Raw genomic sequence first — 143790 nt, forward strand, 5'->3', positions numbered from 1 at the left:
TGGAGGACATGGGGAGATGGAGAGGAGAAGGGATTTGAGGGAAATTGGAAGGGGAGGTGAACCATGAGAGACTATGGGCCCTGAAAAACAACCTGAGGGTTTTGAAGGAGCGGTGGGTGGGAGGTTGGGGGAACCAGGTGGTGGGTATTGGGGAGAGCATGGATTGCGTGGAGCACTGGGTGTGGTGCAAAAACAATGAATACTGTTACACTGAAAATTAAAAAAAAAAAAAAGATATGGGTTTCTGAAACATCCTAGGGCCGCAGTGTGAAAGGTACCTCGCAGCACCGTGGTGAGTGGAGGTGAGGTGGTCAGAGAAAGGGTTCCTGGTGCTTGCGTGTTGCCTGTGACACTTACCCAGGACTTGCCACAGCTTCCAGCTGGAGTCAAGTCTAACAGCACTGATTCCCAGGCCTGAAGCTGCCCTTCCTCACTGGCCGACCACGGCCCTCCTTCCCGAATGCAGGAACTTGGTCATGTCTTAATCACTGAATCATTAACAGCAGGAGGAGGTTTGCCAACCTGGCTGTCTCTAATGTCAACCACCCTTATTATTGATGGAAGATAAAGTGTTGTCCTTGCTCCCAAAGGCCCTGCCTTCTGGATTCTGAACACTTTGGAGAAAGAAAAAAAAAAAGGACTTGTAAATAACTGATCATTGCCAAGGTTAACCCCTTGGGAATTCCTTATTAGGAGTCGTTTAATGATAGCACTGTATGTAATGATTCTTTCATGGCTTAAGTGACTTGTTCCATTTGCAATAATACAGGGGAGCAGTTGATTAACATGGTTATTTAAAATTTTCTTAGTAACTATGTGTTTAGTATTAAGGTCAGTTGTGGATTTCTTTATTCAATTTGGGAGCTAAATCCTGAGATATTTCCTGCATATTCTATTCTCCTAAGGTCTCAGTAACTGGAGGCTGAAAGTTCATGATTTATTGTAGGAGGTATCACCTGATAGCTCTCAATTATCTTGTAATTTTAATTGCACGTGAGGATTTTTTTTTTTTCTTTTTGGCAGAACAAACAGCTGCTGCTCTTGTTGCCAGGAAGTTGATTTTTTAAAAACCATGGGCAATTTGAAAAAAAAAAAATAGATATTATCTAATACTAAAGCATTATATCTTCATTGGTGATACATTCTCAAGTCTAAGATCTTCCTCATGGCTGCATTTGGGGGTTTGACTTCCTACGAGGTTCTCTGTTGCAAAAGATCACTTTCTCCCTGAATATGGGCTCCTTTGGAATCCCCTCTGCCTCCCTCCTACATGCTCTTTACCTGCCTGTCATGTGCCTTTGTAAAAGGAAAATCCAATGAAGTTTAGATAAAGGGCACAATTCCGATTTGACCTTGAGGCAATGGGGGGCTGCCTAACCACTGGATGTAGTCTAGTGCCTACGGGCTTTGCTCTTTGTACCAAGTCTATGCAACTCCTTCTTGTTGTAATGAGGGCATTCTCCCCAACATGAATCGACAGAGCCCTAACAACACAGGTGAGATGATCCCCACAGAGGGTGTGGACTTGGAAATGATACTGGCATATTGACCTTCTTACCAGGAAGTGTGGACTGGTGATGTCATGACCCCTAACCTCCAACAGTCTTAGGGTGGCCAGATCATTTGAGTTGTGGGTGCAGGCGTTTTTATGCCTACCACTTTCTTCCCTTTGGTGGAAACCCTGAAGAGGGAGACTCTTTGGAGACATAAAAGAGATCACCTCAGTTCTTCAGAAGATCATCATCTTGCTATGAAGATTTGCAAAGATAAGATATCTGGAGAGAAAAAAACACTAATACATTGAATTGTCATATAAGCTTTTTGAATTAGGAGCTGAAGAGATGCCACACAGGGATATGACCAGAACAAAGGCAAATCGGTCCGGAATGTTTATTGAAGAGAAACCTGGGATCTGCTGTTGACACTTGCCCCACTAACTTCCCCTCAAATATTCAGTCAGTCACCAGATCCTACGGATTCTACCTCTTGACACTCCTTCCTTCAACCTCCGTCAGCCCCCACGCCATGCCCTCTGAGCTTGCCCCCGCCGGTGCCCCAGCCCCCTCTGAATCCATTTAGGCCTGTCACATTCTGCGCAGCGTGAAAGCTGCTCTGTGTGGAGCAGGCCTGGCTTTTGTACCTCACAGGGCCCTGAGTGAGGGCCACTTAGTTTATTTTGCCAGGCATTCCTACTGACTTTTGTTTTGTGCCTTGCCCCCTGAAGACCCCTTCAGACACTGCTTCATCCTCCTGCACCCTCTCCAGACCATGGCCTCGTTCCTTTGACTAAATCTAAAATCCTTCCATGTGTGTTCTGGATTTTGCACTTGTGGAGGAAGACCATAAAGTTGTTACCTCCAACATTACTGACATTTAACATGAGTGTCCCACCATAGGCTGCTGGAGACACTTTCTTTTCTTTTTTTTAAAAGATTTTATTTATTCATCTGACAGACAGAGAGAGAGCACAAGCACAGGGGTGGGGGCAGCAGGAAGAGAGAGAGGGGGAGAAGCAGGCTCCCTGCTGAGCAGGGGCTGATGCGGGACTCGATCCTAGGACCCCGGGATCATGATCTGAGCCAAGGGCAGATGCTTAACTGACTGAGCCACCCAGGTACCCGGACACATTCTAACAATGTCAGGAGGAAAGCTAAGTCCTTTGATAAGTGAAGGTGTAGGGAGGATTTTGTTGTTGGTCTTTTTTTTTTTTTTTAAATAATTGTGTGTTTGTTTGCTTGTTTTTTAAAGATTTATTTATTTATTTATTTGACAGACAGAGATCACGGTAGGCAGAGAGGCAGGCAGAGAGAGAGGGGGGAAGCAGGCTCCCTGCTGAGCAGAGAGCCCCATGTGGGGCTCGATCCCAGGACCCTGAGATCATGACCTGAGCCGAAGGCAGAGGCTTAACCCATGGGGCCACCCGGTGCCCCCCAAAGTTAAAGTTAAAAATTATATTTAGCATTTTTTTCCTGAAAAAGTACTATGGTGAAGAGAACATTTCCCACAAACATGCCATATTTATTTATTTATTGATTGATTGATTGATTGATTGATTGCAGGGGAGGGTAGGCAGAGGTGAAAGTAAGGAAACATTTCATTTAGGCAAACTTTGCTTTCCTTTCTTTTCTTTTTTTTTTTTCTTATAAAGTGGAACCCAAATTTGAGCTCCCTCTCCTCCAAGAAAACATACTCGATCAAAATGAGAAAAATGATTTGGAAATTAGTGGATTAAAAGAGCTCCCCAAATGCCTGACCTAATAATGTATGTATTTTGTACACTGTGTTTCATTTGGCAAGGCACACAGCCAACAGAGCTGTGAGATGACCCACTGAGTCTCTGAAAAGGTGGGTGACAGCATGAGCAAGGGGGTTTAGAAACACCAGCAGGTTCAGTGGTAAAACGTTGAAAAACAGAGTGAATCTGAAATGTTGTGACTTGGGTTGGGGCCATGGGCTGAGCAGTCAGGCCAAGAAATGACGCCATACTTTCCGCAGGGGGAAGATGACGGGCTGAGGAGAGTGTTGATTGACAGCTGAAAATCTGACTTGGCTTGATTGAAAACATTCCCATTTCTTCACTTTTTTGAGTTGTCTTTAGACACACAAGGCCTGTCTGTGACATATCTTTCAAAATTAACAATCTTCTGTGGGCTCAAGGTAAAGCCTTATTATACAGTGATATAAAATAAGAAGGTAAAGATGATTAAGGTGGCCCAAGGCATACAGTGATGTTACTTTTTTGAAATAGGACTGGATTTCAACTTATTTTTTCTTTTCTGTTGCCTCTCATAAAACCTTACTTGAAAATGAGTCAAGATCTCCGGTTAACCAAATCTTCAAGATTTCTGGTTAATTAAATCTTCAATATATACCACATTAAATGTTTTGGAGACCCTAGGTTACAGAATATTCTTTTTTCTTGTATAACTAAAGTTTTGGACTCTTTCACTAATACAACCCCACGGTGCCTTCTCCCAGATCCTGCCAACAGCCATTCTACTCTCTGCTTTTATGGTTTTGAGGATTTCAGATGTCTCATGTAAGTGATATGTAGTATTTGTCCTTTTGTGTCGTGTTTGTCCTCCAGTTTCTCCGACATTATCTCAGATGGCAAGATCGCCTTCTTTTTTAAGTCTGTAGTATTGTAGAGCATCCCATTTTCCTTATCTGCCCGTGGACATTGAGATTACTCTCATGTCTTGGCTGTTGTGAATAATGTTGCAATGAACATGGGAGTGCAGATAGCTCTTTAATATCTGATTTCCATTCCTTTAGATATAGGATCATAAAAGGGATTTCTGGATCATCTGGTAGTTCTATTTTTAAATTCTTCAGGAGTCTCCATACTGTTTTTGACAGTGACTGCATCAACTTATATCCCCACAGGGACAAAGATTTTCTTTTTTCCACATGCCTCCTAACACCTGCTAACTGTCGACACCATTCTAACAGGTGTGATGTGCTATCTCATTGTAGTTTTAAAATTTTTTAAAAATTTTATTCATTTATTTATTTGAGAAAGAGAGAAAGAATGAGCAAGGTGGTGGGGTAGAGGGAGAGGGAGAAAAAGACTCCCCATGTGAGGCTCAATCCCAAGGCCCTGAGGACATGACCTGAGCTGAAGGCAGTCCCTTAACCAACTGAGTCACCCAGGTGTCTCCTCATTGTACTTTTGATTTGCATTTCCCAGATGATTAGTGACATTGAGCACCTTTTCATGCACCTCGTGGTCCTCTATATGCCTTCTTTATAGAAAAGTCTATTTTTTGGGCTTATTTTTAAATCATGTAATTCTTTGTGTTTGTTGCTGTTTTAATTTTTTATTATTTTTTAAATATTTTAATTTATTTATTTGACAGAGAGAGAGATCACAAGTAGGCAGAGAGGCAGGCAGGGTGGGGGGGAAGCAGGCTCCCTGCTGAGTAGAGAGCCTGATGTGGGGTTCGATCCCAGGACCCTGAGATCATGACCTGAGCCGAAGGCAGAGGCTTTAACCCACTGAGCCACCCAGGCACCCCTTCTTGCTGTTTTTAAAAATCAAATTGTATGAGTTCCTTTATATATTCTGTAAATCAACCCCTTATCAGACATACAGTTTGTAAATAATTTCTCCCATTCTATAGATTGCCTCTTCATTTTATTCATTATTTCCCTTGCTGTGCAAAAGCTTTTCAGTTTGACGCAATCCCATTTGTCTATTTTTGCATTTGTCACCTGTGCTCTTAGTGTCATAGCCAAGAAATCATTACCAAGGCCAACATCAAGAAGATTTTTTTCCCCTGTGTTTTATTCAAGGAGTTTTATATTTCAGGTCTTATGTTTAGGTCTTTAGTTTATTTTGAGTTAATTTTTAAATTTTTTAAAAAGATTTTATTTATTTATTTGACAGAGAGAGAGAGATCACAAGTAGGCAGAGAGGCAGGCAGAGGCAGAGGGGGAAGCAGGCTCCCTGCTGAGCAGAGAGCCCGATGCGGGGCTCAATCCCAGGACCCTGAGACCATGACCTGAGCCCGAAGGCAGAGGCTTAACCTACTGAGCCACTCAGGCACCCTTGAGTTAATTTTTTAAAAATATTTATTTATTTTAGAGAGAGAGCGCAGGAGCATGAGGATGGGCAGAGGGAGAGGAAGAGAGAGGATCTCAAGCAGGGTCCCTGCTGAGGACAGAACCTGGTGCAGGGCTCCTTATTACGACCCTGAGACCATAACCTCAGCTGAGATCAAGAGTCAGACCCTTAACCAACTGAGCCACCCAATTTTGAGTTGGTTTTGGTGTAAGAAAAGGGTATAATTTCATTCTTTCGCATGTGGATATCCAGTTTTCCCAACACCATATATTAAAATGACTACCTTTTTTCCCATTGTGTATTCTTAGGCCCTTGTCAAATATCAGATGACCATTGGTTGACCATATATGTGTGTTTATTTCTGGGTTTTCTATTCTGTTCCACTGGGTCTATATGTCTTTTTTAGTGTCAGTACCCTACTGTTTTAATTGCTATAGCTTTGTAATACGGGTTGAAATTAGAATGTATATTGCCTCCTGCTTCATTCTTCTTGCAGAAAATTGCTTTCATTATTTTTTTGTGGTTCCATATGAATTTTAAGATTTTTTTTCTATTTCTTTAGAGATTGACATTGGGATTTTGATAGGGATTGCACTGAATCTGTAAATCATTTTGGGTAGTCTGGGCATTTTAACATTGCTTCTTCTAATCCATGACCACAGATATCTTTTCATCTGTGACTGCTTTATATTGTTTTACAGTTTTTAGTGCACTGATCTTTTGTCTTCTGGGTTAAGCTTATTCCTAAATACCAGAATAATTTTAATACATCAAATATTACAGTAATATTTATAATTCTAAATGTCTACTTAAATACATAGTATAAAATTCAAAATATCTTTCCGGCGCATTTTAATTTGTAGTTATAATAGAAGGACATTAAATCGGAATCAGCATTCCTTGTGATGTTGTCATTTTAAAATGATCATCCTGTGCTTAAAAAAAAAAAAAAAAAAGTTGAAGGGGGAGAAAGGGTAGATGCCCTTTCTCTCCCTTTCAGAAGAAATGGAGTGAGCCCCCGGGGCAGCCACCAGATTGGGAGAGCTGGGCATACGGTGTTGAGGCACAATGCAATGAGACTAATTTCCTCATACTAATTGTCAGCAAACTAGGCCCTTCACTCATCCCTGGCCATTAGGGAAAAATTATGGCGCTTTCAAGAGGAAATGCTAAAAGTTAAAGTCAACTGGTGGTATTGCCCTAGTCTTTGCCTTGGCATATTACTTTGGGGGTCCATGTTTTCTCATTCCCAAACTGGGACATGTTGTTGATAACAGGAGGGACTGTTGAAGTACGGAATCGTCCTGGAAAACATTTCAGAAGTCCAAGAATAGAAAATGTTAAAACCCAAGTATCACAGAATAGACATGTTCAAAAATCATCTTTATCTTTGATGGGGGATGGGAGGTAAGATCTGAGAAATACCAAGGTCTCCGGATAAGGTGGCACCGGGCCTCTATTCTCAGTTTATATGGGCTACATGGTACATCAACCGAATAATACTATTGACACTTTAATCTGCGTGGTGGGAGAGAACCAGAAGCTGGACTAAGCATGGGCTCAGCCTTCCTATAGTTTGGATCCAAATTTTATCTCTATTACTGTTTGACCTGGGCCTAGTTACATAAACTTTGCGTGAATCCCTGAAGTTGTGGTTCATAATAGTATGTGCCTCACAGAGTACGAATTTTAGGAGAGGCGTATAAGAGCCTTAGCGTTGGGCCAGATACACAGTAAGCGCTAAGTTTTATCCATTAGCATTAAAGCACTTTAAAGACAAACATTTCACCCACAGGCCCTTTTAATGGGACAAGCATACTATGCAGGGGCGACAATTGCAGGGGGCTCTAAGTTGCAGGAGTCTCTAAGGAGTGGAGCTGGAGAAAATGCATTTGGTACTACGCCTGCCTGCTGGGAAAAGTCGTTATTGGCTGGAGGGAAAGGTGAGCCCTGTGTGCCTGTTTGCGGGGGTAAAGGGAATGAATGTACCACAAGCCTCTCCTCCTCCAGGGCACGCTCATGCTCCCAGACGGTTACTAAACGGCTTTCCAAGTTCTCAGCTGGTCCTCTAAATGAAATCTGAGCAAACATTTAAAGAATATCCGTTTGAGCCAAAGTATTAGCCTGCCCTTGGCAACTACACGTGGGGCAGGCCGGGCTCATACAACAGATGCTTGTGTCGCGCCTATGTGCAGGCATCGTTCTCAGCGGTTTACGTGCATCAGCTCACTCAAAGGCATCGCGGCCCTGGGAAGTAGGTGCCCTTCACATCCCCCTTCTGCAGAAGCCTGCCAAGGTCAGGCAGCCGGCGAAGGATGGGGCCAGCGCGGTGGGCCACAGCGGGAGCGGTGGGCCACAGCGGGCGCCTTGCGCCCACCTCGTCAGGGAAGGGGACCCCGGGAATCCGGTGCCTGCAGCCACGCGAGGACGGCTGTGGGCAGGGGGCGCGAAGGGGCAGGCTGCGCCGGGCATCCCCTGCGCGCGGAAGCGCAGTCCTTAGCAGGAACGTTCTGGAACTCCCCTGCGCAACCATGGGCGGGGAAAGCCCAGGTCCGGCTGAGACCCCACCCGTAAGAGCGTGGCCGCCTTAGAAGGTCCCCCGCGCCGACAAGTCGCGGGCGAGGGGCGCGTGCACGGACAAGACCGCACTGTTTAGCGCACGCGCACACGAGGGCGCACGCTCGCCCGCCGCCCAGGATGAGACGGAGGCATGGAAAGTTCCAGCTGGTTCGAGAACCGTAGGTAGCTGGAACGTTGGCGGCAGGGTCGGAGGCGGAGTGCGGCCCGCGCTGGCCCCTCCTGGCGGAACCCCCGGCGCCGCCCCCGCGCAGCGGCTGTGGGGCCAGGGGTCCCGGCGGGGGTGGCGCGCCTGGGGGAGAAGGACTGTCGAGGGGGCGCGGCGCGGCCGCCTTGAGGAGGGAGCTGGGCGGGGCGCGCAGGAGGCGGGGCGCGCTGAGGGGGGCGTGGCGGGCCGTCTGCGCAGCTGCCAGAGCCTTAAAGCCCGGGCTCGCTCGGCCGGAGCGTGCTTTCGCCGCCCGGGAGCCTTCCGGCCCAGCTGTCCGTCCGGCCCTCGCGGTCCCCGCCCCTCCTGCGTCCCGGGAGCCGGCTCGCTCCGGAGCCGCGCGCGGTGCGACCGGGCATGCCCCGCTACGAGCTGGCTTTGATCCTGAAAGCCATGCAGCGGGTAAGTGACCTTCCCCCCAGAGCCCGCCTTCCCGCGCGGGCGCCCCTCACCCCCTGCCGCTAGGCCGTCGCCCCCCGCCCTCCCCGTGCGGCCGGGGTGGCGTGGGGGGGAGGCCGGGGCCGCGGGCGGGCGGCGGGCGTCCGCGCTGAGGGGGCGCGCGTGGGCCGGCCGGCGCGGCGAGGCCGCGTGCGCGCGGGAGGCGGGGGTGTGCCCGCGCGGGAGCGCGGCCGCGGGAGGGTGTGCCTCGCACGCGGCCGGCCGGCGGGGCGGGCGGGGGGCGGGGCGGCCGCGGGAGACCCTGGAAGGTCCGCGGGAGGACACGCGCGAGCGCCCGGCCCCGCGCCCGCCGTCGCCAAGCTGCCTCGTCGCCGGCCCCGCCGCCGCCGCCGCCCGCTCCGCCTCCACACTAGCGCCCGCCGGCCGCCCCGGAGCCGTCCGCGCTCAATAAAACGTTCTCCACAGCGTGGTTTGTGCAGTTTTCTGGACCACGGGCGCTTCCGACCGATCTCCCGTTAAAAAAATCTTTGACTTCTCTTTTTCTGACTTCAGCGAAAATCCTGCTCCGGGTGCCCTTAGCCCAGTTTCATTCATCCGAGTTGTGGCCTTTTTTGCGCCTTCCGGAAGAAACTTTTCTCCCCCCCCCCCCCCGCTTTTGATTGATCTTGAGGTAGGGGATTTCAGGTTTGGAGGGATGCTAAGCGAGCCTGCAGCCCCTTCGTTGCAAGTGATGGTGTGGCCGAGGACAGGGCCCCGCGGCCCGGAGGCAGCTCTTCGTCCTCTGTGCTGGGTCAGGTACTCCACAAGCCTTCGCCGAAATCCCCATCCTTCCCGTGAATTCGGTAACGTAGAGTGTGGTGTGTGCCCCCCTCCACCTCACCCCCCCCCCCACCTTCGCCCAGATACGATAATGAATAAAAGCTCTACCATGTCTGAACTTTGCAAGCAGAACTTTCGACAGCGCTAGAATCATGCTTTGGGTCCACTCGGAGGAGTAGCTATTCACTGAAGTTTGGTTGAGCTTAAATTTAGGCCTGGCTTCACGGTCCAACTTCTATAGAAGAGCCGGGGGTCACGGGGCGTTAGGAGATGGTTAGTCACCGCACACCCAAAAGCCGGAGAGGACACCAGTCCCTCGTGACGAGGTCTAGAGAGGTTGGTCAGGCGTGCCATTGTGTCCCCAAGCTTGTTCTCCCAGAATTTGGGAAAAGATAAGATTGTATTGTTTAGCCTCTGGAATATTCCCCTTTCCTGGCCCTTCTCCCTCCACGCTGAGATGTTACTGCTTAAGGAGAATAGAAACAAGGAAAAACCGGAAGCCCAATTTTAAAAAGGAAACATTTTAAATTATGTAGGCATTGGTTAAGCCCTCCCTTTAACCGGTGCTTTTTAGGCAATATACCATAGAGCCTGGAAAATGTGGTTATTGAAATTTATCTTACCTTGTTTTAGGGACCAAATGGGTAGCATTAGTCAGAGTACAGGCATAATATTTGTTTATTCCATAAGCCTTTAAAATGAAAACTCCACACTCTTTGGTTTTAGTGTAGCTGCCAGGTACATCTGTTAGTTAAGGGGGCTCCAAGCAGAGTAGTTTAAATGTATTTGCTTTACCATGTTACTTGTATTTCTTTGTATCCTTTTTTTTTGTGTGTGCTCCTGTATGTGGTGCAAACATTTCTTTAGTTCAGGTAAGACCCATAGTGCAGTGGTGAAAATTATAATTGAATACTTTCCCTGAAGTCTCTGAGGTGGGGGGGGGGGGGCAACCCATTAACAGAAAATCAAGGTGAACAACTCCTTGGAGGAGGCCTCCGTGGGTGCGGATAGGACAGTGTAACAACCGTGAAGTTGTGTCTGAAGAGTTCTTGACCTGAATAAAGTCAGATTAAACAACAACAAAAACCTCTCTCTCTCTTTTTTTTTTTTCTTCTGTTCATTAAAACTAGATTTGGAGTAGGCTGTAACTGTATAACAGACATTTCCTGGTTTTGAATGATTTTGATTTCGACTTAGGAAAATGGGGTTCTAAAATAAGACCAATACTTGGTGGGGGGTGGGGGGATGAATGAAAATGTTCACATTAGGTTTATGTGATGCTGAAATGCTACTTGTGAGCTCCCACACCTTTGGCAGGCCTGGAGAACCCCAGTTCTAGTCTGTGGCAGTTTGTTTCGTCTGCTGGAGGCATGTAGTGACGCCTCAGTTGCGAGTGGCATGTTTTTCATATTTTTAGATCCTGAAGTGTACATCCCCTTTAACGGGATGGTTTAACCCCCATCCACTCACTGCTGTGTCTTGGGATTGAGGAAACGGGCTTATATTGACGACTCTTAGAGCAAGCGTGGAAGTTGAGACTGATGTAGTTTTCCCAGCATTTTTTGTTTCGATTCCCTGAGGTGTCTTCCTTTCTGTTTCTTTTTTGTAGTGCTCTAGAAGCCTGAAGAGCATTCCTGGTCTCTTTGGATTGCGTTACTACCTCCTCCCCTATTTTACTTCCTTCCACCCCTAGCTGGGCTCCTTAAAAATGAGCATACAAGAATTTTTAAATTGAAAATGCAGAAACTCTGTTAAGGCTCTCAGCATGTCTTGTATGGGAGACCCCTTGCGTTGTAGCACAGTTAGCTGTGGGGGTTCCCCTTGAAAGGTTTCAAGGTATAATATACAGAATGAGTCCTCCTTGAACCGTACAATTTTGTGTTGATCAGTCACTTAGAATTTCCAGTGCTGTTTTTCTCAGTTTGCAACTGGGAGTTAAATGAGTCTGCTTTTGTCACACATCCAGGTTTCTGCATTTCTGAATATAGTTACCAATCCTCCCAAGAAGAAATTTTGGGAGGTGATTTGCAGGTGCCCTTTAGCTGGAATGTTGTCTCAGTTTTGTTTCTCCCTAATTTTTACTATGAAAAAAGTTGTCTCATTTTTGTTTCTCCCTAACTCGTAGTATGAAAAGTAGGTAAAAGTGTGGCTAAATTCTGCAACTGGACGTGGTCATGTAATGGGTAATGTTGTGAAACCAGGCCTTCAGAGGTGATGATTAAAGCCATTTGAAAAGGTTGTTGCTTCGACCAGTCTTAGACCACATTTATAGAAGGGTCCCTAGAATAAAAAGATTTGAGTCATGTTACACCTATATCAAGATAACATCAGAGGAGTTCTCTAACAACTGAAAAAGAAATGAACTGCCTTTGCGGAGAGTTCTCTGTTCACCTCTGCCTTGTCCTCTTGCAGTGGGAATGTTCAAGTGAAGAAGAGAGGTTATGCATTGGTGGTGGGTAAGGTCTGATGCTGCTTTCTGAGGACCCTTCTCTGGAGAGGCTGAGGAAGTGGCTGATGTCCCTTCATTTCACCTTGAAATTAGACTTTAAATATTGGCATTTAATTTCAGGTAGAAGACAGAACTGCCGATACATGAATGATAAAGCCCCGTACTGTGTAGAGAAGCCTAGGAAAAGCTGTATAAACTGTATAAAATTTTTACTCTTAGGATGGGTTCAGGAAGAGGAATTTTGAGGTTTAAGGAAAAAAAAAGATCTGTGCAGAACATTTATATTCTGTGGTTACTTAGTTTAGGAACTTTTTAAGTTTAGGAGCATTTTAATTATCATGTCTCAGTATGTTTACCCAGAGTTGGCATATTTAGAGTTCTGAAAGCCCTGGACACATATTTTTCCTGAAGTTTTCTCAGTTGCTACTCAGGAATTTTTACATGAGGAATTAAAGATTAATGGTTTCAATAATAACTAGTTTAACTGCTAAATGAATCCTTATGTGTTTGATAAAATAGCATTATGTATCTTCTATGTATTTTCCTAAGAGGAGTAAAAAAGCAGATAGGTATTTTGGAGATCTTGAGTTCTTTTTCTTTAAAACAGAGTTCACCAGTTACTTTATGTTTAATATTCCTTATTTTAAATTTCATTGAAAAGCAGATTATATTTTAAATTTTAAAAAATCACTCATTGAAGTAGTTCTTTGTGGGTGAAGCGTTTTATGTTGTAATCTGAGTTTATTTATTTATTTTATTGTTAAATTGAGAAATACAAGTGGTAGTAATGTTCCAGTTCTTGATACATGGAAAGCCGTAGGTTTTCTGACTCTGCGGTAAGAGTCTTTGGTTTTTCTTTAGTCAAGCCTTTCTGATTAGAAAGACTGGCAGAAGTTTTGTATTTGCTCTAGAGTTGTATCCCAGGTAGGATCTTGTGAAAGAAATGCCTATAAAATGTTTACAGTTTTAGATAACTTTTGGAGACGTAGATAAACTCAAGTATGGGACTAGCCAAACACAGGTCATTGTAGCTTCGCTTGGTGGCAACATTTGGTAACGAGGAAATAGTAACATTTCTGCTCTCAGATGGTAGCAGACCAAAGTCCAAAAGGAAATGTCTTTGTCCTAGCTGTCAGGTGGCTAAGTTAGTTTTTTTCCTTCTAATGGGCCCTCTTTGAACAGCTTAATAATAATCACCCTTTGTGTTTTGTCTGCTTGAAACCAGACAACTTAAAATAGTTATCCAGTAATGAAAGACTTGAGCCTTGTGGGCAATGTTATACTCTCATTTGGTATTACAGTTTTCTTGGGTTACAGCTCATTGCCGCAGCAAGTGATTGAAGAAGGAGTCCTGTTCCTGCCCCTGAGCTACAGCTAAGGTACAAGGAGTGGCTTGGGGGTAAGGAGTCCTTCCTCACCAGACGTGGTTTGTATTTATTAAGACTGCTTGTTGGAAGTTGACATTCTGCACTGATTTTTTTCCCCCTTAATTGTTATTCATGACTCATACATTCATTACTGATGTTTATAAGTTTTTTAAAATCTAGGAATTTATGTGCAGACTGCTGTCGAATCTTCTTACCTTTAGATTACAAAATCACTTGAAAAAGAAATAGCTTGAAAGCAGTGAGGGACAGACTCTAAGGTAATAATTTTCGTCTAGCGCCTTTGCTGTGTTGTAGTACAAGTGTAATTTTTCTGTTCAAGATAAAGATTACCTCTTTTTAGTGGAAGGCAGTATTCTTAACCAACAGGGATTATTGTCAACACATGTAGTTATCTCTCAGCGGAATCAAATTTAAGGAATTAGTCAAATTGAAGGAAATCATTCAAATTTAATGAACATCTGGTAAGTTATTAATATATTTAAAGGAAAAACTACCCTCAGAAGTTTAGAAGAGGACAGTTAATCCAGTTCTCTTATCTTCGTTGTTCTGTCAGAGGAGGAGCTGGCAAATGGTAGCTCACAGGCCGATTTAAACCTGCCACCTGTATTTTATGGCTCGTGAGCTAAGCAAGGATTTTTCAGTTTTAAGTTGTAGGAGAAAAAAATTCAAAAGGATAATTTATGACATGAAAACTCTTAGGAGATTCAAGTTTCAGAGTCCATAAATGTAGGTGTATTGGAACATAACCCTGTTCATTTGTTTATATTTTTCCTCTTGTCCTTTACAGAAGAATTTGCTGACCCTCGATTAGGAATATACAAATAATTTCATAGGTTCAGTATTTCTCGAAGCTTCTTATGGTGCTATTTTCTGACATTTCTGCTTTGATTCCTTCCTTTCCTTCCTTGTATTTCTATACCTTTCACCTTCGTATGGATGATTTGCCTTTTCTTTGTTTCTTTCTTTCTTTTTTTTTTTTTTTTCGTAACAAGCTAAGAACCCTGGCATTTTGTACTCTCTTGTGTGCTGGTCATAACCTCCTGGATGTTCCCTTGGCACTGCAAACTCAGTATAGTTCAAAATTGAGTTGCCTGCCCTAAAACTTGTCTTAACGGTTCATGACTTCTCTGTCTTCCGTCACCTGTGGCTGAACAAATTCAACTCCTTATATTCCTGTAATCCCAATCCCACGTAGTCTTCTCTGCTCTAGTTGAACCACTAATATTTCTAGTTTGATTCTTGCAGTTTCTTAGCCGGTCTATTTAACGCAGAGCCGAGAGAGGATGGTTAATGCCTGTCTTGAATGCGCTTCTTGGAGTGCAAAAAATAGCTGTTGTGGAGACACTTTAAGACAATTGAGATTTCATTTGAGATTCATTTTTAGCAAGGAAATAATACAAAGCATTGTGTAGTGGTGGCTTTCTGATTACTTTAATACCCTTCCGTAACAGTTCAGTGTGTCAGCACTGTTGCCAAATACCAGCACCCTTGGTTTTTACAATGACCTTCAGACTGAAGTCTGGCATAAAAGGCCACCTCTGATGGGACCCCCCTCTTTTTTTTAAACTTCATCTCTCTGTTTCTTTCATTCTCCTTTCTGTATATCAAGTAAACAACCTGTTGCAAATCCCCATAAATACCATTACCTTTCATTTTCTTCGGTGCCTGTGTCATACTGCTTTTCTTAGAATGCCCTTCCTCTCGAAATTACCCATGGTCCACGTGAATACTTGCCTGAAGTCCATTTTATCTCATTTCGTACATTAAAAAATATATATATATTGAGGCCCTACACTGTTAGCAGTATAGACTATAACCTTTCCTTTGGATTTGCATGGTGTTTTCCTGTGTCTTATCACATGGATCACTTTCTTATTGTAGTTAATCGGTGAATGTTCATCTCCTTTGCCAGATGACAAATTCTTGAGGGTTCAGCCTGTTTCATTTCTGTCCTCTGCTCTGCATTGCACATGTCCATGTTCACTTAGCTACCTTAGCAGGATTCCTGCTCTCATCTCTGAAACGTTGTGGGTGATAGCATGCTGACCTCTCGTGTTAGTAAGTTGTTTTCAAGTCTGTACACTTGGCTTGCACTGGGCAAGGTGTATGTTTATCTGCAGTTTTGCTGGTTTCCAAGAATATTTCATGGCAGGTAATATGTAAATAATTTTAAATATCACGTGAACTGATGAAATGAGTGCATAGACCTTTTTTTTTTTTCCCCTGAAAACCAAGTTGGATTCTTTGGAAAGACTTGATAAAGGTGAGTTACTAAAATAATGCTTGTAGAATTAGACATGGCTGCAATATCTAAAAGTTTGGGAGGAAGAAGAGCCTAGTCCCAAAGGATTCTGTATGTAGACTGCTTTACAAGGATTTCTGAAAGCTTTCCACTTTAATGAAACTGAAAATGGAAAATTTGTAGATGATGCATCTATAGGTGTGGTTTAGCTCAAGCAGAAGGAACTTCAATCAGCAAGGAGCTCCTCCTCATCGGTCTCATTCTCCAGGTGCTTTCACCCCATGTTAAGATTGGCAAATACATGTACATTTATGGGTTAAACTTAAATAAAATGTTTAAGGTACGTATGTATGATATTTTGATTTCCTACTTTAGCTTTAATCCATTTTTTTTGCTTGTTATTTTTGGGTATGATTGTTTTGGTTATGAAAGCTTCTTTAGTAAGTGCTCTGATTTTTGTTTTCTAAATGAATAGAAGAACGTAAGATCCTCAAATGAAGATACTGGTTATGTTATGTCATGTCGGAATAAACCAAAGAACTGGCACTGGGAAACTAGAAAGAGCTAGAGACAGATCGACTGGTTTTGCTTCCTGGCACCTGCCTCCTAGGGATCTTAACTGTTTTGGATCTTCATTTCCTCGCTGTAAAATGGGAGTGATCTCTAAGATGGAGAGTCTGAAGATAAAGTGGTAACATGACCTTGGATGTAATAGGTGTTCAGTGTGTCACTGAAGTAGTTTTGTGATATCGGGCAAGTTATGGAACTTTAATTGCCTAGTTTTCCATTATTACCACCTTAATGATGAAGAGACTACAAAAGGTAAATTTTTTTGTGTGTAAGTTGTTTTATCAGAATCTGAGGGTTAGTCAAGCCTGGAGTAGAGTAGTTGCTCAGTAAGTATCTGACGCCGTGAACATGAGTCATACTACATAATAGCTTGCGTGCTAATGAAGCAAGGCAAACTTTTGCATCTGGAAGATGTAGAGTGTGTGTATGAGGGTTCCCGTGGGCTCCACCAGCTTAGAACAACCTCTTTGTTAGACTGATGTCTATCATTTAGTAACAGCTGCTGGCCTTTGCCAGGCGCTGTGCACTGGGACTCCTCATCAAGAGCTAAACTGTTTGCGTCTGGTCTTTGTGTTTCTCTCTCCCATCCAACTTGATTATAACTAGTACTTCAGTAAGACTTAATGTATGTTTTAGGTGAGAAATCGGGAAAAGTAAAGAATAGGGAAAATCTAAAGAGAAGAATTACTTAAGATAGGCTGTTAATTAGTAAGGTGATTTGAGGCAAGTGTAGTTAGTATTTAGTATTGTATAGTATATAGTTAGTATTTAGTAGTTAGTATTTTATTTAGCAAATGTTTGCTTGCTAATGGGCAAATTGCTAAAGCTGTAAGGAGGACCTCTCTTCAGTAGGAAAAACAGTTGTAGCAGATAGTTGGTAGCCTATTGATTTCTGCCACTATATAGTATTTTCAGTTAGTCTACTTTTCATTTGATACAGCAGTGTATTATAAAACTACATTTTTTATTTTAATTGGTGGTTTTAAGAACTTGTTCCATTCCTTTTACATTTTATTTTTATGAAGGAATTAAAACAGTGTTTTATGGCACATGTTGCTGGAGTGTATATATTTCATTAATACGCTTAATTTTTTTAGTAATTGTTTTGTAAGCCAGAAATACTTATGATCTAACAAGTCCAAGATAAGACCTTCTGCAAGAGAATATACTTTTTTTTTTTTTTTAAATGTTGCCTTGCCAGTCTTCTAAATCCAACTTTATTTCAGGCTTAATTTGTGACTTGATACCTGCTGATTTTATTTCACCTGAAGTTGCATGATGGGCTCGGGGATGGTATAAGGTGTTGGGCATCCCTTGGAGCAGACTTGAGATGTGTGTGTTTGAGTGTATAAAGGAAGAAACAAGAATGTGACCAAGAGGAGTAGTAATGCTGGTAACTTAAGTCCTTTTCATTCTGTTTGGGAGATGGCAATGTTAATTGTAAATGTATTCATGAGTTAATAAAAGTGATTTAACAAAGTTGCTTGAGAAATAGCCAGGATGTGTGTTGAATTCTTTTAACTACTGTGTTCTAAAAACTGGGTAAGTATGAAGGGTTGTCCTCAGTTTTGATTATACCTTGTCACAGTTTGGAGTGTTGTAATTCCTTTACTGTGAGGGGGTGGGTGGGCCAGGGGCGAGTTGGAGGAGCTGCAGGGCGGGGAGCACACGTGTGCTGGTGGTGCTGGTGCTGGCCAGCCCAGTCTGCTCCCTGGGACTGGGGGCCTGGTTCACCAGCTTGTCCTTCACTCTCCTGCTTTGTAGCCTGAAATTCAGATTTTTCAGGAAATTGATTTTTAAAATGATGGCAACTAACTCAAAAATACTTAAACATCATGGACCAAGTAAAATATATCTGTTGGTCAGATATGCTATCATCTTATAATTTCTGATTCAGATAATTGGCTTTAGACATTTTTTAAAGATGTCCGTGACTGCTTTTGGACTCCTTTAGCATTTAGGTTTCAGAAATTGCTGCTCACATGTTGATAAAACCCACTTTGTTGTTAATTGGTCATTGATTTACAATAGGACTGATAGTTAATTAGTAAATGGCAAACATGTTCCATTCTTAAAAGTAATACTGGTTTCTATTTATGGACTATTGGATAACATATGTCCATATTGGCTAAAGTGTATGTACAGACTCAGAGAATAGTGCAAGGACTGAAGCATGACTTAGTATAACCTGTCAAAAATTGGTATTCGTAGTCCACTTTTTTTTTTTTTTTTTTTTTGATGTCTGAGTGAGTGCTTACTTTAAGCACGCATTAGTGCAATTTGGTTCATACCCGTTGTACTAACCTCTTAGGGGTTTGAAATACTGTTCTGAGCAGATTGCTTGTCTAGAAAATGAAATTAAAAAAAAAATTTTATTTATTCATTTGACAGATCACAAGTAGGCAGAGAGGCAAGCAGAGAGAGAGGAGGAAGCAGGCTCCCTGCTGAGCAGAGACCCTATGGGAGGTTTGATCCCAGGATCCTGAGATCATGACCTGAGCTGAAGGCAGGGGCTTAACCCACTGAGCCACCCAGGCGCCCCACAGAAAATGACATTTTTTGAAGTTCACATTATCTTATATGACCCATGATCCTTGAAGAACATAGTGTTACCATGAAAAAAAAGTAGGTGTTCCTCGAGTCAGAGTGTTGAACAAGGGGGTGATAGAATATTTTTATTTTTGACTAGGCTTCGTGTTTCCATAGTGGAAACCAAGCTGTTGCCTTGATTGACTTTTCTTTTTTTCTTTCTCATGTCCCCATTCTCACTTGATATATGTAACAGCAACTGCAATGAGAAAAACAAACTTAGGCTCAGTTCTTTCCTGCCTTTCAGGTCCAGCTTATAATTGATTGTACCCTCCCCCTCCCCCCAGCATCTTTACTATGATTCCTGTATCCTACTTAAGGGAATCCCTACCCGCTTTGGGAACACTTCAGGAGTGGCTGGTGTGGGTGAGAGCTTAAAAATGGAATTGCAAGTGAAAGTTCAGACTTAACAAAACCTTAAACCTTAACCCGAAGCCCTCAGTGCTTGTAAACTGGTATTTGCTTGCTTCTGCTCCAGAATCAAGAAATGCTGGTATTGTCTTTGTTTAGATTTTAGTTTTTATAACATTCTTGTGGACAGCTACCCTTACTGTTAAAATGCTTGAATTTTGTCAAGTGAAGAAACCCAAGTGCAGTTATCATAGTCCGATTGTTGTGAATGTAGTCCAGTATGGGAACGTGTGTTCAAGACCTTGGCTGCACTTGGATTTCAGGTACTGGGAAGGTACTTGTGTGGAAACCCATGTGCAGTCTTCGCTTTGGTTAGATGGATAAATTAGGAATATAAAATATTCAGTTCCAGGTTAGATTCAAACACAAGGTGAGCTTCTCTTGCTGAATGAAAAGCTAAATTTGAGGGTAGGGTCTTTTCCAGGCAGATGTTACATATAGAAAAGATGTATTTAAGTGTCCTTTAAAAAAAATTAGGTTGAATCTATTAAGTAAATATATGACCCAGGAGTATGTTGTTCTGGTTTTCATTCTTACTGGCATACTGTTTGCCTTCTGTTTTGTTAGCAATTAAATGAGAAAGCAGTTGGGTGAAGCATACTATTCTAAAAACCTGAGATACCAAGTTTCCACCAGTGAGGATCTTGAGTCCGTAGTAGCACTGTTGGTCTCAGGAAAGCATTATCAGGTGTGGCCTGAGGGCCAGGAGCTTTTGCAAATCCAGAAGAAAGTTGAGGCGTAGAAAGAGTCCTAACAAAATTTTCTACATTAAATATTTTATCTGATTTGGATGAAATAATTGGAACCTGTAACGTCAGGATCTTCCTATCTTACATTCATGGAAAGCAATTATGATTCTGTTCCTCTGTATTTTTAGGCCAGTCTATTTGTCCTTTTGTTGAAATGCGAGATGAGAATCTCGTTGCATTCATAATCTGTAACGTCATACCTCAGTTTTATGTTTATTTTTTATGTTTAGTTCAGGCCATATTTCTACCAGTCTTTCTGAATACTGGTCAAGTTATCCTGTTTGGTCTTATTTTTTACTTCTTAAAAATCTTCCATTCTCTAAACATTGAGGAAAATCAGAAAGTTTAAAAACTTTCCAACCAAATATATCTGAGGAAACATCCCACTTTCAGGATCTTCTATTTATGACTTGGCCTCCTGGGAGAATTAGAATCTGGTCTACAAAAAATCTTGTGTTTACAATTTCTGGCCCCAGTCACATGGAAAAACAAGAAACTTTTTGGCATCTGTTCTTCTAGGAATGATTTCTCCAGGAACATAAGACTGGAACCAAGTAGGAGGAGTATAGAAAACATGAAGGTGAACCACAAAATTGACATGGTTGGAAGGTATACTCTAATGCTTAGTGGGTAGTTGAAGCAGGGTGTGTGTGTATGTATTTTCCCCTTGAATACTCAGCCACTTTAAGGATTAAGTAGCGTGATCTCCATTTTACAAGCGAAAAATCTGAAGCAGAAAGGTGTCCAGTGTCACACAACTCAGTAAATGGCTGGGCCAGCATTCCAAGGACAGTCTCCACCTAGCAGCTCTACTTTTCATCACTGTATCTGTAAAAAGAGTGTCCAGCATAATGGTGTAGTAGAGTTAAAGGCCCTTTAGATTGAGGGAAGTATTTTGCATCTATTTTGAGTGCCTCCAGGTACCACCAGCATTACCATGTTTGAGGGGAATGTAGTGGTAAACTCTAAGACAAAGTTCCAGTTTTCCCGGAGCTTCCATTCTAGTAAGGGAGACAAACTAAAAAATGCTGGAGAAGGTGTCATGAGAGACAAATGTAGCAAATTTCATTTTTGTTAAGAGTGCTTAGGTGAGGTCAAGACTTAAAGGGAGGCCATTGCCATGAACTTGGGGCAGAAGAGCAGAAGACAAGTGCAGAGACCTTGGAGTTAGGTTAGCTTGAATGCAGTTCAGCTGGCTTTTGTTTTGTAGGTCATCTTTGAGCCTTCCCTGAAAGAATTGGCAATGCATAACAATTGTTGAATGCTTCATTTTTTTCCCACAGGGCTTTTTTATTTAGTAATCTAGTTGTTGCCTTGAGATACCTGTTTTTCCCATTTTCTAGAAGTGAGAATTTGGAGCAGACTTGGGCACAGGTAAAAGGAAATAGTTTAATGAATCTACATATTGTGCCTGTCACCCAGCTTCAACAAACAGTTGACGTTTACCAAGCTTGCTTCATCCCCACTTCCACTCCTGCCTTTGATGTTCTTCCTGGAGTATTTTGTACTTTCTTTAGAAAAGTTATAAGACCAGTCAGTTAACACCTTTGTGCTTTTCACCTAGATCACCGATTGGTAGACTTTGCTGTATTTGCTCTTTTTTGTTTTTGTTTTTGTAATCTGCACTGTTTGAGAGATGCAGACATCTTGACATGTCTTTTTTAGGATTAAGGGTGGTTTTCTTCCTAACCACAACATAACCATTACCCAGTTCTGATATTGATACAGTGCTATTATAAAATGTTCAATACATACATGTTCAAATTTATCCTATTACTCCATTAATAATCTTCAGCTTCATAATCCAGAAATCAGTCAAGGATCATGCATGTAGTTGTTCAGTCTCCTTGATCTAGAACAATTCTCTGGTCTTTATGATTAATGATAGTAGCACTTTGAAGAGTCCAGGCCCAGTAGTCTGCAGAATCCCTCAATTTGGATTTGTTTGCTTGATTTTCTTGTGAATAAAGATAGGTTAAACACGGTTGCCATAATTATTAGATAGAGATATCCGTGTATTGTATCAGGAGGCACATCAGTTTGTCTCGCTATTGATGTTAAGCAGTCATTTGGTTCAGGTGAGATCTACCAGATTATTGTAAAGTGCCTTTTTTCCTTTTGTAATCAGTGATTTATAGAGTGACAAAGTTGAGGCTGAGTATACTTTTCTTCAGTCTTCAATTGTCTTTAGCATCTGTTGATGATTTTGAATCAGTTATTCCTGGAGGTCTTTAAAGCAAAGTGTGCAGATAAAAAATTTTATCTGTGAATAGTTAGTATGTAACCAAAAGATAAAGGTAAGTTAAACAAAACAGAAGATAAGAAAAACAAAACCCAGCCATGGTGCCTCTGTGACACCACATGAATTCCACAACATCTCCATGCTCAAATCCCTAAATTGTCTTAGAAGTTTCTCCCCAGTTGGTTTGCTTGAATCTGAATCTAGACAAGGTCCACAAGTTCCATTTACTCGATGGCCCCTTGAGTCTCTACTGTAACTGATTCCCCACTCTTTCTTCCTTTCCAAATTTGGTTGATCATTCCCTAGTGTTTTGTATGTTCGTCTAACCCAGGTATTTTCTGTCAACTAGCAGGTAGAAATTTGAGTCGTTCTCAGATCTTGTTTTGCAAGAGCACATAGGTATTCTGGGTGTAGTGTGCTATCAGGTTGCACGTCTGTCTTTTAGAGAAGATTCATTCTTGGTGGGTGCAGGTACCCGCAGCCTCATCCATCCATTTTCAAGTTCCCCATCAGCCTTTCACCGAAGGATGCTCGCATCCATTGTAATCATTGCCTAGGATTTGTGTAGTTGCTTTCTCATAATTAGAGATAAGGTTAAACTTTGTTAATCCATTAGGGACTGCAAAGAGTGATTTTTCTAATCATGTTATTACTGCTTTATCAATGAGGTTTTTTTTTGGACTTGTGTTCATTCCTCCTTTTTTATGTGTATCTCCCTGGGGAGTATTTTTTTAAAAGAATACATTCTTCATCTTCACAGAGGATGTTTCTGGACTTCTTAATGATTATCTGATATGTCCTCAGTTTTCTGATCGATAAATTGGGAATAATTATCAGGCTTACCTCTTGGAGTTTTTGCGGAAGTTGCATGAGCTAGTTCATGTAGTGTGGAAATGGTGCCCTGCACTAGTGTTGGTAAATGGTAGTTCTTAAAGTAACTTGATCAGTTTTGTGGAAACATCTAATACTTCAGGTGTAATGGAGAGGAGGAGGAGGAAGAGAGTCTTCATAAGCTGAGATCATCAAGAGGGCTGGGCTTGTATAGAATGGGCTACTTGCCCACCCTGACCTGCCATTTATATGGAAACAACTATAATACAAGAAGTGCTTGGCTATCCTGGCACACTGGGAGGGGTGTGGATAATTGCAGGGGTAATATCTAGAGCATGCTCTGATAGGGAGTTAGTGCAGTGAAGTCAGTAGGTCACTCTAACGGTGGGTGGGTCAGATGAGATAGTGGCTCCAAGTAACAAATTTTCACTACGTCTTGGCCTATCGAGATTTTTATCTGAACAAAGGGCTTCTTGCCTAGTTTGCTTTGCCTTGTCATTCCACACACACCCCCTCCAAACCGTTTGCGATAGCTGATCACTTTGGTAGGGGGAGGAAATGCTGTACTCCCCTTTGGCCTTTTACTCCGGATCATTTATTGCTTTAAAAAAACAAAAACAAAAACAAAAAACAAAGAAAACCCCGCTCTTGAGGATTGTGTAGGATATTGAAAGCTTAACACTCTTAGTTGGGTACTTTATCATTAACATTTTATTTAACAAACATTTGCCTACACTGTGTGCCACACTGTTTGAGACACAGATCATATCACTGAACAGCGCAGACAAGAGTCTCTGCCTTTATGGAGGTTATATTCTGGTAGTGAGGGAAGAATAAACATAAATAAGTCCTGTAGTAGGTTAGAAGGTATTGAGTGCTATGGGGAAAAAATAAAGCAGAATGGGGCTCCTAGCTGACTCAGTTGATAGAACATCCAACTCTTGATCTTGGGGTTGTGAGTTCAAGCCCCACGTAGGGTGTAGAGATTACTTTTTAAAATAAAAATAAAAAAAAATAAAGCAGGATGAAGGACTGAGATGGTACGGGGAGTTACTTTTGAGCAAAACTGTACATGAGAGAAGAGCCAGTTCTGTGAAAATCTGGGAGTGCTCAGTGTACCTTGCATTAGGAACAGCAAATGTCGAGGCCCAGAGGTGTGTTTGGTGCATTGTGAATAAAAGGGCGACTGCTTCCTGGATTGGTAAGTGCCCTGCAGTGGGCCAAGGGCCAAAGTTTGCAGACAGGTTAAGAGGTGAGGGCAGTCGGTTAACTAGATGAGATGGGATAGTGATTGGGACCAGAGTTCTAGTGGTTGAAATGACAAGTGGTCCGATTCCAGGTAGATTTTTTGAGGTAGATCCAGCAGACTGATGGGTTGTGTGTGGCTTAAGAGAAACCATGAGCAAGCGGTCAAGGATGACTGATATTACCGATATGCTAGGCATTGAGCAATAGTGAGGACAGACTTGCCTTTCCTTGAGATGGGGAAGACTGAGAGTGAGACAGGTTGAAGGGATATGAGCCAAGTTATTCACACTCCCAAGCAATGGTAGGTGGTCACAAACAATAAGAACCATGGTCCATAGATTTTGCTGTAAGAACTCTTTGATCTGAAGATCATACATTGCTGATTCTTGTAACATAGTATCTTAAGGATGGAGGAGTTAGCAAGTGAAGGAAGACTGGCTTGGGTGGATTCATTTAGCCGGTGGTAACAAAGTCAGGTGTAGAAGGCACTAGATTTAATTGTTCATTCTCTGGTGAAAGAACTGACTCATCAGAGAATGAAGGCACAAGCCTTGGGTTTGGATGGTGAGAACCAGGATAAGCCCTGGTCTTAGAGCTGACTCTTCAAGGTTTTTCTGCTCTATTTGTTTACTTACCTAAGAATCCTGTGCCTGGGACTTCTTTTTGTTTTGATTCTCTTCAGTTTCTCCTAACATACATCCATTTATATGTGATCATACATAAGTACTTCAGTTGAATTTTGTCCTATGTGCTGTTGTAGTCTATTTTGTATGTTATGTATACATCTCAGGTATTTTCTCTACAAGCACCGATTTTTAAATGTGGATGATCCCAAATGATCTTTTATTAATTGACGGATTATTGTATTCTATTTTGTTTTTTTTCTATTAGTAAAGGTGTGTTCCTGTCATTGAAGGTAGTGTTGTCTAGCGATTACAAGGGCAGAAACCATTTAGACCCATAGATGCGAGTGTAGATCCTGATGTAAATACAAATAACTGTCTTGGGGCAAGTTATACTGCTTCATTGGTTTCTTTTTTCTCATCTATAAAATGACCGTAGTAATTGGACTTATCCCATGATTGCTGTGAGGAGAACAGTAGTGTACACAGCACTCTAGGTACAGTGTCTGTAAGGTGTTAGGACTTAGGTTGGTAAGTGTCAGGTCTTTTTTATTTCCATTATTTATAATTCACTTATCTTTGACAACCAGGCCCCTGTGAGCAGACTTAGGCACGGCCGCTCTCTCTGCTCATATCTTCATTTCTCAAAAACGTTACTGGAGTTTGTTCCATGTGCATGATCTGGTGTAATCCACGTGGAAGTTGAAACCAGTGGTAGTTTGAAAGTTGTCCCGATACCCAAAAGGTTTTCATTCTCTGAGACTTAAAAAAACAAACCAATCACAGAACTTTGTAACTACAGAAGCGGGTTAAAATGGATTATCTCAGGGAATGTGTGTATGTGGATGAAACGATAAATCTGGTAGTTCATGATTTTTCCTAGGTGAATAAAATTGTATTTGAAGACATGGTTTACTTACATGGAAAACCATCCTCCTAAACCCCTTCTCTCCTCAATACTTGGCTGAAAGTAGAGCTGGTCTGGTTGGTAGAGGGTTGAGGGAGGGAGGCTCAGATCTGTGCCCACTCTGCCTTGCTTCCCACCCTTGTGAAAATACGGGGGCTAGAGAACCCCGGAATATGGTTTAAATGCCCTCTGAGTTCAACCAGGGTTTCATGCATCGCTTACATACTTTCAAAAATTTGAATAGCTGAGGTTGTAGATTTAATAGAAATGTTTAGCTGAAAAGGATTAAGGGCAAGCTCCTTCTATGTTTCAGGGACTGTTGTATACAGTGTTACTTTAGCTCCATTTATAATTTAAAAGTGGCTGAAATTCATATGAGTTGTATTAGAAACCCTCATTTCACTTTTAAGTGTCACTGATAAACTGCTACCAATATCCATTTTTACGTTTTTAGGGTAACAATGGGTTGAGGAAGGTCTTGTATGTATATATACATGTGTACTCTCTACCATGCACCATCAGTCTACTCTGATAGTGGAATTTGCTTTACTGAACCTTGAATCAAGATGACAAAAGTGAAAATGTGTATAAAAAGTCCATAAGTAGAATTTTGTATAAATTTAGGGTTTTGTTTTTTTTTTAAATTTAACTCGAAGTGACGTCAGTAGGAGCTAATTGTTCCTGAGGTGGTTGAGAGCCTCTTTAAAAGTATTTGAATATTTAATACTTTATCTATAAATAACTTTGGTAAGGAACCTAATATGTCTGGCATATAGTTGACAAATTAATTTTAAAGGAGCTGGTCTTATAACTTTTAGTCTGTACAAGTTGTAGAAGGTAAAGCAGCATTTTGTTGAGTACCTGCTTGTTGCCCTGGACAATTTTAGGTGTTTTTTGTATGTCATTTGTTCCTTACTAAGCCAGTAGTAGCCAGATGATGATTTCATTTTACAGATGAGACCGTGGGGGCTCATAGATTGTTACTTGCTTAGATCCTGCATTTAGGAAGTAACAGCTTGGGTTCTGGCCCTTCAGAGCTTGTCTGCTTTCTTGATCATGCCATCCATACATGTGCGTTTTCTCAGGTGTCTGCATGTTTCACGATTCTTTAATTATTACTAGCTGGTACAGTGAGCATTTTTCACTGGATCAGAATAGAAGCAAGACCTGGCAAGCCTACCGTTCAGATTGTCCGTGGAGTATGTGGTTTTTAAAGTGACTCCAAAGCCAAAAAGATTATTGTTTGGTTACTTTTCATGTCACTTTTCTGCCCTTTGTTAGTCTCCTTGCCTCACTGAATTTGTTGTGACTTGGAAGACTGATGGCTTTACGGATTGTGTTTCTTGTTCTCGGTTGGGTTTTTATGACGGTGACTTTCTGGAGTGACCATATATGTCCTGGATTTTACAGATTGTCCCAGAATAATTTCCTAGTTTGGAAGATAAATTATATGGTCACCCTAGATAATAGAAAAGAGATGTTGGATTTGGTTATTATAACTAATTATATTTTGATTATATTACCTAAAGGGGGTTAATAGCTGATTTAATTTGGTGTTACCTATTTCCCTCTTTCTAGTTCAAACACAGCAAATTCTTAGGTATACTTTTCTATTCAGATTAATTCTTCAGTTGTAATTTAATTTATCCAGCTACATGAAACAGTACCAAAATTTTATTCTAATTTTGTGCAAAACTGTCAAGAGAACGCTCTCTGAGAAGAAAGCCCTCTCCTTGGTGGCGGGGGGGACTTCTGCTCTGTTTCACAGTGAATGCCCTTGTGTTTTTTGATTTGGCAAAAAAATTGATTATACTGTCCATCACCACTAGGGGACCACTTTATATATTCCACACATAATACTCTTATTATGGAAATACTTGTTTTCTTAAAAATGTACTACCAGGGAACCAACCCGTATATTCTATCATTCCTGTACCTATTTTATTACTTGTCTCATATTTCTCCCTTAACAGGATTTACCTGACTTGTGTAGCAGCTTAGTCCTACTAATGTAAAAACATAAATTAAAAAGTTTCATTTTAGCTGATGAAAAAATTTTTCCATGTATGTTTTTCCTGAAAATAAAGGACTTCTGGTTAGTGTTCATTGTATTTTTGTTCTAGAAATACTTATTTAAAGGAAAGAAAAAATTATGCAGAACTCACATTTTATATTTTATTTGGAATCGTTTTTAAGGAATGCATACTTTATTTCTTAACAAAGTAAAGTTGGAGGCTGTGACAATCTGTTTATGACTAGAATGTGAAATTTAGCTGCATTGTAATATAGTCTCTCTTTCTCTAAACTAAATTGACCTATTTTTGGTTTTGTTTTTCTTTTTCCAGTCTTTACCAGGTGCTGGTCTCTGGATGTTTTTTGTTTAAATTGGAAAATCTTAAACCTGCCCACAGACTGGTATGGTATCCAGTAACATGGGGACTGCCAGCAATGGCTTCCGAACGGTCAGAGAAGCATAGGCAGACGGAATTGAGAAAAGTCAGCCTTGAGCTTGTGTTTGGCCACCGCCTGCTAGTCCAGGGAGTGAGGGCACAATGTCTTTTTCTCTCTATCTTACCTGCTGTTCTAGAGAAGTTAGGGGTTAGACCAGTGTGGATTTGGTTTGTGACGGGATAGAATATGGCTAAGAGATTTGACTTGCATAGATCGTATTTGATAAGAACAATGTTCCTGATGTTAGCAGTGCTTACCAGTGGTGGAGGAAGAAGGTGCTTGCTCGGTTTCTAAGCACTTGGTTCTCTGAACACACAAGCCACTGGTGGGGGCTGCTGCAGTGGGGCCCTTCCCCTCCTCCCCTTCCAGGAGAAACACAGAGGGTTTTGCTGCCCCTTCTTGAGGGAAACACAGACAGGGTCGGTGAGCTGCTGCCGCGGAGAAAAGCAGCACCTGAACTCTCCTCTCGGGGAGTTGGGCTTTTCTGTGTGAGTTGGAACAAGTGGCTTCGATGATGAATTTCAGGGAGCTTTGTCCAAGGCAGGATTTCACGACTGCCATCCGCTGTTTTTTTCTTTGTAATCAAGGACCTGCCGCTTATACTGAACCATTAAAGGCACGTTTAAGTAGTTAATGTTTATTAGTCATCTGATTACATTTTATTAAAAATTGAGATGATCCTAGATAATGTCCACGTGTTTCTTTAGAAAGTTTTTGGCATGAGGAAAGTGGTCACAGAAATATGACCAGCTTTCAAGATTTGGCAAGTCTGAAGTGATACAAATCCCAACTGTTAGTATATTTGATGCTTTTATGTGTGGGGGTTTTATTCATGTCAGTCATTATTGACCCAGGTTCTCAGGAGGAAGGATAGTAATTCGTTTTCTTAGTATAATTATTATAGGGCTGTATGCTTAAAAAAGGCCTAAAGATGGGTTTAAGACATTTCCATCTAGGCAGCATTATGAATTAGACCTAATAACCTAATTCAGTAGAACGTTTATCTTTAGCCATTCTTTCCAGCTCCTTTCCTGGTCAGTGAGAGGTGTGTGTTTTAAGTTTTTTTTAATACCGTGGTCTATTTTGAACAGTTTTGGAAAGCAGTGGCTTTAGTATCATTAATAGGTCTTAAGCTTGGTTCTGATTTTTAAAGGAAAATATGTAGATTCATTGAAAAGCATCTACTTTGTCAGGTATAGAAAAACATTTCACTTTGAGGTAGCTTTATCACAGAAGGAAAACTCACATTCGAAGTCGATGTGTGGCAGGCATTAGGATGAATAACAAGATGTTCTTCGTATTGATCTGTCAGCAACAATTATAATTAACTTTGTAGATTTAGAATTTGTCTCTTTTTCAGGAGAAAAACCATCAGATTCACAAACTTGATTTTAGATGGATTTAAATGTCTGTTTTGCAGAATGATTTTTTTCCCCTTAATCCAGGACTGAAAAATGTCTGACTGACCTAATTAAAGATAACTTGTTATCTCATGGTTGATAAATGTTTGTTTCATTGAGGTTTGGAAGATACAATACATTATTTTTCGGTCTTTCAGAAATTTTGTTCTCCTCCTTACTGTCCTTGCTTTCTAGACCCTTTAATAAGAAAGCATGACTCAAAGGAAGAACTGCGCAACAAAATCAAACTTCGTGTCATTGTGCCTTTATCCTCTCAGAGATTCTCTTGGAATTATTGCCTGATGAAAAGGAAGGGAAGGGAATTACCTTGAACATTTTTCAAAAATCTTCTGAGGTCTTCCTCTAGCTAGAAGAAATAAAAACATTTTAGGGTTTTATAAAACTAGAATTTCCTAGTTTTTTGTTTTTGTTTTGTTTTTTGTCTGTGGCATGTTTTGTTTTCCTTTAGGGCAGGAGTCATTTCAGTTTCTATGTTACTGTATGATAACTACCACATACACATTTGTAGTCGGAATTGAGGAAAATTTTATATTAATAAATTTGCATAGACTAAGTGATACTTGATTTTGTGTTTGGGGGTAGGCGATAACACTGAACTGAGCCGATTCCATCCAGGACCGCAACCGGCTGTAAAGTGCATTATTCAGATTCATAGCATTTGAATATCCATTATGGTGCCCTTTTGAATAATTAGTGTTTTTTTCCCCACCCTTTTCCCTTAAGGTGCTTTAAGATTTTGGTGTCTGTTCCAATCTGAGCCGCCGACCACAGCAAGAAAGAAAGGGCAGTGTCATGGTAGCCAGTTCTTAGTTGCTAGAGAAGTTAGGTCACTTAGTTATGAGGTCAACGCATTTTTGTTCTTAGTTCAAAACGATAAGTATTCTCATGACTTTAAGTACTCGATGTGCTAGTTTAGATTGCTCTTTCCTGTGGAACTGAAGTATATTACAATTTTTTTTTTCTTTTTATAAAGAATGTCTTATTGCGCCGCTTTTGCTAGACTGAAAGTTTCCTCATCACTTGGTGAGACCCTCCTCTAATTCAATCTTTGTCTTTTGTCTTTGCTGCCTTGCAGGGTTGGTACAGTAGGCTTCACTAACTTAGCTGCAACTCAGAATTTCTCCTCCAGCACCTGAGTAAATGCTGATGGTCTTGTGGAGAGTGGATTAAGAGTACGAGCTAAGTTCTCAATCCCAATTAAGAAGCGGAGGAAAATTTAAACTGTCTCCTTCAAAGTTTATCACAACCACCACCATCAAGACAGCAAACCAAAGGACAAAGACTTTGACCTGCTGTGTTGCTCTGTGTAGTCCAGTTCACGTATGGTTTACAGACTTGGCTGGGGTTACTAATGAGTAAATAAAAAGCTGGACACTTCTGTTATTGGACACTTTGATTCACAAAGGTACCAAAATGAGGGCTGTACTGGAGACAGCCGACATTGCCATAGTGGCCCTGTATTTTATCCTGGTCATGTGCATTGGTTTTTTTGCCATGTGGAAATCTAATAGAAGCACCGTGAGTGGATACTTCCTGGCGGGGCGCTCTATGACCTGGGTAGCGATTGGTGCCTCTCTGTTTGTGAGCAATATTGGCAGTGAGCACTTCATTGGGCTGGCAGGATCTGGAGCTGCAAGCGGATTTGCAGTGGGCGCATGGGAGTTCAATGCCTTACTGCTTTTGCAACTTCTGGGATGGGTTTTCATCCCGATTTACATCCGGTCAGGGGTATACACCATGCCTGAATACTTGTCCAAGCGATTTGGTGGCCATAGGATTCAGGTCTATTTTGCAGCCTTGTCTCTGATTCTCTATATCTTCACCAAGCTCTCAGTGGATCTGTATTCGGGTGCCCTCTTTATCCAGGAGTCTTTGGGTTGGAACCTCTATGTGTCTGTCATCCTGCTCATTGGCATGACTGCTTTGCTGACTGTCACCGGAGGCCTTGTTGCAGTGATCTACACAGACACGCTACAGGCTCTGCTTATGATCGTTGGGGCGCTCACGCTTATGATTATTAGCATGATGGAGATTGGCGGGTTTGAGGAAGTTAAGAGAAGGTACATGTTGGCCTCACCCAATGTTACTTCCATCTTGTTGACATACAACCTTTCCAACACAAATTCTTGTAATGTCCACCCTAAGAAAGACGCACTGAAAATGTTACGGAATCCGACAGATGAAGACGTTCCCTGGCCTGGATTCGTGCTTGGGCAGACCCCGGCTTCCGTGTGGTACTGGTGCGCTGACCAAGTCATCGTGCAGAGAGTCTTAGCGGCTAAAAACATTGCTCATGCCAAAGGCTCTACGCTTATGGCTGGCTTCCTGAAGCTTCTGCCCATGTTTATCATAGTTGTCCCAGGAATGATATCCAGAATACTGTTTGCCGATGATATAGCTTGCATCAACCCAGAGCACTGCATGCAAGTGTGTGGAAGTAGAGCTGGGTGCTCTAACATTGCTTACCCACGCCTGGTGATGAAGCTGGTTCCCGTGGGACTCCGCGGCCTAATGATGGCGGTGATGATTGCCGCTCTGATGAGCGACTTGGACTCTATCTTTAACAGTGCCAGTACCATATTCACCCTCGATGTGTACAAACTCATGCGCAGGAGTGCGAGCTCCCGGGAACTAATGATTGTGGGGAGGATATTTGTGGCTTTTATGGTGGTGATCAGCATCGCGTGGGTGCCCATCATCGTGGAGATGCAAGGAGGCCAGATGTACCTTTACATCCAGGAGGTGGCGGACTACCTGACACCCCCAGTTGCGGCCCTGTTCCTTCTGGCAATCTTCTGGAAGCGCTGCAACGAGCAAGGGGCTTTCTATGGTGGAATGGCTGGCTTTGTTCTTGGAGCGGTCCGTTTGACACTGGCCTTTGCGTACCGTGCCCCCGAATGTGACCAACCTGATAACAGGCCAGGCTTCATCAAAGACATCCATTACATGTACGTGGCCACCGCCCTGTTCTGGGTCACAGGACTCATTACTGTCATTGTTAGCCTCCTCACACCACCGCCCACAAAGGAACAGATTCGTACCACCACCTTTTGGTCTAAGAAGAGCTTGGTGGTGAAGGAAAGCTGCTCCCCAAAAGATGAGCCGTACAAAATGCAAGAGAAGAGCATTCTGAGGTGCAGGGAGAACAGTGAGGCCGTCAACCACATCATTCCCAATGGGAAGTCCGAAGACAGCATCAAGGGCCTTCAGCCGGAAGATGTTAATCTCTTGGTGACCTGCAGAGAAGAGGGCAATCCAGTGGCTTCGTTAGGACATTCAGAGGCAGAAACGCCAGTAGATGCTTATTCCAATGGGCAAGCAGCTCTTATGGGTGAGAAAGAGAGAAAGAAGGAGACGGAGGATGCAGGCCGGTACTGGAAGTTCATAGATTGGTTCTGTGGCTTTAAAAGTAAGAGCCTCAGCAAGAGGAGTCTCAGAGACCTGATGGAGGAGGAGGCTGTTTGTTTACAAATGTTGGAAGAGCCTCCACAAGTTAAACTAATACTAAATATCGGACTTTTTGCTGTGTGTTCACTTGGAATTTTCATGTTTGTTTATTTCTCCTTATGAACTTTTTAAGGATATGATGAGACACTAACTTAAGAAAATACTGGTCTTTGGAAAAACAAAAAAACAAAACAAAAACAAAACTTATGTAACTGTTGCATCTCTCAGGCATTGTTTACGCTATAGGTTTTAGCCAAATTTTACTTAGCAGAAAATCATCTATTTGCAAGACTTTATTTTCCCAGAGATGGATGAAAGTAAATTTTCAACCTAAATGAAGTGAAACTTGTTTGACAGACTGAATTGTGCAAATGTGGTTTAAAATTTTCCATACCAAAGTAAGGAGAGACCAATTATTCTCCTAGAACACGTAGAGCAGAATAGATGCTAAGGTTATTATGAATAAGGTATACTTTCTGCACTGCCAAATCTTGGTAGGCCTTCTTATCCTGAAGTAGACTTGCTCATTTCAGAGTTTTTTCTCTGTCTCTGTAATCCCTACTACCATTTAAAACTAATTCGTGGACATTGTGTAATCAGTTGTGTACTGAAAACCTAACTGATGTGCTTGGGGGGGGGGGGCCTTGTATCGGGACAGGTTGGTTTGTTTGCCAGGTTCATTTTGGGGGGGGGGGTCCTTGTATCAGGACAGGTTAGTTTGTTTGCCAGGTTCATTTTGCTAGCAGGAGCCTGTGGATTTTGATTGCCAGAAGAAAGGAGGAAGAATGTTTGCCTGTAGCTGTTTTTGTACCACCAGCATTTGGAATGTTGGTAAAAAGTTTGTTCTAGTTCCTGTTTTGTTTTTTTTTTTTTCTTTTTCTACTTCGACCGAAGTTTAAGTGAACCGTACTCAAATGACCACCAACTCTGTCTTGATAAAAAGATATGTCATGATTGTATTGTCAGATGATAAGGGGAGAAAATGAAGTAAACATTGCTGATGATCCCCAAATTTATGGACCAAGTTAAAGATGTTTATATAGTTTGGGAATTAGCAGTCCTCAAGCAGTGTTTGAGCAACTTACGCTCAACAGGCGACTGACTATTCATACTCCCCTACTTCTCCAGCTTTGTTCTTTGTTCTTGTCATTTGGTAACATTTTTTCTTAGCTACACACTTTCCCAAGTGGATTCATTGGAAGATATGTCCAGAAATTTGAAGAAAACTGTCACTGTGTTTGTGCTGGGTTGCCCTGCTTGATTGGATCATGATATAGTGAAGCTGAGCTTTTGGAGGGAAAATATAATTCTGAGATCATATTGTATCCTTGATAAGTTTTTTTTTCCCCCTAATTTACTTTTTTTTTTCTTTGAAAGACTTGCCATCTGTACACAGCCTCAACATTTTTAAAAAGTTACCTTGACTTAGAGCATGAGGAGGTTCCAGTGCAAACTCGGCATCAGTAACAGAAAACTGAGTGCATGCTTTGCCATTGGTAGATTGTCAGTGTAGTCTTTCTGTAGCGTGGATAGCATGTTAAAGAGGTGTCACGAATAAGAACTTCTGGATGTAGTATTATGTCTTGTGGAGGATATGCTATGACCTGTGTACTTATAGGACCCTCTGTCTTCACGTGGCATGGCACTCCCCTGCAGCCTTCATGGATGGGAATCTTTTTCACAGGCTGATTCCCCTTCTTTGAGGACAGGATACAAAAGATGTTAGAGAAAAGCTCTACAGATTACGAAATTCTGTGTCTGTGCTCTCAACATGGTCCTTTTTCCTCCATGACATATGAAGGAAACCAATTGTGTATCTACTTTCTTTGACTTTCCTGTAATCTGATACTTTTTAAATTGCATGATTTTATTAAGCTCGTATTCTTTAGAGAAAAGTATTACTTTTTTAGATACTTTTGTAGATTTTGAATCAAAACTCAGTCCTAATGACTTTAAATTTTTTGTATTCTATAAACGAGTTTCATTATGATGGACTTGTTTAGTCCAAAGTTGATTTTAGAAATTTATCAGGTAGCATAATGTCTTCCCGTCTCCAGGAGGCTTTCTGATGGACTGAGTCTGTAGATGAAAAAATAATTCATGTATGAATAGCATGATTTCTGAGAGCTTAGAGTGCCTTGTAGAGTTTTTTTTTTTTTTTTCCTCAATTTCATTCTTACAGTTTATAAGCTGGGGGCCAAATAAATAGGGACCATCCTTTTCTTGTATGGAGGAGGCTGTGGCTCTGACATGTCCAAGATTACAAAAAGTCTATTGGGAAGAACAGAAAAACCATGTAGCCAAAGCTGGACTCCTGGTCTGTCCTCTTCTCAGAGGAACTATTTTTCCCTTTGAGACAACACTTTGGTATTTGGGAAAATAATAGGACCTTAGATTTTTTAAATTGGTATTAAGTCGCAGGAATTAAAATTTTCTTTGACTTTGAACATATTGCTGTGTAACTCAGCAAAGAGGATTGACACACTGGCTGGGCAGCCTTCTTATCCCTTCTTAGAGCATAAATTACTAGGTGGTGTTTATGTGAGTCTCCCCGCCCCCTTTATTTAATGTTAAGCCCTAATAGTTTGAAGTATTAGGATCCCCCCAACCTTCTCTTTGCTGCTGTCTTAGTACGATACATGAACTACATCATCTTGTGTCTGTTTGTGTATATATAGCAGTAGGTCAAGTTTAGAGTACTAATGTCTGTAAATAAGGAATGACTATTAGCATATCCATTAGGATGTTTATTCTTGGCAGTATAAACATCATTCTGTTGAGACTGAAGTCCCTGAAGCTTGCCCTTATTATTGCTCTCCAGTAGTAGATAATGTGCTTGAATAAGTATGTGAATTGCTGGTTGCAGCTTCATTCAGGGACCATTGTTCAGTTTGTTTCGTTAGAATGATTGTTCATGGAGTGATACCTGGTCTGTGTTAAGCTAGCAAAATGTTCATACTTTACACTAAATGGGTCCTAAATGATGACATTTCATCTGTAGACATTAATATGTATATATTTTTATACTGGCTCAAGCTAAGGTTCAGAATTGAATAAGCATGAAATTGACTAAAATAGTTACTCAGAGTCAAAATGAAGTGAGGACATTGGTCTTCAAAGGTAGAGAAAAAATACTCTCTGATCTGCTCTTAGTAGTATCCCCATTCCTTAGAGTTTTGTCCTTTCATGCAGTCTCAGTCTTGAGATTTGATGAGCAGAGCTTAGTACTCTGGCATGCAGAAGAATTATTGGGTCCAAAAATATTATGTTCTTTGCCCCAAGGTAGTAAGTGGGTTTGGAAATAGCTGGGTCAGTCTTTTTCCAGGGCCAATCTTTTCCTGGTGAGGTAATCACTCTTCTCTTTAGGTTAGGGAGGCAGCAAGCAGTAGGGCAGTCCTGTGTCCTGTGACCTACATTCCGCAGATCTCCTCTTGCAAGGCTTCCTCTTCACTTGGCTCAGAGCATCCGTTGTCTTTTTGCACAAAGAGCCTGGCCAGGGCCATAGTTCTTAGCATGTCAGGTAATTCGCAGGGACCTACATGGGAAACTTCACATTTTAAGAATTGATTGGGAGGCTGTCATTCAGTTCTTTAACCTGAGGCCGATTGGGAGTGGGGGTACTGAAAAGTCTCGTCTCAGTGTCTCCATTTCTCAGCCCATTGCTTTTTCTTCCCTGTACTTACAAGGTGCGTGGATCTTCCCCTTCCTCTTCAAATACCATTTAGTGCAGCTTATGGGTTATTCTCATTCTTTACCATCCTCCAGACTGGCGATATCATTGGCTGTTAAAAGGTTAGACCCTTCAGTGTTCCCACTGGGCAGTATTTGGCTTACTTACTCTCCTTACGGTTTTTACTCTGCTGTGTCGTTTTCATCTGCGGTGTGATGGTTAGAAGGGACCATATGGGTATGGAGTAGTGACCGCCTCACTGCCATTCCCCTGTATTGGGTTGAGAGATATGTGTAGACCATTCCTGTTACGTTATGTGACCACAGAGACTTTTCAGGACAGAGTTTTCCGAAGAAGTAAAAAACAAAAAACAACCCTATTAAATGAGGTGCTGAAAAATACCTGGGTGATACAAACTTAACAAGTTAGGCAAAGGACAAACATGAGCTTAAAATGTGCAGGCCTAGAATTCTGTTCAGTGAATTCTAGAACTTGAAGCATCTTGGCTAGTTTAAACCTTTCCCCATGTAGATTAGGATACCAGTAACAAGATCCAGCCTTTAAACCCTGGTTTGATGTTAACTATTGTGATATAGGAGTTTTTAAAACATATTTGAAATTAAAAGGACCGATACTTGATAGTGATACTTTAGTAGAAAAAATGCTTTTAGGCTCGTATTCGTAAGATTTCTCATTAACGAAGTGTTGAGTTGCATTAAGACATCTTGATGTTGACCTTAGCTTGAGCAGACCACAAATAGGGTAGATTCCTCTTTGTGGTGTACCCACCTACCATTTCGAGAGACTGGTCTTTCCCCCGTTTGTCTTCCTCACCTTGCTGTGATTCTTCATCTGTTCTTTCTTTTAACACTACTCAGATTCCTATTTTGATCTTTTCTCAGCTTAATTCACGTTCAGGCTTATTGCGATGATGTGCAAAAGTGCTGCTTTGCCCCAGTTTTGAAGACTTGGATCCAAATAATGATTCATTAACTATAGTTGTGTTTAAATATACTGAATTTCTATTAGCTTAAACTGTTAAATTCTTAAGAATGATTTTCTCAGACTCATGTTCACTAGTGTTCACTAATCCTAAAAGCCCTGGTAATGCATCATTATTGTATTCTGAAAATTCCTTTCTTCAAAAATGAGGGAGGCAGCAATAGTTAAAATTCATACCAGTCCCTTTGAAAGGGTGTTATTTCAATACAGAGAGGAGTGGAGTTTGTCTCGATGGCCAGAAAGCCTTGTTCTCGCAGTGCTTAAGGGTAAAAAATTGGAACTACTCAGTTGGCGTATAGAGAAGCCCTTTTGTGCTCGTTAGGTAGGAAGCTGGATTATATAAGAAGCTTTGATTACTACACTTGGTTAGACTTGGTTGGCTTAACTCAGGGCTGCAGACCCCTTTTCCTCCATTAAGTCATTTCTCTTAATTGGAATGCTTTTTATCAAACTTTTACCCTCTGTTGGAAGACTAGGTATTCAACTTCTTTTACTCTTAGAATTGAATTTAGCTAAGATACAAACTACTTACAGGCTTTGGCAGCGCTGAGACCCACACCGTTATTCACGGAGTCCTATAAATGTGTTTATTTAAACTTCTTTCCAGTGCTGGGAATAAGGCTTTAAACTACTGATTCACCTTTAAAGGAATGTTGTGAAAATTGATATAATTTATGTTTCTGTTTTCCATCTCAGATCCTTTATAACAGATTGGATTTAGTTTTTTTGTTTTGAGTTGTTCCAGTAACTAACAGCCTTAACCATGGATATATTGTCTTACTCAGAAATAAAAAAGGTTTGATATGTCCGCATTGTTACTTATTTCATATACTTTACTTTTTAGGGGAGGACCATAATCTGAAGCTTTTGATTTTAAACCAATAACCTTACTTTATGTAATGACTTTCCAGTGTGGTTTGGTTAACCTGGATTCGCACTATGTTTGAAGAGAGGGATGCTAGAATACATAAGCAAATGAAGAGTAAGTCAGGACAAAAGCACAGTGGTCTCAGATTTTTCCTAGTGTAGGAGCAGTGGCTTTGCTCTCAGAAAAGCACTGTATCACAGTTGTTGCCCATGATAATGAAGCCACTCCATCCTCTCCGACCCCTGTCCCAAGTTTAAGATAGTTTACAGTCTGTGAACTCTGTCAATAAGGAAAATCCATTATTTCAGTGATTTCCGCAACAGCACAAATCGACAGTAGATAATCACGACCTTATTGGAGACTTATCTTTATCTTGGTAAATTCACCTTGTACTGCTGGAGGAAGGAACGTTTACTTTTTTTAAAAAATTGCCTTTGGATAAACTAGTCTGGATAATTTTTCAATATATCATTGTAGCTTAGACTTCTGTAAGTGGAATGAATGTTCCTTAATAACTCATTTTTTGGTTATAATAGTTGGAAACTGAAATTAAGCTCATTGCTCTTATTGAAATCCCAAGCTGGCGAAGGCCAATATATAGGGTATTTCGTATAATTAGCTTCTGAAATTTAGTGTTTTGATTAGTGCCTTCTGGTTGCCAATATTGACTCTGCTAGTTTACACATTTCCCTTTCTTGATAGAATATACTTATTTGTTACAATTCCTCTTTTTAAATTTTGTTACAACTAGTTGAGGAAATACAGAAAAATACATTTATATTTACATACTTTATATGCAGCCTTTGTTTAGGTTCAAGGAAACCAGGTAGCTCTAATTCCTGTTACAGTTTAAATGTTATTTATTCATCTATATTTGTTTTATATCCTTAATTGAAACTATAAGGTTACTTATTAATTCTCTGAATATATTTTAACTATTGTTTTTCCAGTGTAGGTTTGATAGGCATATCTGAGAACATACATGTGACAGCAGTTTCACATTCCATGATAGGTGAAAGCTTAAAGTAAAAGTCCATAGAAAGCACAAATCATGTTCATGCAGGTGTGTATCTCCACATGTAGAAAGCACAAGACTAACAGTATTTCTCAGTATCCCGCAAGTGCCAGTTGTACAGCCCACCAGGTGTTTGTCTCGGGAGTTGTGGAGGACCACAGTATTGAAAGCCCTAGACAATGAGGTATCCTGAGTTGTGGTCGTAAATGATAAGTGATTTAAAATATAATAATCTGAGTAAGTTTGTACTACTTTGGTAGAGGGAGAGAAAACAAATATCAAGAATGTTGCAATTGTATTTCGGGGTTACTAGCAAAGATGGGGTCTATGGGTTCTTTCTTATAATCTGGAACTAAAACAGGGACAGACTTCTAGGCTTGTGGTGGGTGAAGAGTTTGACCAACTTTTGCTTTAAGCTGTAGAGCCATTGGTGTTATTATTATTTTATCTTAAATCTTTAGATTTTACCTGCTATGAGTAGTTCCCTGAAAACATGGAGAAATTTCACATTTTAACAGGGCAAATACTACTTGTCTTTAATCGTTGTGTAGGTTTGTAAGAGGTGAATGTATCTTTATTTTTTCATGTGCTTTACTGCACTTCATTTCAGTAGAGCAGAATTCGATCCGAGTGTTCCTAGCATCAACCTAAATCTGACACACATCTGCCAAAGGAGCTACTTTGCTTGTCACAGCAGTTATGAGAGTCCGAAGGATTCTTGTACCTGTCCCATTCCCTGCTTCATGGTTAGATTACGTGAAATCAGAATGTGCGTGCAGAAGAAAATGTGTTTTCTCGCACTCCGTATTGCCCTGGTCTTACCCCTTGCTTTCTTGACCTGAATAGTCCCAGTTTATCAAGAATGAATAAATAGTCTTTGTCTTGGATTTTGCCCATAGGTCAAAAGCTGTGACTCTCTGTGAATGGGAGAGAAGTGACTATATTTGTTCCCACTCTCCTCTATTTTGTGTATTTATCTTCTTAAGGAAAGAGTTAGTCACTTTTGGTAATACATGGCTGAAGATTAAAGCTGGTGTAGACTAATGTCACATGTTTTAGAAGGGTTAACCGGAACACCTTTTGGGAGAGATTGCTCCTCTAGCAAAAGACAGGTGTGTTCCCTCAGTATTTTAGAATGTAAAACCTCAGGTTTGGGGGGAATGAGGGCAGAGGAGTGCCAGAAATGCAGGAAAAAAGGAGAAAGGTTTGAGGAAGGTCTTTGGCTTAGCAATGTGTGATAAGGCAAAGCAGTTAACAACCTGTTAGTCCTATATAGTATGTGTCTGTACCTTTAAGTATTGTTTTTAAATTTAAAATCCTTTGTAAGAACTTACTGCTTTTGAAGATCCCTTTGGCAGAATATCTTTCATTTATAATTCCATGGAAAGTTGCTTTAATTAGTCTAGGTGAAAGTCGTCCTAGCAGTGTAAATATGTATAATTAGAATTTTCTAATTTCACTTTGAGATCTCTAACTTTTGAGTGGCAAAAACAGATCAACAGGTCTTTTGCTCATGGACTTTTCTGTGGCGTTGTTAAAATGCAAAAGCTTTATTTTTGTTAATAATGACATATTACATTAGTGTCAGATGATGATATGGAATCTGTTCCCTGCTTTTCCCCACCAATACTGCTTTGGTTTATAGATTGCCAACAGAGTTCAGAGATACAGCGGGGATCTACCCATTCTTTGCTTGGACATCCCATTTTCTGTTGCCCAGACCTATGTTGGCAATCACATATGAACTACGTTATGCTTCTCAGTGCTTTTTTTTTTTTTTTTTTTGATAAGGTGGATATCAAAAATAGTTGCTGTGCAAAAGTTAGTAGTCTTCTTCAAGAAGAAAACCAATTCCTTTTCTAATATCCTGTGAAATCGCTTCATTCCTTTATTTTTAAGCCAAACGTCAGCAGAGTACTGCTGCTTTTATCTAGTACTTTTGATATGTAAGTATTGCATTTTGAAAAGATGTCTTCGTTGAAAATTGTTTTTCCCAGTGTCCTCCCTATTATGCTTTGTTCATATTTTCTGTTAGAGACCAGTCTGTGCACTGGGGGTGTGTATCGTGTACATGTATCATTTCGTCAATTATGCATTGTAGACCAAATGTGATTATAAATGAAGCTGTTGAGTTATTGGTGAGTTTTTGGAATTGTAAACTGATTTCCAGTGTACCCTTTATTGTCCACAGGTTTTTTTGTTTTGTTTTGTTTTTAAGGTTTTATTGATAGGGTCCATCTTCACATTGTACAATGTTTTAGTTGCAAGCAGAAAGTAGAATTTGGTATTAACCAGGTTATTTCCGTATCGAAAGGAATACAATTGAAATTGTAGATTTAGGATTGTTAACCATACATGACAATTCTAACTTGACTATTATTCTAACCTACTGTATACAACTGATTTTTTAAATTGTAGACATATATGATCTTGGTTTAATGTGTTTTTTTAAAAGTGTTATTGTTGAAAAAAATGGAAAAATAATGAAGCAAATCTGCTAAGGAGCTGTCAGTTTTCATTACTGACTCTGTAAAATACACTGTTCTTTGTGTACTGTGTGTTATTTTGCCAGCTGCTGCATTAGCCTTCAAAAGTATTTGGAAACTTCAGATGAACCTACATTTCTTGCAAAGTATATTCCTTTCTGTGGTATCTTGTCCTGTAACTGAAGTATAGTAATTATTTTATGGAAATGTTATTAGCACTTCTGTACCAACTTTGAATAAAATGAAAAATTTACATTTCTGTGACTTGAGTATTTTCAGTGTGAACACGTCTGCCCTCAAAAATGTACAGGGTTCTGTGCTGGAGTTGAAGAGGTGGTCCTTCACTGCCTTTTCTCTTACTGCTTCTGTTTGGAAGTAATTTCAGATTACATGAAAACTATGGGGCATAGTATGAAGAATTCCAGAATCATTTTCATCCAGATTCGCCGGTAGTTCACATTTTGCCACATTCGCTTTGTCATTCTCTCTTAATCATACACACTTTTCTGAACCATTTGAGTGTCAAGTTGCAGACACAGTTCCCCTCTACCTCTTAAGTACTTAAAGTATATTTAAGATAGAGACAGACAAGTCACTCATAAAATCACAATATAATTATCAAAATCTGGAAAGTAACAGTGATACAATATTTTAATCGGAAGTCTTGATTCAAGTGTTGCTATTCCAATAATGTCCTTTCATAACATTTTTTTTTTTTTTAAAGTTTAGAAGCTTTTCTGTCTCTCCCCTTCAATTAGCCACAGTTCCTCAGTTTTTTTTTTCTTTCATGGTATTGACATTACTGAAGTTTAGAGCCCATTTTGAGAACGCCCCCACCCGATCTGATGTTTCCTTATGATGAGATTCACTCTGTGCATTTTTGGCAGGTGTACGGCATAAGCAGTACTATGCCCTCAGAACTTCACAGCGGGAGGTGTGTGATGTATTGTCCCATTATTATTGACACTAACCCTGACACTTGATTAAGATGGTGTCTGCCAGGTTTCTCTACTGTCAAGTTACTGATTTTCCTTTTGCCAGTGAGTAATTTGTGGGGAGATAATTGGAGATTATGTAAATAACTTATTCCTCATCGAGCTTGAACCCCTGATTTCAGCATCCAGATGTAGTTCTTGCCTGAGCGAAGTTATCACTATGATGATGCAAAACAGTTAATTTTTTTTTGTTTTTGTTTGGTTATGCTATACTAAAATGAAGAGTTTACCTCTTTCCCCATTTATTTATCAGTATGAACCTGTTTACTGGGTTATAATACATTACTGTCATTATTTTGTTCAGATGTCTCCAGATGTAGCCTGTGACTCTCTGCAGGCCAGTTTCTGTGTCCTCATGACACATTTCCATCACACACACTTACTTCTTGCCCCAAACAGGTGTTTTCATGGTTACCTTGTGCTTTCCTTGCCCCCATCAGGATCAGGCATTTAGTAGAGAATGGGATTTAGAAACCAAGGTCTGGGTGTGCTCATTCTTACAAGCGTAAACATGGTCATTCTTCCTGGCTCTTTTCAGTATATCGAGGTGGGAAATTCATACATACCTACTGATACCTCCCAGTTCCAAATGAGCACTAGAGGATTCTTTTTAGCTTACCCCCCATTCTATTTATCTCCCTTTTCCAACTGCAAGAAATCAAGTAATATTGACACATTAACTCATTTTTTTTCAATTCTATAAGTCCTTAGAATTAAAGTTTTTGCATGTCAATAAATATCTTTAGAAGTTGTGCTGAATATTTTTCTTTAGAGATTTGTAAGCATAAGACCATTTTTTCCCCCTAGCTTCTAGTCTCAGTGCTCTGAAGTTTCATTATTATATGCCTTGAAAGTTTTCCATTCATTGCCCTGGCCTGCAGTAGGCTCTCCCGGTCCGACAGTCCTGTGTCTCATTTCCAGGATGATGATTCTCCCTGTTCTCTCCTTTCTGGAACCTGTTTTGTTCAACTCTTGGACCACGTGTATGGGTCCACTTAATTTCTTACAGTCTTTTGTTATTGAATTTTCCTAATTGTCTTTGTCTTTTTGCTCTTTCTAAGGGTGTTCCTAAACTTTATCTTCCGACCCTGCTGTCATTTTCTCAGTTGCTTAATTTTTCAGTGCTCCTTTGTTCCCTGAATCTTTCTCTTTTATCGTCTCTTGTTTCGTGGATGCTTGTTTCGTGGACTTCTCTCTGAAGATGCTGTTTTCTCCTCCTCTGCTGTTTGTTTACTCCAGCTTTTCCCGTGCTGAGTTCTCATGGAAAAGGCTTTTCTCAAATGTATGCTCATCTTTGGTCATGGGCTTGTATCAAGCAGGACGGACTACCACTACCCACCATGTGGGCAGAGCTCGTCAGCTTTGTTGTTTGGCCTTGTGGCCTGCCATCTGTTGGATGCTCCTGAGGTAGTTTTTGAATGGATTAAATTCCCCCCAAAATATTTGAGGTTTTGCCTGAAGGATAAAAGACCTTGGGCCATTATTCTGGGAGCTAAGTGGGGAAAGAGCACCAGGGTCTCATCTCATTCAGCATGCATTTTTTTTTCTCAATCTCTTCTTGGTGTGGAACCCCCACTTCCATCTGTGCGTGTGTCTTCTGGTCCACAGGTTTCTGTTTTGTCTACTCCAGACAGTAGTAGACTTCCAAACATGCACCTAAGGATCCAATTTTCTTATACTTTTGACAAACCTTATTTTAGTCTCTCTCTTCACCCCCAATTTCAGAGGTGTGTCCATTGTTGCCCGTTCTCGGATCTTTCCAGGAATTCTTAGTGTGGTTGATTTCGTTTTCCACATTGCTGCTCTCTTCCATCCGCTTGCTTTCTCTTAAAATTGAATTGCTGTTTTCCTCGTTCTTGCAGAACTATACCTTTAAAAAAAAAAAAAAACCCTTTACTATAGTTCTAGTAGGTTTTCAGGAGGGAGCATCATTAAATGCTTGTGTTGAATCTTCCAACATCCTGGGAAGTCGTGGTCCTCCTCACTTAGCATTTGAAAGTTGAAATTTCAGAGCCTCATAGCCCATTTCCTCCCTTCCCAAAAAGGACATGTTGACAACCAGATAAGAAGCACAGTTGGAATCTTAAAATTCTGCTTATCTCTGTAAGTGCAAAGCTAATGATTACATTTTGCAGGGGCCTGAGAGATTGCTTATTTGATTCTTGTGTATAATGCATAAACATTTAACATTAACATCTAAACATTTTGTGTGTGTGTGTGTGTGAAATTGAGCATATATGAACAGGTGTAACAGCTTAGTGAACATAGCTAGTTACTGTTACTTGCAATAGTTACATTTTGTAAAGTTGCCTATGACACTGAATTAGTCAATACTGAGTCCCTGCCCCTTGAGGAAGTACATGGTTAGGTTCCTGTGAGCCAATGGCTGGTCACCACATTTAATTAACTGATCGATACATAATGTCATTTTAAGTGTTTCTCATAAAGGCCTCATGTTTAATATGTATTTTTGATTTGTAATCGTTGAGCTCAAAGCCTATAATAACATCCTAACTTATGCCCTGAATGAAGCTTATCTAATACATTTTTTCCATAAGGCACAACACATATCCTTCTTGCACTTAGGGACACTAAGTCAGCATTTCACCTCACCCAGGGGCTTTTTAAAAAAATTTTATTTATTTAATTGACAGAGAGCACAAGTAGAGCGCAGTAGGCAGAGACAGAGGGAGAAACAGACTCCTCGCTGATCATGGAGCCCGATGCAGGGCTTGATCTCAGGACCCTGGGATCATGACCTGAGCCGAAGGCAGCCGCCTAACCAACTGAGCCGCAACTCAGGGGCATTTTAAGTAGCACCAATAAAAAGCACAAAATTGTGAAAAACATGGCACTACATAGGCCACAGAAAAGGCACCTGCTTTACCATGGGAGGTCTGAAACAAGGCAAAGCCTCAGTTGTTGGACCTCCGCTGGGAATGTGTGCATTGGGTGGCAGATTTTCCACCAGTCTCTACACACGCATGTCCTCAAATGACTGTGAAAGTGGTGGGAGTGTTGATCTGGGGGTGACAAACAAACTTGAGCTGGTAGGTGAACTGGCATATCTGTGTTCCACAAATGATGGGGATCAGCTGTACGTGTGAAGCAAACACCTGTGTAACCACCACCCACAGACACTAGAACTTGATCTGTCCCCTCTCCCAGAATGTGCATTTTGCTTTCAGAAAGTTCTGAATTTAAAGAGGTTTCCTATCTCCAGTTTGCCTCTTTAATTTGATAATTCAAGTCCTGCCTCTGAAGTGTTATTTTTTCTTCACTTGGAATACTTGAAAATAAATATTCAAGATACATATACCCTTAAGTCTCAAAATCGGGCTTCATCTTCTCCATTCTCTTGGGTGTACAGCACAGGACCGGGCTTCAGACTCTTTACTTGTCAGTCTTTATTTTTTTCTCGACAACTTCGAGGCCGTTGATATCCCTTTCTATATGTGGCCTCCACGTTTAATCCGGTACTCCAGGGTACACACTGAGGTTATTAGGCTGTAGGGGTGGGAAGCACGCAAATGAGGCTACCATTTCCTCGCCTTCAGTCTCCTTCCAGCTGTAATAAGAAATGTCATTGTTACATCCTCTGGCAGACTCTGTATAATCCCTGTTGTGGCTACATAGTGTATAGAGACAGCATGACTTGCTGACTCAGTTTCCAGAAATTTTCAAAGCTTTTCGAAGTCTGAGTTTGGATGTATAATATTCACTGTACACTCTAGCAGTAGAATGTCCACTGATTCTTGATTACATCCAAGAATCTTGAGAAGTTTGGAGGCACCTTTATGAGCCTGGCTGTGTCATTGTTCGTTTCCATCTCTCACCTGGTTATTCCTCGTTCCTTGACTGTGCACCTGTTTTTAACCCACAGGATGTGCTTTAGCTTTATTAATGCATTTCTGTCTTTTGAAAACAAAATGGTGCTGTTTTCCTCTTTGCAGCTGAAGATCTTACTTCCCCCTGAATTTTACGACTTAAAGGCTTACTTAACCTTTTCTTCCTTTTCAGTGAAATAAGTGCAGTTAGCGACTTTCACCCCTCATCTTTCCATTTATTCTTTGACTTACGTGTTCGTCACACCTTTATTGAACACGTTCTGCGTGCCAGGTTCTTTGCATCTGCAGCATCTAGTAAAGATGAGTAGGATGCAGCCTTGAAGAAGTTTAGTTAAGGAAGGGGACACCCTCCTACATAATTACACTTGCAAGATGTGTGTGGAGTGAGAGGGATGACACATGGGCTCGCAAAGGAAATGCACACTTCTAGGAGGCGGCTGCATCTTGAAGGATGTTTCTGTTCCTTTGATTCCACTGTGCTTTTATACCCTGCTCCTCCCTGCAGGATCCCTCAAGAGCCTTCCTCTCACCACTTGAATTAGGCATCGCCGCAGAGGCCTGGTTGGTGGACACGCTGTTGGTCTGTTGTTCCGTAGGGTGTGCAAATCTGACTCCTGCCGAGCCCAATTTCTGAGTCGACCAGTACATATTTTAAAAAACGTTTCTTTTAACCCAGTCAACGAACACATTTTTGCTAAAACTGTGCACTGATGTTTAGTAGATTCATGGGATATAAATATGATTTTTTTACAACCCTTTTCTCTCCGCTCACTAAATCTTCTGCCGGTTCTTCCCTCCCCGAGTGCCCAGGCCATTGTGGTGCTGCCCTCCTCCTCCTTTCTCAAGAGGCCGCCGGGAGGCGAAGGCAGGGAACAGGACTGTGCATGAAGGAGCGCAATCAAGACAGGTAGCTCGATGCCGTATACCTGGTTCCTGCTCTCACTATCAGTTTCAGGAGCTTTGGCATTTCATTTACTGGCTGCCATAGTAACCAGGACTCCTGCCAATCTTCCTGTTTCCCATCTTTTATTCATCTGTAGGTGCATCTGGAGGGGGGATGGGGAAGATAGAAGCGGAAATCTCCCAGTAAAAGGGTGTGGGTTTCGGAAGCTCTGAAGAACCGCGAGTATGGATATCTTCATTTTGGCAGGTGCCAGCTGTTGAAGTAGTATTAACCACAAGTAGTCGCCTGTTGGGCTTGTCATTTCTCCATTTCACGTTCAGGGAGAGCTCCATTATTACTGTGGAAGAAGCGGAGCTTTTATGTTGATTAGAGTTGTAGGAGATCATCGCCGGAAAACCTTTCTAAACTAGAGTTCAGCCAAATTACTCATTTTTGAGATAATGAGAAGCCAGCCAGCTTTGTACTAGAATGTGGTTCTTACCTTTGTCTGCGCCTGGAGGGCTAGTGCCCAGGATTCTTAAATTCCCAGGCCACTTGAATCGAAGTGTCTGCGGTGAGACATAGGCCTCTAATTTTTGAAGTTCCTCAGGTGATTTCCAGCATGCGGCAGAGGAATGCCTTGGTGACGCTGCCCTTTTCCTTCGGTTTACCCAAATCGTGAAAGGGGTAGTTGATTGTATGCAGTTAAGCCTCCAAATTTGGCCCGAAATAACATGTGATTGATACTTTTTGACTTCAGACCTAGGAAATAAGTGGATTATATTTAAGGAACAAAACTGCATTGTAGTTGAACTACACAGAATTGTGGTTAACCTAGGCCCATAAGAAACTGACAGCTCGTAAATTCATATGAAATTAGATCTCAGGTAGTCATGACTTTCTTCTTGCCTTGCGAGTTAAATATATTTACATATAATTATAATATATATACTACTTAAATTTATTATATATTTAAATTTATTTAAATTTATTCACCTCTAACTTTTTGATACCAAGGCTTATATCAGTGTCTCCCTGTGGGCTCGCTGCAGGTGTCCCGTGGATGCCTGCTGCATTTTGCAGCTGAAGTTACTTCACTTGTCATCCTGGTACCTTCACATTGGCGGATTCAGCAGTGCCATGACGTGTGACTCTCTGTTTTCTTATTTGTGCTTTGTTACTGGCACTCATTAATCTGTGCTGAACTCAAGAGTTTTGCTCCTCCGATTTTTTTTTTTTCTTCCATTCTTCCCAGGGTTCTTTTTATTTTCATCACATTCCCCAAAGATTAAATTTTTTTTTTTTTAATTTATTTGACAGAGAGAAATCACAACTAGGCAGAGAAGCAGGAGGAAGCAGGCTCCCTGTGGAGCAGAGAGCCCAATGCGGGGCTCAATCCCAGGACCCTGGGATCATGACCTGAGCCGAAGGCACAGGCCCTAACCCACTGAGCCACCCAGGCACCCCAAAGAATACATTTTTATGCCTGATTTCCCATGTCTCAAGAATCTCAGTCAGAGCTACGTGGCTGTAGAATACGGTCAGGTTCCCCTGATATTCCTCATCCCCTTCATTTCATTGGCAGCTGTCTTCTCAGGGCCAGACTCAGCCTTGTCCTGTCACATCTCCTTGGTTAACTCTGATTCTAGAACCAGTGATGCTGAGGCCCCTGACTTAGAGATTTCTGGTATTTCTTTGATTACCAAGAAATGAAGCAGCCAGTGTAACAGCTCGTGGTGCTGAAAGTATAGCTTGCAAGGCTCTTCAGTAACCACTGAGCGACCCAATGATAACTCTCTGGTTTATTACATCATTAAGAATCTGTGGATGTGGAGTCAGCAAATGAGTTCCAGATGAGGCATAGGTTTATTTCTTCAACACAGTATTAGCAAATTTTGGCATCCATAGTAAGATAGCAAACAGTTGGCAGAGATTTAGGGGAGGAAATCCATTTGTTTGTTTGTTTTTTAAATTCAGTTAATTAGCATATAATGCATTATTAAGTTCACAGGTAGAGGTCAGTGATTCATCATTCTTATATGATACCCAATGTTCATATCCTCGCATGCCCTCCTTAATGTCCAGCACCCAGTTACCCCATCCCCCACCATCTCCCCTCTAGCAACCCTCAGTTTGTATCCTGTCATCAAGAGTCTCTTACGGTTTGTTTTCCCTCTCTATTTTGGTCTTGTTTTATTTTTTCCCTCGGAAGAAATACTTTTAAAATCAAAACAAAACAAAATGAATTTTTCCCAACAGAAGTTTGTTTCTAAAACACCTTTTATTGCTCATTGTTAAAAAAAAAAACCAGATAATAAAGCAAAGTATAAAAAAGGAAAAAACAGAATAGTCCTCTTATCTTCACTGCTAGGGGAAAAGAGTTTAACATTTAGCTGTATATTCATCCAGACCTTTTCTCCATATATGTATACGTAAGTACACATGGATTGACCTTACATGCCGGTTTTTAGTTTTGTTAAAATATTTTTATGTTTTATGTAGGAATCAACATCCTTTTACTAAATGTTTGTATCATACTGATTGATTCAGTGAAAATAATTCAGTGAACCAGTCTTTTATTAATGGACAACTACATTTCTGTTCACTGTCCTAATAACTTTTTTTTTTTTTTTAAGATTTTATTTATTTATTTGACAGAGAGAAATCACAAGTAGGCAGAGAGGCAGGCAGAGAGAGAGAGAGAGGGAAGCAGGCTCCCTGCCGAGCAGAGAGCCCGATGCGGGGCTCGATCCCAGGACCCTGAGATCATGACCTGAGCCGAAGGCAGCGGCTTAACCCACTGAGCCACCCAGGCGCCCTGTCCTAATAACTTTATGGAGAGATTTTCATAGCTAAGTTCTTGTGCAGGGATATGGTAGTTTTCTGAGTAAATTCTTAGAAGTGGCTGTGGGATTGAAGGGATACACATTTGAAACTCATATATCCTGCCATTTGCCCTCCAGAAAGTTTACATTTTTACCAGTAGTGTAGGTGAAGGTTTGAGGAAACTGAATGTACTAAGGAAAAAACTTGCCTTGAAAAAAAAGCGATGGCTTGTGTGAGTACCAACACAGTGCCCATGTTGATTCTGCCCCAAATAGAAATGCCCCCTGCATCTTCCCATTCCTCTGTCCCACTGTTCGTCCAGACCTGCTTTGAGAGAGCTCTGACTGACCCTCCTTCTGCTTCTAGAAGAGGCGTTCTGTTGTTGGGGTCAGGCTGCTGTCCTCTCCAGCCCACCAGTCACGAGTAGCTGCTCCCTTGGAGTTCTTGGAACTTTGATGGGTTTTGCTTCGGTGTTGTCTGTGTTTAACTTCCTTTTTAATTAGTTTGCCTACATGTGTCTGTCTTCATGTCCGCGTCGCAAACTTTTAAAGGGCTGGGATTTTTGCCTTTCGCATCCCTGTGTCTCTGCCCTTTTGGAGGTGGATTTCACTGTGGGCAACCCAGAAGTACCTGGCTGGAAGAGGCCTTTGAGAGGATGGTTTCCAGATTTTAAAAAAATTAGGTAGAGCCTTAAGAAATGGTCAGTGTCCATAACTATAATTGATCCCCCCAACTGGCAGTTTCATCAGGTTCAACCTGTGTTTCTGACACCCACAGAATGTGGTATGCACATTCGGTTTTTTCTCCTTCCTTTTCCAGACATAAGGAGTATGCTTCCTCTTTACAACTGATTTGTGTTGTTAAGATTATTTTAAAAATTGTTCCTTGGTGAAGATTGCTAGGTGGCCTCACAAAGATGATCATGTAAATTAAATACCATATTCATAGGTGCTTTTCACTTGCTCTACATTTTAGCCACTTTTAGGGCTCTGTAACCTTGTTAAATGGTCGTGTGATATGTCTGAACTGTGAATGTAGTTTCTAATTTAAAATTATTTTTAGAATTTGAGGTACTTTATGCAGAGGACATGACAGTTGCTTATAAAAAGAAGTTTTTCAGTGCATTTTACTTTTGTTACTTTCACTATATGGTTGTTGGTCCTCGTCTCGTTTCCCATCCTTCCCCATTTTTGAAAGCCTGTTAAGTCTTTGTTCAGTAGTTAGTCCGTGTTTGTTATAAATTGTCTTGTAAATATGATTCACGGGCAGAGTAGTAGAGCGGTGCAGTTCTACTTTCTAGAAGCATTGTCTATCTTTGACCCTGGAAAAAGCCTATAAAATGTACTATTCTGGTCACTTAACCCCTAAGTTATGCAGTGTATAACAGTACACAATGTGTAGTCATGTTTGAACATGCATTTATGTAGCTTTACTTTTTTTTTTTTTTTTTTTTTTTTTAGTGTTCTAGATTTGTCCTTACTGAATCTACACTGATTTTTAGAATAGCTTCTGTGCTTAGTAATTTTTAATCCTAATTACCTGGAGTGTTGCAACTGTTGATTCAAATTGTGGGGCAAAAACGGGGTTCTCTGAACATAAAAATATTCTGAAAAACAGTTCCCCTGGAACCATTTTCAGGCTTGGCCTTTGCAGATGTTGTGAGGCCGGGCTGACACTTTACACGTTTTAAGATAGATGGTTCGTCCAGGTCTGTTAGTGACAGAACTTCCCTTAAAGCCTGTTCTGCTGTTGAAAGGTGCTCACAGATTTTCTTTTTCCATCGCTGTCAGCATCTCAATACAGAATTTCAAGGAAATTTCTTTTGAGGAGATAAATCCCAGAATTAAGATGCAGCAGAGAACGAGAGAGGCTTTCACATATACATTTTCCCAGGTTTTGATGGTTTTCTGACCTGGCTCCGCCTTCCGTAAATCCTCCGCTCCTGGCAGCTGCACACCGTGTTGTACGTGAGGACGGCGATGGGTCGGTGGGCACTGCCTGCGGGTCGGTGTGCGTTCTGCACACTGTGAGGGTGTGCTGGCCTCTGAGGGTGTTGTGGTGAAAGCCGAGTACATCCGAGGGCCAGGGAGCCTAATTTACAAGAGGATTTTGTTGACAGGCCTCTCTTCTTTAATCTTCATTTAATGAGAGAAAACTTACTGGCTGTGGACCGGTGGTATTCCTAGTACTCCCTTAACTTCTTTGCTTAAGTAACCTTACTGAAGGGGGATTTTATTTTGCTGCAAGTAGAGATGTCCTTCTTTTTATTTTTCCTGTTTGCTCTCGTGTTTATCATAGAAACTTTGTCCATTAGACTCTCTAGAGGTTTTCAAAATATAGCCTGAGCTGCCTGGCCTTCCAGGGACGCCCGCAGGACACCGTTACAAAAGCGGTAGCGGGTAAAAGAGCTCGTACCTTGATGCGAGTCCAGGCACAGCACCAGGCCTTACTAGTCGTCGGCGTGTTCCTCACTTCTGCGCTTGTAGCTTTTTAAAAACCCATTTTCACTTCGGAATGTCCTGCAGAATCAGGGCTGGTGCCAGAATAGTGCTGGAATTTAATCTTGGCAGGGGCTTTAGAAGTGAGCCAGTCCAGCTTCCCACCCAATGCAAAGACTGACTCGGTGGTCCTCCTGTATCCAGTGACAGGGGGAGGCTCGCTGCTTCACACGGCAGCCCATCTCGTTCACGTGGCTGGAATTTTCAGAAATGTGTGGTTTACACACTGTTTCTCTATAGTGTTTACCCTTTGGTTCCTGTCTAAACCTTAGGGTCTGATCAGTGTATGACATACCTATGTTTTTTTCAGAGTAGCCATGCAAATATATGAAGTTTTGGATTTTCCCTGAGTTGTATTTGCAGCCTGAATATCAGTAGTTTTAGTAATTCATAATAATAAGACCAAAACTGGTCATTTTGTCCAATGTGAATTTTTTTTTAAAAGATTTTATTTATTTATTTGACAGAGAGAGAGAGAGAGAGATCACAAGCAGGCAGAGAGGCAGGCAGAGAGAGAGGGGAAAGCATGTTCCCCGCTGAGCTGAGAGCCCAATGCGGGGCTCGATCCCAGGACCCTGGGATCATGACCTGAGCCGAAGGCAGAGGCTTTAACCCACTGAGCTACCCAGGCGCCCCTCCAGTGTGATTTTTTTTAAAGTATTGTTTATTGTAAATTTTTTGGACAGTACTTTATCTTAACAGCAGATAATTAGAACTAAGTTTAATATTTATATTTGTATATATACTAGGCCTTGTTATCTAAAATACATGAATATTTAGTTTCACTCCTATTAGATGAATTCTGGGTTCTTTTAAATTACAATATTAGTATTAACAGCATTTTGGCACTATATGAAATAAATAGAAACTAGTATTGCCATTTTGCTTGCTTGAATATTGCAGTTACTAAGTGACAATGAGCTGCTTTGTATATATGAAAAGCAGCTTCAAATTGTAGTAGAGATTGGAGGAAACTTAGTTAGGGTTCGTCCAGGAAAAAAGAGTAAGCAAGCAGAGGATGGAATTGATACATTCATTTGCTTATTTAACCACCATTTTCTAGTGCCTGCCCCCTGACAACGTGAAGTGCTTTAGACTTTGAGAGTACAGAGGAGTCCATGATGGGCAAAAGTCCTTGCTCTCTTGCAGCTTCTTTCTAGCAATGAAAGGGTATTTACAGGTTGCCACAAGTGCTGTGTAGGAAGAAACAGGAATGACAGACTCCCTGGGGGAGGCAGGGCAGTTGGGGTGAGGAGGATATCAGGATGAGGGGCACAGAAGAAAAGAGAGGGAGACGACTTTCAAACTTTGTATGCCCCTGGGATATTTTGAGAATTACAGTATAAATGTTGTTTGTGTGACGCTTGTAGAGGCAGAAAATTTGTTGGGAACTGCTGATTTTCACAGGAGAAAACTGAGGCACAGGTTTAAAAATGGATAAATTTTAACAAGTCATGCAAGGTTGTAACTCATTTGTGAATGAGCCGGGACTGGAATCCAGTTTTCCTAGTTCCCATTCACATTCATTCATTGTTTCTTTTCCATAGTTTTTTTCAAGTGAACGTTTTTAGCCCCTCAGTCTGTGCCTTGCCAAAATTGTGTTTCATTGCCATATGGTGGATTGGAGGAAAGTCTTAAGGAGCTGCTTTCAGATGGGTTGGGAGAAGCCTATGAGAAGCACATACAACCTTTCTTAGAATAGTTGGAATGAAATGGTTCAGAGACCTTGTGAATGAGAATTATGGCAGCAAGATCATTTCCTTTCCTGTAGACCATATGTTCTTACAAATCGAACATTGTGCTGGGTTGGATTGAGGAGAACTTTTGGTTTGGTTTGGTTTGGTTTTGAAGCCTAAGAATTTTATTTTAATAGAGCTGTAGGTTTCACTGGATGAGGAAAGGTGCAGTTGGCATCTTGGGTTGGTGAGGAGGTGAGCTTGGTGGTTGGAGTGGTGAATCTGTAGTCACTTCTGTGAGACCCGCGATGTCCGGAACATCCGGGCTGGTGGTGTTCCCTTAGATTGGTGCCATGTGTGTCCACCTGAGGACCATCCCAGGGGGCATTCTCTGTCTGCATACCTCAGTGGCCCAGGCTCATGGTTTTTATTTGTGATGCATTTTAGGGTTAGTGGATTGAGGCCTTCCCTGTATCCCCCAGTCTACTGCAATGGAGAGCAGAGGTTGGACAGTTAGTAAATAACTTAGTCTTTGCAGGACATACAGTTTCTGATGTAATTTCAGATCTACCTGTGGCACGAAAGCAGCCATGGGCACTATGCCCGTGCATGGGCTGGCTGTGTTCCAATAAAACTTTACTTGCACAAACAGGTAATGAGGCAGATGGCTCCGGAGCCCTTGTATGCTAGACCCCTGCTGTAGAATGATGAGGTAAGGTAGGAGGGACGAGTTGAACTCCTCTAATAAAAAAGAAATTTGTTGTTTTGTTGTTGTTAAAGATTTTATTTATCAGAGAGAAAGAGAGGGAGAGAGTGTGCATGTACAGGCGCACAAGCAAGGTGGGGGCAGAGGGAGAGAGGGAGAAGCAGACCCCCTGCTGAGCAGAGAGCCCAAGAAGAGCCTCCCAGGACCCTGAGATCATGACCCCAGTCGAAGGCAGACACTTAGACGACTGAGCCACTCCTATGCCTCAACAAGAAATATTTTTGTTCCTCCATCTTTCTTTTAAAACTTTTGGGTTCTGTGAAATTACCATGAAACGAATGTGACCGTTGCCTCAGTCTGCAATTTGACCTTGACATACTAAAGTCAAACAAAATGTATTTTGATATTTCCCTAGAGTTATATTCTTGTTAGGTAGCTTTACCCTGTTTGAGGACAGAAGAAAATTTCTTATTTCAGAAGTTCTTCAGAGGGGTTGCTCCATGTTTCATACTCTAAGCACTTCAGTTGAGATTGAAACAAGACGAGTTATTGAGATACATTCTTTTTTTAGTCAAGCAAAGCTGAAATTAAAATTTACGATTTGGGTAGATAATCAGAAGACCCTAAGCCATCAAAGTTTGGGGTTTTTTGTTGTTGTTGTTTTTTTAAAAAATTTAACTCACATCTTTATTTGGGAAGACTATTTGTCTGCCTAGTCATAAGTTAATAGGTGCAGCACCAGGTCAAGAAGTGGCATTGTTAATGAAATGAAATATTACCGTGCTGTTACTAACGGGGCTTCCGCAGAAATGTGGAAATGCCTAACTAATGAAATGTGAGAATTTAGTCTCCCTGTTGATTAGAACTGTATAAAAACACGTTTGTGTACAATTGTGAGGAGAAATTGCCATAGACTTGCTACCTGTTTAGTGTTAATGTGAAGTGATTTGGGCCCCTGTTTTTATTGTTGGTAGGAAATTTGTTTTATCATAAAGCTGGTTAAATACATAAATATAATTTTTAGTAGGAATCTAAAAAAATTCCTGGTGGGCTGCAGTATGAGATGAAAGTAAAAATTTAATTTCTCAACCTTAAACTAGTACTTTGTGCATTCATAGCATTTTAGCAGAATTTGTCGAATGAAAATGTACAGGAATGGTGGATTTCCTTTGGTTGCCGGAGTGCACACTTAAAATGATTCTCTGTTATTCTTTTCACTTGATCTGAAATGAGCCCCTGGAAAGTAGTCTTAAGTTCACTCCTGTACTTTGTGATCTCTCTACCTGGATCCCTTCAATTATGTCTTTGAGGAGAAGCATCCCTTTTCCTTGACGAGGCGCCCCTCTGGCATCCTCTGCCCGTCCCCCAATTTCTTTCGCGGGTGTTCCTTCCCTTGCACCAGGCTCTTCCGCTTACCAGCTGCCGTGTCCTCTCAGAGTCATGGCATCTCTCTGAGACCCCAACTTCCACATTGGTAAACTGTCTTTGCTCTTTTTTTTTTTTTTTCCCTTTATTTCGGTGAAGATTCAGTATGTCACAGTAACACACTAGCCCGCGCGGGCTCACAGAAGGTGCGCGGTGCATCAGCTCTGCCGTTGTTCTTCCTTAAAACCTCTTCCGTTCTATCGCCCTGACTGCTTCGTTCCCCTGTAACTACGAACTTGCTCCCGTTCTCTGCCCCCTCGGACATGCGGCTCACACTCAGCCTCCTGTGCTTTCTCTTGCCCTTCACTGCTGTCACACGACACCACAGAAACTTGCCGTCTGGCTCTTGGCCCCATTCCGTGTGACGGCGCAGCCACCACACCGTGGCCTTTGCTTCCTTGTCATCCTCTACCCTGTCATTCTGGAGTCTGTCACAAGGCGGGCCTGATTTTCCCAGACTGTTGGACTACCTTGTCTGTTTGCTTCTCTGACTTCGGGTTCCCTTGGCAGGCCACACGGTTGTGTTCCCCAAGGGTCTGCTGCTCCCTTCTCCCCCTGCACCCTCCCTCCACGATGTCCCCTACTCCTGGGGCTCCAGGAGCCCTCCCATGCAGATGAGCTGAAATGGGTGATTCTAACCCGCCCTGGTGTTTCGAGCTTAGGGTTTACATCTTGAGAGGTCAGCTTGGAGGAGCTGAGGGCAACTCAGACTCAGCACATCAATCCATCTTTGTATTGTGCCCAGCGAGCGGCCGCAGGTTTCCCTCTAGCTGTTAGTAACAATACCATCCCCAGCCTCCGTATTTTGGGGCTCCTCCTCTGCCACGTCTCTGTCTCGCTCCCCCATTGCCATAGCCGCGTCTTCTCAGCTGCGTCCTGTAAAGTGTCTTTGCTTTCAGAGTTCTTCTGTATATACGTACGTAAAGAGAGAGATCTGGAAAGAAGTTCACCCGAGTGTTACAAGTCTTTGATCTCTGGGTGGTGGGGGTTTTATACTGTTTGGATTTTGGTGTTTTTAACGGGCATCAGGATTTCCGTGCTCGCGCGCTGGCTTCTCCCTCTCAGCCCTCCTGCGTCCCGATCATCAGCCGGCGGGACTCATCCTAGTTACACTCACACTTTCTTGCCTTTGCTCCTGTACTCAGAGCCTGTTCCGTTGGTTCTTTGCATCTCCCAGTGTCACTTTTCAGGGTTTCTCCCGAATAAGCTTTGCTTTAGTGCATTCATTTTCCCAACCGAATGTGCCGCCTTTCACAAGCTCTCTTTGCGGTGGCTTTTTGTGTTAATTCCTTTATTAGATTGTAAGCTCCAAGAGAGCAGAGAGTGGGTCTTACTCATCCTTTTCCATGTTTGGTTATAATCTCCCTGTTTTTCTTTGGGGACAACCCCTTTTCCCACTGGCTCTGGTTCTGGTGGGATGGCCGGTCAAAGCGTCCTGCCAAGAGGATGGGATGTTCTTCCCCTGGAATTTGGATTTTGAGTCATGGGATACAAGGACTGACAATGATTGGCGTGGATTCATCCTGGCCAAGGTGCTCTGAAGAAGCCATTTCTTAGTTCCTGCTTCCCAGATCCCTGCAGCTGCCCTGGTTCCAGAACTCTCCGAGGCCTGGTTCTTCAGATTTTCCTTCGTATCTGTGAGCTATCTCGTATCCTTACACTAAATGTCTCTCTCTTTAAATTTTAAGATAGCTAGACAGTTTCTGTTGCTTTTTTCCCTGCCAATAGAGCTGTTATGATTGGAACTGACCAGACTTAATCATTCTAGTTCATATATTGATTCTGATACGTTTTTTTCTTCTCTTTAAAAATGAAAACAAAAAAACAGCCAGAGACTGCTGCTGCTTTGAAACGTACGCTAGAAGCCCTGATGGACAGAGGGGCGATAGTGAGAAACTTGGAAAATCTGGGTGACCGAGCGCTGCCTTATAAGATTTCCGCCCACAGCCAACAGCACAGTAGAGGAGGGTAAGTGTCTTCATGAATCTCAACAAATGGCTTTGGTCAGCTGTTAACAATGCTGTTTCGTTCTTGTTGGAAATGATGATAATTTCTCAGGAGATCTCTGTTGCACCAGGTGGCCTGTGGGTTCGTACTCTAGAGGTGTTGTGATTTAAATGGGTGCCAGTATAGCTGGTCCATAATAAACCATAACCAGAGTACAGAAACAGGTCATGCGAGGAGCAACAGGTGTATAAGCTTTTGATGGTGGGAAACTTTTCTTGTCAACCTATGCACTGTTTCCTCCTGACGTTTCTTCAGCTTTGCCTTTACAGTGCCTCGTGACAATGTGCTGTCCACACACTCGGTGCATCCTTTGTCAATAATGCGGGTTGCAGGTGACAAGCACGAGGTACTGGGAGTAATGCGTTTAATCAGCACCTGACCCGCAGTAGAGAAATGGTTTTATGTATGCCGAACAATAATCACAATTCTCTGTTTCGAAATTTTTTTCTCCCAAAAGTGTATAGCACCTTCCTCAAACATGTCGAAGATTTGACTCTGTAGCAGTAACGGTCCTGGTAGAAATTCTTTGATACCAGTTTGCTTGTTGAGTTGATCTGAAGCTTCTCTGACTCCTCATGATGTTATTTTTACACACATAATTTCTGGTTTGGAGGAGAAACCTTCTGATACTGTTGAGTTTCCCAGAAGTACTGATAGAGAAGATGGAAATCAGTGCTTAGTGGTGGGAAAGTCCAGGAGCTGAAGACTCCGTTCTCACACTGGTGCTTGCCAGCTGTGTGGCCTTCACCAAGTCTTCAGCTTCTCTGATTCCTGTTCCCTTGGATACTGAACTCAGGTGGTCATTCTCCCATCCTTGTCGTGGGGATCCAGTGAGATCATTGCTCCATGTGCTGGAGGGCTGGTGCCGCTCTTGTCCCCGCAGAGCTGGGGGTCTGTGCCGGTGCGGCCGCGGGAGAGGCCTGCGTGCGGGCCCGCCTCACGCTGCGGTTGAGCCTCTGCCAGCGTGCGGCGCATACCGCAGACCTCTTCTGATTGCTTCACCTTGCTCTGTGCTAGCGTTCAGCTGCTTGAGAACACCTCTGAAGAGAGCGCCTGCACCGTTGCTAGGCAACTTGAAATGCACAGTGGCCGTTCCTCTTCCACGACTGGTAGAAAGAGGATGGAGATGGCGTGTGTAATGTGTTTTTTTTTAACTTAACCACAAAAGGGTTTCATTTTAACAGCAAAGCCATGAATCCTTTTGCCTTTTTGTTCAGAGAGGATCATGTAAAATTTAGCTAAGGATTATTAGCCAGGTTCTTGGTTAGAAAGCACGGAACAGGAGGAGAAGCCCCTTCCCTCATTCATGTGCTTTCAGGGATGTGCACTAGGAGTGCTTTCTTCTGTCCCTTTTCCAAGGAGAATTTGTTGAGGGTTGGTGTGACCAGCATTCCAGAATTTGCACTTCTTGCAAGTGCACTTAGTGCTTAGTGCTGCTGCTGCTGTCTGAGGACCACACTTTGAGAACTGCTGTGTTGACTCATTAGTTGTCAGGCCTCTGTGTACAGTGCTGGGTTGGGTGGTGCTGTTTTTATTTAGTGGATGGAATAAATTCAGATCCTGGAAGAACACCCCCCCCCCCCCCCCCCCCCCCCCCCCCCCCTGCTGAAACACTAAGCCTCACGTTCTGGATTCCTGACAAGGGGCATGTGCCCCACCAAGGACTCTTGCTGTCACTTTGTTCATTCACATTTAACAATTTTATCTCTGGCCCTTTTACTCGCAGACTCCTCAGCAAAGGAGGAGTAACATTCATAAAGGGTAATATATATGTGTATTGTATATAGACACAGGACCTCCCTCCTAGTTGGGGAGGTTCATGATGTAAGCTTGGTTTTCTGGTATTAATCAGTGTCTGGTATGTATTTGTTTAAGGTAGCATTTTCCAAAGTGTGGTCTCTGAAATACTAGTTAGACAGATACACTCTACCAAAAAATGGGGTGTGTGTGTGTGTGTGTGTGTGTGAGAGAGAGAGAGAGAGAGAGCGCGCGTGAGCGAGCGAGCGTAAGCAATTAGGTGTGGGATCCTTTGGAGAGTCTGATCCCTTCCGGAGATGCGCAGCGTATCTGAGTGTAGTAATTGTGAGAAGCCCTTCAGTAAGTTGCTTTCATTTATCAACTTTGACTGTTACCTTTTATTTTTATAACACTCATTACTGTTCTTCACAGTGACTTTGGATTAAAGAGGAGATGAGAGGCTAATGTATTTTGGAGTTACCGGGGGGTTAAAATTTAAACTTGAGTGGTGTGTCAGATGTCTGTAGTGTGGAGCTTAAGGGTAGTCTGATACTCTCTCCTTACTCTCTCCTGACTTCAGCCAGCCCTCCCCTCACGTCACTCCCTGCAGTGATGTTTGTACCAGGTTTTTTGTGCATTTGGTAAGGTCTGTGTGTCCCTTGCACACAGCCACATCAGGGGTCACAAACATGTATTAAGTGGATTATATGCCAGGATTCTGTGCTGGGTGCTGGAAAGGCTCAATTTTTCGAAGTGATTAAGAAGAAACAGCAGACTTGTTTGTTGTAAATTTAGCATTCCAAAGTTTTTAACTCTTGGAACATCCCTGGAGACCTGACATATATCTATAATTTCGGTGAGGCACTGGTTTGAGTCCTGGGGTTGGTATTTGAGAGCCAGTTTTTTTTTTTAGCTAACGAGTGAGCCTAGATGTCCTCCGAGAATGCACATCACCCGTGGTACTGTTGGTATTATGTGTTTGTTGTTCTTACATTTTATGGGAGGAAATGTCTATCCTGGTGGTATTCCTAGGTCTCTGGATGGTTCTTGGGATCCGGTGTGGTTCCTGGTCACAAGTGGTTTTCCGTTGAGTCAGGGACATGCTTGCACATTGCTGACCTAGGCACTGGCCAAAGAGATACCCGGGCTGGGGCCTGGCACAGCAGTGACCACCCGGCCTGGCTGACAGCCCGTCTCCGCCACGTTACTTCCCGTGTTGTTGGGCGATTGCCTCTGTCGTCCTCCATCCTTGCCCGGGTGGGTAGAAAAGTGCGTAGGTAGGAGAGATACTGCTGCCTCAGGGTTATGGGGGGGGTCTCCCCAGGGGAGGAGGTGTTTATTGCTCTATCAGGTCTCTGACCAGTATATGCCAAAAAATCAAGTACGCGTGTGGTGTTCCACATATTAGTTAAGTTGTGCCCCAGGTGATGTGAATTAGACCAGGAAGGAGTTAACCAGATGTCCCCTTTGCTCTTTGGGCACGTTGGGGTGGTTGGGAGGTTTGGGTCTTCTGGACCAAATTCTAGATGGAGGATTTGGCCTTACTAAAACACCTGTTGTCTCTAGGCAGTATCTGGAAATGATTGGAGCCTGACGCAGGTTGCGGGGAGGCAAGTGGGGGGTGGGTCTTACACATTGTGAGATTCATTCTCAGCTCTGGATTTGCTTTGGTCTCCTGGGGACCCGTTGGTTTTCCCTACTTGGTACCTTCAGATGCTCACCTTTATCAACTCGGAGCAAGGGAGGGTTGGCGTGGAAGATGCTTACTGTAGACCTCAGAGTCTGGAAGGTGACGATGTGACACGTGCAGAGGGGAGCAGTGGTGGGCTGGCTAAAGAGGGACAGGCATTTTCTGAGTCATGGTGTGAGGCGCCGGCTGCCGAAGTGCTCTGGTGTCCGACTTCAGGGCTGCCCTGACTAGCGTAAGGCTCTCTCTCCACTAGATGGGGCTGGGCTGAGACTCAGCGGGCTTTCTGGTAGAGAGACAGCCGTAGTACGCACTGTGGTCCATAGTTCCGTGCTGGGCTTGTGCTTGTTTGGAAAAGGATGCCCCCGACGGGCTTTGGCCGTTCCTAGCAGGTCCGATTTTACTGCGTGGAGATGGAACTTGGTGCAGAAGCCGTGGGTAAAGGAACTCTTACGTGCTGAAGGAGGTTTTTCTTGCCTGTTTTGCCCCTTTCTCCATTCTCGTCTGTGTTGAAACGTGAATAGGTGCTTATAAGATCTGCTGGCCTACATATAAGATGCCCTTCTATTTACGGGTAAGCAGAACAGTAAAAATAACCGGCTCTGTGGTGAATCATGGAATTTTACTGACTCGCTCCCCAAACGTGTCTGCAGCTTTACTCCAAGAGAGCTTCTGGCACCCACTCTAGAGGGGATTGAGGCTTCTCTGTAGTTTTCCTGTTAGCTGACGTTTCCATGTTCTCGTGCTTTCCTGCCAGCAGTAGGCCCAGGCCAGCCTCCTGACCCCGTTCCTGTGTGCAAAGGTGCTCCACAGCTGGGTTTCAAGGCAGAGCTGTTGTGGCCTTGGCAGGGTTCCTTTTTAGTGGCAGCGTCTCGAGATTTGTAAGAGTTCTCCAGGAGGTTTAGTGGTTTTAAAAATGTATGAGACCCAATAGATATAAAAAGAAATAGGGCTTTTCCATGCAGACGGTTCCTTGGTTTTAAGGTGAAGAATTCACTGTCTCAGTGAAGTCTGAAGCCAGCAAGGTTTAACTGATACGGTCTGGAAACTGGCATTCAGACGGATCTGTTTCCTCCCCTCCGAAAGGCTGGAAGATGCTGGAAGATGCTTCATGGCGTCAAATCCCTCCCATCCCCCTCCTCCACCCCCCAACCCCCGTGAGCCACTGAGCGCTTCAGTGGAAATTTCCACTTGTCTGCTAGGGGGAAGGGGAGGCTGTGAGTGTGTGACTGTGTCTGAGAGAAACAGAAACAAAGGCTATCACTCAAATTCAGGCAGGCGCTTTTACGCCAAACTTGTAAATAACAGGGTTAAGACAAAAGTGAAATGAAAAACAAATAATGACCTTTAAGTGTAGGAACACTGCACGGAGACACATATCTTCCCTCAACAACCTGGGGCCAGCCAGGGGGGTGGGTGTTGACAGCTTAGGCAGAAGGTGACTGAGGGAGACTGGGCCTGGGACCCCAGAGAGGAGGAGTGAAAGGCCAGGCAGAGCTGCGGCGCCCTCGGCAAGCCCGTGCTGTGCATGCAGCGTTCTTGGCGGCGTCATTTTCCGGGATTGGACCGTCTGTCCTGGGGGGCCATTCTCAGGGTCTTCTTCGATCCCTGGGGTTTCAGTCACGGTGTCGGAGAGACTGGGAATGTTCAGTGTCTTAAGAAATAAAAAGGAGGGTCAGTTAGCACCTCGAACACCACGTGGGCAGGTTCTAGCTGGGAAACCGTTCCCTCCACCTTTAGAACACGAGACTCTGCGCTGGGGGTTGCATCAGTGCATGGAACCTCTGTTTGTACTTTGTCTGCTTGACCCTAGCTCCCATCTCTCTACTTCCAGTTCGGCGGAGTTGGTGTGCGTAAATGTTAAGTGCTTTTCTGTAGGCGAAAGAGAGGCTTGGGTAAAGCTGATTTCTACCTCGTAGATGAAGTGTGATTCTATAATTAGAACCACACATGGGAAACCACACCTTTCAATGTAAACACTGCCGGGCTTTGTGTTTAAGGCAAGGGTGATACTGACATCAGCCTGGGCGGCCCGTTGTGCAGGACCACTTCACAGTGCCACGGAGCAGCCGATCGAATGATCTGATTAGACCGTAGATGGCTAAACGGGGCTTTCCAGAATGATTTGTCCACGCACTGATTTAATTGTTGATTAGAGAATGGAAAACTGTTTGGAGAACTTTTTTCCTTTTTCAGAAAGCCAGCTTTGAGGTATGTCAAGGCACATGCAATTGTAGTCAAAATTCTCAACTATTCTCTAAATTGTGAGGATGGAGGTAAGAAAGAGTCCGCATGTGTTGTGAGTTTAGTCTTGGTTTTGGTTCTGCCTAGCTTGGTTAGGGTAGAAGTAAAGGTGGGTATTTAATTGTGGTTCTTGAATCCTCTTGATCCTCCCCTCTTAGGGCCAGGCTGACGGTGGGACAGAGGGCTCTCGGATTCCCCTGGACACTGAGACATTCCTCTTTTGCTCCCTTCCCTGAACAGCCGCTCGTGTGGGTTTCAGAATGGCTTCTCTGTGGTAGCCCTCAGGATGTAAAGAGTAGGGGTCAGGGGAATTCAAGGTCATTTTTTTCAACTTAATAGTTGTGGACCTGTGTGGTCACAGGATGGGGATCCTTGCAGGCATCAGAAACTGCCGAACCCACTACTCTAAACAGATTGTTTGTAGGCTCACTTTCTTCAGATGCCAAAATGGAAAAAGGCAGGGCTGCGCTCTATATGCGGTCAGGTCACCATCATTCCTCGGGTCATCCTTCTGTAGTTAGAAAAGCCCAGCAGTCGGGAGTCAGATGTCCATTACTGTCATTTCCAGAGCCTCCTACAGGACTGGGGGACTTGTATACATAGTGGGGCCCTGGTCTGACAGCACAGTAGCCCTGTGACCACTCTCTCCAGTGGGACTAAATGTTTTGGGAGGTCAGGGCCATACATACCTCCTTTTTAGCCTCTTTTTGAGGTCTGCCTGTAATAGGTGTTCACGGACCAGTTAAGTTTGTCTGCTTACCTGAAAACAAAATATACACATATATAAATGTATATATATTGGCAATGCCCAGGAATCAGTCATGGCCTTTTCTGTATGGGAAAGCCATCATGGGCTGTTGACCTGTGTGCTTGGGCCACTAAGCCAGGCGGAGATTGAGTTTGTCCTCGATTTCTGCTTGGCTCCCCCGTGGTGGGGACAGACTACTTCATGCTCTGGATGGGGCTTAGCTGGAGGCTAAGAGCTTCAGCTTTCAACCAGGAGTGGTGAATATAGTAAGATCTGCCCATCTCTGAAGCTACTTGCCCTCTTCTCTATTTTGCTGGTGGTTCATTTTTGTGGAAATTTCCACAGTATAAAAAGGAGCATGGGAGTAGAAGCAGTTTTTGCCCACACGGGCCCACAGATCAGCGGGGTGATAAGCATGAAATGACTGTCACTGCTGTAGTTGTGGGCACAAACCCATCTGCATTTTGGCCTTGCTCTTGTTTAGGTTTGGTTGCTAGCGGGAGTATCATGCCTGGGGGAGGGAAGGCACACTGCGTAGAAGGTAAAGGCCGGAAACATTTTTGTAGTAACAGGGATCTTCTAGAAGCCCAGTTATAGCCTAATCTTAGGATGTTTAGGCCTTTTTCTGGGTAGGATTTCTTATCCTTGAGAAGCCTCTAGAGGCTGCAGGTACCAAGAGATGTGATTGACAGAGTGGGGAACTGTCGGGTCTGCTTTTTATCCTGTGTCCTGGAGCAGATCTGTTCCCCCGTTCCCTTCTAAGCACAGTCGGGTTGGACCGCATTGTCTCTGGTCCTCTCTGCCACTTATATTCTGCGATTCTGTAACCCACTGGTCCCAAAGCTGTGTGTGGCTACTTTCCTGGAGTGAAAAGACCTGCTTTGTTAGAATCCAGGCTGCTGCCACTTAGTAGCTGAGTGACCTTGAGCTAATGACTTAATCGTTATAAAACTCAAAGGAGGCCATGTGTGGGAGGACCACTTTAAAAACTACTAGAGCAGTAGTGTTGCTAGGAGAGGGCTCCTGGACCGAAACCGCATGCAGCACCATTTCCTCCTCTTCCATTTTCTGAATTGCCACACGGAGTGGAGCATCTACTTCCTGTTCGTCGTCTTCCTCAGAAGCTGTTTAAAAGATGTGAAAGCACTCTGAAAACTAGAAAACTCTCTCTATGTAAGACACTTTCCTTTTAATTCCTGACATAAGAAGTTTCTTCTTTTTTTTCTTTAAGATTTTTAATTATTTATTTATTTGACAGACAGAGATCACAAGTAGGCAGAGAGAGAGAGAGAGAAGCAGGCTCCCCGCTGAGCAGCGAGCCCGAAATGGGACTCAATCCCAGGACCCTGGGATCATGACCTGAGCCAAAGGCAGAGGCTTAATCCACTGAGCCACCCAGGCGCCCCAGAAATAAGAGGTTTCTGATAGTAGCTGGCCTCCAGCTTCCATCCTTGGGTAGTCTTTTTACTCTTATCACGAAATGGTATCCAAAAGCTTTGGGGGTCTTTCTTAGGATGACTTGGTGAGTGCTCGTGTGTGGACATTGTTGTTCAGGAAGACTGCGTGAGACTTGATTTGTGGGCAGTCGAGTGGTGGTTGGCAACTGCACACCCACTCTTTCTCTTAAAAACATGTTTAGACATTGACGCTAGCCCACAAAAATGCCTCTGGTACAGTTGAATGGAAAATGGGAGAAAACAATGATTGCTGAACCCCAGGTAGGGTATCAAATAACTTGAAGACTTGACTGCTGGGGCAGATTTAACTGGAGAGCAGGAGCCCCCTGCGGACTTTCTGGAAGGAGGCGGGTACTTCCCAGGACTGACAGTGGTGATTGCCCGGGTTATTGAGTGTCCAGGGCATGTCAGGCCCTTGCTAAGCACTTGCCTGCATATTACCTCGTTGTAACACGTGGCATTTCACCAGTGCACTGCCTCAGGCCGTTGGTGCTGGGCTTTAGTGTAATAAAAGAGGAAGAGTATTTTAGGGAACCTAGACAAAGGGCATGGGAAGAGGAAGGAGCTATAGAGTCAGCTATGGTGGGAATGTTGGTGAACAGGGGTGGAGGTCATAACTTGTCGGTGGTAGTTTGGAGGGACGCTTTGATGAATACGAAATGAAAGAACAAATGAATAAAATTGAAGAAAGAAATGCCGGGGCTGTGCTGAGTGCGAGAGTTCCCTGCCCTGGCCACCAGGCGGCCATAGTTACTGCAGGCTGGCCGGTAGATGGGGGGCTGCGGACTGGCAAAGAGAAATTTAAGATTGATCACACTGACTTTTTAGGTTCTTTTGCAGAGCCTTACTAAAGGTAAGTAATCAGTAATTAAATGTTGAACAAATGAGCAGTTCTTAAGTTGGGTGATTGCAAACCTAGTCCCTTTCATATGGAGTAGAAATAAACAAGTGGAATTGTGTTTTGGAAAATTTGGCCATTTGGTGTATAATTTTCAGAGTAAGCCCAAATGGTAATCTCATCAGTGAGCAAACGTTACGAGTTACTTCCTCAAGAAGTTTGCCTGATGATGGGGAAGAGTTCATACCATTTTTTAAAAAAAAGATTTTATTTATTTGAGAGAGAGAGCGAGAAGGAGCAGGGGGAGGGGCAGAGGCAGAGGGAGAAGCAGACTCCCCACTGAGGAGGGAGCCCAGCGTGGGGCTCGATTCCGGGTCTCTGGGACCGTGACCTAAGCCGAAGACAATTGCTTAGCCAGCTGAGACACCTAGGCACCCCTACACTATTTTGAAAATAAGATTAATTTATTTATTTTAGAGAGAGTGTGGGCAGGGAAGGGGCAGAAGGCTGAGGGAGAGAGAGAGTCCTCATGCGGACTCCCCTTGTTCCCACGACCCTGAGATCATGACCTGAGCTCAAACCGAGAGTTGGATGCTTAACCGACTGAGCCACCCAGGCACCCCAGTTTATGCTATTTTTATTTATTTTCTTGAGAAAATCTGGGAGTCTTTGTTATCTGTGGTTGCTTTCTCACCACCATTACCCAAATCAAATCATTCACCAAGTCCTGCCCATTCAGCTTTTTATGCGCCATTATTAAATCAACAGCTTTGATTTATATAGATATAATTAACGACACAATGAACTGCACATGAAGCGTATACTTTAATAAGGCTTGACACACACATACATATCACTGTGAAGTCACCACAATCAAGATAATAAATAATTTGGTCACCCTGTAATTTCCGTCCTGTGTCCTGTGACGATTCCCTCCACTTGTTCCCGTCTCTAACTACCAGAGGTCTGCTTGCTTTCCTTGTAGATTAGTTTATATTTCATAAAATCTTACTGAAATAAAATCAGATAGCATGTGCCCTTTTTTATACCGGTTTCTTTGCACCAGCAAAAGTATTAGGAGATTCATTTGTATCGGTAGCTTATTCCTTTTTATGGCTGAGTAGTATGCCGTTGTATGGACATAGCACAGTTTATCAGTTGACATGTTTGGTTTCTTTTAAAGACTTTATTTATTTATTTGACAGACAGAGATCACAGGTAGGCAGAGAGGCAGGCAGAGAGAGTGGGGAAAGCAGGCTCCCTGCTGAGCAAAGAGCCTGATTTGGGACTAGATCCCCAGGACCCTGAGATTATGACATGAGCCAAAGGGAGAGCCTTAACCCACTGAACCTCCCAGGTGACCCCAGTTGACGTGTTGATGAATATATGTGTCATTTCCAGTTTGGGGTTGTAAGTAGAGCCATAGTGAACATTCACATACAAGTTGTGGGGACTAATGCTTTAATTTTCTTGGATGAATACCTAGGAGTAGAAGGGCTTGATCACAACAGCAAGTGTATGAACTTTTAAGAAAATACTGAAACAATTGTATCATTCTGCATTCCCACTAGCAGCCTATGAGAATGCCAGTTGCTCTGTATCCTCACTAACACTTGGTAAGGTCAGTCGTTTTTTGATTTTAGCTGTTCTAGTAGGTATCTCCTTGTGGTTTTAATTTGAGTGTCTCTAATGTATTAAGCATCTTTGGCAGGTGCTTCTTTGCCATAATATATCTTTGGTGAAATGCCTGTTCAAATTTTATGCGCATTTTTTAAAAATTGGGGATTTTTAAAGTAAATTTTTAGTTTTTTATATTCTAGAAACAAGTCCTTTATCGGGCATGTGATTTGCAAATCCCAGTCTGTGGCTTGTCTTTTTATTATCTTAATAATATCTTTCAGAGAACAGTGTTTAGTTTTGATGAAGTCTAGTTTATTGAATTTTTGTTTATGGATTTTGCTTTTAGTGCTGCCTAAAGTTTCTTTGCTTAACTGAAGGTCATAAAAGTTTTCTCCTGTGTTTTTTTTCTAGTTTTACAGCTTTATATTTTATATTTAGACCCGTGTTAAAGTTTGAGTCAATTTTTGTATATGATACAAGTATGGATCAAAGTTCATTTTTTTTGCATACAGATATGGAATTATTCAGCACCATTTGTTGAAAAGACTGCCCTCTTTCTCTTTGAGTTGCCCTTACGCCTTTGTCAAAAATCAGTTGTGCATGTATGTATTTTGTGCATATATGTATGGATCTATTTCTGGACTCTGTTCTGTTGAGCTGTTTGTGTATCTTTATACAAATACCATACTGCCTTGATTACCATAACTTTCCTTATAAAGTCTTAAAATCAGGTAGTGTTAATCCTTCAACTTTATTCTTGATATCAAAGTTGTTTTGGTTGTTGTAGGTCCTTTGAATTTCCCTGTGTAGCTTAGAATCAGTTCATCAATTTCTAACAAAAATGTCTTAGGATTTTGATTGGGATCCCTGGGAATTTATAGATCAATTTTGGAGAACTGGCATCTAAATAAATTTGAATCTTCCTACCCATGAACAAGGTGTATCTCCATTTATGTCATTTTTCTTTAATTTCTTTTAGTAATGTTTTATGGTTTTTAGTGTACAGGTCTTGCACACCTTTTGTCAGATTTATCCTTAAGTATTTCATATTTAATTTCAAGGTGTGATTATTTGTTGCTAGTATGTAGGAAATGCAGTTGATTTGTGTAGACTGCAACCTTGCTAACTCACATATTATTTCTAGGATCTTTTTTGTAAATTTCTTAGGCTCTTCTATATACACAGTCATTTCATTTGTAAATACAGATCATTTTAGCTACTTCCTTATCAATCTGGATGCCTTTACTTTTTACTTGCCTTATTGCACTAGCAAAAGCCTCCAGTAAAATGTGGACTAGAAATGATGAGAGTAGACACCGTTGTTTATCCTCAGTCTTGGAAAAGCATTAGGACTTTGACCAGTTGGTATGATGTTAGTTACATGTTTTGCGAAGATATCCTTTGTAACAAAAGGTTGAAGAAGTTCCCCTGTATCCCTACTTTGCTGAGAGTTTATCAGGAATTGGATGTGGAATTTTGTTAAAGTTTGTTTTTTTTTTTGTTTTTTTGTTTTTGGCTTCTATTGGAATGATCACATGATAGAGTTTTCTTTTCTTTGTATTATGTTCTGTTAGCCAGCATATAGTACGTCATTAGTTTCTGATGTAATGTTCAGTGATTCATTAGTTGTGTATAACACCCAGTGCTCATCATAATATGTGCCCTCCTTAATACCCATATTAAGGTTTTTCTTCTTTAGTTTGTTAATATGGTAATTTACATGGATTGATTTCAGGTGTTAAACCAGTCTTGTTTTCTATGATAAACTCTGCTTGACCATGATGTATTATTCTTTGCATATATTTCAGTAGTCCGTTTGCTAATTTCTTTTTTTTTCCATTTATGTTTGTGAGAGCTATTGATCAGATCTTTTCTTTTCTTGTAATGTCTTTGTCTGATTTTGGCATCAGGGTAATGCTGGCCTCATAGAACAAATTGGGAAGTGTTGTCCTGTTTTCTGGACCAATTTATATAAAAATTGGTGTGTTTTTCCTCAAACGTTTGGCAGAATTCACTGGTGAAGCCATTTAGGGCTTTGGTTTTCTTTATGGAAAGTTTTTTGTTGTTGTTGTTGTTTTTTCTTTTAAAGATTTTATTTATTTATTTGACAGAGAGAGAGCACAAGTAATCAGAGCAGCAGGCAAAGAGAGGGGGGGGAAGCAGGCTCCCTGCTGAGCAGAGAGCCCAATGATTCCATGATGCTGTGGGACTCGATCCCAGGACCCTGGGATCATGACCAAAGGCAGAGACTTAACCCACTGAGCCACCCAGGCGCCTCTGTGGAAAGGAGCAGCTGCCTTCGGATCAGGTCATGATCCCAGGGTCCTGGGATCGAGTCCTACATCGGGCTCCTTGCTCGGCAGGGAGCCTGCTTCTCCCTCTGCCTCTGCCTGCCTCTTTGTCTGCCTGTGCTCGCTCGCTCTCTCTCCCTCTGTCTCTGACAAATAAATAAAATCTTTTAAAAAAATAAAATAAAAAATAAAAAAATAATTACACATTTGATTTCTTTAATAGATACAGGGCTATTCAAGTTACCTACTTTTTGGAAGAAGTTTTGGTAGTTTACATTTTTCAAGGAATTTAAGTTGTCAAATTTACTGCAAAATTTGTTTATAATAGTCTTTTCCATTCTTTTATTATCTGTAAAATTTGTATCCATTTCACCTCTGTCTTTCCTGAATATTAGTAATTTGTCTCTTACCCTTTTCTACTGATTGGTCTGACTAGAGGTGGATCAGTTTTACTGGTTTTAGTGAACTAGTGTTTGGTTTCATTGATGGTCTCTATTTGTTTTTCTGTTTTCCGCTTCAGAGATTTCTGCTCTGATCTTCATTCCCCCCCCCCCCCCCCCCTTGGTCTTTTTTGTTTTTTTTTTTTTTTCTTTTTTTTTTTAAGATTTTATTTATTTATGTGACAGAGACAGCAAGAAAGGGAACATGGGTGGGGGGAGTGGGAGAGGGAGAATCAGGCTTTCCACTGAGCAGGGAGCCTGATGCAGGGCTCTGGACTCAGATCCCAGGACCTTGGGATCATGACCTCAGCTGAAGGCAGAGGCTTAAGGACTGAGCCCCCAGGGGCTCTGTTCTTTCTTGTAGTTTCTTAAGGTGGAAGTTTTGAGGCTTTTCCTTTCTTACATAGGTGTTTAGTGCTATAAATTTCCTGCTTTAGTGGCATTCCCCAAACTTTGATTTGTTGTTTTCGTTTTCATTCAGTTGACGTTCCCTTTTGATTTGTTTTCTTTGACCCGTAGGCTGTTTAGATTTATGTGTAGTTTCCGAGTATTTGGGGATTTCCCCAAGTGTCTTCTGCGAGATTCGAATCCCTTTTGATTTATGGAGACTCATTTTGTGGCCCAGATTATGGTTGACTTTGGTAACTGTTCTGTTTGCCACAGTGAACAGTGCGCCTCCTGCTCTCCTTGTTTGGAGGGTTTTATAAATGTGAGATCTGGTTGGTGGATGGTGCTGCCCACTTTTTCGATATCCTGGCTGATTTTCGGTATACTGCTTTTATCGATTACTGAGAAATATGAAGTCTCCAACCATAATTATGGACTTGTTTATTTCTCTTTTCAGTTCTGTTTGTTTTTACTTCCTGTATGATGAAGCTCTGTTGTCCGCTACTTGCACGTTTAGGGTTGTTGTGTCTTGGTGAGCTGATCATTAAATATTGTGCTTTTATTCCTGGTAATTTTCTTTGATCTGCAATCTGCATTGGTATTACTGTAGCCACTCGAGCTTTCTTTGGATTAGTGTTTTTGTACGGTGTATGGTTCTCTGTCCTTTCAGTTGTAATAATTGTTTACTTGAATAAATTTCCCACTAGGCTCAGCTAAGGGTGACTGTTCACCTGGGAAGTGGTTTTATATGTTTTGAACTCTCTTTGTTACGGAATTATACAAAATGTCATCCCATTTCTCCTAAGTCCCTTGTCGAATCTGTCCATTTTCACTTTGGTCTCTTCTGCTTTCTGTGAGAATCCCACCTTCCATGCTAACAGTACCCCTGTCGGGGTTTACTGGGGACCTGGTGTGTGTTAGCCTCTGTTCAGGGTGCAGGCATGGAGCAGCAGAGTCCGTCCTAGGGCAGTTACGTGTTAGTGGATGAGACAGCCAGTGAACAGCTGTGTCCTGCAGCCTGGTGCTGAGCGCCGTGGGACGCAGTGAGGCACTGAGTCGGGCGGAGGGAGTAAGGCGGCTGGACGGGCAGGCCAGGGGGGCTGCTTCAGGAGATGTGATCAGAGAGGACCTCTCTGACAAAGGGCCGTTCGGACACAGACGTGATGGAAGTGAGGCCTGAGCTCTGTGGAACTCGGGCGAAGAACATTTCCGGCAGAAGGAACAGTGAGTGCAAAGACCTAGGAAGGGAACATGCTTGGGGAGGAGAGTGCGGCTAGAGCAAAGTACGCGATGTCAGAGGTCCCCGCAGCCAGCTGGAACGTTGCAGAATTCTGAACTACAGCACCGAAAACTGCCCTTTCGCAGCCCTGTGGTTCGAGCCCAACAGTGCAAGGGAGGCTTCGACTTTAGAATTGAGAGGCGGGCGCGGTCAGGGAGGAAGGCTGTTTCTTCCTTTCTGACACCATCCAACCGAGTCGATGAAGCTGTCCATGTGGTGAGAACGGTGGGCTGGATGAGACGGCCTTCTAGATCAGTCTGCTGCGTGTGAGTGGAGGAATGCTCGGTTCTTCGCCTTACCCAGGATTCCCGTGACTTTGCTTCTGTTGTCAGCTCTCGAACGTGCAGGACAGTCTTAGACCAATCCCAGGCCTTTCAGAACCTTTTCCCTTGTTTGTGAAATGTGGCTGTTGGTAGGTTCTGTGCCTCTCAGGTGCATTAAGTTACTTGCAAAATCCTTTAGGAAACGAGAAGACTAACCTAATGTTTTCTCAAAAATGGTTTGAGAAATTCAGCCTGGTTGGCTGGAGCACTCTTGTTCCTTAGACACATAACCTTACTGTCCCTTCTGTTCTCCGCACTCTAATGTCACACACTTCCAGGTACCGTGGAGTTTGTTCGGATTCAGATTCTCCCAGGATTGGAAGGGGACCGGCCATAGGGAAGAGGGAAGCTGGGCAAGCACTTCTGGTCAGCCGGTCAGCTGGTCGTTTCTGTTTCGACGGGGGCATGCATGTGTTTGCACGGAGCTGGTTTTATCTGGCGAGCAGTAGAGGACAAGCACTGACCCAGCAGCGGGGGTGTTGCACTGCAGCGCGCAGGAACTCACAGGCCTCTGTTTTGTTGCAGGTATTTCTTGGTGGACTTTTACGCACCAGCCACAGCTGTCCAGAGCATAATGGAACATTTGTCCCGAGACATTGATGTGATTAGACCGAATGTTGTAAAACACCCTCTGACCCAGGAAGTGAAAGAGTGTGAGGGGATTGTCCCTGTCCCACTTGAAGAAAAACTGTATTCCACAAAGAAGAGGAAGTGAGAAGATTTACCACATCTTAGCTTTGTATTTAATTCTCTCACTTTTGAGTGCCATGGATTAAAAATTTACAAACTTGATGCTTATCTGAGTGTCATGGGTGCCAGTTGATTTTTCCAAGGAATTTCTAGCTCTCGAACGCCCTTGCAGTGTGAAGTTGGGGGAATGGCTTGCTTAGAGCCACTTTGTCATCTGAGGTGCAGGACACTATTCTTGATTTACTTTCGTTAAGTGTAATTTCTTTATCGAGGAGGGCTTTGCCCTCTCACAATGCTGCCACCATTTTGCAGAGCAAAGCTTATAAAAACGGCCTCAGATTGCAAGCTAGTCCGTTCAGACTGTATAACCCTACAGAATAAAAATTTAAGACCACTGCATTATATGAGTAACTTTTGACCAGAATAATAAACATAATTTCAAAAAAACCTCAGGGAGGTGCTTTGTGTCTTCACCTACCCCAGCAGCAAACTGCTCGTGGACCTGCAGCTCGTGTCCACCCCACAAGCTAACCGTGGGCACCCAGCCCAGATGTAGAGACCAGGGAGAAGTCTGGTGGCGGGGGTGGGGGGCAGGGACATGTCTCTCTCCCAACTATGAGGCCTTTTGTAAGAGCAGCAACTTTCTCTTGCATCTCACAGTTAACTTGTCACGGGTGGATGGTGGTCCCTGTAGAGGGACACAGATGTTCCGTGGCCAGAGCACTGGAGCCACTTCCTCTCATTCTCCTGCCCCAGCACCTGCCTCCTCCCCTGTCCCTCTGCCCCAGTGGGCTTCTTTGAGAAAGTAGCCACCTTTGATTCCTGCTCTTACTTCCCCCACCCCCTGCCCCTGCCCTGACGGGTTGGAAGCCAGTTCTGCTGGTGCCAGAACCTGTGGCCACAGGCAGCCTGAGCTCTTAAATAGGGAAACTTACAAGAAGGTACATCTCCTTTTTTTGTTTTTTTTTTTTTTTTTTTATTAGATACTTATGGACGTACTTTTTAAAAACATGTCCTGGAAGTAAAAAGACAAGTTTTGTTTTGAGGGGTTTTTTGTTGTTGTTTTGGCAGGGCGAGAGGTTGGTTTGGGGATGTTGTTATACTTTGGAGACTAAGAACCAACTAGTCTTTGTTTGAAATGGGTGTAATTAAGGTTACCATATTTAGCAAATAGAAATGCAGGGTGCCCAGTTAAATTGGAATTTCAGATAAACAACGAGGCATTTATTTTTCCCATAAGTATGCTCCAAATATTGCATGGAACATAGAGCAAAAAACGATGTGTTTATTTGAAATTCAAATGGACCTGGGTATTCCGTATTTTCTGGTAACCTTGGTGTAATACCTAAGCCGGAGACAGGGTGTGCTCTGCTCCCCAAAGCTGCAGGGAAGAGAAGCCAGCATCCGTCTGCATCCTGACTTTTCAGGGGACTGCATCGCACTGAGGCGGGTTTGAAGAGCTTGGAGAGTTAATAGAAGAGACTGCGGCTGGCGAGCTCTTCCCTCGGCCTGCCAGAGAACTGATCGAGAAACTGACTGAAATTTCATTCCTGGTCAGTTCCAGATAATCTGTTCTGTGAGCCTTGATTTACACAGCAGTCTTAGAATCTGTAAGTGCTACCGGCCTTAAAAAAAAATTCTCCTTTAAAAGACGTCCACCTGTGGGCTCTGCCCCAGGCTGAGGACCCAGCCTCTCTGGCAGCCAGATGGCTTCTGAGGCATGTAAGGAGGCTTTCTCCTGGCACGGTCAGTGGCATCCCCTCTTCGGGCTCCTCCGAGCCGGTGAAATGGAAGAAGTTGACGAGCCTCTCCGCCTTCCAGAAGAGGTGCTGCGCCCAGGGTGTCCCTCGGCAGCCCAGTGACAGAGCTGCTACACACATCGTTGGGGCAGCTGCCGACTGTTAAGCAGAACCTCCAGTTATGGTAATTCATACAGTTAGATCATGTTAGAGCAGGGAGGGGCCTAGAGATCTGGTTTGGTCTCTGCCTCTTTTAAACCACGACAAGACTGAGACACAGATGTGCGAGACAGGGGCCCCAAGCACCGGGAGGAGCCCGGCTCCTGACTAACCTCGGGCTTCCTCCCTCTGTCGAGCTGCCCATCTCTGCCTTGTCACGCTCCTGAATTCTTTTTTGTTTGTTTTTAATTGTCATATAACTGACCTGTAATGTAACATTAGTTTCCGGCATACAGCAGAGGGTTCTGATATTTTTGTACATTACAAATGTACAGAATGATCACTCTGATAGGTCTAGTTACCCGCTGTCACCATCCTCGGTTCTCGCAGTGTTAGTGAGTGACTCTCTTCCCTCCGCAGCACCGTGACATTGCCGTGACCGACCGAGTGCAGACCCGGGGTTGTATTTCATCTCCTACATTGCCCGTCCCGTGCCCATCCTCCTCCTCCTGTCTGACAACCACCGCTTTGGTCTCTGTGTTTATGAGTCTGTTTCTGTTTTGTTTTGCTTTCTAGATTACACAGAGATGGGACATCGCACGGTAATTGTCTTTCTCTGTCTGAGTTGCTTCACTTTGCCCCATATCCCCGGGGCCATCCACGTCGGTGCAGATGGCCCGATTGCATTATTTTTCTTAAGAGCCCAGAGAGCACGGGGGTTCAACTTCCTCCAGAGGCAAAATACTATAAAATAAACTCTCTTTGAAGAGCAGTCGTTCGGTAAAGAGGGTCATTAAAAACTGTAGGCTGGAAATAAAAGGGATGAAGTGGAGGTTATCTGGGAAAATAGGCTATTTCCGGCTTCATTAGGAATTTCCTGAAAGCGTGGGCTTGCGGCCAGGGCCTAGGAGAGTGAACTTGTCCCGGCCGGGTCCAGTGCACTTGGACTCAGGCGCTACCTGAGGTACGTTTCCCATCTCCTTAAGGCTGCGTTTGTGCTGTCTGCGTGCCGTGTCCTGTGCCGCACATGTTTCCAGGACCTTCTCTAGCCCTTTCAGGTACCTTGTGAGGAAGCACTGTGTCATCCCTCGTGTTCAGATGAGGAAACAGAGTGATTTGGCCTTGACCCCGCAACTGCCAAATGACAGCTGGGATCCTGAAGTGGGGACCCTGGTCTTTTCCCTACAGTAACGGTGAGCTTGTCCTTGTCCTCTCAGGCTGCACGAGGCCCCTGGATGTCCGGGGCGAGTTCTTACCTCTCAGCTAGGAGCAGGTGTCCTCATGGCCCGAGTGTGGTGCTGGCACGTTCTCTTCCTGCACTTGCTAGTCCCTGGGAAGTCGATGGATGTTCTTGAGCATTCCAGGTCATGCTGACGTTCAGCATCCTGTGGCACAGTTAAGGGAGCGCTAGGAAGGAGGCTGGCTAAGTAGGGCAGTCTTGCAGTGTGCCGCTTGCCTGCCTTGGAAGCTACAACGCGAAGCCACGGTTCCTCCCTCTGAGCTGCTGATTCACAGCTGGATCCTCAGCCACTTAGTTGCGCCCCCCACCCCGCCTACCCCCCTTGCACAACAGCTGGTCTTGGATCAGGGCAGGTGTGGAGGTCTTTTTCAGGCTGCGAATTTGCTGTCCGAGGCCAGAGTTTCGGCGGCTCCTGGCTGCCAGTGGCCTGCAGCACCGTTCTGCTGGTCAGCGCCTGCAGCGGGCGTCTTGGGGTGAGGTGCTGGAAGCAGAGCGAGCCCCTGTCTCGTGGGCTAGTAGGGGAGAAGGCAGGAAAGTGCTTGTGGTGCCCAGGGAGGGGAGTCCTGCAGAGGAAGTGCCAGTGAGCTGAAGCCTGGAGGGTGAGCCTGCCCTGCGCACGCGGGGGCCCTGAAAGCCGGAGCTGGAGAGAGGGGTGGGGCCCTGACGAAGAATCCGGGCAGAACTGGGAGACCAGACCCCCCAGGGCTAAAGCCAGAGAGTCGGAGTCTGCCCAAGTGCACTGAGCCGTAGAAGCCCAGGAGGCCAGGTGCCAAGGGTGAAGCAAGGATTCCAGAGCATTCCCTTTGGGCTCCTTTCCTCGAAAAGACACTTCTTCCTCGGATTTGTTACCTTGACTACTTGTGGCTCACTGTGGGCAGGAGCGAGCTTCTGGAAGTGCTTTGTTGCTCGCATGGGGTGGGCTCAAGAGGGGAGGTGGAGAGTGCGATGGAAGTCGTGGCCCCGAGAAGCCAGTCTCCGGTGTGTCTCGGAGGCTGCTGCTTGGAGACGCTAAGTCATGGAAGCATTCAGCAGGCGTCTGAATGGGAGATGCCTACGTCCCGTGCCAGGGAATGTCAATAAGGAAAGGCCCAGGAGGCCCAGGTGAGCCTCTCAGGGTCTTTGCTGAAAGACCACATGTGTGTCGATGGAGGTGAAACTCTTGATCGAGGAAGGATTGAAAGCATGAGCCGGGCCCCCCTCCTTCTGGTCGAGTCCAGGAAGGTCATTGTCTGCCCCAACACCGCTGGCGGATACTTTCAGCAAGAGCTCGATGTGAACAGTATTCCTTTACTTTCTTTACAACGCCGTGAGTATTATACCCATTCTGCAGATGGGGCACCTGCGGCTTAGAGAAAATAAGCGGCTTGTCCAAGGCTATAAAGGGAGGAGCTGGATTGACGATTTGAAAGCCCATTTTGGGCTCAGCATCCTTCCTTGGGTGGGCGCCCCGTAGGCCGTTCTCCCAGGAGCTGCTTCCAAGGAAGGTCCTGCCTGGGCCCTTCCTATCGCGCACCTGGTCCGAGGACCTGGGCTTTATCATGGAAGGAGGGGAGAGCGCGTATCTGGGACTTCCTGGGAGTGTTTTTAATCTCAGGTCTTCAAAGAGAAGTCATGAGAATGACAGAATAAAAATGTTCGCGGACCCTGGAGACCAGGACTCTTTCTGCACGTATTTTCCTCTGCCCTGTAATTTCCCGCAGAACTTTTTTTTTTTTCCCCTCCATACTCCAGGGGTATGTTTATAAAGCACACACATGGCAAGTGGTGCCCTGGGGCAGGATGCAAAGATGAATGGGCAGTGACCCTGACCTTGGGGCCCTCGTAGATAGGGGAGGTGGAAATACTCCGCTATCTGAAAACAGGCTATGATAGAAATAATAATTAGGATTCAAACTAAGTGTTGTGGAAACAGAACTGGATTCGTGAGCACTTGGAACAGGGTGGGGGGAGTTTTCCAGCAGAGAGAGTGTGTGAACAGGCATGGGAACGTGTGTGGGAGCGTGGGTGGCAGGCGGTGAGAGGCGGCGAAGCCATGCCGTGGGTTTTTGGAGCACCTGGCATCCTGACGGACCAACTCTCTACCCGGCCTACGTATTTGTCAGAAAGAAAGGATGATACGAATTCACCGTGGAGAAGGACAGGAAAGGGGGGTGGTTGAATGCCGTTTCCAGATGCCCACCAGCCGACGGACAGTGGGCTGCCCAGACAGTGCGTGCCCAGTGACCCCTGGCTGAACCGGGTGTGCTCGGAAATGCTGCGTGTGGAAGCATCTTGAAAGTAGAACTCACGCTCCTTTTTGTGGTCTGGGCTGTGCCCACTTCTCGTTGGGAGGGCTGGGCGGTGGGGGGGGGGGGGGTGGGGGAGGTGATGCACCTGAGGTTGACCTCGAGTGCCCTGTCTTCTGTTCCTGGGAGCAGGCCAGGATGGTGTCGGTGGTGGGAAGTTCACAGAGCAATTTATGGGATCCTTGGTCACCTAGAAAAGAATGTGGTGTGACGGACCTAGAACTCTGGGTCGGAGACCTGCTCAGTGGCCCTGCGTTGCCGTCCTCCAGCCACAGGGTCTTGCTCGGCTCTTCCTCAGGCTGGGGCATCGGCCTTCCAATGGAAAATGTGGCCAGTGAACCAGCGGGATTTAAAGAGCCTTCCAAGCCTACAAGGCCCTAGATCAGGTCCCACTGCCTGGTTTACTGACGGGTTATCAGTGATTTGGGAACCTGGCAGGGAGACAGGGAGGGGTTAAAATTCTTTCTCAGAGGCTTATTCTTTGCACACTTCTTTTAGTCTAGCTGTTGTTTCCATGGCCTGGCAGTGAGTTCCGTGGGGCTGTTACTCTAAACAGAACAGGTGCCGTACCTGATCATGAGAAAACAGCAAAGGGACCCCGGAGGCCAGCGCAAGCATTTGCTGGGCTCGAATTGCCAACATAATTTTTACTCTGGAAACCCAGTGTTAAGGCACATGGAGTTAAAACCAAATACTGGCCCAAGACACTCTGTGATTCCACAGGAGGAAGACACAGTGTGGTGGCCAAGAATTCCCCGGATAGTGGCTAAGTCTTGTTTTTGGAGGGGCGCACCACGATCCCCAAAAGTCAACCCCTAAGTATAGTGACAGCAGCAGTTCCTAAATAACCTTGCGCCTTCCCAGATCCCCCAAACCCAGCAGGGCAATCAGCAAAAGATGCCTGAAACCAGACCGTGTCTCCACAGTGCTGGGGACTTCGGGGTTATTGCTGGTGACGTCTAGTGCTGCCAAATTGGCGTCTGCGTGTTCTATCGGCACCCTTTCCCCTCAGAACAAGCTGAGCTGTGCCTTCTCTGGGGAAGGAAATCGGATGAAGATTTGCCTGAGACGATTCCATTGTGACTGGAAAAGATAAGGATGCATTGTTGAGCGGACAATGGCAGAAGCACGGAATATGCAAAATGGACTGGACCTCTCCATTCCCAGTAAGTGGGAGACCATTGTTTCCATAAAGCTCCTATTGAGCTAAATGACTTGAATGTAACGTTCTTTGTCCAAAGGAATCCCAAAATGTAAGTACCTCTTTATGGAGTACTAGAAACTGCTGGTTTTTTTGGTTTTGTTTAGTTTTGTTTTAAAGATTTTATTTATTTGAGAGAGAGCATACTGGCGCAAGGGGAGGAGGCAGAGGGAGAGGGAGAAGCAGGCTCTCCCCAGAACAGGGAGCCCAACTTGGGGCTCCATCCCAGGACCCTGAGCTCATGACCTGAGCTGAAGGCAGATACTTAACCGACTGAGTCCCCCAGACACCCCTGCTCTTCTTTTGTTAGATGTCTGGCTCTGTTATCTGTCAGTTCCCATTATTCAAAGATTCTGTATTTCTAAATTGCCTACTTGCAAAAACTCATTTGTAAGCCCCCCGAATCAATATGGTATTTTCACAGTCATTCCTGGGTGGGGAGGCAAACACGTGAGCCTCCGTGGATCCTTTCCCAGCTGGGGTTGTATAAGGTGACGTCTGCCTTGTTTCAGCTCTCCTATCAAGAACAAGTATTTTGTTTGTTTGTTTGTTTGTTTTGCGATCTATTGTCATGTGTGCCATCATATTGTCTAGTGTCTTGTTGTTTGCCTCTGTGTGCTCTTCGTTGGTGGTCCCAGTGTTTAAAATGGCCCAAGCATAGCACTGAAGGGCTGTCTGGTGTTCCTAAGCACGAGAAGGCTGTGATGTGCCTTAAGGAGAAAATATGAGTGTTAGATTAGTTTCGTTGAGGCACGAGTTACCGTGCTGTCAGCCTTGTTCGGTGTTAACAAATCAATATATAATAGGTATCTTTAAAAAGAAACACGCGTGAAGCAAGACTGTGTGTTGATGGGGCGTCCTAGAGGTGATCAGAGGCTTGCAGGAACCCAGCCCTGCGTTTCTCCTAGGAGCAGTGGGTCCGTATTCTCTAGAGTGTTTGCAGCCCCACCTTTATAGGACACAGTCTCTCCAGTAATGAGACCCTGGGGTTCATCCTTTGTTTTTCTGCTGAGGACTCCTTTGGCATATTTCTATAATTCTCTTTTATCTGCAATAAAGCACTTTTATTCCCAGCATCATTCTTGACTTTGCTTGACTGGCTGTCTTCCGCCATCCTGCCTCCCCTTCTCGTCTGCCATATTTTCATTCTCCACAGTCCCGTCCACTAGAGAGCTTTCTGTCTACATGAACCCTTCTTTTAGAAAGTATCTCAGCAGAGGGGTTTGGTGATGTGGCCAGAAAGAGCCAAGACTGTAAGAAGACAAGAGCCTGGACACAACACTCCATTTACATCCCAGCTTTAGGAGCGAGTAGATTCCTATGGGGTTTAGTTAAGGCCATGGAAAGGGGTAATTCGGGAAGTAGTCTAGCATGGCACGGCTCCATGATAGCTTAGTGATTTTCACAGCATTCTCCAAATCCAATACATTTTAATTGCCTTTAAAACAAGAGCAAACGTTTGGTCACAAGGCAAAACCACAAGAAATTTTTAGGGTACTGATTTGATAGTTAATAGTTTTAACTAGTGCTTTGAAGGCTTATGTTTCTTCTATATACCTCTTGCCAGATCAAAATATAATAATATGGCATAAGATATTTAATGTGGTTCAGTCAAATATTAAGGAAATTAATCCCTCATCCCTCCTAATCATAATGAAATGGTTTTGGGTTCCGTCTCTATTCTGGGCGAATGTGATGCCCTAACAGTGATTGTGCTCACCTGACAGCACTCTTCATACTCTGCTTGCTTTCTTAAAACATGCATAGAAACATTCTCCTTTAAAAAAAAATATTTAAACATACATAAAAGTACAGAAGATACTAGAACAGATGTGAGGAACTTACCACTTAGCTTGAACTGATACTGTATTTTTGCTCTATTTCAGATCTCTTAAAGAAATAAAATATTAGATATGGTTGAAATCCTTTCATGTATCTCTTCTTCCAAGAGGTGACCATCATTCTGAAGTCAGTGTGCATCATTTGTCCCATTTATATGTACGTCCCGCTACATATATATGGAGTTAACAATTTATAATACCGCTTCGTGGACTTCAACAAACTAAATGGATTCATGGTATGGAAGCTGCAGCTCTTCAGCACCATTTTTATTTCCATTAAACACTATCATTTTGAGATCTGGATCTAGATCGTGGATCCCCTTGTTCCATAAGATGCCGCATGTGACTCCATCACTCTGGCCACTGGCAGATTACTCGTGGGGTATATGGGTATTTCACTAAACATTGAATTGCTGGCTCATTGGGTATTTTCATTTTCACTTTTATTGGTTACTGTCAGATTTCTCTCAAAGTCATCATACCTACTTACATACCCAACGGCAAGATTTGAGGTTTCCTGTTTCAAACACCTCCCAGTATGTGGTATTATGTTAAAAAATTAAAAGAACAAACTTTGCCAGTCTAATGAGTGTCAAGAGCTACCTCTTATTTAAACTTGTGTTTTCTCTATTATTAATAGGCATGAGCTTATCTTTTTTAAAAAGATTTTATTTGTGTGAGAGAGAGACAGGACATGAGCTGGGAGGAGGGGTAGAGGGAGAGGGAGAAGCAGATGCCCCGCTGAGCAGGAAACCTGATACAGGACTCGACCCCAGGACCCTGGGATCCTAAACCTGAGCTGAAGGCAGATGCCCAACCGACTGAGCCACCCAGGGCCCCCAGGCGTGAGTTTATTTTTATGGTGATGGTCATTTGGGCTTTTTTTCCCATTAATTGTCTCTATATATACTTTGCTAATTTCCTTCCTGGATTGTCATCTTTTTCTAACCTGAGGAAACAGGAAGGCAATGCTTTCTATACAAGCGTGGTTCGTGAAGGTCTAAGACCACCACTCTGGTCTCACCCTGCCACTGTCAGGAGTGAAGAGGGGGGCCCAGATTCTGTGTGCTTCTGGAGATACCCCCTCTCATTTTTGCTTTCCCCCACTTGACGTTCACTACACATGCACACCTGTCACACACACAGAATCAGGCTCTGCTATCTTCCCTCGAGAACTTCGGGACTAATACAGTGAGGCCCTTCATTCTCATTGTGAGAGTCACCACAAGAAGGCTGGGATTTCTGGGTCATTGCTCACCCTCAGCAACCCAATCTCCATTTTGCTCAGTCTATTCCATTTTTTGACTGTGCAACTGGGATCACCCTTGGAATTGCAGGATTGTATAGTAGATCTATTTTTATTTTTTTGAGCAACCTCCATGTTGTTTTCCGTCGTGGTTGGACCAATTCCCATGAACGGTGTATAAAGATTTTCTTTTCGCCATTTCCTTGCTGGCTCCTGTTGTCTCTTCTTGGTGATAGCCGCTCTAACAAGTGTGAGATGATATCCCATTGTGGTTTTGATTGGCAGTTCCCTGCTGATGAGCGAAGTTGAGCATGTTTGCATGTACCTGTTGGCCATTTTCATGTCCTTGTTGGAGAAAAGTCTATTTAGTTCTTTTGCCCATTTTTAAATCAAATCACTTGTTTTGTTGAGTTGACTGAGCTCTTTATAGATACTGGATATTAACCCCTTATCTGGTATATGGGTTTGCAAAAATTTTGTCCCTTTCTATAGGTTGTCTTTTTTTAATTGTTTCTTTTCCTGGGCAGAAGCTTTTGAGTGTGATGTTCCATTTGTTGACCTTTTTCCTTTTGTTGTTTATGCTTTTGGTATCATGTCCCCAAAATTGATTGCCATGACCAAGATCGATGTTAATTCCCTATATTTTTTTCAAGGAGTTTTATCATATCAGGTCTTATGTTTAAGTCTTTGTTGCATTTCAAGTTAATTTTTGTGAACCATGTGAAGTAGGGAACCATTTCCATTGTTCTGGCCTGTGTGTGTTTCACCAGAAGAACAAGTTTCTATTGACTGGTCTCTTCAAGAGACCACACGTGGGCCTTTGGTGCTTGTGGGCACAGCAAGACTTCTCTGGTGTGTTGACTCCCATCTTTCCCAGGTAGATATTTCCTTCCTTCCTTTCTCCTCAGTCTTCTAGTACATCTTTGCCCCCATTTCACTCTCAGCTGATACATGATCTTGCTCCCTTTTTTACCAAAAAAATGAAGGCAATCAGAAAAAAGTTCCACAAATGCTCAGACCGACCGCACCTCCTGTTCTCCTTCATGTAACTGCATCCTACCTTGCCTCCTGGATGCGCTGCCCATGATGCTGGAGGGGTCAGGTCTCCCCTGGGCCTGGGCACCTGTCCCCTCACACCTGCTGGGGGCATCACTCCAGCAAATCTACCCCCTTCCTCCTGCCTCACCAAACTTCCCCTGTCTTCTGGGCATTCCCATCAGCCAAGACATAGGCTATGATTTCTTGCAGAGAAAAACTTTTCAGGAATTATCTGTGGTCATCATTTCCTCTCCTCTAGTCTCTTTCATGAACGTAGTGGTGAAAGAAACAAAAGAACCCTTGTTCTGAGGTGCATTCCCCACACACCTCCTTGGGCTTGCTCATATCTCAGGTCAAGGTCTCCAAGCCCAAGCCCACTTGGTGCTCACTTCACTCTCCTACTAGCCCAGCCACAGTTGCTAGAAATGGCATTTCACTCAGTTTTTAGGGCATTATGGCTCTGCTCATCCCACCAGTGTCCTCCGTGGGCTTCTGGGATGGTTCCTTCTCATTTCCCAGACTCTTAGTGTTGGGGTGCTCCAGGCCCCACCTTCTCTGTGTCTCCTGTCACATCCCCTGTTCTGGTTTTGCATATATATGTATACCCCTAGTTTGTGTCTGCCACATGGATCTCTGTCCTGGGCACCACACTGGTATTTCCAGTGGCCTACACCCCATCTTTGGAAGCTGACAGGCACCTCAGGCTTCACGCATCAACACTGAGCTCCTGCTTCGCTCCCCAACCCCTAGGCCCAATCTTCTGAGTCTCTCACCTTCCACTGCCTCAAGCCCCAGATCCTAGAATCACCCTGGACTCCTCGCTTCCCTTCACATCCCAGTTCTGTCCCCTCAGCAGGTCCCATTTTCTGAGCTTCGGAACGTACCTGAAATCTATCAGATTCTCATCTCCTGCACTGTTTACCACTGGGGCCCCAACCACAACATCTAGAGCACAACAAGAACCTCCTGGGTGAGTTTCCTGGGGCTGTCCTAACAAAGTATGATGGATGAGGACATTTCAAACAACAAATTTACTCTCTCCCAGTTTTGGAGGCCAGAAGTATGAAATCAAGGTGTCCACAGGCCTGCATTCCTTCCCAAGGCTCTTGAGTGGGATCCTTCCTTGTTCCTCCAGCTTCAAGTGGCTTCTGACATTTCCTTTGCTTGTGGCCATGTTGTTCCGGTCACTGCATCTGTCTTCACATGGCTTCTGCCTGTGTCTCTCTGTCTTCTCTCCTCTTCTTGGCCTTACAGATTTTGATCTCGAGTCCACCATACGTCCAGGATGATTTCACCTCCACATCCCTAGCTGCTTCAATCTGCAAAGACTCTATTGCCAATTAAGGTCACATTCTAAGGTTCTGCGGGGGATGTGATTTTGGGGGACACTTTTCAACCCACCCATCTCTCCTCACGGGGCTCCCTGATTTGGTCCTGGCACCCTCTGGTGTGACTTCAACCTAGCAGCTTGAGCACAGCAGTTATCTGTGTAAACCTTGTGAAGGCTTCTGTTTCACTCAGAGTGAAGGCCAAGGCCCTAATGGCCCGGGCAACCTAACTCTATCTGGTCCTCTCACCACCCCCCATCTTCTCTCCCACCCTAGTGCCTCCCCACCTCTGGCTCTCACCCCTTGGGTGCTGGCAGTGCTGTCTTCCTGAACACTTCATGGAATCTTCGCATTGGCCAGACACACACAGAGCAATTTATTATCTACCAGGCCCGCACCCCTGCTTTGCCCCTTGCTTCCCGGGCCGGATTGTTCCCCACTGCACTTACTCTGCCTGGAATGGTGCCTGACCCATTGCAGCAGGTTGGATGCTGGATGGGATGAACGAAGAGGAATCCGTCAAGCTGAAGCCGTGTATCTTGGATTAGAGAGTTGCCCTGGGCGGTGAAACCTCTCCTTCCAAGAGAGCCCGTTCCAACAGCCCTTCAAGACATCCCAGGTGGAGAATGGATGGGTGAAAAACTGGATAAAGACCAGTAAGGAAAAGGACAGCAAAACACCTGCAGGTGTAAAACATGAATTACCAAGGCCGAGTTGACTATAAGTAGCAAAAGTCAAAAAAACGCATGCGTGTCCTGTGACTCAAGTTCTACTTCTGGGCCTTCACCTTGAGTCATGGTGATGTGCAGAGCTCTGCATACAGTACTGGGATGTTCACCAGATTGTTCTTTATTAAAACCAAAACGTTGAAAACCACCTAAAAGTTCTATAATAGGAGATCACTGAAATAAATTGTGAATGGATTTACTATGCCTCCTGTAAAAATCCACGTGGAAGAGTGTGAGAAAATATTTATGACCTATCGATGGGAGTAAAATGAAATTTAAACATGCCTAATGGCATTTTAGATAATAAACTTAATATGAAAATAAAACAGAACATGCATCAAAAAAAAAAAGAACTAGTTTTATAAAACAGTAAAAAGAAATCAGATGGGTCCGATTAGTAGTATCAGTGGGAGTTGATAAAATACATCAGAAAATCAGTGATTGTATGTTAGCATAATCTTGAAACAAAAATATCATTAGGTAGGCACCAGTTGAGAAGGGTCATTGCCAGGGACTGGGTTAGACACTAAGCAAACTCACTTATCATCACAAGGCCTGCTTTAGCTGCACTGGTGTGCCTGTGATTATGCTAGGGCCCTGATGGAGGCAGCCTGGTAAGGCCATTGTAGGGGCCCCAGGGCACCCTGGAGAAGGTCCCTAGTGGAAACCTGGGTAGACTCAGAAGACGGAAAAAAGAGGTTTTGATTTGAATGAACATCGGCTTTGCCTTCCTTCTGAGCACCTCCCAAGGGCTTTCCAGTGTGTTCTACCTACCTACTGCTTTCTCTGGTTAAATGCATCAGTGTTGGTGGGTTCATTTTATTTTGCTACCTAAACCGATCTGAGCTGCTGCTAGGACTGCTTCTGAGACCAGGAGCTGCCTTGCATTGAATTGGGTTGTAGCAATGGGGACGGTCTAATGCAATCACCCAGCAGCCTGACGGGGGAGGCGGCCCTGAGCAGGGGACAGGGTGGGACCCCGGTCCTGGAGCTGAAGAGCAGTACAGTGCAGTCTGGTTGCTTCTTAAAAATACATACATCAGAAAGAAGCCCTGAGATGTGAAACACCAACTTCTGAGCAGACGCTGTCTCTGAGGAGTGCAATAATGGGTAACTTTTATTTTCTTCTTTTTGTTAACTGTAATGGCTAATTAAAAACAAAACAACAATGGCCATGTGCTGAAGAACATAGTAGAAATATTTCTAAGACCAATAAGAGAGACTGAGCAGTATCTGAAACTAATATAACACTGTATGTTAATGGTACTCAATTAAAAAAAGAAAAAAGCCTTAAAGCTAAAGTATTGGAAAAATTGAAGTATTGGGAAAAAAAAAGAAGGAAAAAGACAGAGAAGGAAAGAATGAGAGAGGGAGGGAAGAGGGAAAGAAGGAAAGAGAAAAGGAGAGAGGGAGGAAGGAGGGAGTTTGCAAAACAACAGAGGAGACAGCCTAATGGGTCATCATAGCAAAGGTGTGAGTAAGGCCAGGCTTTTGAGTAGAGAGAGCTCCAATGGTGTGGAAGACAGCAGACCTGGTTTGTGAAATCATCCCCAGGGCCTTTGTCATGCTCTTCCTAGTCTTAGGAGAGACCCAAGAGGGCTCAGCGAAGTAATAGAATGAAAAATAATAATAGAATGAAATAGATGATAATAGAATGAAATAATAATAGAATGAAAAAGATGATAGCCATTTGGATTATTAAGCCTAAAAGAAATTAGGGTTTAAAAATTGGCTTTAATCAAGAGGTTCTAGATGAAAACACTGATCAATTGCAAACCATTTTCACAGAGAATAGAAGAAATGGCCTTAAATTGATTAAGAGAGCTTGAAGAAGGGATCCTTGCCAGGGAGGCTGATGATAGCTTGGCATGGGCTGATGGTGGGCTTGCTCAGTGCTGGGAGGACTGAATAGAAGAAATACCATCTGTTCTAGAAGATCCAGGGAGACTTTCCAGAAGGTTCCTTGAAGTTCCAATCCTGTGATGTCTCGATGAAGGTACAAACACCTAATCCATTCCTGAATGAGCTATCCTGGAACTCGAAGTGTCTGTATTCTTGGCCAGGACTGGTCTTGGGAGAGCTGGTGGCCATCTGTGTGATGGGAGGGCCACCTGCCAAAATACCGTTCGTATCGCTGAGTCATACTGTCTGAGATCCTACCAGGTGGCAATCATTCTTTGGTCATCAAGAGCCCAATGGAGTGTAAGTGATGCCCTTATGGTTTTCTTTTTTTCTTTCTTTTCTTAAGTTCAGGAGGGAATATGTGTGGAGATTTTGAGATAACTAGTTTAGAATTTTCTCTCTTTAGGGATTGTTAAGAAAAAGTATCCAAAACTTAGAAATAAGGCAAAGGGCACGTCCTCTCAATGTCATACTGAGACACTGTTTGACATGCTCACCCAAGGATTATTTAATTCTTCAGGAGAATATACTTGCATTTGACTTCACCGTTTACTGGTTGATAAGCCCAGACACAGTAGAGTTACATGTTAACTTGTCGATTTCTGTCCCTTAGAAAAATAACCACAAGGGTTATGGTTTTATTCCCATGTAAGGCGTTAATCAGTTTTGTACCTCACTGAGCAGTGATTCTACCATTCTGTTTTGTGTTTAAAGGTCGTAGGTTCTGCAAATGCTCTTGGAAACATCTTTGCTATCGTACTGGTTTGCTCATAAGTGAAATACATTTTCGACACAGGTATATATTTGTATGTGAGTCATCATGAGTTTGACTTATTGGAAATTGTGCTTTGACGGGAAGGAGATGAGGTAACATGAGGACAATAGCTTGAAAGAGCATGACATTGATTCTCCTCTGGATAGAGGATTTTTGGTCATTCTTTGAAAGAGAAGGATTCATTAATTCTCGTGCAATCCATGAGTAACCAGCCCCTTGGTGAGCAAAAGGTAATGGAATTTTTTCCTAACCTTAAGGAGGTGTTGGGTTTTTTGTTTTGTTTTGTTTTGCTTTTTGTTTGTGGTTTTTTAGTTTTTGTTTGTTTGGTTTGGGTTTTGGTTTTGGTTTTGCTGAGAGCTGTGGGTGAAGCCAGTGTGGCCAGAATGGAAAGGAGGGGATTCCGAGTGACAGAATGTTTAGAACTCTGGTGGATGCACCTGTCACACTGGAGAGCAAGAGTTCAGAGGCAGAGGGAGTCAGGGGGAAGCCTAGGCCCTGACACTGTCATGGGAGAAGGTGGCTGAAACTCCCCAGAGCACAGGAGTAAAGGCAGAGAGTGGCTGGGAGCCAAAGGAGTCACGGGTGGGAACGTGGAACCCCTTTCTCATGGTGACAGACTCTGTGGCAGCAGTGCTACCTAAGCAACGATACCTAGTGGGTGACCAGAGGAGCCAAGGGTTTAGACCGTTTTGGGAGTAAGAAGCACAAAGGGGGAGGTATTGGCCATTGGAGGTCCAATCGTCATAAAAATTAATTGGGTGACACATGGGCAGTGTCAGCCTGAGGTCGGTGGCTACCCTGACCTAAGAGCAGAGACACAGGTAAACCTCAGATGCCAAGCCTGTCTGGTGTTGACACCGCCTTCGAGGCCTTTCTCGGAAAGTATCCCCTTCTGTCTCAAAAGGGTCTGCTGTTGGGGAAGGTTGAGGATGCCTTCCCAAACCACAGAGAGCAATACCCAGCCCCGGGAGCCTTTGGACGTGCAGGGCTGTGTCAATCTCGGACGGCAGTCTGCAGATTCTTAAACTCACTCCCCACCCCCTACCCTGGGGCTGCTCTTGTGCTTCTGTTCAAGGCTCAAATGCCACCTCACGCTGTTTGTCCCAGCTCGGGGGTGTCCCCCAACTCAGAGATGCCTCAGAGGCATCTCCCAAATAAAACCCAGCACCACACTCGGGCACACTTGTGTGGCGCGGTCTCACTCCGTGGGTCTCTGTCACAGCTGCAAATCCCAGATAGATCTCTCTTGTGTTTTTGAACCTGTTTTGCTTTTGATTGTGGTTTGGTTTTGAAAGGGAAGAGTCGCACACCATCCAGCTCCCTGTTTTCTTTCTCAGATGGAGTCATAAAGCTTATTTATAGTGGAACTGTTTTTTTCCATTATGGCATATTTAATTTTATTACCCTACCGCCTTGTGCTTTGAATTACATAGGGGAAGCAACACATAAAAGAATATTCCGTTGTGTTTTTTTTCCCCCCTCGTGTAGTTGATCGTGGAAAAAAGGATGTAGCATCCTCTTAGTCATTCTGTACCATGATGACTTTTTTTGCCTGTGACCAACAAAATTACATTTTACACTTGAAGGAACTCTCTGAATGAACCCTTCTGTGCAACGTATGTGGAGTAAGAGTAAGATGGCCAACCCTACGCATCATACCCGAAGTCCATTTCGGCCGTGGGGGATGGTTCTCTCCGGGAATGCCACTGCTGCCCAGCACGATGGTTTGGGCTTCCGGTGAGAAGTTTGAGCATGGTATTTATTTTGTCCTTCCATCTTTCTGTTCAGACCATTTGAAAAGATCACGGAACTCTAGGCACTTGGGGACAGCATTCAGTTACACCCCCCGGGGCCCCTCGGCTTATTTCTTTGTCACTCTGGTCTCTGCTCTCTTCAGCCTGGAAACAGGACAAGGAAAATCTCTCTCTTTGGAACCAAGGAGGTTTCTTAATTGCTCAAATAGGCCTGTGAAAGCTATGGTTGTATTTCACGTGAAGCTTTTCACATGTTCTAAAGTCATGGGTTTGAATCCACATTTCTCCCCATTTTTCAGCAGGTTCTCCAACTGTGTTTTCTAGTATGTTGGACCGAGTAGGTACTTGAATGAGATGCTTCTGCCTCTGTTGTTTCCTTCCTGGAGAGAACAGAGGGGGAGGTGTTTGCTGTGCTGGAAATCCCCACAAATTAGGAGAAAGACTGATCAAACCCTATTGTTCTGTCTCGGTTTGTACCAATGAAAGGGAAGTGAATTTTTAACAATGTGTGTTGCTCTCCAAGAAAGAGGTGGCGATGCCGAATATCCCAATTTTCTGTTTTCAGTGGCCCCTCAGTTGCTCTGAAAAGCATCCTACCAATAGGGAAATCAGAACCTTCACATGCTGCTGGTGAGGATGTGAAATGGTGCGTCTGTTTTTGAAATGGTGCGTCTGTCTGGCCGTTCTTCAAAAATTTAGACATAGAGTTATATGGGACCCAGGATTCCCAATCCTTTATATGTATGTAAACCCAGGAAAACTGAAGAATATTTGTCCACACAAAACTTACATGTGACGGTCCATTGTAGCGCTATTCCTAATAGTCAAAACATAGAAACAACCCAAATGTCATTCAACCGATGACTGGATAAGTAACGTGATAATAGCCATACGGTGGGATACTGGAATATTATTCGGCAGTAGAGAGGAATTCTAGCAACCAAAAATAAAAATAAATCATTAAGGCCATTTTTTAACTTCACACCAAGGAAGGCTTTATATCTAAATATGTAATAATAGTAATAATATCTAAACATGTAATAATAGTAATAATAATAACCATAATAATGCCCATTTTTTAAATTATAGTTACCATCCTGCATCTCTCATTTGATTGTCATGATAATCTTCCCAAAATAGTTATTATCATTCCCATTTTCAGACAAGGAAACTGAGGGTCAAAGAAATGTGATCCTTTCTGAAGCCTCGAGTCATTCTGTCTCTGACCTTCTTGCAGTTTCTAAAATGTGTGATGCCTTTGACCTCAGCCTGGCAGAGTCAGTTGGGGTTCAGGGTGGAAAGAACCCACTGCAGTGTGGTTTTGTGTGTCCCAACACCTATTTCTTCAGGTGAAGAAGCAGACTGTATAGACATGTCCAGTTGTCTGTGGTTCTTCATAGTACACGTAGTCGGCAGTGGGAGAAAAGGTTCAGTCATTTTGCACCCGTGGCCCGATCAGTAATCAGTATTAACTGTGGGGGCAACTCTGAATTCATGGATAAGAGGAAACTTTGTAATGTATTAGTTCGGTCATTCCCTTATGCATGGTAATTCTTTTCCCCTCTGTGGCTTGGTCTGGGTCGGAAGCAAGCTTCCCGGGTCCCTGGGTAGAGTTTTTCTAGTTCGGTTTCAGGAGCCAAGTTGCTCCTGGCAGGTCCTGGGTTCATGCCAGTGCCAGCCTCTCCTGGCGCAGCGACCTGCGCTCCTCTGCCTGTACGGACCCCAGTCCTGGTCCCGATGTCCCCAGCCTGTTCAAAGGATTTGTTCTTGTCGTACACTGCCAGGCTTTGCACTGGTATAGACACTTTAGCAATAACCCGAGTGTTCTGTGCCACCTTTTTTTTCCCGGTCTGTTGGCTTTTGAGCTCAGCTGCGCAACAAATTTCTGTTGTATTTTATTCAATATTTCCGTTTGTTCAGAGCAGGACATCTTTCCTCATCGTTCACTCTTCCATGTTGACCAGGATGTCTTTATTTTTACTGTTTCTTTTGTGGCCTAATTGTTATGGACTGAATGTTTGCTTCCCTCCTTGCCAACACCCAAATGCAGATGTGGAAGCCTCATCCCCAAGATGGTGGTGTGAGGAGGTGGAGCTTTGGGGGTGGCTTTGGGGTGGGGTCCATTAAGGTGGAGCCTTCTCCTAATCTCCTTCATGCTATTTAAAGCTATTGGTCTTAAATTCCACTTTGTCTGATCTTGGCCCTGCCCCCACTCTCATTTTGTTTATTCTTGCCTGATATATTTTTCCATCTCTTTCTTTCCAAGCTTTCTTTGTCATTTCACTTGGCTGTTTTTCATAAATAGCATGGAACAAATAGTTCTTTAAAACTCTATTTCAGATTGTGTGTCATTTAGTGGAGGAATTTAATCGAGTCCTATTTATTGAGATGTCTGATGTCTTGATCTTCTTTTTTTCTTTTTCATTTTTTTTTTTAAATGCATGGTATTGACCAGTCAGGGGGATCTTGGATCAGAGACCTTACCTCTCAAAAGCCTTAAGCCTGGCTATACTGCCTCAGTGTTCCAGGTGCTCCCAGTGAGGAATCTGGTGATGTTAGAATTCTCTTCCCTGTGTAAATAATTTGTTTTCATTCCCTGATAGCTGGCATTTGGGAATTCACCAGATTACGTCTAGGCATGATTCTTTTTTTGCTTTTCAAATTGTTGTTATTAATCCTGCTTGGTATTTGAGTTTATTTCTGGTCCCCAAATTATTCTTTAAGGAGTAAGGAGTATTCTACTTGTTTTTCAAGTTTTCATCTCCATGTCATTTTTCTCAATATTCAATAGCCAATATTTGCCCAGTATGCAGTATTCTTGAATATGTACTCCCTACCTCTTCTGTTTTCTTTATGATTTTCATTTCACTGAGTTTTTGAGCTATGCCCTGAGATCAATCCAGTTCATTGGTCATTCAGATAAACCTGGGCACCATCATGAGAAAGTTCGGGAGGGAGGAATGGATGTATACTGTTAGCACGCTAAACTTTTTATGCTGGTTTGCTTGGGGCTGGTTTACATCTCTAAAGTAATAGGATTCCAAACCTCTTGATGGGGAGACTACCTCAGTCAGGAGTCAGTTTCAGATTTCCAGGCTGATCCCAGATGGCGTTCAGTCTGCCAGATCCCGGGATGATTCTAGCGTCTAGAGGAAGTACCAGTGCTGATAGTTTTTGAAGTTGAGTTTATTCTTTGACCGAATTGGGTATTTACTGGAATCACTTCTTTTTTCCCTTTGTGCCCTGTTTATGGGCCCACCCGCTTGCTTTCATCACCCTGACGTGGGTCCTGGGTATTGTTATCATTTGTCCCTAGGTCAGCTTCCTCACGAGCCTGGGAGTTCCATTTACCTTCCGCCCTCAGTCAGTTCAGGCTGCTATAATAGAGGACCACATGCTGGGAAGCTGGAACAACAGAAATTTTTGTCTCCATTCTGGAAGCAGGAATTCCAAGAACAAGATGTCATTAGGTTTGGTTTCTTTTGAGGCCTCTCTCCTTGGCTTGCAGGTAGCCATCTCTTTGCTGTGTCCCCACGTGGTCTTTCCCTTGTGTGTACACATTCCTGGTGTCTTTCTGTATGTCCAAATTTTCTCTTCTTCTAAGGACACACATCAGACTGGATCAGGGCCCACCCTAATGACCTCATTTAACCTCAGTTAACTTTTTAAGGTCTTATCTTCAAATTTAGTCACATTCCGAGGTATTGAAGATTAAGGGTTCAACAGATGAATTGGGGGAACACAGTTTAGTCTATAACACACTACCTTGGTGCAGGCTTTGTTGTTGGTAGAAAGGTTAGTTGAGAGGCTGAGTGGAAGTCCCCTAATTTGTTCTGCAATCATTTTGACTTTCAAGCAAGTTATGTTGAATGGGATGGTGTCATATGCTCTTTTAAGATAAATAAGTGAACTAGCTCTTTATTGTCTTTTTTTTTATACTTAGCCAGTAATATTTTGTGTAAGTAACTCTCAGTAGTGAAAATAAATGGTCCTTCTTTTTTTCCCCTTCCAAAATATTCTTCTATTGCTTGGTAAAGAAATGAGTTCAGTGTCTTAGGGCAGATTCAATTCACAATCTCTGTGTCAGAGCCACTGGATTTCTTGCAACTGGCCTACATGTGTTTGTGGGGATTTGAATCTGTTACTATGTTCTGGATTTACCTGCCTTGGGAATTCAGTTCTTTTTTTCTTTCTTAGCACACTTTCTCTGTTTCATTATATTTAGTTCCACACTCTGCCCCAAGCTCTGACAAATTTGAATTTTTCAAAAAGCACAGAGATATGCATTATACTGATTATGTATGTTATTTGTGGTCTTTCTAGTTTATAATAATGAAAAGCTGGAATTAAATTTTTATTCATTTGGCTATTTTACTCTTTTGCTGTCTTCATTTTTATATTTTGCTTTCAGTCTCTCATTGAATTTTTGATCTCCAAAATAGCAATTTAAAATAGCTATCCAATGGTATATGTATCCACAACAGAGTTTGTTGCCAAGCATACAAAATGAATGGGTTCCTTATTCAAATGTTAAATGCCTACATACAGAGTCTATGTATAGAACTGAGATCAAGATCTGGAATTGGATTCCACAATGGATATCATCAGGATGACAGCTTCCAGTGGACTTAGGATTTCATTGAATTTAGTAATTCATCAATGCTATCAATAAAACAATTGATTCTCTTCTGTGCATGGTCTCAAGAGCAAGAGAAGTTCGTGTCTTAGCTACTCTGAACATTTGCTATGACCTACACTTTCCACACTGGCTCTTTTCTGGCTCATGAGGATGACTTTCCATCTGCTGAGAATACTCTTCCTCTCTTGACCACTGGGAAGCCATCCCTGATTTCAAACTAGCCTAGGTGTTCTGTCAAGGCTTTCGTAGATCCTAGCTGTTCCTGCTGAGCATGTATATGCTGATTTGCAAGTGACCGTTGATATGTCTGTCCCTCCTTCTTGTCTAAAGGTCCTTTCTGTGCCATGGATGTCTTTGGAAGCTAATGAAGCCTATGAATTGTATCTTAGAATCTTTTTTTTAATGTATAAAATAAAACACATTGAGTTCTGCCTCAGGGCGAGATGCAATAAGCACAACCCATTCTGCCTCCAAGCACATGCTGCTCTAGGAGTTGGTAGCATGGTGAAGACAGAATCTGAAGTACCCCTGAACTAGTTGCAAGATATCATTTTCCCATTCTAAAACCATCCAGCCTGCATTCAGTACAGCCCAAATCCCAAAAGTAGGCACTGGTGCCAATAGAGAGAACCCCAGGAGAAGCACTACAGTGAGCAGAAAGGAGGTCTCCTAATATTTAGAAGGAGTGGAGAAATCTCCTGTAGAGTTTTGTTTGTTCTCTATTCTCTTTTGCCTCAGCCTTCTAAGCAATCCTGTGGACTCAGGAGCATGAGAGCCCTCAGAAGCCTAAAACTGAAGGAGGAAGGTCTTCCCTCTGATCAGAGGAGTTGTGGCCCCAAGAGGATGGGGAGTAAACCCCCAGAGCTTCTTTTTCTTTGTCTTCCCACCATTTATCCCTGGATGCAGATACAGTTAGGGAAAGTGCATAGAAGAGCAGGCTAAGTAAAGCCCCAGATCTCTGGCCAGAGGACCAAAAAGTTGAGCCCTTGGAAACTGGAAAGTACCAGAGAGAGGGAAGAGCTAGAGGAAGCAACCTCATGAAGTTATTAATGAACTTCTGGGCTCACTCTTGAGATTCACAAGAATAGACTGACCCTAAATAGCATACTATTGTTTTTGAGAACTGAAATACAAATAATATCATTGCCCAGGTTTTTGACTGCCACCTAATAATGCACCCAGGGACAGATCTGAAGTCATGGAAAACAGAACATATATTAGAACTACAGCCCATAGAAGACTGGTTGGAACTTGTGACCTGAATTGAACCTGGAAGATTCTTTGTTTAAAAAAAAAAAAAAAAATCAACACTCTCTACAGGATTTGGTCATAGTCTAGAGTCCTTTAATCTTGTAACATAATCATCAAATATCCAGGATACAGTTAAAAATTACTCAGCACATATAAAGAATTGGGAGGAATCTCAGTTTGCATGGGAAAAGACAGTCAACAGAAGCCAATGCTTAGGTGACACGGAATTTAAAGCAGCTATTCTAAAATACTATAACATGAATAAAGACAAAAAGTCTCAAAAAAGAAATGTAAGATATGAAGAAGAGCTGAAAGGAGACTTTAGAATGGAAAAACACTATAACTAAAATAAAACTCTCACTGGATAGGCTCATTAGCAGAAAACACCAAAATGTATCTTTTCATGGGAGTCCTAGAAATAAAAGATGTGTGTACAGAAAATGTTTGAAGATACAATGGCTGGAAACTTGCCAAATTTGGAGAAAGACATAAACCTACAGACTCAAGAAGTCTAGGAAGCTCCAAACAAGATAAACCAAAGAAATCCATGCCCAGACACAAACTGCTGAAAACTAAAGAAAAAATAAATTTAAAGATTTTTATTTATTTCTTTATTTTTGTGAGAGAGAGTAAGCATGAGTTGGGAGGGAGAGGCAGACTCTCCACCGAGCTGGGAGCGTGATGTGGGACTTGAAACTAGGACTCTGGGTTCATGACCGGAGCCAAAGGCAGCTGCTTAACTGACTAAGCCACCCAGGCACCCTCCTTAAAGCACCCAGAGAAAAATTACACATTAACTTACAGGTGAGTGTAATATAAATAGCCACAGATTTCTCCAGAAAGAAATGAAATATTTTTGAAGAACATTTTAAAAGAACTGTCAACTCATAATTCTATATCCCATAGAAATTCTCTTCAGGAATGAAGATGGAATAAAGACATTCTCAGGTGAAGGGAAACTAAGAGACTTTGGTATCACCAGCTGTATTACTAAAGGAATTTCTTCAGACAGATGGTAAATGACACCAGAAGGCAAGCTGAGACCAGAAGAATTAAGAAAAAACAACAGAAATGTTGAATACCTGGGTAAATGTAATACTCTTCATCTTTTAAGTTTTTAAAGATATAGTTTGGTTAAAAACAAAAATTGTAACATTGTTTAGTGGGATTTTTAGTGTATGTTGATGTGACAAATGTGACAACCCAGCAAGAAGGAGGGAGGGTAAGGGAATGTATGTAGTGTTAATATATCGCTTGAAATGGTAGATACCAATTCTATATAGACTATGAAAAGTTAAATATGTCTATTTTAATCCCTAGAACAACTTAAACATTACACAAAGAGATACACAGTAAAGATGCAATAGATAAAATAGAAACTAAAAAAAAATGTTTAAACTAAAAGAGAAAAGAAACTACAAGGAAAGGGGAAAGCTAGAAACTAAAAATAGACAAGCAGAAAACAAATAATAAAATGGTAGACTTAAATCCAAAGATATAAGTAATTACATTAAATGTAAATGGACTAAACACACTAATTAAAGCACAGGTTGCCAGAACAGATTTTTAAAATGACTCAATTATATTGTCTATAAGAAAAACTCACTTCAAATATAATGATCTATGTAATATAAACACAAAAGATGGAAAGTGCATATCACTAACCGAAAGAAAGCTGTAGTGGCTGCAGTAGTATCAGATAAAGACTTTAGAACAAGGAATAAAGGGCAATACATAATGATAAAAGGAGTAATTTATCAAGAAGATGCATAATCCTAAATTTGTTTACCAAATAAAAGAGCTTGGAAATACACGAAGCAAAAACTAACAACCAAAAGAAGAGATAGACAAATCCACAATAATAGCTAGATACCTCAATAGTCCTCTCTTGGTCATAAGTAGAACTAGGGGATAGAAAGCTAAAAAGGACATATACTATAAATTACTGGTTTGAACTGACACCTATAAAATACTACACCCCCAAACAGCACAGTACATGTTCTTCTCAAGTATACATGGAACTGTCACCAGATAAATCATATCCTGTGTCATAATAAAAATGTTTTAACAAATTTAGAGAATTGAAATCATGCGAAATATGTTCTCTGACTATAATGGAATTAGACTGGAAGTCAATAACAGGATAATAACAGGAAAAATTCCAGACCCTTGGAAATTAAACAGTACCTAAATGATCCATGAGTCAAAAAGGAATTCCTAGGGATGCAGGTAAAGCAGAGCTTAAAGGAAAATTTACACAATTAAAATGCTCATATTTGGAATGGGAAAGCTATCAAACCAATAATCCAAGATGCTATCTTAAGAAATTAGAAAAAGAAGGGCAAAATAATCCCAAAACAAGCAAAAGAAAAGGAATAATAGAAATAAGAACACAAACTAATCAAATTGAAAACAATTTCAAAACCAACAGAGAAAAGCAGTGAAAGCAAAACTTGGTTCTTTGAGAAGATTAATGAAATTGATAAATCTCAAATGAGAATTCTAGGAAGGAGAGAACACAAATAACCAATATCAAAGATAAGAAATGGGTTATCACTACAAACTCTGTTCATAAAGTCAACAATTGAGATAAAATGGATGAATTCTGCAAAAAACACAAACTACCCAAATTCCCCTGAGATTAAATATAGGTAAGTTGAGTAGCCCTATCACTGTTTTTAAAAAGGAATTTGTAGTTAGAAACCTATTTTCTGAAATCTCCAGGCTCAGATCATTCTAGCAGGTTCTACAAAATACTGGGAGTGCTGGTTCACACTAGCAAATTCTACCAAATAGTTACAGAAAAAATACAACAAATTCTGCACAGTCTTTTCCAGAACGTAGAAGGGGAGGTAACACTTCTCATATAAGAGGAACACTTCTCAAATAATAAGGGCAGCATTAGCCTGATACTGAAGCCAAACAAAGATGGTACAACAAAAGCAGAGTACAGAACAATACCCGCCAGGAGCACAGTTGCAAAAATTCTCAACAAAATATTGGCAAATATCTAGAATACATAAGCACATGAAGAACTGTTCAAAATCAATGACCATTAAAAGCAATATAAGTTAAACCCTGATGAGATATAACTACATGCCCAGAATGGCAGAACAGGATACTGAAAATAAAAAAAAATACTGATCATACTGAGCACTCAAGACAATGCAGAGCAATTGGAATTCATACATTCCCAGTGGGAATGCCAAATGGCACAGTCCCTCTGGAAAACCACTTGGTGGTTTCTTATAAAGCCAAACAAAGACTTGCCTAGGATCCAGCAGTCCTACTGCTGGGTATTTTCATAAGTGAACTGAAAACTTAGGTTCCACAAAAATCTACCTGAATGTTTAGAACAGCTCTGTTGCTACTCATCAATATCTAGAGACAATCCAAATGTCTTTCGGGAGCAGAATGTGTAAGTAAACAGGGGTGCATCCCTACAGTGCAATATAGCTGTTTAGCAATAAAAGGGATGAACTATTGATACACATAACAACTTGGATGAATCCCAAAGGGTTATGCCATGTAAGACATGTCAATCTTGGAAATTCTATATACTGCATAATTCCATTTATATGAACTTTTTGGAAAAAATGAAACGATAATGACAGACAAATCAGTCTTTTCCAGGGGTGAGAGGTTAGTGGAGACAATGTTTTGTTTTTTTCCTCTCCCAAGTTCACACACCACCTGGGGAGAGGGTCTGTGGACCCCAGGTTAAAAACCCATTCTATGCTATATATTATATAGAAATTGTCTTTTTTGTTTGTTCTTCTATGTCCTGTGCCTAGAGGAGTGGACTGACATATGGCAGGCACTCACTTGTCTGGGTAATAGAAGAATAAATGAGGGTGCCTGGGTGGCTCAGTCAGTTAAGTATCTGCCTTTGGCTCAGGTCATGATCTTAGGGTCCTGGGATCGAGCCCCACTTTGGGTTCTCTGCTCAGCAGGGAGTCTGCTTCTCCCTCTCACTCTCCCTCTGTGCTCTCCCTCCATCTCTCAAATAAATTAAGTCTTTAATAAAAGAGGATAAATGAATGAACAAACTACTTAAGGACAAACATATAACAATATATTGAGAGACTCTAGAGGCTTTTAGAAAAATGTTTAACCCAACGAATGATCACTGTTCATAATTATGAATTGGACTGTCTCTGATAACTCCTCTAACTGTACTTTTCTGGTTGGATCACTGATCAAGTTTTGTCTGGTGTTGTAGTACCTGCACTGTTCCTGAGCATCTCTTGTTTCCATCTCATAGAGGGAACACAATTAAATCTTTTCTCAGAATTATTCAGCTTGCTGTCACCAAAGATGGTCGATAACTGTCCTCAAGGTACACATTGCAATTAGTGTTTGAGATTTCTCAGGCCCTGCAGGACAGGACTTGGTAGGTGCAATGCTGAGGCTATAAAGAGATTCTGTCAATGGGCATCATTCAAGTTTAGCAAGGAGTCCGGGGTGAGAAGCAGAAGTGGGCAGGCGCAGGAGGGCACTCTGCATGAGAGAGGCACCCTTGGGACATTGATGGGTACCCGGAAATCAAAGTCGGTGTTAGAACCAGAGAGCCCTCCACATGCCCAGCTAGTAGTAAGGGCCGGTGAGAACAATCACCAGACAGTTCTGGAAGAGTTGCACAAACCTAATGAGTGGCTACACTTTCCTGGCCCTGTCATGTACCGGCAGTCTCCTTGATGGTCCCTGGCAGGGCTGTTCCAGACCTGAATAAAAGACTGGAAAAGGCTATTACCTTACTTCATTAAGTCAAGTCTAAGATACCCTTGGATGTAAGACCCACCATTATTTTATATAAGAAGGGAAAAACACTGTCAGTAGACTGAGGGGTGCCTTTAACAACAGTCCTGACTGACCTAGGAAACAATCACAGCAGAGTTTCTTGAAATTAATTTTCATGTCTTCTGAGAAATTGAGCAATGAAACAGCTATCTCGATGACAGAAAGTAACACAGCTTGTCTGTCCTTGTTGGTCTCTCCCTTTCGGAGGTTTCTGAGGCACTTGGTTGTTCCTTTGCAAGAAAACATGGACTTAATGATCATTCCTCTGTGACAAATATTCGTTACTAATACCACATTTACATCCTACTGTTTGGCTTCTGTGCCTTTCTGAGTACAAAATAGCTTGTCATTTCAATGCTGAATCATGGTGGAATTTTTTTTTTTTTTTTTTTTGAGAACATTTCTAAATGGCAGTTAAGCTCTCGGGTTGAACTAACAGATGCACATGCCTCACAACCGAAGTGGGGACTGTGTGAGAAGCCAAGTGGCTACACAGACAGGCAAAGGCAGTGTTGTCATAACCCCCACCACTTAGACCAACGGCTAAGGCACGGCTGACTGGGATAAATCTGGATTCTAGAGCTGTTTACGTTGTGAAAAACTGCATCTTGGAATTGGTAGAATACAATGATTCTGTCAGATTCCATGATCTGGGAGAGAGTTCTGCACCTAAGACGTGTTTCTTGAACGTCCTCTGTTTGCCGGGGAATGTTCTAGACCTACGGTGGGAAGCCAGCTCCATGATTTCCCTGACCACGTGGAACTCACTCACACTGAGTAGGGAGAACACAGGATCAATAAATAACCAGAGAAGTCATCACGTGGTTTTGAGTGCAGTGAAAGAAGTCAATGGGGCTGAGATAGAGCCTCACAGAGAGGAGGGTCAGGGTGTGTCAAACATTTATGCTAAGTCCTCTCCAATCTTGCTGATTTCCAACTGAGTGGACATTTCGATTTCAGTCTCTGAGAGTCACTGAGGGCCTGCAGGGTGATCGCCTGCCAAGGTTTGTCCAGGACGGAGGGGTTTCCTGGGCGTGGGAATGGCAGTCCAGAGACGGGCAGTCCCAGCCCCCCTGGCACACTTGGTCTCCCTGCAGCGTTTCAGCTCGGTTTCCTTTTGGTTTAATATTTGCATTACTCCCGCCGTATGGAGTAAAGTTTGATGCTAACCTTAAAACTGTGACTTATTTTCTTCCACTTCCATCTCTTCTATTAATCAGTGAACAGCACTGATTAAGCTCCTAGGTCACGTCCTGGGGGTGGGGGGGCGCTGCAGTGGGGGGGCCAGGTGGCCCCGAGGAGGAGGGGCGCCTGTCTCAGAGGCTGGAGGAAGACAGGGACCGTCCACCAAGTACTCCAGGAGTTGCCAGGAGTGGGCGTCTGATGATGCGGAGGTGAGGAAGGCAGGGGAAGCTGCCTTCTGTTTGTAATTTTTTTTCACTTTAGATGAACAATACGAACCACAGGCTTCAAAGAACAGCAATTTTCTTTGCCTTTGAAATGAGGTAAGAGCAAAAACAACGTCATGCTTTCATGTTAGGAATCATTTTGGTCACACGGCGTGGCTCTGTTATGTAACTAAAAGACTGGCTCAACTCTGGACTGCAAACGCTTTCATGACTATATGAAATACATACATTTTTCTCTTTAAACCAATGGAACGTGTATTCTTGGCTTTTCCTTCAAGGAAGGGGCCCCCGCGTGGAGAAGCCATTTCCGCTTCTGTGAGCAAATGCCGTGGTTGGGGCTCAGTGACATTGCCGACCTTATTAGGGTTCACGAGCCCTCAGGGAACATGGTGTCCCATCTCTGCCTTCAGCTCAGGGTTGACCGGTAATGACTCGCCCGTCTGCGGCAACAGTCAACAACTACTGTGTGATTCCTTTTCTTGCCCCTTGCCCCTCTCCATTCCATATCCCTCCTCGATCTCTTAAACGATTAGTTCCTTCTTTAATGGCTCATTGCTCTGAACACTGTGGTCAGTCTTAGAAGCACTGTCCTCTGAACCAAGCCACCAACTCTCTACCTGATCACTGTTGTTTATTATTATTATTTTTTTAAAGATGGAGGTTGTCATATGAAAATGGGGGCCTTGACTCTTGAACCTATGTCAAAACTTTATTTAGCTCACACATGGCCAGGAAATAGAATGTAGGTATGAGAACATGTGTGGTTGGGCACGCTCACGTGCGCGTGTGTGCACGCACCTGAAATAGTACAAAACCGAAAAGGCATAAAGTTAAGTAAGATTGATAATCGGTTTTTAAATGAGATGTGTTTTACGGGCTGAAGTTATTTGAAAGCTGAACAGCTGGTGTCAAAAATAGACTTCCCATTCTTTCCAAAGTGTGGCAAAAATAACCACATGCCTTTCTTGGCCTCCTGACTCTCACCCCAGAGGGTTTTCTTGTATAGGAACCAACAATGCCTTGGATGGAAACTCTGGATAGGCTAGTCATTATTTTAAGATTTAGGAGATTGCAGATTCTTGGCAGACCTTGGTTGTTTTTCTAGAGTAGTAGGCAAGTAGTTGGACAAAAAGCAAGAAGCCGATCTACGCCGCTGGCTTTGGGTTCTTCGTGAACAAATGAGACAAGGTGAGTGACTGCTCTGATCTTCCTGCCCTTGCTCCGTGAAGAAAGGTTCTGGTGGCTGCAGCCCTGGTGTGTGGCTCTTAGTCTCTTGGAAAACAACGGGACCTTTCCCCTTTGCCTTTAGGCTTGCCCGCCACTGGGAGGAAGACCTAGACGATGTGCGTCTGGTGCCAGCCCATCAAGGGGTTAGAAATAGTAGCATTGCTTGTGGAGGGAGAACAATCACTCCATTGTCAGATTTTTTTCCCCCACTTTTCATCCAAACGCTGGGCTGCTTTGTAGCATAGTTGGAGATACTGTGTTGAGGAGCCTTTGCTCATGGCAACGTATCCTCTGTTCGTTTTCTGCTGCTTCTTACACTGGAAAATTCCGTCCTTTAACACTGGGATTGTATGTCACCGTTGCTGAAATGATAGACAGAGTTCACTTAATTTGCTGCAAGCATGAGAGAGAGCCAGAGAGAATGGAGAAGCATAGCATTCCCTTGTATAAAGAGAGGATTGAACAAGGTCAGTGAACCAAGGAACCAGCAGGTCACAAACCTCAGGGGGTCATGAAAATCTTCCCAGGTTTCTTGCCTTTAAGAGCAAAACTGATGCGTGTTTAGATTAAAAAAAATTTTTATTTTGTTTTTTTTAACGAATTTAAGTTTGGCCATGATAACTGAGCTGGAGAAGTATTTGAAGGCTCATTATTCTTGTTTCTGTACTTTAGCATGTTTTTCAACATTTCAATGATAGGAAGTTCTTTTTAGAAAGCATTTAAATGTTTCTATCTCTCATCCCAGAATGATTCCAGAACCCCTGAGTGGGTATCATGTACCCATGCGTGGCAGGGATGGTGGCCGAACTGAGCATGCTCGTAGAGTTGGCCTCAGTCACTTTAACTGAGGCGAACCCCCAAAGCTTCTAACCTGTCATACAGTTTCAAGTGGCCCTTATTCTTAGCCATATGTTCTTTGGTGCATATCTTGAGTGGATCCTTTGTTAGAGACTAGAAGTGTTAGCAACACAGATGCTGAAATTCATGTTGTTAATGCAGTAAATTACCTGATGCTAATCTTCTTTATCTGAAAATGATCTTTTTCTCATCAAAATCTATCCCTCTGAAGATGCCCCTGGACTTCAGAAACTAAATATTACAGAAAGAAAAGACAGTGACAATTATGTCTACTTTTGGTTTTCATTGATAAAGAACCAACGATTGCATAGAAGTGATTACAACTAGCCCTAAGTTGATTTTCTAAGCACAAAATATAGGAATTTCAGACATGAGGTCACGAAGGCGATTTTCCTAATTAATTTCAACCTGTGTTTTAATGTAAGCACCAAACAGCTAATACAAAATAATTCTTTTATTGACTTCCTACTCGTATCTGGTGGCCTTGCAGTTGTCACCATGAAATTTATTGTCTTGTCATTGTTTCCTAGTGACTTTTGGGCACAGAAATGGTAGAATTTGGGACGCCTAGGTGGCTCTGTTGATTAAGCATCTGCCTTTGGCTCAGGTCATAATCCTGGAGTTCTGGGGTTGGGTCCTATATCGGGCTCTTTGCTCAACAGAGAGCCTGCTTCTCCCTCTGCTTGCCACTCCTCCTGCTTGTGTGCCCTACCCCCTCTCTCTGCCAAATGAATAAATAAAATCTAAAAAAAAAAAAAAAAAAGTGGTAGAATTTTCTAGAAATAGGCCATGTGGGCACCTTGTAAAGTTTATGGGTTTTAGATGCACACTCCAGAAATTCTGTGTTAATCCTCACATTCAATTAAATTTTAAAATATGTTGAATATTAAAGATTATACCAACATGAAATTTACAATGTATGTGCAGAAGATAGAAAATATCTTTTACTCCCAGTCTCTTCTTTTCATAATACACTGTATTGGACATCTGTGCGTGTCTCTCACCTCCTGGCCCACCTTTGATGCCAGCCATTGCTGGCAGGTGGACCCAGACCATGCCTTGTTTCAGCTTCACCATATGTCTCTCTTTCAGCCTTGGGCTCCTCAGGGACTGTCTCCTGGTCTCCTGAACATGCCTGTACAATGTAGAAGTTGTAAGGGAGTCAACGCCCCATAAGACCACCTTCCAAAAGAGAATGGAAGTCCATGGGATAATGCTTTCCTTTTTCTTTCCTCAGGCTGAAAATTCCAATGTGCCTTCTACACAGCTTCTTAGAAGGGTCCTCATAGGAGACGAGATGGACCACATGGCCACCTTCTCTCCTTCCTTCTTTGCTTCACTCCCTCCTGTCTTGACTCCAGTTTGCTGGGATCACTCTCCAAAATAAGCTTCCTGTACAAAAGCTTTTGTCCCCAGCTCTGCTTTCTGTGAGGAACCCGGGCTAGACATTAGAATAATGTGCTAGAGTTAAGATATGAATATGGATTGCGCAGGGATGGGGTGGGTTGTATATCTCTGTGAGTGGCGTTCAAAGAGAAGCTTGGGAAACACTGGGCCGGATGTCTGTTGGACTCACGGCATGTCAAATGAGAATTGTCAGGTCCCCATTCTGCTCTAACAGGTTGGTGGGTGTCTGAGTCTACCATGAAGAACAGTGGAAGATCCCCAAGCCTTGTCAAGCCTGTACAACACTTGTGAGTATGTATGACATCCAAGGGAAACAGAGAACAAAACGAAACAAAATGTTTTCACCAACTTTCAGAGATCCCCCAATCTTGGGAGTCTTCTGCACTATTTCTGGATCTAATTCTAAAACTGCAAGTGATGCTGGCTTCTTCCAAGGAAATTGGTGGCCTGACTCTAGGGCATGGTCTCTGCCTACAGGGAAAGGTGGAGGAGACCCAGGGAAGGCTTTTGTCCTGATCCCTCCCAGGAAAGGGTGGCCTTTGCCTCAGCCAGGTTATTGGCTGGATGCTCAGGATTGTGAAATCTACTTACCCCCCTACCCCGTAGCCTTTTTGTACCTATAGTGTCTAGGCCAGTTCTCAAAATGTGATCCCTGCACAAGACCATCTTTTTCTGAAGGGAAATTTTCCACTAGGGGCAGGGTCGGGGGTGGGGGTAGAACTTCCAATTCTGGGTCCTTCCCCAGATCTCCCACAGTCTGTTCTGAGAGCCTTCCAGGTGATTCTGTTGCTGGCTTAAGTTTGAAAACCACCTCCCTGGGCTTTTTCTTTCTCACCGGGGTTTGTGGGCTTTGGGGGGCCTTCAATGTGGATTTCACACTCCTTCCCAGAGAATGAGCTCAGGAAACAAAAGACGCCTTGATTAGTCAGGAGGAGAAAAGAGGCTAGAACTGTGTAGGCAGCTACCCAGCTTATAAGCAGATCATATTCTGGACTTTGGAAGTCAGCTGTTTGGAATGTGAGCTGTTTTCCTAGGAATGGTAGAAAGGTTCCCACGCCAGCACACAGGGCATATTTAATCCTGAATCTAGCTGAAATACTGCTGTGTCACAATGAAAAAGAGCAGATCACAATGCTCCCGTAGTATTAGCAACCACTCAAAGCAGAAGAAAGTGATAAATGAAGCACAGAGATAGTATTTTATTTTGGCTCACATTGGGGGGTTAAGGAAAGGTGGATTTGCAGGCAGACGACAAGGTATAAAAGGGGATTTGTCAAGACTGAAGGAGTTGCTGGCCTTTCTCTTTAGAATGTCATGATACTAATTCCTTTAGTTCTAGTTTCTTAAATATGGTTCTGGACTGCCCCCCCCCCCGCCCTTTTGAAGGCAAGTTTCACACTAGGAGGCTGTAAAGAATTCTGAGAAAGTCGGCAAGAGTTGAGAAGGAGAGTGGAAAGAGTAAGGGGACTGAAGAGAATGTGATGTGTTTTCTGTTAACTCGATCATCCACAGAGACAGAATTACCCTGAGGAGTGAGCAGTGAGAGACGGATGGGTCAGGATTCTCCCCTTGACAAGAGGACAGAAAGCAGACAAAAACTGCCCGCCCAGTGTCGGTAAACCACTTTTCATTTTGATAAATATCCATGAATGATTAGTTTTATATGAAAAAAACACCCGACCGCATGATTCGAGAACCTTCTCTCTCATTCTATTGCCTTGAGACCATCACATTTCCTGTCCCTTGTCCCTTCTCTGACAACAGATGGGCAGCTGACCAGAGGCCTTGACAGTGTCCACTGATTTGGTGTCAGAAGGTGATCTGGACCACGCTGACGTCCCCTTTCCTCCTCCCAGGCATTCAAAGTAAGGAATGCCCAGAGCATTCGTTCGGTATGCATTGGGAAGAGGTACATGGCTAACTATGATCCTTTTACGTGTTTTCAAATCAAATGCTTCTAGCTAGGCTTCCTGGGTTGGCTAAAATCCTTTCTTCCTGGACTCAGGATGCATTTACTACCCATTCTATTTATGTATCATATGAATTATCATCACTGATGGTTGAATGGCTGGAGTCAGAGAAATGTGGTAGCCCTAATGGAATTAATTAATTGAATAATATTGCCTGACAAATGACTCTGTATACCAAAGAGGGCTTGAGACTTAATTACCGATGTCATTTATCTCTCTGTTTGCACCCCAACAATAAGCAACTCCTTTCTCATTAACGTTGGGTCATTTTCCAAAAGGAAGAAAAGAGGCCAAAATATCAGGAAGGGGGAAAAAAAAAATCGATGTCTTTGTTCCTCATCTCATTATCCTGATAAATCATAACAGACTCTGTTAATTAGATGGGCAGTCTTAACTGGCTGACTCCTGTCCAACAATTACCTCAGAAAGAAGCACCACTGGGAACCTTGCCTTCCCTTGGGAAGAGATGAAAGGAAGTCTGTAACAAAAAAAAAGGGATCGTTCCCCCAACTGTGCTGGGGGGATCACAGTTGTCAAGGCAAATTTTGAGACCGAAGGGCGGGACCTGTTTCAGGGATGGTGCCTGTGCTTTATAGCGACATGGGGTATCTGACACTGCCTTCCTAATCTAAGGCTTAGGTAATGGTGCTCGGTGCCTCAAATTCCCCTGGGGAGATTAGAGCCTAATTAAAACAGGGGAACAGGTGTAAGAGGGCCTGATTTGATCTGGTCAAATTAATTGCTGAGATTGGGCTTGCATTTGGTGACTGGAAACAGTGAATTAACTATCACCGGAATACAGCTAATCCCTCGGTCTCACCGCGACTGTATATAAAACAGACTGAACTTGCTGGGAACACAAACACAGAGGGATTTGAAGTGCAGGTACGATGCATCCTTGCATGGGAAAGCCTGGGCAGTGAGCCTAGCCCCAGAGGGAGGCCACCATCAGACACTGTCTGCCTGGGATGGGGCTGGTTTACGCCCGTTGTCCCTGAAAAATTATTAATAGGGCCCCCTTTCATTCTCAAAATAAAATGTCCTTGCATGGACAATAAATCAAATGGCTGCTGTATTTTAATGCCAATTTTAAGCTACTTTTTTTTTCTTTACCAGAAGAGTGGTGTTATAGGTTGAACTGCGTTCTCCCAAAGGTATCAAAGTCCTAACCCTCGATACCTATGAAAGTGAACATTTGGAAATCTGGGTGTTTGCAGATGATTAAGTTAAGATGAGATTATCAGGGGGACCTCTGATCCAATAGGACTGGTGTGCTTAGAAAAAGGGATCTTGGGATATTTGGACAGAGAGGCACACAAGCACATAGGGAGAATGCCATGTGACGGTGCGGGCAGAGATGGACAGGATGCTTCCCCAAGCCCAGGGGTGCCAAAGATTGCCAGCAAACCGGGAAAAGCTAAAAGAGAGGCCCGGAGTAGACCCCACCTCACAGCCCTCAGAAGGAACCAACCCTGTGAACTCCTTGATCTCAAGACTCCCACTTCTAGAACTTCGAACCAGAACGTTTCTGTTCTTGAAGCCGCCCATTGGTAATGTTTGTTATGGGCCCCCTAGCAAACTCATTCAAATGTGTGCTGGTTTCCAATTGTCTGAAAACACTCTCATTGCTCTTAGTTTGTACAGTTCACAGAAATGAGCTCTGTTGGTGGCAAAGACCAGTACAAGGCTGGTGTGAGAAGTCATCAGTCAGTGAACCGACACAGACTTCTCAGTGCCAGTGCTGGGGGTGGGATGAGGGAGACAGACATGGTTCCTGGTGTCCAGGAGCAGCAGTTTGGTGGAAGGGAGGCAGTGCACATGACCTTGTATTTAATTAGTTAGATATAAATGTGTATCGACTATGCAGAGAAGGGAGGGAAGCACATCCTGGGGCTGGAAAGAAAACATCTCCTAGAGAAAGGGACTTCTAAGCTGACCTGATAAGCAAGGGTTACCTGGATGAAAAGAAATAAGGGATTTGTGGGAAAGAAAAAAGAAATAAGAAGCATGTGTGGAGTGTGTAGAGCAAGAGAGAGCCGGAAGTGTACGCTGAAGTGTACCCAGAGAAACCCAGAGAAACTGCAGGAGCAGAGAGAGAAACTGGAGAGGGCCGAGTTCCAGGTGAAGTCGCGGGTCTTCCTCTCAGCCCTCATCACCTCATTGATGAGAAGTTTAAAGACACATCATGTCCCAGACCCTGCGCTAGGGGCTGGGGGATACAAGTGGTGGAGACTAACAAGCAAGCTGCCAATCAAGCAGTTGATGGCCCAGGGCTGGGAAAACAGGTGGGAGCAGCCAGAGAAAACAAAGCCACCTCTTCTGTCTTGAGAATTCCTCTGAGGTGAGTCTTGAGGTAAAGCTATATGCAGTGGCTATGGAGGGGATAGGAGAAACCGAAAATGTTTATCCTTGGTTCAGAAGAAGGGAAACCATTGGTCCCTGAGCTTTCTGGCCAGTAGTTTTCATGTGACTAGACTCGGAGAGATCACATATTCTGTCCAGAAGCACTGATTCTTTCTAAGTGTCTAATGTGATTCTATTTCCCTGAAGCAGAATTTGGGTTTCTCCTTGTCTAGGTTTCATTTAGGGACCTGGCAAGACATTTCAGAACATTCTACAGAAAACCTTTGTGATGCCCTCTTGCCTTGGAGGTGCCAATGCCCCACATCCTCGGGCCTTGGTTATTGGGACCCACCGAGATGACGCCATCTTGGATTTAGGTTTCTATCTCCTTGGCTAGAGTCTGAGGGAATATTGAAATCAGTAGACTCAACCCATACTGTGCAGAGGGCTTTGAACTCTAGGTTTGGGGGTTCTTAGGTGCTACCCAATCAGAAGGGGTCATTAACAGTGCCATTTGCAAGATGGATTTCTAGGTTGGATGTTTGTCTTCTCGAGTTGACTTTAATTATCTGTCTCTGGTGGGCCCCAGGACAAAAAGTTTTGGTCAGGCAACACTGGGCTCTGGTTTTGTAAGCCTGGCATTCATTATGTAAGCGTACAGGTCTGCATTTCAAAATGAAAAATAACAATAATCATTAAAGTTTCTTTAGCCTTCTTGTGTCCAAACCACTCTTGCAAAACCACCTCTGGATGAGCTTTAAGTGTCAGCAAATCAGAAACATGTGGATTTAATTTCCTTTGAAATACACCAAGGGAACGAGGGGCAATGGGGCTTGGCAACCAGCTTCTTTGGGTTTGCCAAACCCCAAATATCTCACACTCAGGAAGCACTGTCCTGCTGGCCCCCCGCAGTCTTATCTGGCCAGTCCAGCCACCACATTTCTTGCTGTCCCAGCTAGGTTTACTCTAACCATTAGGCTGCTCTCTTGGTCTACTCAGCTGCCAGCAGGACGCTGTTAACACCACCCACATGCATAACAGAGCCTTGGAAGAGGGCCAGGCTGCAATGAGGTGTCAGGTTGGCTCCGGTCTTATCTGGACGAGCAGACCATCTTTGCAGCCATAACCGTGTCTTTAAAACCCCAACCTACTGCGAGAGAGCTTTTTCCAACTTGACTTCTAGATGGGAAAATATTTGGCTTTTATGGTGGATGATGGTATCAGGCCCCAAATATATTAGGTTTCACGACCATCCAACTCTCATGTGTATAATGTGAAACAGGTCCATACTCTGCAAAGACCACAGCCGCCGCACCATTAGGTTCCAAGGTAAATACGGGCCCACAGACGTCCTGGGGAAAGAGAGAAGAAGTTTCCTTAAAGGAGAGGAACCTCACAGGCGGGTAGTCATTATGCATCTCCAAACCCCTGAGCTCCTGGTCTACTCTAATCGAAGAGTAAGGACACGCTGATGGGTCAGTGTTGTTCCTGGTCCATTGTTTTTCTTTCTGTATTCACACCTCTATTTTCCATGTCTGGTGCCTCTTTTACCTTAAATAACAATGTGCCTTTAATGCAAAGGACACACTGAACCTTAAAAAAGTACTTTTCGCATTTGAAACAACTAAGGCTTTGGTGCCCGTATGTCACATATTTACATATGCTGACTTTTGTTATCTTCATCTCCCCGAAAAGGCCACTGAGGCAGCCCCAGAGAGACAGAGTAACCTACACATGACCCAACTGGTCAGTGACAGCCGCGCCTTGACTTTGGGCTGCTGAGATCCAGAAATGGTGTTCTTTCCAGTACATGCTGTTGCCTCCTACTCTGCCGTGATGGTTCATTTTATGTATCAACTTGTCTGCCCAGATATTTAGTCCAACGTTATTCTGAGTGTTTTCGTGGAGAGTGTTTGGGGAGGAGAATAACACTTAATGACACTTATGTTTTGGTAGACTGGGTAAAGCAGCCCCCCCCCCCCGCAATGTGTGGGTGTGGGGACCTCATCCGATCAGTTGAAGGCCTGGATAGAACAAAAAGACGGACTCTCCCTTGAGTAAGGGATGCTTCTCTTGCCTGTCCCATTGATCTGGGACACTGGCTTTCCCTGCTTGGGCTTGAACCAAAATGTCAGCTCTTCTGGGGTGTGGAGCCTCCTGGCCTTGGGTTAGAACTTCACGGCTGACTGTCCTGAACCTCAGGCCTTCAGAGCTGGACTGGAAATATACCCCTGGCTCCCTTGAGGATCTCTCTGGCCTCCTTACCCTGAAGATCTTGGGATCTGCCAGCTTACACAATGGCATGAGCAAGTTCCTTATAATGCCCCTGTCTCTGTCTGTCTGTCTGTCTCTATCTCCATTTATCCTATGGGTTCTTCTTCCCTGGAGAACCCTGATACAACCATTTCTTACTTAATCTGCTAGGCAGTCCTGCGAAGGTGAAGGATCATCGCTGCTTGCTAGATGAGGGAAACCCTAGAACATGCTCATTTTCTCCACTCACCTGGACCTGCATAGACTCCGGACATCAGGACTAAGAGCAGAATCCAGGAGCACCCATTCCTCACTCTGTCCTCTTTCCCAAGTCTTTGGTAAAGCAGCCACAGATGGCGTCGTTAGGTTACTTCCAGAGTCATTGATCTCCTGACCTTCTCGAAGGCAAATCTGCCTGAGGATCAGGTGACAGAGAGGCCGCTGCTGTTTTGTTTGTTTTTCAAATTCCGCCTTTTAAATGCCAGCTACAGAAAACTGTGCGGTGAGGAAGGAATCAGCCTTGCAAGTTCCCACCTGGAAACAGGGAATGGATCCTCGAGGGTAGAATTACCTCTGAACAATTGGGTGCTGAGCACGCCACAGGGATAGCTGGCTGGTGGAATTTGTGTGCAAGCAAGGGCAAAACTCGTATTATCTTTGTTAGCTCATGGAAACGCCAAGGCCATTCTGTGGGTCGAGACTACTGACACCTATCCTGGGTGATTACTTTGCAAGGCCTTCTGGCTCAAGCCACCTCAGCCTCGGGGTTAAGAAGAAATCCCGTTCTCTACCCACCCCCCCTACCCCCTGTCTCTTGCTTTGACAGTATCCACCGGTGGCAGTCCAGGGCAACAGCGGAGCCAGGAAACACTGTCCTGACGGTCTCCTGAAAGCCAAGGGCGGTTGGTGAAGGAACGCTTCTATCCACTTGCATCTTCGCCTGCTCTTGCCAAGTGGTCAGAAGCTCAGGCGGGGGCGGCTGTGGCCTTCTACTGCTATGTCCAAGCAGCAGAGAGAAGTCCTGTGCTGGGCGTCAGCAACCCCTTGGGGCGCACACCCCACCCCCACCCCTGCATGCGCGCACACGCACACGCACACCTCCCTCTGTTTCTGCAGGAGCTGAGAAGCCAGGGGCAGAGAAGGACTGCTAGGAAGGCAAGGCCGGAACTGATCCTGCGAAGATGGGGCAGCAGGTGGGACTTGGTGCTTGCCAGCAGGGAGCTTTGGTTTTCATTAATGAAATCTAGCCAGTTGCCACCCGGGGACAGTGGGGACAGGCATGGGATCCTTGGACGGCGGTAAGTGAATGGGATTCAGTCTGGCCAAGGGGGGAAAACATTCTTATCCTGTAGCTTAAAACCTTCGCTGTCTCTCTCAGCCCCCCAGCCCTAGAACAATATGATTTTCAAAAGATCTGGTTTGGGCTTCACACTGTGCACGAGTTGCTGTGAGCAGGCAAAGGAGAAAAAAAAAAAGAAGTTTTCCATTTAAAAAAATGAGCCTCAAATTCACTCGTTCTTCCTGAAGCCAAAAGCTCCTGATTTCTACTGGCTTCTCTCTGATGGATAATGGGTAGTTTTTCATACTTTGAAAAGCACTGCTTTTTTTTTTTTCTCTCCGGTTGAGTAAGCTCTTTTGAGTGGGGGTTAAACTAGAAAAGCCATTTCTCATGGAAATGGCTTTATTTCCATTATACCCACACAGGCTTGTTTTCAGAGCCGCTCAGAGGTGCTGGACAACCTACTCTGAATTGAGGAGGAAAAGGGAGATGGCTGAAACACTTGCTTTGAGGGACGAAACCAAGCAAAGAGCTCTATTCATTCATACTGACCTTGGACATAGAGATATCAAGTAATGCTACGGTTCAGGCCTAATTATTTGCTGAGGAGCAGGCAGGGCTCCTGTTCCACGTTTTGTAGCCGTGATCCTCCCCCCGCAGGGGGCCCCCATATCAGATGCTGCTCCCCCGTGGGCTGGGTGCGTTTGATGGGTCCTGGCACTGCCTGGTCACATTCCATCTCAGCAGAGCCATCCTTAGCGGCCAGCCAGCGCAGTGTCATTGGTGATACCACAGAATAACACAGACCTGCCTGTATGATGCTGGTGGCTTTCTACCTGGCTGGTGGCTTTCTACCCGGCTCCCCCCCCCCCCCCCCCCGAAGTATTTCCAGCCTGCCAAAGGATCTGATAGCATGTTAGATTTACTTAAGGTAGCCTTTACAAATATTGATTCAAGTTGAAATCTCCCCACTCCAAAATAATAATATAACAATAATAACAGATGCCTCGCCCGACCCCAGGTCAAGGTTGTAGAATCACGCGGGGGTGGAGCCTGGGCATGGCCAACATTTCACAGAAATCTCAAGCGGGTCCTTCTAGGGAAAGCCGGGGCTGGACCTGTGAACTTGAGGAAGGAAAGCTGTCTCTTGGCCTTGTTTTCAGGGATTTCGGGGTCGTCTGGCTCTGTGGCCGGTGCCCTGTTGGTAGGTATGAGCTAAGGGCAGCCCAGTGTACTCATGGTCCTGGAGGGGGTCGGTTTCACTGTTGTGAGCCCTGTTGATAGGGAAACAGACGCTTCACAGGCCAAGTGCACCAGGCAGGAGAACACACACACACACACACACACACACACACAGAGGCCCTCACCCTGGTCACATGGCCGGGTGTGCGGGGTATCCAGTAACCACAGGAGCTGCAGTCCCATGACCTCGACTTCTCGTCTGTGGAACTGCGCTCGCCCACATTCTGGTTTCCCATTGTTTAAAAAGGTGCTTAATTTCTATTAGTAGCGTTAGAAACCTTTTTTCTTATGACCCGTGGAGACTTTCTAAGCCCCATAAAGCCTATCCCCCTTGTTGCTGGTAGGCCCCCAGCCCTCTCCAGTGATGACAAAAAGGCTTACAGGAGACATACTTTAAATATAAGGGCATAATCAAGTTAAAAGGAAAAGGATCGGACAAGATGTACTGTGCCACATCAAAGCCTAAAAAGCTGGCGTGGTGACCTTAAGATCAGACAAAGTCGGCTTTAAGAGAAGGAGTATCCACAGAGGCAATCCCCCAACCCCAGAAGGCAGTCCCCCTTCTGCCCGCCCTCCCACTGTCTGGGCGCCCAGCCCTTAGACTCTGCCGCCTCCTCGCCTCCTCCGTGGGAATGGGGAACTGGGTAGGGGTGCCTGGGGGCACTTCTCTGGGCACTTCTCGGGGGCTCTTACTGCCTCCCTTTCTTTTCCCTTCTGCTCCCATCTTCCAGGCCCTTGGCATAATCTCCTGCAGGGATTTAGCATTTACAAAAGCAGGAATCCTTACAGCTGGCTCCGATCCCTAAGGCAAGGAAGTGTGAAGCTTGGCTGCCGGTTGGAAATTGGTGTGGGTGGGGAATAAGGGAGCCAAAGACGAATTAGTACTTCAGCCATTGATCCTGCCCAAATACCTGCCACCTCTCCCAGGGGCTCTCGGGCCTCCCCAGGCTCTTGGTCTCTTGTTTGGACAAGAGCTGCAGATGTGCTTGACTTTCCTACTTTCCTATCTTTTCCCTTCCCGACCCCCGACTTTAACCTGGGTAAAGCCGCTCTCATTTTTTTTTCAGGAGCCTCTTGGCTCCCTCAAAAGCCCTGGTCGAATTGAGCAGAACGAAGTTATTCCCCCAGCGAGAGCATATGGATGGGAGATGTGGCTTCGGGACCAAATCCTCACTCGGGGTGGTTGCTGGTCTGACCCGGCTCTCTGTGCAGAGGTCCTCTTGGGGAAGAGAGAGCCGTTCTCACTCACTGACCCAGGCGTGTTCTGTCTTTTTGTTTGTTTTTAAAGATTTTATTTGACAGAGCAAGAGAGCACAAGCAGGAGGAGTGGCAGGCAGAGGGAGAGGGAGTAGGAGGCTCCCCATTGGGCAGGGAGCTTGAGGCAGGACTCAATCCCAGGACCTTGGGATCATGGCCTGAGCTGAAGGCAGACACTTAACCCACTGAGCCACCCAGGTGCCCCACATATTCTGTCTTACAAGGAGTTGCTCTGGTAGGGCAGCTGGGGTGGCTCACTATCAAAGGAGGTCTGTGGAGGCAAGCACCTGCATCATTTGGAGAGCTTCTTAGAAATGCAGATTCTCTCAAAAAAAAAAAAAAAAGAGTAAAATTAAAAATTAAAAAATAGGGGTGCCTGGGTAGCTCAGTGGGTTAAAGCCTCTGCCTTCGGCTCAGGTCATGACCTCAGGGTCCTGGGATCGAGCCCCGCATCGAGCCCCACATTGGGCTCTCTGCTCAGCCGGGAGCCTGCTTCCCCGCCTCACTCTGCCTGCCTCTCTGCCTACTTGTGATCTCCCTCTCACTGTCAAATAAATAAATAAAATCTTAAAAAAAAAAAAAAAACTGTTAAAAGTAGACCATCGTCCGTGTGCTGAATGTAGGAACCTTCACCTTCCCCCCCTCCTCCCCGCTGGGGGGATATTGAAGCATCCTCTGTAGTCTCTAGAATTTGATAAAACTCTAGAGCACAGTTTGAAACTGATTATAGTTACCTCTTTACCCACATGAAAAATATACTCATGAGATCTTGTTTAGCAAAGAAAACCGTTTACTAATCAAATTATGGTATAATCCAATTTTATATTAAGATAAAAGATATATATATATATATATATACACATATATGTACACACACACACACATACATACACATACATACAGTGATATATCGATCACTCATTTTCCCAGGCTTCACTGGTTTGGGGAAAAAATGAAGTCACTTTAATCATAATTACTCGAATTCCCCTAGCTGGTGGTCCTCAGTCTCCACGAGGCAGCACCTGCCTCCACGGTCCTCCCAGCTATCTCCGAGGAGCCTTCAGGATGTTTCTCTCCTCTTAGGACCATAATCAGCCCATAGTCTCCCTCTGGCCCCCTGGTTTCCATCACCTGTAGAGGTGTGTGGGGACAGTCCTAGCCCTGCTTTTGCTGCTGGTGCCCGGGGGACGTCTGCCCCAGATGTCCACCCCGCCCACTTTGCTGCAAACACCTGTCTGGGTCCCATGCTGTTTTCTGCAAAGGACGAGGAAGATGAACCTGGGCTGTCCCAGGGGGCTGAGCCCTGGCTCAGGGGCAGGCAGGGAACCAGAGGCCGTGTCAGCAGTCATGCGGACCTCCTCGTCTTCTGCCTGACCCTACGCCCCCGTGCATTTAGCATGGACTTCCCAGTTCTCTCCAATGAGCTCACTGGGGCCCCCCCATGCTCATCAGCTTGAGCTGGTTCCGTGTATGTGCATGTGGACATGCGTGTGCATGTGCGTATACATCTGTACACATGGGTATTATTAAAGCAATGTAAATAGAAATTTAAAAAAATTTTTTTAGGATTTTATTCATATGAGAGAGAGACTGAGAGCCAGGGAACAGGAGTGTGGGAGGGGCAGAGTGAGAGGGCCAAGGTGACTCACCGCTGAGCCCTGCTTGAGGCTCCATGGCAGGACCTGGGCCGAAGACAGACACTTAACAACACTTAACGACTGAGCCACCCAGGCGCCCCAGAATGGAAAATTTCTATAGTCATATCTGAATGGCAAGATTGGGGTGCCTGAGTGTTCTCATTTTTTTCCTTGTGTTTTTAAAATTTCTACAAGAAACGTGATACTTGTATTTAAAAAGTGAAGAAGCTCTTGAAATCAGTTATGACTCTAGTCACCGAATACACTTAACATAATTGCTTAGGATGTTTTTTGTGAATTTCTTGCCATCCAAGGCAAACTATTTTCCCTGTGTCAGTTTTTGAAGGGGTGGAGGCAGGCACTGGGAGGGGAGGGAGGCAGGTAGTGGGAAAGGGAGATAGACCATAAGCATAAAAATCATGTAGAATTGTGGTTTCAGGCTATTTCTAGTAGAAGACACTTCTCCTTTTTTCTATTCAATTTTTCACAAAATCTCAATATCTATATACTATTAATAATAGTTAACACGGTGTGTCTGTATCTTTTTGCAGCTTTGGGGGGATTTAATTCACATATAACATTGTGTACGTTTAGGATGTAAAAGGTATTGGTCTGGTACCCTTGTTATCTCCATCTCTATCTTTGATTATATAGATCTGAAGACACTGCTTTCCAACAAAGTCCAAACATCCCACACTTCTGGGTGTGGTGACCCGCTCTTTCTAGAATGCCCATTCACTGGGCTCCCTGCCCTGCAGCCAGTGGGAACAAGGCTTTGGGGACACAGCTGACAATACAAGGAGTGTCCCAGAGGCTGGTGCTTCACTTGGGGGTACCCCGGCATTAACACTGGCATGTGGCTAGGGAATGGGGGGCTCCAGTTACAGCATGGAAAGGGGGACCATTGCAAAGCTGGTTATTACAGGTGAGTCAAGTCGCCCTGGGAAACCATAAGCCATCCTTGTTCCCATTAAATGCGGCACCGTGTAGCCCTCCCTTTTGCTGCTAAAGACAGTTGGCTCCAGGATGATTTGCAGAAAGCTTCCTCTTATAATGGGGCTTTCAACTCAGGTGGGAACAAGACGAGGGGTTCAAGGGTGCCTGCGCGGTGGGTCTCCACTGACTTTAGTTCATTAGCAGTTTTCCTCTGAGGGAGTCCCCAGGCGCAGTGGATTCTGCTTTGAGAGCTGGACTTTCCAAGCGCCCTGTTGCAGGGGACAAAATTTCAGTTCCCCTTTCCCTGCAACAACAAAAGAAGGCTCATCCCATGCCCTGTGGAGACTCCCAAATTTGTGTCATTCCCTGTCTGAGCCACTCCCTCATCTGACACATTTGCTTTCCTTTATTTTCAGAACATCCCCTTTGAAGTTCTGTCCCTTCTCCTCATTGCTCTCTGTCTCCCAGCTGCCCCGATCCCCACCCTGCGGCAATGCACCTTGCTTAAAGCCAGGGCAAGAACAACTTCAAGGTGCCTCCCTTTTTGTTTGCAGTGTTCAAACTGGCCCCTTGTCTTCCTCAACTTGCCTGCCCCCAGCAGAGCCCAAACCACCCAGGGTTGTTTTCTAAAGATTTTATATATTTGCTTGGGAGAGAGAGAGGACACACACAGAGGGAGAGGGAGAAGCAGACTCCCCGCTGAGCAGGGAGCCCCATGCAGGGCTCGATCCAAGGACCCCGAGATCCTGCCCTGAGCTGAAAGCAGAGGCTTCATGGAGCCACCCAGGAGCCCCCACCCCACTTGTCATTCGTTATTTACCTTTGGCTTAATGACACCAGCTAACATTTGTTGAGCTTGGACTTGGTTTCTAGCACATGAGTGACTTTGCTTAATTCTGAGAGTAGCCCAGTATAGTAGGTGCTTCATAAACCCAGCTGCTGAGATCAGACAATGACTCGTGGCAAGAGCCTTGAGCCTGAGGTCCCAGGTAGAAGGAAGACAGAGTTGCCAGCAGCCCAGACCTCCCCGGTCTGTGTGGCAAGTCCCAGCGCCAGTGCTGGGCGTGGGTCCTCTGAGGAGCCTGCATCAAAATTTTTTAAAAATTCCAACCCTACCATTCAGCATTTCGGGTAGTTTTAGCCATCCCTCAAGGACCTTCTGCCTTTGGGACAGACCCTGGGGAGCTCCCATGTGCTGGGCTTTGGGTCAACCTCACGAAGCCCCCAGTTCTCACCACTATGTGGCCCGAGGAATAACACAGAATCAAAGAATAAGATGTTTCACTTGCTCAGTCATTTCCGCATTGATGTCACATTTAATCCTCAGTCGGGTAACTTTATTATTAGTCCCATTAAATTTTTTTTTAATTAGAGTGAAACTCATACAACGTAAAATTAGCCACTTGGGAGAGAACATTTCAGTATGTTTGGTGTTATGTAACCACCGCCTCTCCTTTCCAAAACATTTTCATCACCCCTAAAAGAAAACACAGGCTCATTGAAGCAAGTGATACCCCAACCCTGGGCAAATACCAGCCACTTCCTGTGTCTCTAGAGTCACCTCTACTGGACACGTCCCATAAATGCAGTCATAGGACTTGTGGCCTTCTGTGTCTTCTTTCCCTTAGCATCACATTTTCAGGGTTCACCCATGCTGCAGGGTGTGTCGGGACTTCCTTCCTTTTTACGGCTGAGCAGCAGTCCGTGGTACCTGTACCCACCTTTGTTTATGTGGGTTCATCTGCTGATGGACTCCTGGGTTGTGCCATTGGGCTCTTGTGAATAGGCCTGCTAGGACAGTTGTGTAGGAGTATCTGTTTTGAGTACCTGTTTTCAGTTCTCTTCCATGTGTACGTGGGAGTAGGGATAGCAGGATCTCACAGTAATTTTGTTATTTAACTTCTTGAGGAAACTATTTGTGGCATTTAAAAAAAAAATTTATTTATCAGAGAGATTGAGCAAAAACACAAGCAAGAGGAGCAGCACGCAGAAAAAGGAGAAACAGGTTCCCTGAGCAGAGAACCCCATGTGGGACTTGATCCCACGCCTCTGGGATCCTAACTTGAGCTGAAGGCAGACGTTTAACCCACTGAGGCATCCCCAATCCATACCTAATTTAAAAGCAAGGAATCAAGAGTTTGAGAGAAAGGAGTTGCCCAAGGTCATGTGACGAGAAATGACAGAACCAGCACTAGGACCCAGGAGCTCACACTGCTGTCCTTCTAAGGACGGACCTGCAGGCTGTGGGGGACATCATTCATTCACTCACCAAATATTCCTCCGGAGCCTGAGCTCGGCTTTGTGGCAGATTTAACAGTAAGTTCCAGAAAGGAGCTTCCTAATGCCAGAAGCTTCAGAAGCAAACAAAACAAGGGTAGTATTTTTAATCATAAATCAACATGACTGGCTCACACAGAAATTGCATTAAGCCAACATGTCTATTTGAACACAGTGATGTTCTCTCACACGTCTTGCTGCGTATTTTAATTCCTGCGTAGGGAGTTCATGCTGATTCTCCAACAGACCTAATAGGTCCTGCTCTCTCTGTTTCTAATTGTCTTTAACTGTCTGCATTTCTTGATTGACCCCGGGGGTGGGCTATTGCACGCGCAAAGGGTTAAATACCAGGGTCTGGAAGAAAGACTTTAAAGGGGCCCGAGGAGGGGGGCAGGGAGGATGGGGAAAACAGGAGGATTCAGCTTTGGGAATCTTATTTTCCTGCGGTTTCCAGGGGAATTTTACTCTAAAGAGGCAAATTCTCATGTCTCCCCCTGACCGTTCCCGGCTCACTGGCGCATTTTCTGTGCAGAAAGGTGACATTCAAAGGCTTCGGCTGAGCTGGCTTTGATAACAGGCTCGGGCTCCTCCTGGCTCCCACCCTCCCCGGCCTCCCGTCCCTGGCCCCGCCGGCCTGATTAATCAGAACCCTGCCAAGCCCACTGAGGAGGGCTCCCTGGCTAATCTAATCTCCGTCCCCACGCGGGACAGACACCCCCGCTCGGCCAATGAGACGCGATTGTGCAAGCTCGGCCGGCCGGTGGAAAATTCCATGCGCCGGCGGCCGCGGCGGCCCCTGGCGGTGTCGCGCGCTCCGCATTCCGCCGCGGTCCCGGGGCCGGTCCCCGAGCCGGTCCCCGAGCCGATCCCCGAGCCGGCCCGCGGGTCCCCTGGCCGGTCCCGAAGCCGGTGCTCTCGGCTTCCAGGCGCTTTTTCCGAGTCACCGTTCGAGAAGCTGGTTTTGTTTTGTTGTTGTTGTTGTTGTTGTTTTACGCAAGAAAAGCTGGTGATGCCTGTATCTTGGGGGGCGGGGGGGGGAGATGTAACTAAGGTCCCGCGCGCACGCGCGCCTGCTTGTGCGCGTGTGTGTGTGTGTGTGTGTGTGTGTGAGAGAGAGAGAGAGAGAGAGAGAGAGAGAAACACACACAGAACGCACCGTCCTCAGCCCCCCCTTGCCCAAGCCAGCTGTAAGTCCGGTCTGGAATTGTCCCCCAGGTTCCTCCGTTGGGCTTTGCAGCTGAGTACGTGTAGGGAGAATGAATGAATCGGGCATCTTTCTAGATCTATTCATCCAAGGACTGCGGAGACCTCTTAGAAGTGGCCGGTGGGTCCTAGAGAGCAAAAGATTGGGAGTTAGCAAAGGTGGATTAGGAAGGTGAGGAGGGAGATGGAGAGCAGTCCAAACCCCGTGCAATGGATCAGTGCCATAATCCAGAGACGCGCAGAAATGTCCAGGGCCACGAAGAAGGGACATTTTGCTCAGTCGGCCAGTGCGGAGGAGGGGGTGGGGGTGCAGATCGCAGATAGGAGAGGAGCGAGCCAGACGAGAAGGGGGAGGCGCTGGGGAGCCTGTGTTCCAGCCCTGGAGGGAGGCGGCTGCGTTTCCATGAAGCTGGGCTGTGTTAGAGATTCCTATCTTTCTTAACTCCAGGTGAATTATTGCAAGAAATCCACGTTATTCAGGGGGATCCGGGCCTGTGCCTGCTCCTTGCAATGTGAAAGAACCTAGGGAACAGAGTCCAAAAATGAGAAGGCAACCTTGCCCCAGAGCTGGTTCTGCCCGCAGGCAATCACAAAGGCTTCTTCGTGAAGTGGGAGGGAGGAGGGGGACGATGGGCCAGGAGCTATCTGGGAGGAAGAAAGGAGAAGGAAAAGGGAAAATACAGGTTTTTCTTTTTAAAGGAGACTATGAATCTTCGGGAAGCACCATGATACAGAAAGAAGGGGCCATCCCCATTCCAAAAGCCTGAAGTGGCTGAACCAAGCCAAGCCCAGGGAGACAGAAAAGCCGGATGCTCCAATTTTGCTGCGGACCCTCTAAAGGTCCTGGAAAATCTACCTTTTCTGTGTCTTAGTTTTCACCTCTGCAAAATCAGGATTATAACAGTTCCTGAAACTAAAATGAAATGAAATGGTATGAAACTGCTTGTAAGGAAATATATGGAAGTATTTTTGCCCACGTATGCAAACAATATATAAACTGCATCTTCTCAGTAGGTTAACTGACAAAGAGTCATGGCTGAATTAATGCATTGGTGCATAGATTAATGTTTTCAGCACATATTAACTGAGCACCTAATATGTTCCAGACATTCTTGTATGCCTGGCGAGACAGCAGTGAACAAAAACAGCAATCTCTGCTCTTGGGAAACATGTTGTTGTGGGAAACACAGGACATAAAACAGATAGAGCTATAGAATATTCGAGGTGATGATCAGTGGCTAGCAGGAAAGGGGAATAGGGACTTGGAAGGTAGGGGGATGATTTTCTTTTCTTCTTCTTTCTTTTTTGAGAAAGAGTGCGAACGTGCACATTGGGGGGAGGGCTGGGAGGAGCACAGGGAGAGGGAGAGAGAATCTTAAGCAGACACCCCCTCTGAGCTCAGAGTCCCGTGGCTGGGCTCTCTCTTGTGACCCTGCGATGATGACCCGACCCAAAATCCAGAGTCAGATGCTTAACCCACTGAGCCACACAGGCACCCCAGGGAGGGATTAGTGAATAGGGTGAATAGGGAAGGGCTCATTGAAAAGGCCATCTTTGAGCAGAGACCCAAGAGGTGAGGGGCTGAGCCCTATGGATTTCTGGGGAAAGAACCTTCCAGGGGTGGGGGTGGGGGAGCCGGCCAGTACAATGGACCTGAGGTGGGACTGTGGCCCTCCCAGCTGGAGGAAACCGAAGGCAGGCGCTGTCCCTGGAGGGGGAGTGGGTGATGGGGACGAGGTGAGCCTTGGGACAGCCAGCGGACAGCGGTGCTGAAGACTCCCCCTTGGGGCTTCGCTGACTGTACTGTAACTCCATCACTAGCTTGGAGACTGGTGGGCAACCAGTGAGCATTCACTGGAAGCCTCCCTGTGCGTTCGAGCCTGTGCAGGGAGGCGGAGCTCCAGCTAACACTTGCTGAATTGTGCAGATGGGCCCTGAAGGGGCGAAGAGACCAGGAGCTTTGGGAAGAAACCCCAGAGGTAGCCCGGGACTGCGGGGGCTCATAGCAGGTGCTTGTGAACCAAGGGCGTGCCTGACGTTGACAAGCAGGGAGAGCCCTGTGGCTCTTGGGTTGGGGTGGCTGGCAGCTGCTGGCAGCCACCCCGAGGCGGACAGGCTGGCCTTGCCAGACCACCACTGGGGCTACTGCGGGTGGCCTCTGGCCACATGGTGATAAAAGGTCTCATGAAGAAGGAAATGACCACGTCAATTGCTGAATGGAATGTTTCCCCTGGAGAAATCGCATAAGCAGTCAGGTGTCTGGGCCTCAGCCTCACTCCCTCACTGGGCCAGTCCACCAGGGTCCTGGGGTCAGCGCCGGCAGGAAAGTGGCTTCCTCTAACAGGCCAGCCTCCTTTCCACGTTGCTGAGTCTCCTTTGCTCTTGTAACCCTGTCTGAGGCATCTCGCCAGGCAAGGAGGGTGATCAGGGATAGAGAAGTTGGCAGAAGCTCATTCAGAAAACGGCACAATGCCGTGCCACTCATTGCCTTTTGCAGAGTTGGCCGGCTGGCCCAGGGCTGGCTCTTAGCAACGCTAGAATGCAGCAGTGGTCCGCCCTTAGAAGCCCCCAGGCACCTCCTCGTCACGTGGGGGCCAAGTCTCCATTCTGAAATCTTGGGACTCCTCACCGCAGTCTCCCAGCCCCGGGCTTCCAGCTCGAGAAGCACCCTTGACCTCCCTGGACAGGCCTGAGCACGTCCTAAACCCTTCCGGGCCTCAGCTAGACCCACCCAGGCTCTGTGAAACCACAACAGCCACATGCTTGTCCCTCAGCTCAGCCCCGTGGGAGCCAGGTTGCTCTGGGGACAAGGGAGGGAGGCAGAGGGAGCATTGTTCTGCGCTTCCTTCTCCTAGCCAAATAGTTATTGATTTCACGGTGTGAGTAAGTACTAGGGCATATGATTCAAAAAACCAACCGTTATAAAACATTACCTAGTGCAGGGGCACCTGGGTGGCTCAGTGGGTTAAGGCCTCTGCTTTCGGCTCAGGTCATGATCCCAGTGTCCTGGGATCGAGTCCCGCATCGGGCTCTCTGCTGGGCAGGGAGCCTGCTTCCTCCTCTCTCTCTGCCTGCCTCTCTGCATACTTGTGATCTCTGTCAAATGAATAAATAAAATCTTAAAAAAAAAAAAATTACCTAGTGCAAAACACCTTTTCTCATCAGCTCATTTTTCATCCCTCCCCTCAAAAAGTAGCCACTGTTATTAATTTATTTATCTCTAGATAAATATTCCTTCCTTCCTTCCTTCCTTCCTTCCTTCCTTCCTTCCTTCCTTCCTTCTCTCTCTCTCTCTCTCTCCCTTCTTCCCCTACTCACTTCCGCCCTTCCTTTCTTTATTGCCCATACAAGCAAATTGACTATATATTCTTCTCCCACGTCCTACTCCTACTTGCTGTTCTGTACCTTGTTCTTTTCAGTTAACTGTGTCTCGGAGATCTTCCCATCATGGTACATAAAGCATGTCATGTTTCTCCTTCACTGATGCTTACTATGCAAAAGTTGCCTGAACAGTCTCCTGCATAAGGACATTTAAGTTGTTCGCAATCTTTTGCTTTCAAACACAGCTGCCATGGATAACTTTGCAACTCACGTAGTGTGTGATTATGTGTATGCAGAAGGTCAATTCCTAGAAGTAAAATGGCTGAGGCAAAGGTAAATGCATCTCTAATGTGGACAGATGTTGCCAAATTGCCCTCTGCAGGGGCTATGCCAAAGTCTGTTCCTGGTAACCGCCGGAGGAGAGAGCGCGCCTGTGTCTCCAGAGCTCCCCAACCAAATTTGTTTTCAAGCTTTTGGATTTTTGCCATTTCTGATAAGTTATTTTTAAATCAGTATGGTTTTAGGATGTAGAGTTCTTGTTATGATTGACATACAGCCCATTTTCATATGTTTAGGAACCAAGCGTATTTCCTGCAAACTGTTCATATCCGTGTCCATTTTCCTCTTGGTTTTTTGGTCTTTGACTTATGCGTGTGCAGCAGCTCTGTGGGGGAAGCAAAGGCCCTGTGGTATGAGTGACGCATATGTCTCACTTTGTCATTTACTTATTGACTTTGCTTAGGATGGTTTTTTGTTTGTTTTGTTTTGTTCTGTTTTAGAAGGTGCCACAGCATGGAGCCCAACACAGGGCTTGAACTCAAGACCTCGAGACCAAGACCTGAGCAAAGAACAAGAGCCGGGCGCCTAACCCACTGAGCCACCCAGGTGCCCCTGCTTTGGGCGGTTTCCAAAATTTGTTTGCTTTCTTTCATGAGGAAGGTTCTGATTTTCATGTAGTTGAGATTATCAACCATTTGTTTCGTGGCTTCTAGATTTTGAGTCATAGTTAGCAAGCTTTCTTCATATCCCATTTTTTTTTATGTTTTAAATTTTCATATTTAAGGTTTATGCAGATGGAATTTATTCTACCATAGATGCAAAGTCTATATACAAAATATTTGTTATCAGAACACCTGGGTGGCTCAGTTGGTTGAGTGTCTGACTTAAACTCGGGTCATGATCTTAGGCTCTTGGAATTGAGCCCCACATCAGGCTCCCTGATAGCAGGGAGGCTGCTTGTCCCCCTCACTCTCCTTCTGTGCCCCCCGATTCATTCTCTCTCTCTCTCAAATGAATAAAAATTTCAAAATATTTGTTAGTAAAAACACTTATCAGCTGGTCCATCTTTCCCCTATGTATTTGAGATGTTACCTTTATCTTAAAATTTCTGTATGTATTTTGATGTTTTTCAGGCTTTTCAATTCTGTGCCATATGTCAGTCTGATTAGTCATATTCTACAATTACAATGTTTTAATTATTGAAGATTTTATGTGCATTTAAATACATGATATAGCTCTTCCTCATTTATTTTCTTTATCGAAATTGCTTGGGTTATTCTTGTTTATTTATCCATGTGAAAGTTAAAATCACCTTGAATAGATAAAAATTTCTTTTTATATTTTTATTGCAATAATATTTACAAATTAACACTTGTAAGTTGAGGGATATTGACATAAGGCAGTCTCCTTGTCTAAGGACATGGTATGTCTTTTAATCTACTCAGGTCTTGTACTTTCTCTCTCTCTCTCTTTTTAAGATTTTATTTATTTATTTGTCAGAGGGAAAGAGAGCAGAAGGAAGGGAGTAGCAGGCAGAGGGAGAAGCAGGCTCCCTGCTGAGCAAGGAGCTCGATGTGGGACTTGATCCCAGGACACTGGGATCATGACCTGAGCCGAAGGCAGATGCTTAACCAACTCAACCACACAGGTGCCCCAATCTCTTCCTCTCTCTCTTGCTCTCTCTCTCTCTTTTTTTTTTTTTTTTTTTGGTTCACTTATGAACGTTTGAAAAATTATGTAGGCCTTGCTTAACAGTATCCTGTTAAGTTTACTTTTAGTTATTTTACCTTTTTTATTGTAAATGATGTATTTTTTTATATATTTTATTACCTAACTGATTTGCTTGTATAAACAAAAACTATTGATTTCTGTAGATTAATTTTACATAGCCTCCCATCCGACCATATTCTCTTATTGATTGTAGTGGTTTCCATTCATTTCTCTTAGGATTTCAAGGAATAAAACAAATCCCCTGCAAATAGTGGTAGCTTTACCTCTTTTTGCTTGATTTGTATACTTTCAATTGTGTTCTTTTTTCTAGTTGTGTTGGCTAGTACCTCTAGTACAAAATTAAATAATAGTGTGATAGTGAGCAAACACTTGTCTTATTCCTGACTTAAAGGGAAAAGCTTCTAGTATTTCTTGATTGTGTTTTTAGTTTTGAGTATCAGATATATACTTAAAAGGTATCTATTTATTCCCATGTTGTTGCCTGTGGAAAATAAAGAATGAATTGTCAAATTTTGTCAAATTTTATTTGAACATGTATGAAGGTGACTACCTAATTTTCTCCTTAGAATTAAGTGCATTTCCTAATACTGAATCATCTTTGCATTCTCGAATAAGCCACGTTTGGTCCTGGTGTGCATTATTATCTTCACTTGCTGATAAACCCTGTTTGGTAGTATATTGGTTAACATTTTGTTGATAGGAAAAGTGCACAAAACTTAGGCATATAAGTAAAGGAGTCTATGCATGTGCTTATGTGTGTGGGAATAAATGTACATAAGCAATATTTGCATAAGAATCTGCACATGAAGGTATGAAAGCTAATGGAATAGAAAAATACATGATTAATCCTTCAAAAAGGCAAAAGAATGAGGAACAAAGGAATAGAACAGATGGAACAAATAAAAAACAAATAGCAACATGGTAGGATTTCATGCAGCTATATTGGTAATTAGTTGAAATGTAAATGTAAAATGCTCCAAATAGAAGAATAAAGCAGTCAGACTAAATTTAAAAAGTTGATACCCAGGCATAGACTGTTTACGGTGAGCACAAATCAAATATAAGGGCCAGGTTAAGGATGAAAGTAGAGGGTAACAAAGTTATACAACACAGTACTAGCAAAAAGAAATTTGGCTGAGTTAATGACAGACTAACTGTACTTTAAGGCAAGAAGTGTTACTAGAGTGAAAAGGATGTGTTTCCTTCTGATAAAAGGGTCAATTCAACAAGAAAACCCAAGAATCTGACCTTTTTATGTCCTTGATAATATGATTTCAAAATAAAAATGAACAGAATTAAAGAAATAAATCAACAACCAGAGCTGAGAATTAATCATATTTTTTCTACTCTATTTTCACATCTATTAGCTTTTTTAAATTTATGTTTTTATTTATTCACTTACGTACTCTCTATGCCCAATGCGAAGCTTCAGCTCACAACCCCCAAGATCAAGAGACAGATGCTCTTCCAACTGAGCCAGCCAGGCACCCCATGGTCCATTAGCTTTTTAATTATACTTCTTAGGGGGGTGATTGCCCTAAAGATTTCATTATGCATCTCTGACTTATTATCTTTGACCTTAAATCGGTATTTTTTTTATGAGAGGGAGGTAGGGGCAGAGGGAGGGGCAAAGAGGGGCCCAGCATGGAGCCCTTTGTGGGGCTCGATCTCATGACCCTGAGGTCTTGACCTGAGACGAAATTGAGAGTCAGACGCTGAAAAGACTGAGCCACTCAAGGGCCCTTGAACGGGTACTTTTATCTATTAATTAATAAAGCAATAATCTTACAACAGTTTAAGCCCATTTACTTCATCCCACACTTAGGGGTATTGTTGTATAATTTTACCTCCTACATATGTTGTAAAGCTCACAAGACATTCTTTTTATTATTCTGGTTTCAAATCAGAAACTATTCTTTTCTCTTTTCCCATGTATTTATTGTTTCCATTGTTCTTTGTTCCTTTCTGAAGTTCTGTGCTTCCATCTGGGAACATTTTTCCTTTACTCAAAAAGAAATGTCCTTTAGTATTTCAAGTAGTGCTTTTCCACAGGGGATGAAGTATTTCCGGGTTTGTTTGTTTCTTTGATGCCTGAAAAATTTTGATTTTGCCTTTATCTGAAGGACTTTTGCTAGTTATAGAATCCTACTTTGATATTTTGTTTTCTTTCAGTGCTTTAAATTTATCATTCCATTCATTGTCTTGTGGGTTTTCACAGTTTCTGTTGAAAAAGTCAATCATCAGTTTTACTGTTGCTTCGTTGAAGGTCATGTACATTTTTTGTTTCTGGATGCCTTTAAGATTTTCTCTGTGTCATTGATCTTCATTGCTTTACTTAGATATGTCTAGATGCATTTTTCTTTTTATTTATCTTCCTTGGGGTTCACTGGGACTCTGGATCAATGAGTTGACATCTTTCATCAATATTATAAAATTCGTGGCCATTGTCTCTTCAAACTTGGCTTCTGCCCTTGTTTCTTTCCTCGCTTGACTCCAATTATACACATATTAGACCTTTAGACTATGTCTCATGTATCAGTTATGCTCTATTCTCTGTGCTTTATATTGGATTTCTGTGTTGATCTATTTTTGAGTTTACCAGTCCTGTCTTCTGCTGTATACAGCCTTCTTTTAAAACCAAGTTCTTAATTTCAGCTATTATATTTTCATTTGTAGAATGCCCACCTGATTATCTTCATGGATTCCATTTATTTCCTTTAACACATTTATCATGTTATTTTAGAAGCATAGAGGCTGCAGATGGTATCTTCACCAGTGAGAGTTGCCTTTTCCTTCTCATAGGTGAATAACTTAAAAAGCAGATTGCTGTAGTCTGATCAGGGACTGAGCTGAGTTGGGGCTGGTTTCCAGTTTAGTAAGATGCATTCTGCCTCTGGTTTGCCCTGAAAGTCCTGTCTTTTGGAGGCTTGAGCTAAGCAACCACTCCAAGCACATTAAAATTTGGCATATGTCTTGAGGGAAAGACTGATCACATGTCTGGCAGGACTTTCCACTCAATAGGACTGTTTCCTAAGAACCTACAAGACTGCAGAATATTTCTCTCTGCCTTTCTAGCCCAGTCCCAGCCTTTTGGACTCACCCTTCCCCTACCACCCGCAGCCCTGCCCCAAACTTAGCAAATGTCTCAGGAAAATTAGCCTTGTGTTTTGGACTCTTTTTTTTTTTTTTTAATTTAAAGAATTTACATATGTATTTGAGAGAGATAGGGAGAGCATGAGGCAGAGATGGGCAGAGGGAGAGGGGGAGGGACAAGCATACTCCTGGCTGACACAGGCACAGTCCCAGGACCCTGAGATCATGACCTGAGCTGAAGTCAGATGCTTAACCGACTGAGCTACCCAGGCATCCCTGGACTCTTTTTTTTTTTTTTTTCCTTAAAGATTTATTTATTTATTTGAGAGAGAGAGAGAGCACACTGGGAGAGGCAGAGGGAGAGAGAGAATCTCAGGCAGACTCCCTGCCAAGTGCAGAGCCAGACTTGGGGCTTGATCCTAGTACCTCAAGATCATGACCTGAGCTGAAATCAAGAGTTGGATACCCAACCAACTGAGCCACCCAGGCACCCCATGTTTTGGATTCTTTTAATTTCCAATCCATTGCATTAACCCAAAGTTCTGCTGCTTTCTCTTTCCGTGTAATGTGTTAGAGCCAAGCTGACATCAGCCCACAACCAGCTGGTGAGTATCAGCTCGTGTACGATGAAATCTTACTTCTCCAGAATTTTCTGTTTATCTAGTCCCTGTTTTCGTGGTCCTCAACTGTCTTGAAAATACGGTTATTTCAAACTTACTCAGTTGTTGTTACTATCTTACAGAGAATGTCGATCTTTCTGACCTATTGTATTCAACCTAGAATCCCAAATACCCTGTTTGTCAGTATTTTATGTAGTGCTTTTTGTTGTCATTGTTGGTTTCTTGTTTTAGTATCCATAAGTGAAAGTAATGTATGAGGGTTGGGTTTCCTTTTTCTTCTTTTGGTGGGGGGAGTTGTTGTTTGTGGGGTTTTTTGTTTGTTTTTGTTTTTGTTTTTGGTGAGCACTCCTTGTCAGGTTTTGGTATTATGCTTATTGCATGAAGAGCATTTAAAAACATTTCTCTGAAAAATTCTGTAGCATAGTTTAAATACCACTGGAATTACTCCTCTGTAACAGAAAATCACCTTGGTCTGGAGCTTTTATTGCAGAGTGGCAGGGAGAAACTGTGGGACAAATTTCTTTGCTCCTGTGCAGCTATTAGTTTATTTGATTTTCCATCTTTTCTGGAGTCAGTTTTAACAATTTTTTTCTTTCACAGCACTGTCAAACATAAATATAATATAAGTCACACATACAATTTAAAGTTTTCTGGTAACCACACTTAAAAAGTGAAAAAAGCTGGTAGAGTTATTTTAAATAATATTATATTAACCAAACATATCTCAAATATTATCATTGTCAGTATTCAACACATGATCAATTGAAATTACTAGTGAAATGTTCATTTTTTTGCTTCATAACTCTTCAAAATCCAGTGTGTGTTTTATACTTAAAACACCGGGCTAAGACTGGCCACGTTTTCAGTGCTCAGTTTCCATGTGTGGCTAGTTGCTGCTGTATTGGAGACTTCAGCTCTAAACACTGTCCTTTTCAACCATGTTTTCAAATGTATTTGAAAAATTATTTTTATGATGCTGGACAAACTACTTTTAGATGATTTGTTTAATTTCCATGGTTTTTCCAGTTATTGGATCCATTTAATCTTCTTTTATATATTTGCCCTTTCTTCCTTCCTCGATTTCATTAGCCATAAATTTGTATATTTTATTATTTTGTTCTTCAAAAAAAAACCCCAACTTTTGAATTAACTAGTTCCATAGTCTTCTATTTCATAATCATTATATTTTATTTAATTTTTATTAATTTATTCCTTTAGCTATCCTATCCTTCAGTCTATTTGATGATTTTTCTAACATATTTATTATGTTATTTCCTTCACTTATTTTTAATTTTTCTGTTTGTTAATAAAACTATATAAGGCATATGCATTTTCATTCTGTGCTGCTTTTGCTCTACTGCTGTAAGCGCTCACAGTCATATCTTCCTTATTACCCTCTTGTTCTGTGCTATCAGTTTGTATTTTTTCCTTTGACTCCACAGTTGTTTGAAAGAGTGTTTAAAATTTTCCAGCAAGTAAGGGCTTTTTGTCTTCAGATTTTTGACGTTAATTTCTACATTGTTATTAAAGAATGTTTTCTGTTCTGGTTTTTTTTGGGGGGGGGGGGAATTTTGAGGTTTGTTCTGTGGCCACTTGAAAAGGAGATGTTCTCTAGTTCTCTTATTTATTATGTGATTAAGTTCTCTGTTAGCCTTGTTAATTTTTTTTCCCACTCGCCTTGTAAAGCTTTGAAGATGGATTTTTCTCTTTGTCTTTGGTATTCTGTAGTTTCACTAGGATGCTTGTAAGTATGGGTTTATTTTAATGATCATTCTCAGATTTTGGTGTACTTCTTTAACTGAGGGTTCATATCTTACTCTGATATTGAAGATCTGCCCTCATGTCTTTGAAAATTGCTCAATCCTTTCTTTTCTGTCTTGGGATTTCTCTTAGTTGTAAGTTGATTTTTCCCATTCAAGTGTTCACCTTTCTCAGTTTCTCTCTCACCTTTTCCATCTCTTTAATTTTTGAGGCATGCTGGGTAATTTCCTCTGATCTTTTGGTTCACTGATACTCTCCTCATCTGTGGTAGAAACACTACATCAACTCTAGTTTCCCATTGGAAGTTTATATGTTTTCTGTCTCAAATTTCTATTGGGTCCATTGGGCCTATCCCCATTCTATTTCCATTCAAGGCCTATGGCTTATGTTTCTTCTTTTATATGTCTAAATACATTAGGTATCTCTTTTATATTGCCCTATTAGCTTTGGTTCTTTTTTTTTTCTTCTTCAAGATTTTATTTATTTATTTGAGAGAGAGGGAGTGAGAGAGAGCATGAGAGGGAAGAAGGTCAGAGGGAGAAGCAGACTCTCTATGGACCTGGGAGCCTGAAGCGGGACATGATCCTGGGACTCCGGGATCATGACGTGAGCTGAAGGCAGTCGCTTAACCGACTGAGCCACACAGGCACCCCATCTTTGCTTCTTGATATTCACTATTCCCCAGCTGCGGCATCTGTGATTTTCCCTCATGGCAATTCATGCCTCATGCACTTTACTATTTCTGTTTATCTTTAGTGTGGCTCATATTTTCATGGTGAGTCCCAGTTGCCTGAGTTTGAGGACCACCTCTACAGGGCAGCTTTGATTTTTTTTTTTTTTTTTCCACCAGGACCCTTATGGATTTCTTTAGTATGGAGCTATCTTTGACATTGATGTTGTGGCTTGGGACCACTGTGCAGGGCAGATAGTGTGAATTTATATTCATCAACAGTGCCAGCCTGGGTGTCTGATTTCTAGTATTTTTCTCTTTCTTCCCCAAAGTCTGAGTAGATGATGGGTGTCCTTGCCACTTCTCAGACTGGTGGGTAGAATATTTCTAATCCTCGGTTCTCATTTCCCGTCAGGAGCAGCACTCTGCAAACCCTAGCCCCATGTTTTAGATCAGCTCCTCTTCTACATGAACATGGAGTCTGCACCTTTCAACTGGTATCAAGTCCTGGTTTCCAGAAGTTTCTCATCTTGACTTCCCCCTATCACTTCAACTTTTCTTGCCTCAAAGCCTGACTATGAATAAATCTTTTTCTTGTTAAGTTTCATCTGGAGACTTTTATCCACTTAAAGCGGGAGGGAGGGGTTTACCAAGATAGTGACCCAAATTCCACAAATAAAATTTGAAGAAAAAAATTTGTTGTTACCATAAGGCAAAGACAACTCTATGGTGGAATAAAATTCAGAACGTTCTTGAATTTTTAAGATAGACTGCACACTAAAGAAATGTTGCTGGAGGCAGAGATTTGGGCCAATTTCCTTCATCCCTTGAGGTTACGTGTTTGTTCTGTTTTGTCATCAGGGGTACTTCTGTGGAAAAGTCTGAGAAACATTGCCCTGAGATGACCTTGACTGCTGAAATGGAAATCACTCTGTGGGCAAGTCCCTGACACGTAAATGAACACCCAAGGTGAAGAGCACTCACCCAGCTCAGTGGTCCACATCCACTGTTTTGCCTAGGCCTGCTGTAAAATATCAGGAAGCAGATCTTTAAAAAATATTATTGGGCTCCTGGGTGGCTCAGTTGGTTAAGCGACTGCCTTCAGCTCAGGTCATGATCCTGGAGTCTGGGGATTGAGTCCCTCATTGGGCTCCCTGCTCAGAAGGGAGTCTGCTTCTCCCTCTGACCTTCTTCCTTCTCATGCTCTCTCTCTCTCCCAAATAATTAAATAAAATCTTAAAATATATATTTTTAAAAATTATTTATTATTATTTTTAAAGATTTTATTTATCTATTTTACAGAAAGAGAGACTGTGAGAGAGGGAACAAAACCTGGGGGAGTGGGAGGGGGGAAACAGGCCTCCCGCTGAGCAGGGAGCCTGATGCAGGGCTCCATTCCAGGACCCTGGGCTCATGACCTGTGCTTAAGGCAGACGTTTAACAACTGAGCCACTCAGTCGCCCCTTTAAAAATTATTACTACCCATGACAAAAAGTTATAACATTACAAAACACTACAAAGTGGAAAGAAAAGGAGCCCCAACCAGAACCCCCTCCCTTTCCCTCTGATTCCCAAAAGATCACACTGCTTACAGCTTCTCATGGACATTTCTAGAAATGTTATGTGCACATGGATTTTTTTTTCCATTTAGCATAAATAGGATCCTAGCATACTTGCTCTGTAGATTTAGTTTCTTTTTTGTTTTTTTTGGGGGGGAGTTGTTTTGTTTTTACTTATTGCTACCTTTTGAGTGTGTTTTCCTATGAGCACATGTAGCTGTGCCTCATGTTTTCCCATAGGGATTTCCCATACAATCATAATCCTCTCTCCATAGACAGTGAGTCTACATCCCATATTTTTTGCTATTTCCAACAACAATTCAGGGCGTGTACTTATGCAGACGTCTTTCTGTAAGTGTGTGAGCAAAACCTAGAAGGGAAATGTGCATCTAAGCCTTTGATGGATAGGGTTGGACAGCCCTCCCATAGTGCAGCAGGTGTTTGAACTGTCACTTAATGGTGGGAGAACTGCCTGGTAATCAGGACTTTAAGGAGCCTCCAGATCTGTACCCTCTGCTTAGCATCCCCAAAGAGTGGAGGGATGTTGCCCCCAGTTGAGGACAAAAATCTGGTTATTGATACCAAAATCAGATGCTTCTTATTTTTTGAAGAATGTGGTTGCTTGAGTGCCTTTTGGGATTCCCAAAATGGAGAGCAGACATGGGGCAAAAGCCAGAAGGGCAGAATTGAGGACAGTGGATGAAGAGTTCTTATCACTGAACTCCTCAACTATTTGGATAAGTAATACATTTCACTATTTTAAGAAAGTGGTATTAGGATGCTTGGGTGTCTCAGTCGGTTAAGCGTCTGCCTTTGGCTCAGGTCATGATCCCAGGGTCTTGGGATTGAGTCTCAACATCAGGCTCCTTGCTCAGCGGGGAGCCTGCTTCTCCTTCCCCCTCTGGCACTCGCCTGCTTGTGACCTAGTGCTCTCTCTCTCTCTGACAAATAAGTAAATAAAATCTCCTTTAAAAAAGTGGAAAATGTAAAAACACACAAAAGAGTTAATGAAACTACTAATATGTGGGCAATTAAATAATGCTATTTGTTTGAATAATTATTTAATCTATTAAATAATTAAGTAAGACTACTTTGTTGGGGGGTAGTTGGCACATGAAGTAGGGAATGAAAACAATTCTAGCACAGAGACAAACTGGATCTGGGGCCATGGCCCTTCGTTCTTGGAAACCAGTTGCTAAACATTTTTAAATTTCTTCTGTGTGTACTGTATATGTATGAAGTTTGAATGTAAAGAGAATGAAAAGTTGTTTTGTGCAAATGGTTACCAGAATTGACACTGGCCTTGATGATCTGTAACTTTCTCTTTTAATTCTGATGAATTGTTATTTTTTTGCATTGTTTTTTGGTGACTGCAGAGTACAGAAGGGATGTGCCATCATCCATTTAGTTAATCCAAATACCAGTAGAGTTCTGGTAATTTGACATTTTGACATCGCAATGTCAAAAGTAGCACAGAGTGAATATTCATGAGTGTGCAGGACTGGCTTGCACACTCCTTTGCTTATTTCCTCAGGATACGTTTTTGAATGTGGAATCACTGGTTCAGAGGTTACGTATGTGTTTAAGTCTTTTTGCTCTATTTTGCCAAACTGACCTCTAGAAAGATTGCATGAATTTGTATCACTCCTAGCAGGACATAATAACAGCAGTGCCACTGTGTGGTATTTCTTGGCCATTTTATGAAGAAAGAAACAAACAGGACAAAAAAAAAAAAAAAGAAAGAAAAGAAAAGAAACAAATGCATCTCATTTTTAAACTTTTTTATTACTGGTGAGTGTTAGCATTTTTATATGTTGTAAATTTTATATCTTTTACGTAGGTGTTCACTTAGATAAATTGGTCTGTAAGAGTTCATAATACAATAAGGATAATCAAACCTTTCTCGTGTGTGTTGCACATATCCTCCATTTTCCCGGGGGGGAATTTCTTGATCATTTTCTGAAAGAGATTTGACACAGAGTCAGGTCTGTCTCCTCCCTCTCCATCCTGTGAGCTGGCTACAGGTTGGTTAGCAGCTGTCTTTCTGCAGAGGATCCGGAAGCCCAGAGTCTGAGAAATGCTAGTGGGGTGCTGGGGACAAGGGTTTGGCAGCCAGGTCAGGTCATGGTCAACCGTCATTCCATAGAATCACAAGGTCATGGGGGCTCTGGGTAAGGATTGCTTTACCAAGGTCTGTGTTGTTTGTTGAGTGTCTTACTGTGATCCCCCTCGAATCAAGTGATGGAGGCTGCCCTGAACGCCCCGGGATGTGGAGCCTGTTGTTTCCACATTCCAAGCCGGCCGCCGTGATCTTGAGCCTCCTTCTTTGTCCTTGGTGGGTGCAGGGTCAGCGGGCTGTCTTTTCATGGTTTGTCAAATGCTTCCCTGGACCTAAATGTCACTCTGGGCACTGGGACCTTGGATGTTGTCCTCATTCAAAACCCATTCATCTGTAGTCAGCGGTCCTTGAGCGGCATGGAATGCAAAGGCAGCTGTTTTCTTGGTGGGGGTCATTATTAGAATGCCTAGAATTCCTGCAGCCGTCTTGATACCAGACAGAGAATGAAGCCCACACCAAAAGCCGAGAGAGGAAAAGAACTGGGTCCTTGTTGACATTCTCGAACCACTTATTCAACTGGCCCTGAGGCTCCCTACAGGGAATATTTATGATATAAAATAATACATTCCCATATTGATTATGCCGGTTCCAGTCAGGGTTTCTGTTATTTGCGGCCAGAACCTCCCAGTGGATGGAGGAGTTATAATGCCAAAACCCCATAAAGCCCACAGCTTCTTAGCACATCCCAGGAGCAGTATCTGGAAATGCACAGCAGTGTTGTTCATTTGCAACATTTCCTTTACCCCCACCTCTGGTGAGCCAGTGCTCCTACTTCTGCTAGGGTTCTCTCCTCCGTCCTCCTGGCTCCCACTCTTCTGGGAAAGTCCGGAAGACCCTTCTAACCCAGACCTGTCTCCCCTTCAGGCTCCTGTTTGTGAGGAAGGATGAATGAATCACTGCTTACTAGTCAGGCTCAGCTCACTACCGGGGGGGGGGGGCGGCTCACTATCGGGGATAGCTCATTACTGGAGGGGAGACTCATTGGTGGGAGGGATGGCTGACTAGTTGGGGGACTACTCAGTTGTGGGGGAGCGACTCATGACTGGGGGGGAATGGCTCCCTGGTTGGGAGGCCCCTCAGTAGTGGGGGAGTGACTCATTAGTTGGGGGGATGGCTCCCTAGTTGGCGGGGGTGGGGAGTGGCTCACTAGTGGGAGGGGCAGTTCACTAGTGGAGGGGCAACGAAGATTTCCAGCTGGAGAAGATTGAGAGAAGAGCAGTCCCATTGAGTGTATTCGGTTGGGAACAGCAATGATATGGTTCTCCAGGACTCAGTCTTTTTCCTTCTCTATGCCTTGTCATCCTTGGAAACGGCCTCATCCTCCAGCTGGTTTCAAGATGGCAGCATCAACCTGAGAACTACCCCCCCCAGGTGAGGGAGATTTTTCCTGGGGCTTTCTCTCGGTGGAGAGGACTCTCCCTTTCCTGCTTCACTGTACCCCCAGCTGCAGGTCCTGTTCATGTCTCACTGGCCGTCAGTGTGTTGCAGAGTCATACTGAAGGAATCGCTGGCTACTGAGAACGGAGGGCCCCTTTCCGATTCGGCCCTGCCCCGGGGCTCCCCAGCTACGTGGGAGTGGGGCGGATGCCTGAACAGGATGGGCCTTCTCTGCAGAGAGAGGAAGGGAATAATAGATCCTGAGACAGTCCAGGGTGCCATCTATAAATATGATTTGCAGAGTTTCACCATGTTCCAGAACTCCATCTATGATATTTGTAACACCCACCTCACCCCATGAGGTTGTAGCATTACCTCATTGTACAGAGGCGTAGACGGTGCTTGAAGGTTAAGATCTTTCTTCGAGATTATTAAACAACCCTTTTCCTACAATACTGTGGTAAGAGAGTTTGCAAGTGGGGAGCTGAGGGATGTAATTTCCCAGGTGGTGAGTGGCCTTCAGCCAAGTGCAAGGCGATGCCCTCCCACCTTCCTGTCAGGCCAGGAGACCCCCAGGAGCAGGCGCCCCCCTGAATGCTCCTTGCCCCGAACTGTTGAAAACCATCATCAGCCGAGGCAGGCCTGTTCCTAATAATGGGAAGGCTTGCCAGGTACAGGGCAGAATTACCCTGGGGAGCAAGTCAGGCACAAACCTTTCTGATTGACATGTCTTTCCACCCACACTCCGGCCCACTTAGGGCCACCCAACAAATGATGCCCTGGGGCCTTGGCATGCAATTAAAAGTGAAGAAATGCTTAATCAAATCATGCCACTTGAAGTGAGTTGGGCTGGAAGGAAAATGCTGCGGAGCGCTGGCCACAGTGGAAATTTCCAGGCCCAAGCAGACACCAAATACTCCCAGGTTGTTTTGAAATAGATACCGTTGTGTTCTGTCAAGTTCTGAGATCCGTTTGCAAATATTTAAAAACCTTTCCATTAACAAGGATTGCTTTAGGAGATCACACGCAGACGTATATGCACGCATCCACACACACCTCACTCCCCCCAGCACCCAGGCTTCTAGTACATGTAGCATGGGGGAAGCAGAGCCCCACAGCAGGCCCCGCAGGGCACCCCAAGTGTCTCTTCATGCCGGCTGAAACCCATGAGTCCTCTCTATCATCCGCTGAGACAGCTCCGTTTTTAAAAAAGTTTATTTATATTTTCCCCCCTCAAAAATGTCATGACTAACTTTCCATTCATTATCAAAATATTCTTTTGCCACTAATTTCCCTTCTTGGTTAAAATAAACAAAGAAGCAAACCCTGTTGGCACTGCATCTTAGGATGCACTCGGCTGTAAACAAGAGAAACTTTTCTTAACGGATCTCGAAGAGCCCTCCCGTGAGAATTCCCTCTGTTTATCAGCTTCGTGTGGCACGGAGGGCAAGCAGCTATTATGAAGTTCAGGGGCAAGGGGAGGCTGTCGAGAACATGCCGGGTCCCGGCGTCTCATCCTTCAAGGTGATGCTCCAGTTTCTCAGGCTAGGTGCCCCCTCCCCGCCATGTCCTGGCCAAGGACACAGAATCTTGGGACCTGGACCTTGGGGCTGACTACTGTAGAATTCCAGGTGGCCCTCTTACCTCTCTGCCCCTCACCTTCCTTACACATAAAATGAAGCTGTAGGATCTTATGATCCCTAAGCCCCCTCTAGCACTGAAATTTTAGGATTCTGATTTAGCAATGTCTACATGGCAAAAAGCCGGGGGAGATTCTTGACAACAACAACAACAACAACAACAACAACAACAAAATCTTGGTTTTTAGGATCCGGAACATGCAGTGAAGGATCCCATGTGAAATCAAAACACATCATTTTCGGAAGGTAGGACACAAGAGAAGTAGGTCAGAAAACTAACTCACCCAAGGCTTCCTTTCCAACAACACAGCAGAAAGCCTGCCCCAATGCCCCAAACTATATCCTACAAAGGGAGGAAAAGAAACGGGGTGCAGAGCACCTCTTCTTAATTGCACTGAGCCAGGGGAGAGTTCTCAGCCCTTTAGCCTCACTTCTATTCCGTGACCTAATCTGAATGACTCTCTACCTGCAGGTGTGTCCGAGAAAAGTGTTGAGGGGTCTGAGCTTGGGGATGACTCTCTTGACAACAGAGAAGGGAAGAGGTCTGGGGAAGGGACTCACCTTAAAGTAAATCAAGGCAGGCCATTGAGTCCTTCTGTGATAGATGTGGCTATTGGTAGATGAATATCTACTGCTAGATGAGCATCTACTGCTCAGTGAGCATCTACTGCTCAGCATCCTTTAGGAGGACCTCTGGAGTGGTGTCCTGGACTTGTTCTACATGGAAAGGATATTGGGGAGAAAGGACCATTGTTAGAAAAGGTGTGACTTTTTAAGATTGCCAAAAGGAGATGGCATGGTCTCTGCCGGGGAATTCCCCTCTTGGGGTGTATGGCATTGACATGGCCAAGCTTTCTGGAGACCCCTGATATAACGTACAGTCCTACAGTGGGGTTAGGTCCTGCAAGCCACAGCAGTGAACGTGAACGGCCCTGGAGCATCTGGAAATGGGAAGGGACTTGAGGGAGTGGAAGCTTGGAGGGTGGGAGAGATCGTAGCCATCCCCCTAAATCAGGGCAGCCTGGAGAAATAAAGGTGATGCTGACAAAGCTCTAACAGCCGGGCTTCAGCCCTGGCTTCCGGTCCAGGCCAGGAGATGGACGCTTGTGCCGGTTTCAAGGGAAATGAAAACAAGGCGGATGATACACGGCCGGCCGTCTTCCGTGACTCCAGATTTGTTTAATTTAAAAGACTGTTTTCTATTTTGAGATTATGTCTTCTCCATTTTGGGTATTAAAAATGTCCTTTCTTTTATGAAGCGATGGCAATAGGTGGTATTTTTTTTTAAAATGTCCTTATTTGACAAAATAAAGAATTGGCACAACCAGCTGATGCCTGTGGCCAGTTCTTCCAGTTTTCTCTAAGTATTGGTTTTCCCCTTCTTCCATGCCAAGAGAAATTTAAGGGGGCATGCGACCACCCAGAATAGAGCCTACAGTTCCCAGTTTTCCTTGGAGCTAGGTGTGACCAGCTGTTGAAGTTATGGCTAATGGGATGTTTGCAGAAGTGATGCCTGCAATTTCTGGGTAGTGTCCTTAAAGAAGGGGCCTGTCTGCTCCCTGCTACTTTACCTCTTCCCGAAGGCTGGAACATGGGCATGGAGTTATCTGGGGCCA

At 43.7% G+C, this 143790-nt stretch overlaps 2 protein-coding genes and 3 long non-coding RNA genes across 7 annotated transcripts in view; all 5 read left to right on the plus strand.

Annotated features, from left to right (window-relative positions):
- Positions 1-7881: 7881 nt before the first annotated feature.
- Positions 7882-74888, plus strand: MRPS6 (mitochondrial ribosomal protein S6). Its single transcript, XM_059388395.1, is given in 5 exon segments — positions 7882-8136; positions 8309-8688; positions 8690-8750; positions 58861-59000; positions 74616-74888. Coding segments are annotated over 5 exon segments (1026 nt in total). The 3' UTR covers positions 74806-74888.
- Positions 30765-42439, plus strand: SLC5A3 (solute carrier family 5 member 3). Its single transcript, XM_059392301.1, has one exon. It carries the CDS (start codon positions 31101-31103, stop codon positions 33255-33257), a length of 2157 nt encoding a protein of 718 aa, XP_059248284.1. The 5' UTR covers positions 30765-31100; the 3' UTR covers positions 33258-42439.
- A 1880-nt stretch (positions 74889-76768) lies between the features above and the next one.
- On the plus strand, positions 76769-83372 carry LOC132010326 (uncharacterized). The gene is made up of 3 exons (XR_009402214.1): positions 76769-77736; positions 81216-81369; positions 83291-83372. It is a non-coding gene; the product is annotated as an uncharacterized LOC132010326 (long non-coding RNA).
- Positions 83373-105176: 21804 nt separating this feature from the next.
- Positions 105177-118732, plus strand: LOC132010327 (uncharacterized). 3 transcript variants are annotated; one of them, XR_009402215.1, is made up of 6 exons: positions 105177-105303; positions 107822-107894; positions 109120-109222; positions 109372-109472; positions 115290-115366; positions 117426-118732. It is a non-coding gene; the product is annotated as an uncharacterized LOC132010327 (long non-coding RNA). The 3 variants fall into 3 exon arrangements; XR_009402216.1 differs by having other exon boundaries at positions 117762-118732; XR_009402217.1 differs by lacking the exons at positions 115290-115366; positions 117426-118732 and adding an exon at positions 115000-115266.
- Positions 118733-122761: 4029 nt separating this feature from the next.
- Positions 122762-143790, plus strand: part of LOC132010328 (uncharacterized) — a 25583-nt gene continuing 4554 nt past the window's right edge. The window contains exon 1 of the long non-coding RNA XR_009402218.1: positions 122762-122840. This is a non-coding gene — a long non-coding RNA (uncharacterized LOC132010328). The remainder of the gene's footprint in view (positions 122841-143790) is intronic.

Source organism: Mustela nigripes, chromosome 2 (genome assembly GCF_022355385.1).
Source record: "Mustela nigripes isolate SB6536 chromosome 2, MUSNIG.SB6536, whole genome shotgun sequence".
NCBI lineage: Eukaryota > Metazoa > Chordata > Mammalia > Carnivora > Mustelidae > Mustela > Mustela nigripes.

What these genes read in the sequence shown, in the direction of transcription:
- SLC5A3 (XM_059392301.1), top strand. Translation starts at nt 31,101, where the DNA reads ATGAGGGCTGTACTGGAGACAGCCGACATTGCCATAGTGGCCCTGTAT.